This window comes from Pelmatolapia mariae, linkage group LG23, assembly GCF_036321145.2.
Source record: "Pelmatolapia mariae isolate MD_Pm_ZW linkage group LG23, Pm_UMD_F_2, whole genome shotgun sequence".
Lineage (NCBI taxonomy): Eukaryota > Metazoa > Chordata > Actinopteri > Cichliformes > Cichlidae > Pelmatolapia > Pelmatolapia mariae.
Window position 1 is genome coordinate 37,016,366 of NC_086246.1, and position 121,556 is coordinate 37,137,921.

General features: G+C 40.6%; 5 protein-coding genes across 9 annotated transcripts; all 5 read left to right on the forward strand.

Moving 5' to 3' along the window:
- The first annotated feature begins 1,450 nt into the window (after positions 1-1,450).
- On the forward strand, positions 1,451-10,305 carry scly (selenocysteine lyase). Of its 3 annotated transcripts, XM_063466632.1 has the most exons (14): positions 1,451-1,543; positions 1,794-1,863; positions 2,815-2,912; positions 3,194-3,303; positions 3,708-3,808; positions 3,909-4,086; positions 6,328-6,455; positions 6,743-6,898; positions 6,982-7,088; positions 7,199-7,235; positions 9,239-9,322; positions 9,446-9,545; positions 9,712-9,787; positions 9,893-10,305. In XM_063466632.1, the coding sequence occupies exons 3-14, from the start codon at positions 2,821-2,823 to the stop codon at positions 10,044-10,046; spliced, it is 1,323 nt and encodes a 440-aa protein (XP_063322702.1). In that variant the 5' UTR covers positions 1,451-1,543; positions 1,794-1,863; positions 2,815-2,820; the 3' UTR covers positions 10,047-10,305. The 3 variants fall into 3 exon arrangements, with proteins under 3 accessions (XP_063322702.1, XP_063322703.1, XP_063322701.1); XM_063466633.1 differs by lacking the exon at positions 1,794-1,863 and having other exon boundaries at positions 1,457-1,543; XM_063466631.1 differs by having other exon boundaries at positions 1,460-1,863.
- A 497-nt stretch (positions 10,306-10,802) lies between these two features.
- Positions 10,803-34,419, forward strand: espnla (espin like a). The gene is made up of 11 exons (XM_063466980.1): positions 10,803-11,131; positions 12,949-13,139; positions 16,640-16,826; positions 16,909-17,091; positions 17,194-17,325; positions 29,289-29,450; positions 29,539-29,680; positions 29,834-30,006; positions 30,116-30,280; positions 31,492-32,444; positions 33,785-34,419. The coding sequence occupies exons 1-11, from the start codon at positions 10,838-10,840 to the stop codon at positions 34,314-34,316; spliced, it is 3,114 nt and encodes a 1,037-aa protein (XP_063323050.1). The 5' UTR covers positions 10,803-10,837; the 3' UTR covers positions 34,317-34,419.
- A 1,970-nt stretch (positions 34,420-36,389) lies between these two features.
- klhl30 (kelch-like family member 30) lies at positions 36,390-41,246 on the forward strand. Of its 3 annotated transcripts, none has more exons than XM_063467126.1 (7): positions 36,390-37,171; positions 37,270-37,439; positions 38,028-38,114; positions 38,638-38,793; positions 39,478-39,666; positions 40,536-40,681; positions 40,794-41,246. In XM_063467126.1, the coding sequence occupies exons 1-7, from the start codon at positions 36,390-36,392 to the stop codon at positions 41,031-41,033; spliced, it is 1,770 nt and encodes a 589-aa protein (XP_063323196.1). In that variant the 3' UTR covers positions 41,034-41,246. The 3 variants fall into 3 exon arrangements, with proteins under 3 accessions (XP_063323196.1, XP_063323198.1, XP_063323195.1); XM_063467128.1 differs by having other exon boundaries at positions 37,285-37,439; XM_063467125.1 differs by having other exon boundaries at positions 36,390-37,163; positions 37,238-37,439.
- Positions 41,247-42,218: 972 nt separating this feature from the next.
- On the forward strand, positions 42,219-84,944 carry crocc2 (ciliary rootlet coiled-coil, rootletin family member 2). The gene is made up of 36 exons (XM_063467311.1): positions 42,219-42,275; positions 43,513-43,666; positions 43,813-43,934; positions 55,742-55,909; positions 56,006-56,089; positions 57,490-57,593; positions 58,634-58,778; positions 59,212-59,318; positions 59,866-60,072; positions 60,978-61,074; positions 61,246-61,335; positions 61,428-61,562; positions 62,582-62,781; positions 62,909-63,091; positions 63,518-63,662; positions 63,743-63,889; positions 64,282-64,512; positions 69,245-69,438; positions 69,880-70,007; positions 71,171-71,340; positions 71,417-71,596; positions 72,199-72,333; positions 72,426-72,569; positions 74,631-74,869; positions 74,968-75,127; positions 75,219-75,393; positions 77,163-77,540; positions 77,675-77,754; positions 77,860-77,980; positions 78,085-78,248; positions 78,335-78,775; positions 80,053-80,202; positions 80,290-80,481; positions 82,232-82,363; positions 84,105-84,284; positions 84,369-84,944. Exons 1-36 carry the CDS (start codon positions 42,219-42,221, stop codon positions 84,450-84,452), a joined length of 5,823 nt encoding a protein of 1,940 aa, XP_063323381.1. The 3' UTR covers positions 84,453-84,944.
- Positions 84,945-85,633: 689 nt separating this feature from the next.
- On the forward strand, positions 85,634-118,994 carry sned1 (sushi, nidogen and EGF-like domains 1). The gene is made up of 31 exons (XM_063466379.1): positions 85,634-86,136; positions 94,844-95,131; positions 95,880-96,020; positions 96,144-96,306; positions 97,334-97,459; positions 97,701-97,814; positions 98,397-98,510; positions 99,034-99,147; positions 101,300-101,347; positions 101,438-101,545; positions 102,862-102,954; positions 103,714-103,845; positions 104,142-104,261; positions 104,593-104,709; positions 105,352-105,495; positions 108,076-108,189; positions 108,289-108,402; positions 108,768-108,881; positions 109,556-109,672; positions 109,763-110,050; positions 110,650-110,833; positions 111,049-111,161; positions 112,036-112,314; positions 112,411-112,531; positions 112,634-112,716; positions 114,034-114,132; positions 114,323-114,439; positions 117,837-117,924; positions 118,025-118,104; positions 118,193-118,220; positions 118,332-118,994. Exons 1-30 carry the CDS (start codon positions 85,918-85,920, stop codon positions 118,216-118,218), a joined length of 3,978 nt encoding a protein of 1,325 aa, XP_063322449.1. The 5' UTR covers positions 85,634-85,917; the 3' UTR covers positions 118,219-118,220; positions 118,332-118,994.
- Positions 118,995-121,556: the final 2,562 nt, after the last annotated feature.

The window sequence follows — 121,556 nt, forward strand, 5'->3', positions numbered from 1 at the left end:
GAAAGTCTTTGAACATAAAATGTGAGTTAAAACATTTCAGCAGCTTCATTATTAGGGAACCTGCATCAATCTTTTATATACAGTTCATGTCATTTGTGAAAAACATTGCTGAAAATGACCCCATCATTTCCTCCATATAATGTAGTTGTAATAGAGTACAATACATATAAAGAAAATTAGTTCATATCTAGATTTAAAAAATGTTTCTTAAAATTCATATCAGCCCCCAGAATCCATTACTGGCCAGGCTCAGGGACAAGACGGAGACAAAGAGTCCTGAACTGAAATCGTTGGGAGATTTCCACAACAGCTTCCAAAGAGAACAAAATAGCATAAAAAAAATTTTGTTTTCTAAAATAACTTTTAACTGTAAAAAGAAACAATTTTTTTTAATGAATCAGCCTTTTTATGTTAGAGTGAATTTAAGGTTTCAGTTAAAATAAAATTAAAATAACTGTCTAAGTAAGTTACACACGGTCCATACCAATCAAGATGGCTACAGGGTGACTTTTAGAATTACTTTGGCTCTATCACTTTTCGCCCCTGCTAATCAGTATGTAGTATTTTATCACTATTTGGTGTAAAGAAACCTTTAATAATGACGTTAACATGTTAACAAGGAAAGGTATCGCATATAGATTCAGATCAGGAAGCGGGGACCAGGCAAGCAGAACAAGGCCATTTTCACATATAACCACCTGCATGGTTGAGGCTTGACAGATTAATTTGCTAATACACCACCCTGAATTTCCATTGATTTTTTAATCACCCCCTTCGACTCTTTAAATTCAGCCTTGATTTTTGTTAATATATGTATGTATCTTAGTAAATAAAGGTACACTGCCTGTTTTTCTGAGCTCATGAAAAATTGTATTTAGAGATGTGAAGTCCTCAGCCACGCTAAAAAATATTTTACAGAAAAATTATGGATTATTATAAATTAAAAGTTCCGAATGAATACAGACTATTAAGAATGAATTAATCGGAGAACAACTACGCTCAGAGAAATGAAATGCTCCTGGCACTTTCAGCTCCCTGGCTGTTGCTAAGCAGCAGACGCCAGAGTTGCCATGTCTGTGTGTCAACGTTTTTTAAGAGCTGTTTCTAAAATAATTCTTTTCTTATTTTACTTACATATTGTTAATATAAGTCTTCATCTACTAGATTTAGGTTGATGGGGGGTTTTTTTTAAATTATTTTTTCAACATGGTACCTGCCGGACTTCAAACCAAAATAAAACTAACCCTTCTGAGTCTTCCCCAAGTTGTGAGGTGACAAATCTCTGAATAATTTTTGCTTTTTAGTAATTAATTATATTTACAAAATAAAGAATAAAATACTGAAGAACGTGACAGTAACACTCAACTCTTCTACATAATAAATTAATCTTTCTTGTGCGTTTTCTTCGAGATATTAAACTGTGGGTTTTCCTTAAACAAATGTGGCAACCCTGTCTGGGACGTGACAGAAGCATGCTAGCTGGCTGATGATTGACCTGTATAGTTGTAAATCCATTTAAGAAATCTTCACATCAGCTTACAAGGTCAGATACAAAGCTTTGGCTGTCCCTGGAGGATTCAGTTCCTTTACTAATTCAGCTTAAAGGCGGAATCACAGTTAAATACGATCTTATAGCGAAACTAAGTTAGCTAAAGTAGCTAGCTGCAGGGTAAAGTGAGAGCTGTCACAGAAAGTTAGCGTTAGCTGGATAATGACAAGCTCGAGCTGACCGACAGTGTCCCTAAAGATATCTGTGGTTTTTTTAATACGTTTTCTGTGTGCTGGTTGACTAGAACAGTGTTGTGAACGGGACGCTATCAGCTGGATGTTACGTTTGCTGGCTACCGAGAGGACACTGGACAAGTATGACCATTAAATAATCTTTTTAAGACTGTGTGTACACTAAACTTTTAGCACTATAGAGGGTCTGCTAAGTGCGCATTTTTATTCATAAATTTGTGGAGCTGTACGTGACTAACACTGCGTGACGAAGCAATCCAAACCGTGTGCGTGGCACAGTCACTAGAATTGGCAAGCGTTCAGTTTGTGATGCAGAAAATCCATGAAAAAGCTTCAGACAAGTTTTACACTGCTGGAAATGCAGCGAATGGGACACAAGTTAGGCAGTCATTTAAGCTATTTATCACAGAGAATATTCAATCACTACGTTTCATTTTCAGAGGTATAATGTGCAGCTGTCACTTTAGAAATAAACAGCGTCTCTGAGATTTTTCTCATTGATAAGAAATCCATTTAAATCCATTAAAAACAAAGAAGCAGATGAACTGTGAAATATCCAAGAGTTGCAGATTCAACAACACGTCTCTGTTTTCCATATCCTGTCAGTCTGCTGTCTCTACGGATTGCAGATCTCAGCGCAGAGGAACAAAATCTTGTATTTTATACAAAATAACAATAATGTGTATATCTTTGTATAATTAAAACAACTTACTGAAATCGATAAATACTTCAGTCTTTATTTATAATCCTGTTTTATAGACTAATGCTGGTATCACCACCAAAATATTTTGTAGTGACTGCAGTTTTTACACTTTTGGTGGGCAGATTCAGGGTAAGGGTCTAAACTCGTTCAGTCACATTTTGATGTGTGACTGAACAAAAAACTGGATCCCAGATCTCAGAATAAAGTAAATAAAGGGACACACACACACACACACACAAAGTATCAGCATCTGCTGTCAGTGAATGTCATCTTATTTGCAGACAGACTGATGGTAGTTATAATCTAGTTATAATCTAATTTATCTACACAGACATCCAGGTAAATGAAATAAATGTCCTTTCCTCTCCAAGGGTATTATGGCCAAAAAGCTTGAAGATCTTCCGTTGGTACAGAGTCCCACCTTCAGTGAACATAATTTTCATCACTTTTCTGAGATGAATCCAGACAGGTAAGAAAATAATGTTGATATATATCAAGTTACTTGTACAGCAGCAGTGATGCTGTAACTTAGGACTGGTAGGTTTTAGAAAATTTGTGTATTTTTAAAAAATATTTTTCTTATTTTAAGAATGGTCAGAAACCAAAGTAATTGATTGCAGTTTAGGTAATTGAAATTTCACTTTTTTATGAGTTGATCTTGTTAGTAGATGGTTTATTAATATGTTATGACACATATACTTCCCATAGGACAATGCACAAAGTGTGATGAGAGTATTTTATATATTTCAGGATCTACATGGATTACAATGCTACTACCCCTCCAGAACCAGAGGTGATTCAGGCCATTTCTGAAGCCCTCCAGGATGCCTGGGGAAACCCGAGTAGCAGCTATATAGCAGGTGAGGAAGGCTTGAAGCTGTGTAAAAATTAAAAGGTTTAAAATTATTGTTATTATTTTTCATAATTTTTCCACATGTATTGAATAAAGTTTTGTGAGAACATTTTTTTTTAAAATTCCATATTGTATGCGTAAATCCCAACCTAGTGACAAGAATTGGACATTAGTGCTCTAACTCTGTATTCCTGTGTGAAATATGGCAAGGTCACTCTACCAAATAAATATAATAGAAACTGTTAAATGTATATTGTGTAACTGGAGGAGGGAATACAATCACAGCAGCTTGTGTGGATTAAACTTGTGGCTTTCTCTGAGTGCTGAATGTGAAGTTTTTACTGTTTTAAGTGAGTTTCACCGTCAAAAGAGAATGCTACATCTCAATGTTTCAGTCATTTATATTTTCAGGTGCTAAAGCTAAGGCTATCATCAATCAGTCCAGAGAAAATGTGGCAAGAATGGTTGGAGGGAAAGCAGAGGACATCATTTTTACCTCTGGCGGAACTGAGGTGGGCAGCACTCTTTTCTGTTGCAAATAAGCTATGTGAGTAATTTATGATCCTGGGACATTACAAACTGGTCATTTACAGCAAAGATTTTGTCTTTCAGGCCAATAACCTGGTGTTGCACACTGCTGTAGAGCACTTCAGGAAGCACTGCAGGGCTGCAGAACAAGGTGCAGGACACCAGAATGGATGCACGGGGCTTCCTCACATCATTACTTCTAATGTGGAGCATGACTCAGTCAAACTAGTTGCTCAGCACCTTGAAAAGGAAGGAAAAGCAGGTAGGAGGCCACTCTTTGTAGCTTTTATTGAAATAAAAGATTAATAAAGAAATATTTCTTTTATTACAAAGGACAGTATAAGCTTTTCTTTATTTTACTTTAAAAAAAATCTGTCAATAACATGCTGCAGATTTCCTGTGGGTAATCAAAATGTCTTAAATAAAAATCAAGACCATTAAAGCTCTTAAAATATTTTATATCCCATTTGCTGCCAATAACATTAATGTCATAATCTTTTTTTTAATGAAGATGTAGTACCTTCTACAGGTCCTTCTCAAAAAATTAGCGTATTGTGATAAAGTTCATTATTTCCTGTAATGTACTGATAAACATTAGACTTTCATATATTTTAGATTCATTACACACAACTGAAGTAGTTCAAGCCTTTCATTGTTTTAATATTGATGATTTTGGCATACATAACTCATGAAAACCCAAAATTCCTCTCTCAAAAAATTAGCATATTTCATCCGACCAATAAAAGAAAAGTGTTTTTAATACAAAAAAAGTCAACCTTCAAATAATTATGTTCAGTTATGCACTCAATACTTGGTCGGGAATCCTTTTGCAGAAATGACTGCTTCAATGCGGCGTGGCATGGAGGCAATCAGCCTGTGGCACTGCTGAGGTGTTATGGAGGCCCAGGATGCTTCGATAGCGGCCTTAAGCTCATCCAGAGTGTTGGGTCTTGCGTCTCTCAACTTTCTCTTCACAATATCCCACAGATTCTCTATGGGGTTCAGGTCAGGAGAGTTGGCAGGCCAATTGAGCACAGTAATACCATGGTCAGTAAACCATTTACCAGTGGTTTTGGCACTGTGAGCAGGTGCCAGGTCGTGCTGAAAAATGAAATCTTCATCTCCATGAAGCTTTTCAGCAGATGGAAGCATGAAGTGCTCCAAAATCTCCTGATAGCTAGCTGCATTGACCCTGCCCTTGATAAAACACAGTGGACCAACACCAGCAGCTGACATGGCACCCCAGACCATCACTGACTGTGGGTACTTGACACTGGACTTCAGGCATTTTGGCATTTCCCTCTCCCCAGTCTTCCTCCAGACTCTGGCACCTTGATTTCCGAATGACATGCAAAAGTTGCTTTCATCCGAAAAAAGTACTTTGGACCACTGAGCAACAGTCCAGTGCTGCTTCTCTGTAGCCCAGGTCTGGCGCTTCTGCCGCTGTTTCTGGTTCAAAAGTGGCTTGACCTGGGGAATGCGGCACCTGTAGCCCATTTCCTGCACACGCCTGTACACGGTGGCTCTGGATGTTTCTACTCCAGACTCAGTCCACTGCTTCCGCAGGTCCCCCAAGGTCTGGAATCGGTTCTTCTCCACAATCTTCCTCAGGGTCCGGTCACCTCTTCTCGTTGTGCAGCGTTTTCTGCCACATTTTTTCCTTCCCACAGACTTTCCACTGAGGTGCCTTGATACAGCACTCTGGGAACAGCCTATTCATTCAGAAATTTCTTTCTGTGTCTTACCCTCTTGCTTGAGGGTGTCAATGATGGCCTTCTGGACAGCAGTCAGGTCGGCAGTCTTACCCATGATTGCGGTTTTGAGTAATGAACCAGGCTGGGAGTTTTTAAAAGGCTCAGGAATCTTTTGCAGGTGTTTAGAGTTAATTTGTTGATTCAGATGGTTAGGTTAATAGCTCGTTTAGAGAACATTTTCATGATATGCTAATTTTTTGAGATAGGAATTTTGGGTTTTCATGAGTTATGTATGCCAAAATCATCAATATTAAAACAATGAAAGGCTTGAACTACTTCAGTTGTGTGTAATGAATTTAAAATATATGAAAGTCTAATGTTTATCAGTACATTACAGGAAATAATGAACTTTATCACAATATGCTAATTTTTTGAGAAGGACCTGTATGTGCCAACACGTAAGAGTGCTAACCCAATGGAAAACTTTAATTTAATTCCGCTTTTTTACTTTTTAATTTTTAATTAATGAGTTTCTGAAAAGGTCTTGAAAAGCACTGATTTCCATTTTTAAATAGTGCCGGATCCTTGCTACTCTTCCAGTCATGGTTCATGTTAAATGTTGTCAAAGAAAAAGTCGCTTCAGCATATAAACTGCTAAAGCACTGCCGCCTGGTGGTGAAAGTTTTGGTTTAATTCTGTGGAGGGTAATTACAAAAAGTACCTTTAAACAAATCAAGATTCGCATAAACTAATGTGGGCTCCTTGCCTTTAATTACTTTCTCAACTTTGTTTTTTGTTTTTTTCCATAGACGTGACTTTTGTGCCCGTCTCTAAGGTGACAGCCCGGGTAGAGGTGGAGGATATCATTGCTGCTGTGCGCCCCAACACTTGTCTCATCTCTGTTATGCTGGCCAACAATGAGACAGGAGTCATTATGGTAAGATGAGAGAGAGGCTAGAAAATCCATCAGCCGAGTTTCTGCTAGTACTAATCTATCCATTCATCAATTTTTTTCCATATGGAGGGGCTGGAGCCTATCCCTGCAATACTAATGTTAGAGAAATATTTTTTTGGGATCTTAAATTAGACCATTAACACGTAGGATAGTGTCTAGCTTTAAAGGAGCTTATTTTCTAATTAACTCATTACTTATAATTGCAATGTATCTATGAGTCTATGCAGCTCTGTGTACAGCTGAATGCTGAACCACCTTCTTGTTGTCAGCCGCTTCAGGAGATCTGCCAAAGAATAAAGTCTCTGAACAAGCAGCGTGAGCGCCTCAGGATCCTGCTCCACACAGATGCTGCTCAGGCCTTGGGGAAAATCCGAGTTGATGTCAGTGATCTGGGAGTGGATTACCTCACCATAGTGGGACACAAGGTCAGGATCTGCTGTGTGGGACATCTTAAGAGCTTTTTATAGCAAGACTAAAATGTTATTGAGAGGTTTTATTGTGTTTCTAGTTCTATGCCCCTCGCATTGGTGCTTTGTATGTGAACGGCCCTGGGACAAAAACTCCATTGTATCCGATGCTTTTTGGTGGTGGACAGGAGAGGAACTTTAGACCAGGGTGATGATCTTTACTGTAAAATACTGAATAAGAATGAAACACTGGTAATAATGAAACAAGTGCAGTTCTAATTTATAAGTGTCTGCTTTCTGTCTTTGTCATTATTACAGCACAGAAAACACACCGATGATTGCCGGTCTTGGAAAGGTGCGTTTCCTTCACTAGATGTACTGTACTTGAATGATTTCTAGGACTTTTCTAATGTTTCTCTCAAAGCATAAACTGTCTATTTTCTCAGTATTTTCTCAGTTAGAGGCCCTCAAAGTACAAAGGGATTGTATATAATAATTTTTCCAGCATTTTTTGTTTAATCGGAATTCATAAGTGAAGGACATATCCACATGACATTTTCTGGCCAATAATGGTTTAGACTGATGTATGAAACCTTGATCATGTATTTCATTAGTTGCATGTTATAAATGCTTTATACATACAGCACTATTAAGTGGTACCACAGTTTGTTTACAATAGAACTGCAGTGGACAAATAACGTGAACGAACACATGATATTATTTTGGTTTGTTGTACTGAATGTCTGCATTAATTACTACGGTTAAAAGCAGTCAATGTTCGATGACTGAAAATGGTTATTGTTAAGGCTCTAGCTTGTGGTGGAGACAGAAAATGAATCAGTAATGCTCTAAATATAAATAATATGACACATTCCAGCATTTAAAAAGCTTTCAAATACAGTGATTTATTGTAGGTGAATGTTTATTGATACATTGTTTACCACAGAATCTGTTGTGTTAGCATTATAATCATGGGCAAAGCAAAACACTTATTATTGCTACAAATACTTGAGTTACATAATATAAATATTGTACTACAAGTATACTCACCAATCATTTAATTAGAAACACCATAGAGGTTCTCTTTGTCTCAGCTCTGAGTGTCAGGGGGTCCAAATAAAGTTGGAAACATAGCCACTTATCCAACTGTGGTCATGGGGAGGTCTGAACTGGTCCAGCTTAGAGCCAACACTTGGACAAACCCAGCAAGTATGGCTGAAACAGCGACTTTACCTCCCTAGTTTACTGAGGAAAACTAAATCATTGTTTTCACAGCATTGTTTTCACAGCAGTGGTCAGATCGTCACTTACAAAGCAAGAAATATCTGTTGAAGAAAACAAATGCACATGTGTTTGGGTTTTTTAAAATACATTTAATTGACAACTGATTTGGTTAGTAAAAGGATGTGAACAGACAAACAAAGCCAAAGCAGACTAAGGCTGGTGTTAAATCACAATTCAAAAAGTAACTATAAACAAGGGGACTATAGGGAACAGAGCCATATTACCAAACAAGTAGATGGAACAAGTTGGTGAGGAATCGGAGGATGATTTTGAACTGATGTGCCAGCTGAGGCGGGAGCTGAAACCCAACCTTTTTTTGTTATTATTTTTTTAACTGCTTATCCAATTCAGCATGGTGTGCACAGCTGTCATGAAAGGCGAGGTACACCCTGAATCCAATGTTTTTGGACTGTAGGAGGAAGCTGGATTACCCAGAGAGAACCCTAAAATCCATGAACATGAGGATTACACAGAAAGAGACCAGGAGATTCAAATCTGGAGCCCTGTTCCTCTAAAATGACAATTTTAACCACTGCGCCACCCTGATCAGGTGTTTATTAAAGGTTTCTGGAGCTGTAATCTCTAGAAACGATACTCAGTCCATGATTTATCGGTAGTAAGAGGTCAATGGTGTGCCAGAAAGAAGAAGACTTCCCCTACTGCTATTAGTCCACCTGAACTAAACCAAAAGGCAGATTGGTTCATGAATTCATGCCATTTTACACTTTATATTGTTTTATATTCTTTATATTGGCAGACAGAAGACTGCCTGAGAAACCTCCTGTGTTTGGCTGAACAACATTTTTACATTCTATGGGAACATTTTTGGCTTTTTTTGCCAGACAGAAAACTAGGAGGAACAACATGCAGGGAACGCTTTGGGGTGGAATCGAAGTCAGACCCTTGCAGTCTTTTGGCGCATGGGTCACATCTGCTGCCAAGTGATTGTCCTTTTTTGCTTTATTGAATAGTAAGCAGGTGTGGAGGTGTTTCTAATAAAGTGCTTGGTAATTAAATATCTGTAACAGTGTGCCTCTTTTAAAGCTACCTATTTATTATTTGTGTGTCTATTAGGCTGCAGAGCTGGTGACCTCTAATCTGTCAGATTATGAGAGTCATATGCAAAGAATTAAACTTTACTTGGAAGAACGACTGCAGGTGAGCTTGAGTCTGATGTGCACCTTGCATTGTGATGAGTGGTCTGGAAATTGTGGTTTTGACGGTCTTTCGCCTCCTTCTCTGTAAAACGTACTCCTTTGCGTTTCTTTCATTCTTCCAAAGGCCGTGTTTGCAGGCAGGATCCGCTTCAACAGCCATTTCCTCGGCTCTGATATCCTCCCTAACACATGTAACGTGTCCATCCTGGGCCCAAGATTACAAGGTGATGTCATGACTCTTCCCTGTCCTATGTCTGTTTTGGCTTGCTGGTCCCAACAGTGTCCTCTAACCCTACACCAATGTTTGTCAGAGGCAGGTCATGACCTGCACGAGGCTATTTGTAAACTACAAAGGCTTTGAATGATTAATCTCTCCCCCTCGTGCTTTAGGCTGGAGAGTATTGTCAAACTGCAGGAGGCTGCTAGCCAGCGTCGGCGCCGCCTGCCACTCAGACAGTGGAAACAGGTAAAAGAGTCCCTCTTTTCAGCTGTTATGCTTTTGTCCACACACTGTATTGTTTGCTGTTAGATAACACTCCCCTCCTGCTCTCCTCCTGTTTATATCCATCAGACCTTCCCACATCCTTCTGAGCTGTGGCGTCCCCTCAGAGGTGGCAGCTAATGCTATGAGGCTGAGCGTTGGCAGGGAGACGACTGAGGCAGATGTGGATGCAGTTTTGGAGGACCTGAGGGAAACCGTGCAGCTGTTGGAAGAAATGAACTGATGGCTTTCATTTGTACAAAGTTATTCTGCAGGTCAAATAAGAATGCACAGAGCTAAACATGCGCCATCTGTGTTTATCGACACTTTAACCGATCATGTAAAATGCATGAAATATTTCATATAAATAATAAAAATGGAGAACTCAAAGTGACCTTAGGGGTGATGTTATGGAGGAGTGTACTCGGCTTCCAGCACGTCATGTGAGGAGCTCTTCAGCTAATTGGAGTCGGGGCACGTGTATGAGTGTTATGAAATAAAATATTTACATGCACTTTTAATATTTTCTCAAATCAACGATGAAATGTTTCATGTGGGTTGTAATATTCTACATGTACCAGCTGCTTAGTCGCCCTTTGATTAATTTTTAAAATAGTTGTAAAAAATGACTCTCATTGTAATCCACCATGCCTTGGCTCGGACTTCTCCCATTACTTAAGTTTCCGTGCTGCCTCAGCTCCCCCATCTCCAGTGAAGTGTGTGTGCATGTGCCAGCATATGGTCACTGCCACACAAAGAGAGAGCAGGAGGCCACGAGTGCTGCGCCTCCACCCGTCTTTCATTACCTTTCTTTCTCACCGGCTCTGACCCCCTCCTCTCTCCCCAACAGCTATGCTGGCCAGCTGGCTCCCGCTCGAGTGTCGCTTTCCTGGCTCAGGAGGAGCCAACAAGTACACGAGGGGTTTTTTGTTATTGTGTGGGACTTTGTGCGTGTGAGATGGTGTTTTACTGGAAGGGAAAGAGCTCCAGGGAGCTTGTTCAGCCTGTGCCATAACCCACTGATAGCAGCGAGGCATGGTGCTTCATCGGACCATCCAGGCAGCTCGAGCGGGAGATCTCGCAGCCCTGAAGGAGCTCGCCTCTTCTGGTCACCTCTCTCCAGGCATCACTGATGCTCAAGGTGCTGGCCCGGTGCACCACGCAGCCAGGTGTGGACGCCTGGACTGCCTGCAGTTCCTGGTGAGCGAGCTTGGGCTGGGTGCTGATCCCCGGGCCTCGAACAGGGCCACACCAGCACATGATGCGGCAGCTACTGGCAACATCCGGGAGCTGCAGTGGCTTGTGCAAGAAGGAGGCTGCAACATTGAGGTAAATATATCCACTCATAGCAATCTTGGCACAAAAAGTGAGAGAGCGAAACCCATCCGGAGAGTTTAAGGAATTAACTTGACTTCCACTGGCTTGAGTACATTTATTAAAGAATTTCTTTCACAGGTAGTTATACCTGTAATGCCCAAAATAAGAAGCAGTTTTTAGAAAATTCTTCTTTTCTTTTTTTTAAACTGCAGTGTTTATTGAACCCTTTGACCAGTTAAATTTATTAAAAAATCACAGTGATGATGTAGAGTTCTCAAAAACTCACTTGGCATTACAGGGTTATGATAAATTAACAAATTAATACATTGTAAATGATTAAAACATAATCTAAAGAACATGAAAATAATGACACATCCATATATGAAGAGATATCAGCTGAAGTGGAATAAGGGCCAGACTGTACTAGTGTGTAATACCAATTTTTACCACAAGATAGTGGAAGTATGTCATTCGAACCTTTATTTTAGTAGGTAAGTCACTAAGTCACTTCCTGCAAAGGAAAGGAAACCTCCTGAGAAAATAAGAGTAAGGCTAAAAAGAAGTGTCAGAAGTTGAAAGAATAGCAGGAAAGATGTAGAAACGATAAAAAAAAAAATAACAACAGCCAATGGAAAGACAAACTCTGCCCCCTGGTGGTGAAAGTTTTAGTTAAATTCTGTAGAAGGCGATTGCAAAATGTGAGAAATACATCATCATTTTATTCATTAAAGATTAAAATGAAGCTTTTAGTTTGGGTGGTTTAGCTTGGCCTTCCAAAATTAGGCCTGTCAGTTTGAGAGTTCTGTTTTTCAGGTATTTCAGTAAGCTAAATGTTTTCAGTATTTCTGTACAAAATATTTTAAGTATTCCACTATTCCAAATTTCAGATTTTGTTTAAAACAGAAACATGAAAGTAACAAAGGATGAAAAAGAACTGACTATGATGATTTAATCGTTAGTTGTTGTTTATTAAAGTATTACACAGTCATCAATTCATCTCAACTTTGGTTAATTGTATTTTAGAAGACGTGACATACAAGGATAGTCTGATTTGTTTTAAATAAAAAAGCAATAACTGAAAACTATAATTAATGGAATTAGAAGACTTTAGAATATCTGTTATACAAAAAGAAGCAGAATAGGAATAATAAAGGAATAATAAACACACATTAAAAACATACTCCTAATGACTCCACATGGTCATTTTAGCTATTAAAATCATTTTGTTCCTTGAGGGTCGAAAAATAAAGGGAAAAAAGTAATAACAGTAACAGCATAGGGAAAGAAATTAATTACAGTAGTTAAAGTAGTTTAAAAAATTCTCTAAAAGCTTAAACCTATTCTGATGTATTACTGACTGATTACATCATATGGTTTTGCCTTAGCTGACACCCATTATGGTAATGTATCACATGTCCTGTAATTATGGCCAGATGGTTGCAGGAAGTATAACAGAGTAGAAGCAGAGTAAAGTTTATTTACATTGTTTTTCGAAACTGAATGTGCAAGATCTGATTTTTAAGCTTCTATTTTACTTACTGATTATTGGAAATCTCTTAGATAAGAATCTCTCCTGCAGCTTTTCGTATAAAAAACAGAAAGCGTTTACTGTTCAGTCTAAGGAGCTCGGAAAGAAAGGGACTTAGGCTACTATGACCTGGATGACTGAGAACCTGCGCACACGCAATTACTCTTTACTTGTTTTATGTTACTTCATTTTTTTTAATCTGTTGCAAAAATGATAATCAAAGATTATTTACCTCCCATGAGCCTGTAGAGGAGCAGGGCTTCAGTTTTTGTCCATATCAGATCTCTGCGAATGTTTCCAGGATAGAGATGCTGCCGGTGCCACAGCCCTTCACCTCGCGGCTCGGTTTAGTTGTGTGGAGGTCATTAAGTGGCTGCTTTCTGTTGGCGGTGTGGCCAAGGTGGAGACAAACTGTGGAGCTGTGCCTGCTCACTACGCCGCAGCCAACGGGGACCTCACCTGTCTGAAACTGCTCATTCAGGAAGCACCTGGGTGAGTTCACGGCCCTCATTTCACTTCCTAATATTACAGGCTCTGTTTGCCTGCCTGAGGATGTTTGTACAAAGATAATCATCTGCATCCACACTTTTCAAAGCCATCCAGTGGGCCGAATTGGACCCTCCTACTACATTAATATTAACTGACTTTGCGTTTCCATTTTTCCATTTGTTTTTGGATAGTAAGTATTTTGTTTTTGGAAGTATTTGCAAAGGTTGAAAGTTTGTGAAACTTCAAGTAACACTGTTAGGAAGAAATTTAAAATGTTAAAAATTAAAATGTTTGAAATGTTATACTTTAGAATAATTTTTGATGATACTTCTGATCTGCTTTATTTTCCATAGCACTATAGTAACTGACAGACCCCCCCAAAACCATGAAAGTATCTGTATAAGCTATATTATACCTTGAGAACAAAGGAATATCATGTAAAATTCTGTATTAATATCTGTAAAAAACAGGGAATTAAACCAGCAAGCTTATAAAGGCCAAACATCTCCTCTACCACCCGAGCCGCTGCTATTGGAAGTTCTTAAGCACTGATTAAGTGCAAGTATAAAAAGTGGTTTTCCAGACTCATTCTTGTATCAGGCAGGTATTAAATTTAGAAACTTTTGCTCTTTTAAAGCAATGAAAACACTACTTCTCTTTGCCACTGAGCGATCACCACAGACCTATAAGCATACCGTCCACATAAAACGAGATTAGGAGTTATACGATGACCAGAGACCGTGGAACAACAGTCATAAAGTGAGCGAGTCCTAAGTTAAACTTTTTGCAATTTTGAGTGATGCAGCTTCCAGTGGAAGTGAAGGATACCGCTGATTGACGTGTGACAGCGTTGGTTACCTTTGCAACTAGAGCTTAAACTGTCCAGCAGTGACCAACTGTTAACTACACAGCAACTACACAGCAATGCATGAATGATTTTCTTTATGCACAGAACTACCCATAAGGAGTCCTAACAGCACTTGGGAACAGAGCCTAAAAAAGGCAGGCATTAGCCTGGATCATGCCTCCATTAAGAAGAAAAAGTAATAGTAGACATTATGAGCAACTAATCTCAATCTGTCAAACATTTCATTTCAGTTTGTAAAGTTTCTTTTTTTTTTTTCCTTGGCAGTGAAGTTATATTTTTCACTGCCCATCCCCATTTATTTAACCTGCATGAAACAACACATTAAGGACACCTTAAGAACATGCTGGGTAAAGAATCTACAATGAACTTTTTGTGGTCCATCTTCACGATGTTGTAGTTTCAGATGCATGTCCGCAACATCCACAATCACATTATTTAGCAGTCTGCTGTAAGTATAGTTCTCTGAGAACTGCTGTTCTCTTTTCTAAAGATAAATTCTCCTTCACATCTTTTTTTCACCTTATGATATGTTATCAGTTGAGACCAAAGTAATGGGATAAGACAAAGGTGGTTTTAGGTATATTTTTTACTGTTTCACTGCAGCCCTAGATGGCAGATTCGTTCTTGTAGGAACTTACCTTGCACTGGTGTTTAAGAGTGATGTCCCACTTGATCTTACACTGACTCACTTCCAAACCCTTAAAAAAATTCTTATCAATAAATATCTGTGTCACCAGAAAACAAAGTAACAGCAAATTACTGGATAAAAAGTATTATTATTACTACTACTATTGCACTATTATTTCTCTTCAGCGCAATAAAGTTGGTGCAGAAATTCGTAGTCCCTAGATTATGACTCCAACTGCTGTTGGTCTGACTTTTCCTCTACTGCCACCGTGAGACCGACATTTGTTGTCTGCATCCCTACAGAATTATCCTCAAAGGTGCTGGAGGGTCAGTCTAAAACACTTTGGTGACTTTTCTGCCATCATCTGGTCAAGTTTGATGTTTGTTTTAAGTTCAGGAGATTTTGACCAAGCTCATGATATTGTCAGCAGCCACTCTTTTACTCCACAGTTTTATCCCTGTTCTTGAAATACTGATTTCATACAGATGCTAAAGGACAAAAGGTCAAGTGTAGCAAAAAAAAAAAAGTCATTACCACTCTGAATGACACTTTGGTTGATAAAACCTAATTTTTCAAACAAAAATAGAATTACACATGATGATACAGGGAAACAGGTTCTAATAGAAAAGAAAGAAGTTAGTTCAGTCATCTGTGATTCTTAATGAGCATAACTTTTTCGATTTTGGCATGAGGTCATATTTACAGAGATCTGAGATGATTAAAGGATGTACAGTATTGGGTTGCGCTCATCAAAAGGAACAAGTAAATAAACATAAGCACCAGCCCTCACTTCTTCCTCCAATTAAACTTTTCCATCTCCTAAACCTGAGACAGCGGCACAGATAATGGCGCGTGTGGCTCTTCCTGCCTTATCCTCTTGTTACAATAGAGTCTGACTGTAATTTGCATGATGCATGGCAGAGTTTAGAGCATCACAAGTAACCATCAGTGACCTGTGAATAATACATGGCTACATGCTGTCCATCACGTTCGGCCTGCAGTTGTTAAAGAGCCATGTGCACACCAGTGGAAACGCTGCTTTGAGGACCAAAAAAGGTTTAAAATTAAGGATGAAATTTCCCCTGTGACATAATTTTACCATTATTGCTCATATTAGATTTTTGCATAATTTCCACATCGATGTCCAGTGTGATGTGTATCCATAGATACATGTATGGTGCGCTCATTGTTTTTGGTGTTATTTTTAATATGTTTTAGTCACATTCAGCAACTAAATATTTATTTAGTCATTTCCAGTATTAAAAAAGTACTTCAATTATCTGTGCTTTCATATTTCATTAAGATATTGCTCTGTTAGAACACATCAGACCATGTTAGTCCTGTTGTTTGTTGAGACTGTCATGAATACCAGAATACCAGATCTTTGTCTCTTTACAAAAACCTTACACATTATAACAATTTCTAACTTAACTACTAACAAAACATTTTTGACAATAGCAACTAAAATGAAATAAGCAAACCTATATGTATCTTTAAACTAACTGAAACTGAACTGAAAAGAAAGGAACAATTTAAACCAAATAAGAATAAAAACAGATGAAATTACAAGCCATAAACTCTATTTAACTTGTATGTTTAATGAGAAAACGCTCACATTTAAAAAGCTGAAACAGTACAACTCTGATATTTTAGTGGAAAAAGCACTGTAGTTTTTTCAGGTATTTTATTAATGCATCTGAGTAGCTGTGGTAACTCTAACTAATATGATACAACTAAATGATTTGTTCACCGGAACAAAGATTGGAACTAGACTTATAAAAGAGACAAAAATGAACTATTAAAATAAAAATAAAAAGGATATGTCCTTAGTTTTAGTCACTGACAGTGGTTAAATTTACCATACCAACAAACAAGAGAAGGCTTTGGTGCATATTTTTAAAGAGACAGGTTATTTCCATGGCCTGAAGTGTTGGATCTGTAGTGGAATATCTCTTTTTAACTTCTTAAATCTGCCTGTACTAACCTCCATCACCTGTTTGTGCACAGGTGTGTGAACCACCAGACGGCTACCGGTGCTACCCCGCTGTACCTGGCCTGCCAGGAAGGGCACCTGCATGTTGTTGAGTACCTTGTGAAGGACTGCGGGGCTGACGTGCACCTGAGGGCCTATGATGGCATGACCTGCCTGCATGCTGCTGCTCACATGGGCCACCAAACTGTGGCGTTGTGGCTGGTCAGTGAAGAAGCATAAATCTATAAAGCTGTTTCTTACATTTGATGGTTCCTTTGATCTGTATTTAATGAACTCCGAACAGGTGACCTGCACTGATATCAACCTGTCCTGTCAGGACATAGATGGAGCGACTGCTCTGCACTTTGCTGCCAGCAGGGGACACTATTGCATCTTGGAGAAGCTACTACACATGGGTTCAAAGGTCATGAAAGATTACTGGGGAGGGACCCCACTTCATGATGCTGCAGAGAATGGAGAGCTGGAGGTTAGAGCTAACTTTTTTCCACATTGTTTATATCTTATGTTTTGTGTTATGCCTGAATAAACTCAATTGTATTAATAAAACTTGTCTTGTTTGATCTCTCAGTGCTGTAAGATCCTGCTGGCCCATCAAGCCAACCCCTCAGATCAAGATATTGATGGGTTCACAGCAGCAGATTTGGCAGAGTACAACGGACACGCTGAATGTGCCATATATCTCCGTGCCATGGAGAGAAACGTAAGCTGTTTGTCACCTGCAGTATATTTTATTTTGCACGTTTTCCCTTGTTTGTTTCCTCTCTTTGTGTCGCGGCACAGCTGTTTGCCTTGGCATGAAAATCAAAGCTCGAGTACGGTCAAACATCTGGAAGATCTTGGAAGCTCAGTGAATCATTTTCTTAATTTGTAACATGTATTTCATTCAGGTCAAGCCTATCATTCTCCTGAGCTATTCTCTTCCACTCAGCCTGATTACATTGCTCTTAGTTCAAGAGGTCTGAGAAAGTGGAGGATGAAGGCTTTAGGGCATTACAGGAGATGATGGCGTGAGTACTGTGGCGGGGGGGGGGGTTCTTCTTTCTCTGTTTTCCACAGATGAGTCTGTCAGGCTAGCTCTTTTGGTTCGTGTGGAATGCACAGCACTTCTTAATGCGATTGATCAATATTTTAGAGCTGACACCTTGTTTTTGCTGGTGTTGCCTGTTCAAGTCAGACGTCACTGCAGGAAGCACTTACCTGCATTAGGGTTAATCAACTCAGAATACTTTGATGTAAGTCATTCCTCCTGACCTGCACAGAATCAGGTGATTTTTTTTAATAACTTTGGTATATTTCATGAAGACATGGACAATTTGAGTTACTGACTCATAACGTCACATGAGTAGGCTGAAATTTCATAGCTTTTAATTTGCATTCTTTAATTCACAATTCATTTTATTTCAGTTTTATGTATACAGTGCCAAATCACAACAACACTTGCCCCAAGGTTCTTTATATTGTAAGGTATATATATAATATAAATATATAATAATAGAAAGAAAACGTGCTTTGGTGACAGTGAGAAGGGAAAAAACTCCCTTTTAACAAGAAGAAATTTCCAGCAGAACCAGGCTCAGAGCAGGGTGGCCATCTGCTATGACTGGTTTGGGTGAGGGGAGGAAGACAGGACAAAAACACGCTGTGGAAGAAAGCATAAGAAGATCCTTTGTAACCTTCTCTAAAGCTGTTTCTGTACTGTGGAGAGCTCTAAAACCTGACTGAAATTTCTCAAATAAGAAAGTACAGAGGATATCCATTTGAAGTGCTGCTTAAACTGAATCCAAATCAATTTTAGACCCACTCTAAGTGTCAAAAGTGTCTAAAACCGAGATCTCGTCTTTCTTCTATAACCAGTTCTGAGCATCAGTATGATAGGATCTTATCATAGTTTGAGTAAACTCCACTAATTTGATGTCTGTGAATTAGAGAAACAGAAAAAAAGTTTGTACTCAGGATGTTTGATGTGATTTTGGATAATACAGTGGAGAAACATTCATTGCATTTTGGTAAACCTTCAATGGTCACATCACCTTCTGGAACAGGTGGCTGTTGTGACCAGGTTCTAGAATGATGGTCTCCTTTTTGCCTACGTTTTGATTCCAGGCTCATCTTCTTGTTGTGATTCCTTCTGCCCTCCTTTCTTTACAAAAGTTCCATAATAACAAGGATTACAGCTGATGCTGAAACGTGAGCTTGTGGAGTTGATGTTAAATAGGAAACAGAGAATCAGGCTAAATGAAAAAGCCTATGGGGACCACTCTGTCAGCAGACTTGTTGAACGTTAAAGCCTCACAGCTGTCCACCTGGAGCCTGCTGTAGTTGTTTTCCTTCACCACTCCTCACTTGCTGCCTATAACGCAGGCTACACAGGGACGCACACAGAGTAACCAAAGCTGTCGGCCAATAGGATCCATGAATAAGTCAGCGGAGAAGAGCAGCACTCATACATGAAGAGGATGATGATAGGGAAGTAGTGAGGCGTGACTGCCGAGCTCCTCTTAAGAAATAATCCTCCCATGAACAAAGGGAAGCTAATTAGCGTAGGGCTGCTGTGGTGTCCGACGCAGCCCGAGCCACCGCCAGCTAAGGGCCTATCAGTTACTTCTCTCCAGCGGCTCAGGTGGAGGGCCCGCGGGTGAAAATGCTGAGCCCGTTATGGGATCCACAAGCTTAAGTTTCAGCGTTTTCACCATTCTGATGCCTGGAGCCGGCAACTCTATCCCTTTGTGGAGCTGGAGAGCAGGATGTCATTGGCATCAAACACACATTTGACTGTCAGTCATGTTTTTTTCCAGAGGCTTGGAAGTGCTATGATTGTCACCTCTGGATGCTGTGTAATGATGGTAGCAGACTGAATGCTATATCGTGTTTCTTGGCACTTTATGAATTGGATACACTAACAGAGACTCAGTGTGAAGTAAAAGGTCATCTGACAGACAACCGACCAAACAGTCGCTCGATTTAAATTTTTATAACATTTACAGGATAGAATATGTAATGGTTTAAATCCAGCTGTGCCAGAGATAAGGTGTGCAGGTAGACGTGCCTTAATTACATTTCTGGTGGTGTTTCACGTTTGTAACGTAGATCGCGGGTTTCATCGGTTCTTAAGTGTCAGTCAGATAATCTCATTTCCGAGAAGTGACCTGAATGTAGCGGGACAGTGACCGGAGAGAGCTGCAGATCTGGACTCGCTGCCATGTTTGGATCACTCACAGCGAGGTCAGACTCGTTCAGCGCTGTCATCTACTCTTCCCTCATCTCGCATCTCAGCAACAGCTGCAATCAAATAAACAGTGTGCGGTGTGAGGTTTACTTCACACACACGCAAACACACACACACACGCACACAGAGCGATCAGGCCAAAGATACTGGTGTTTGAGATTTTTTGTTATTTTTAGAAATCTTGGAAAGAGGATTCATCAGTCATCGCTTTGGTTTTTAAGACACACGTCTAAAGTTTTAAATTTCTTTTGAGAAATAAAACACATGTAATCTAATAACTTTAAAGAGAATTTAATGAATTTTGTTGCGCTTATCACATTTTCAGAAAACAAAACCTTTATCCTCTTGCGCAACGGAGCTGTGAATCTGTCCGACTCAGAATGTTTGGGTGCAAAATTTGATATGTATTAGGAAACTAGTGCAGAGATATTTTACAGCTCTATAAAATGTGGACTATATGGACAGTGCTGAACACATTTAACCTACCGGAGCAGCTCAGTCATGGAAGTCCATGCAATGAAGCTCCTGGTGCACAGTTTTTGTTCTGATGTTAATGCCAGAGATAGTTTGGAGTAGGGCTGGGCGATATGACCAAAATCTCATATCCCGATATAAGAATTCTATCGTCCGATAACGATATAAATCACAAAAATGTAACATTTTCTGTAAATTCTGTGAATCTCGGGCAGCTCGACTTGCGGGAAGTGTTCCCAGCTGCGCGTCATGTAGCTGGAGTCGAGTGTTTTAACCGATGCATGAAACTATACATTTTTAGACATAGGTTGTAACGGCCGCCGTTTTCTTTGTGAGTATTTATTACACAGCGTGCTGCGGGGAAAAGCCTGTTCTAACGGTTTAGTCTAAGGTTTATTTTTTTAGCACCTGACGGCTCTTTTTTACTTCTCATCCGTAAATAATCTGCTCTTTCACGTGATTCAGTTTATTTTGAAAAGTCTCAACAGGATCTTGATCTTTGTTGTGAAAGGTTTATATGGAACATAAACAAGCGGACACGCGATGCTGTTACCGTCGTTGTTGCTAACCACAACGCATAAAAACAGGCGCTTGTCCGTCTGTAGTGTGGTTATATAAAATATAAGAGAAAGAGAGAACTTTAAGAAATTAATATAGCCACTACAGTGACCATCAAAACGATGAAAAAATATTGCCGTAAACAGTTTATTTTGCAACACCACGAAACAAACGATAGCGTAAAATGAAACGATAGACGTTTTTATATCGTCATCCGATATATATCGTTATATCGAACAGCCCTAGTTTGGAGCACTGCAGTTACTAAATCTCAAACCTCGCTCTGTGACTCACATGGTCTGACACTTCATGGCTGAACTGCCATGGTTCTTATTTGTAAAGCCAGAGTACATTACCAGGTGCTTCATTTTATACATCAATGGGCTAAAGAGGTGTGGCCCAATACCTTTTGTCAGTGTATAGTGTATCAGTCATTACATCCTGTGTACCATGACTTTCTTTTGTAATCATATATCTGGTTTTAGACTGTAAAAAATTTTTGAATTTATTTTTCAGTTTTATGTGCGCTTTCATATATGCTATAAAAGGTGCTGTATGGGACATTTTGCTGGCTAGTTTTGGGTCCACGGGCGCCTTCAGAGCAGTGGTTCTCAAAGTTTGGAGGGCCTGATACCCCTTAGAGAAGGACGACATCATTGTCCCGGAGTGTAAAATATTGTTGTTTTGTTATATCCCTTTTTTGTCATGGACCAGACTATGAGATTGATATGATTGGGCCGTCACTCCCAACTTCTTTCAGTGTGATTGGTTACTGATGTGAAGGTCTATGTTTTAACTAAGTAGTATCTTTGTACCCAAGGGAGAGAAAGAAAAACACAACATTAAGTAGAAAAAAGGCAAAACCAATTCCAATTAGAAGTTCTATAAACTGCATCATGTCTGTGAAGGTTCTCAGTCATCCAGGTCATCGTAGTCAAAGGAGTTTGCAAAGAAAAGCGTCTGGACTTCTTTAAGTTGCTTGAAGACGTTTCACCTCTCATCCGAGAAGCTTCTTCAGTTCTAAGGTCAAAAGGCCGAGAGTCCCAGATTTAAACCCAGTGGGAGTATCCCCCCAAAGAGGGACAAAGGACCCCCTGGTGATCCTCTAATCACAAGAAGAGCCACCTCCACAGGACAAGACTCAGCAGTCCATCTGCATCTTAAGGATAAAGGTCACTCTTTCGAGGATGCCAATGTTCACATTTTGGACAGAGAGGACAGATGGTTTGAAAGAGGAGTGAAAGAGGCCATCTATGTCCACTGTGAGCGACCATCTTTGAACAGAGGCGGTGGTTTACGACACCAACTGTCTGCCATCTATAATCCAGTTTTGAGTTCCCTCCCCAGACGCCTTAATGCCCACTCACATCCTGGGGCATCTGACCTCAGGAATTCACATGACAAGGTGGGGCCAGGTTTCACAATGAGCTCACCCGAAACCCTGGCTGATTAGGTCCCACACCCGCTTTCACACCTTGGCTCATGTGATTAGAGGATCACCAGGGGGTCCTTTGTCCCTCTTTGGTGGGATATTCCCACTGGGTTTAAATCTGGGACTCTCGGCCATTTGACCTTAGAACTGAAGAAGCTTCTCGGATGAGAGGTGAAACGTCTTCAAGCAACTTAAAGAAGTCCAGACGCTTTTCTGTGCAAACTCCTTTGACTATAAACTGCATCAGTTTTATGTCTGTGATGTGAGGACCAAAAATAAGCATCGGTATCCTGGATGTTCTTCAAACTTCAAACATACATTTTTGAGTAAACTTCTATATATGGTGTCATATTGTGATGACCAAGTTACAGCATATGAAAGGTTGAATTTTTTCCCTACATTTTGATACCATGTTCACCTTCTAGCTGTGATTCCTTCTGAGTCAAAATAATTTTCTAATGTAGTCATATCTGCGTTCACGTGTGATACTTTGAAATATAATGAAGCTATTGTACAGAAGAAAGTCGGCTGAGTCTGAGGGGTTCGGGTGGGAGCGTTCTTGATTGATGAATGAGCTCTTCTATTCAATAGTCCCAGGTGGAAAAACAAAATCACCTGATTACCCACGCGCATGTCTCTTCTCCAGGTGCTTTGACAAGTCTTCCGCTGATACCTCCCTGCGTGTAACAGCATGACCGCTGGTTTGTCAATGCATTAGTGACATTACCGGCCATCCTATCCGGTCCCTCAATTATTAACAGCATTCTCCGATCAGAGTTTATTGTTTATTACCTGGCGGCCCTTGGCCACTGTTAAGAGACGCTGATGATGGTGTCAAACAAGTGGACGGTGATCTTAAGATAGCACGCCCCAATACCTGGCTGCACAAGTCGGTGTCAGTCATACCACGAAGTGTGCGCCGGGAGAACTGCTCAAGGTCAAGGTCGGTGAGCTTTAGTTTGGTCTGTTTGTCAAAGTGCAATAGATTTTGTTATTGTGTTCACGTGATTTTGTTTGTGTGTGTAAACTGTATGAGTGGTGATCTTTAATGTTATGTGCTTCTGTCTTTGTTGCTCTGTGTCAGGAACTACAGTTGAAAAGCCTTTGTAGTTAAATTTGGGCACATTTACACGATGGACCCAAGTGCTCGTTAAATAATGAGCATTGTCCCTCAACATATTATAAGCTCTCTTTCTTGTTTTTATACTCGCGCCTTGTTTTTCTTTGAGCTGAAGGAAAGTGAGCGGACAGGCTGAGTAATTACTTTTGTGAAATGAATGGAAAGTTTTGTATGTTCTGTTTGAGAGGCCCGAACTGGCAGATGTTTTGGCAGCATTTCGCCTATTTTCTGATCAGTTATAGCCTGTTACGGTTAGGCATGAGTAACGCTCCAGGCTCATGACCTTACTTTATTTTGTCATTGTTGATTTTTGCAAATTGGATGTGTTTTCTTTAATCTTGCAGTTTCCAGACATGTCCAATAGTAGTTACAATATTTCAGCACTAAGTAGACAAATACTTTCAGTTATTACTTTTGTAGCTGCAGCAGATGCAAAAAAAAAAAAAAATGCTGTAGATGTTCCCAAAAACAGCATATCTGTCAGTTGGTAGTCTCGCAAGCATTTACCTCCATGGAGGAAACCTGAGAGTATATTGCCATGTGAGTGGACATGTATTTACACTATAGTGGTCTGTGTATAATGTGCAGCCGCTGTATACATTCCCTGTTGCAATTTATCACTGTGAATATTTCACGTGGAAGCAGGTTGTTTGAATGATTGATTCCAGAGTGCAGAATTACAAGACATGTTTCTTAAACACAAACTGTGTTTCTGAAATAATTAAACTCTCCCGTGGTTCGACCCACAGGGACCGCAGATTACTGGAGCTGCATGTCTGACAATGAGACAGCATTGAGTAGCTGTTTCTTAACTCCCTGGCTCCTAATCTGTAGCGATCAGAGCCTTTGTGGTCTTCGACAGAAAGGAGAGCAGATCCAGGCCAAAAGCAGGGTTAGGCTATCTGAATCTGCGTGGCAGTAGTGATGGGGGAGTGATGAAAACCAAATGCTCTCTGGCCACTGCATCTAATTAAACACACACATGCAGGGTTCATCGTAGTTTTTAGGACACTGAACTGTTACGAAAAGGGTCACAAAGGAATCAGGCTCCCCCTTCCCATTTCCCAGCCCGCTTGTTGTTTATCTATTTATGGATTGCACAACTTCTGGGAAGATTATTCCTCCGCCCGAGCGGTGTCACAGCATATTTCGTGTTGCTCGACATCAAAGTGCCGTGTGAGAGGAAATGGACCACCTCATGGACGTAAAGCACAACAGCGTGCAGCAGCATATTAGGCCTGCCTTTGAAGTTTTGGCTACTAATAATGTCCTCTGAGAGGTGAATTTGATATGTATTCTGTATGGAGTGCATTAGGACAATGCAGGTTCATTAAAGGGGACCTAAATGCTTCCATACATCCGACAGCCTGCCTGGAGCGGTGTGAAATGCTGCCACCTATTCAGCCGTGCATGTGCTTGTTTTCTTCTTTGGTTTGGTGCGAGTCTTCAGGCTGTGAAATGTTTCATGTGCTCATTTGTACATCATAATCAGAAACTTCCTTTTTTATTCTAATTAAAAACCTAGCAGACTTATATCCTTGATAGTCTGTAAAAAAACAAACAAAAACAAATAGCAAAAACAACCTTATTTAACCTAAAACAACTGACTTTTTGACACTTTCTGGCACAGAACCTGCTCCCATATTGAAATGATCTCGTGTGACTGATTACACTGCCTGAATCTACATTTTTATTACTTTAAAGGCTCCCAAAACCTGCTGTAATCTGGGATTTCCTGTTTGTGCCTAAACTTGACATATTTACCTCTTAAGTGGTATATATTACAATATGGACAAAAGTATTGAGCCACACCTCTTAATCTTTGAATTCAGTCGCATTGCCACAGGTGTATAAAATCAAGCACGCAGCCATCCAATCTGCCTGTACAAACATTTGGATCGTTGTAAAGAGCTCACTGAATTCAAGCATGGTGCTGTAATTGTGCTGAGGCACATAGAGGGTAAAAGTTGCCAGTGCTCTTCTGACTCAGTAACTGCAGAGCTCCAGACTTCCAAACCTCCTCTGGCATTAACGTCAGCATAAAAACAGTGTACAAAGAGCTCCTGCAGGGGTAATGGAGGTGATGTAGCATAGGTCCCCAGTACTTTTGTCCATATAGTGTATGATTTAAGAACAAATTGAAAGGGGAAAAGATGATTTTCAGGTGTGTTTTTTCTATCTGCAAATGATGAGTGGAAACTGTCGTAAATGTAAGATTTGACTATACTAACAAAGAGAAGAAATTATGTCCTCTCTGTGGTTGGTTTGATGTACTCCTGTAAATTAAGATTAAAGACTACAATGGTACTTTACACACAACTATCACACAGAAGTATTAACAAAAGCAGTCTGAGACTGCATAGCTTCCCTCCACATCATGGATGAATCGAGCCCTTGGATCCAGTTGGTGTCATTTTGTTGTGAACATCAGCTTTTCCTCTCTCAGTTTAAGATATACTTTATCTATCTTAAAAGTTGAGAAATTACAAAAAAAGAACCTAAAACAAAATAAAATAATGTCTTTTTTTAACAGTTTTTCCAGTTCAGGGGGCTCGTGTGGCACTGAATCCTATCCCAGCTGTCACTTGGGGAAAAGCAGCCATACATTACATTCATACCTACGGCCAGTTTAGAATCAGCAGCCTGACTGAACACGCCTGTCTCTGGACTGTGGGAGGAAGCCAGAATAGCAACAAAGACCCCAAGCAGGCACAGAGAGCCATCTCCACGTAACATAGGTCAACAAATTCAATAAAGCAAAATGACTTCCTAATTATTGTGAAAACGAGCACAGCAAATGTGAGGTGAAATTAAGATGGCTCAGTGTACACACAGGGTCAAGTGTAGAGGACAGTCCACACCAAAATGTGTATGTTGGTACGTGTTTGTGAAGATATGATGCAGAAAGTACAATTTTGCCTCATTTCGCAATATTAAAAAATCCTTGCAAAAATTCCCGGATCAAGATCAACTCCAAAAGCGAATTACTTCTAAGTTGGGCAAAGCTCCATTTCTATTAAAGTTCTCACGCAAAAGTTCTGTGTGTAACTTTTTAAGTCAGGCAATCTGAACCAATCACATAACCTCCTTGATGGAGATCTCTTTTCATCTGTTTCTGTGGTGTTCGCTCAAACGAAATCTGACTCCATAATGAGGTCACACGTAACTAGACAAACCAGGCTCGTTGCATGAAAAGCACTTGTGACGTCATGCAACGGCCACCAAACTGCAGTTCAGTGTGATGGTGGGAAACCTGCAGCAGTTCAGGTGAGGTGAAGAGAGAAGTGTCTGAAAATGGATCATATTACAGCAGGCGGGATGTCACCTGATTTAGATGACAGGAAAGATATAAAGCAGTAAGCACTTCTTTGATCCTCATCATTTTCTAAGACAAAAATGTGAGTGTTTAAAAAGGAACTCTGACTGAGCATGTATCTTATTTTATTAACATTAACATTAGTAATTTAAAATTAATACCAATCAAACTCCGGATGTATCTCAGTTTTTTAAAAAGTAGGAAAATAATTTCAGTCAAAGGCTGCTGTTGTCATTCTTGGAGTCTGGGCAGTGGCAGACGTCAAATGGCTGCAAAAGTCAACCTTTTTTAGTTTAAACCTGAGAGTAACATAGCTGAAGAGGTAAATAAAATGTACATAAACAAATGTTTGTTGTAAAGAAGTCAGCATGTGGATCAAATGTTCATTTTTACAGTGTCCAATAATAGTTTTTTCACACGATAGCATCAATAACCAGCATATAGTCCTCCTCTCCTTTTTTTATTCAAGTCAGTTTCATGCTCACACATGTAAGCATGGTTCATAATTACAGGCTTAATACAATGGCCAGCGTACAGCTGCATCCAGCCGAATAGCTACATCGGTCTTAGCTGGAGACGCTGACTGACTGGTGCTTCCTCTGTGATCAGGGTCAGAACTTTGGGGTCATTTTCAGAGCTGATACTTTATTGCTTAGCTAGAGAGCATCTATGTTTTCCTGTCTTTCACAATTCTTAAAGCATTTTCACTCAATATCTAAGGGCGTTTGTATGGCTCATGGGAGAAAATTATCGTCACGGTGTTTAGCTTTAGTCATTGCTTATAACCAGCAGCATTTATGAGCCATAAATAAGTAAATCAAATACATCAGGAGGGAAGTGCCGAAAACACAGCTGCAGCTCTTTTGGAAGTTTCCCGCTCCTTTCCCCTCTTCTTATCGACAGTAAAGCTGAACAATATTGCTTCACTTGTTTCCTTTTGATGGGAAATTACAACCAAAAGCAACGCAGTGTGCTTTTTTCTTTTCTTTTTTTTCATTATTCAGAAACTGTGAGCCGTTTGAAATGACGACAGCTATGGAAACCATTGCACACACAAAGGAATGGAGGCTTTCCTGAGTCAAAACATGCATTAAACATTTAGGGATTTTAAAATCATGAAAAAGTGTGCTTCAGCTTAAAAGATATTTGGAGCATATTAAGGCCAGCAAGTTGTAATATTCAGGGTTCATTTGACCTGTAAGTAATGTATAATTCCATTGATAGCACTGTCAAGCTATAAATCAGAAAGGCTTCACAACAAAATGCTAAAAAGTTACCCAAAAGCAAGTTTTAAGTTTTTAAAAGAAACAGCTGAGTCCACAGATCTCTGGCTCAGACGGAGAGAGGTTCAGAGTCTAGGGGTCACTGTTGCAAAAGCTCTGTCTCCTTTAATTATTAGCTGGCAGGCCGTAATCACCTGATCCTAGGGACCTGCTGGCGATGTATGGATGTAACGGTTATCTGATAACCAGAATCTTAAAATGAATCCTAAAGTCAGTGGAGAACCAGTGCTGCAGAATTAACCATGGTGTGACATGTGAACAGCTAAAACTGCAGAAGTGCAGGAGGTAACGGTAACGATGAGTCATTTCAAATCCTAGCAATCCAATTGCAATGACATGAAGGCATGAATAACAATCCCCAATTCAGAGCATAACACAATAGACCTCAACTTGGCAAGCAAGGTAAAAGCTGAAACAGCGGTCACACCAAGCTTCCTGATTAACGGTTTAGCAAAAGTGGCAAGGGGAACTAGAATTTGCATTACAGTTTTTAATAGAGTCAAAGCACGTATGTAAGATGTGTGACTGGGGCTTAAATGAGATACAAAACTGGATGTCATCTGTGTAGCAGTGATAAGAAATGTCTTTAACAGTAATCAAAATGTGCTGAAGAGGGAGCAGCAAAAACAATAGAGGCCCAAAACAGGAGCCTTGCGGCACACCATAGGCAAAAGAAGTGAAGAGGACCTGGACTTAGAAACAGCCACAGAAAAGGAGCATTCAGAAAATTTGAAGAAAGATCAGATGTAAATAAAACATCTTGCAAATGAGAATCATTTTGTGGTTTGTGACATATCTTCCAAGTATGAAATAATTGTACAAAAGCAGCTAAAGGAAGCTGCAGTTCTGTAAGTGCAAGTATAAGGACAAACAAGTATTTGTAAAGTTTGTGCATCATTCTGCTTCCTTGTTGAAGGAACTTGTGTTTTGTTTTTTTAGTAACCCGTATATTGAGGTTTGTGGATTGCTGTGTTTGGACCAAGAGGAGCGGTTAATTTTCGATTGTTTTTGGTGTTTGTTGTCTTATTTCTGTTTGTTTGTTTGTTTTGCTTTTTTGAATTATGAATAAATAAAAAAAAATCATTTATTCAAACTGAATATAGGAGATGCTTCTTTATTGAATATATTCCACGTTTTTTTTCCATTTTTTAATCCTTATTACCTCTTTTTGTCACACTCTGTTTCCATGTTTTCCAAGGTGATTATAATTATAGTGCAGTACAGTCTTATTCTAAATATTTTAAATGTTTGCAGGCCTACATTGTAGATAAGCCCATTGAGGTTCCCACTCCAGCAGAGGAGGTGAAAGTAAAGCCAGCCCTGGTGTTGCCGCACAGCAGGGAGGACTACTACGGGAGCCTGAGTGACACATGCACAGACAGTCACAGCAGTAACTCACACATGGACAGTTTAAAGGTAATCACAGTTTAGTTTTTATGATGCTTTCTGTTTTTTTGTGGTTTCTTAGAGCACTCCAGTGAGTCCTTTACTTTGTTTACAATAGCAGCCTGAGAATGAGGAGTCTCCACAAGCAAGATGCCCTCAGTCCCTGCTTGCACTTTCTTTACCTTCTGGTTCATCTACACCTGCCCAGCCTCAGAGGACTGCCGTCAGTAGAATAGAGCAGGTTCAAATCGCAACATCTGGTGAGAGAAACATCTGTGGAGCTTATTTAATTGCTCTTATTGCAAATCAAGGCAACAATTTATTGCACAATTTCATGGTAACAGTGAGTCATTTCAAATATTAATCTGCTTTAAAATGACTGGGAAAATGACTGCTCATGATTTGTACTGCAGTTATTAGATGTTTCAATCAACCCAAGGCCGCTGGGAGTGAGGGAACTGTCTGTACTGATAAGACAATGTTGCCTGATGCAAACCTCCTGGCTGAAAGAAAACTTCTTGGCGACATGAAGTCCATTAAATCTTTGAAACAGTCAGGAATATCAGGAGTTTTCACTGGACAAGCGGTAAGTATTCTAGGCTTCCTTATTTTAAATATCCTGCCCTCAGATTCACTTCCTTTCTTTGGATAAAAAGCTGATAGCTAGAACACTGCTGCTTCATGTATCTCTGAAGAATAAGATGGTGGTCCTACCTACTGAGGAGGCCAACCTGTCAGACATTGATTATCTGGTGCCCACCCATGATGAGAGAGGCCGTCCCATAGCAGAATGGAAGAGGCAAGTCATGGTGAGACAGCTGCAGGCCAGGCTGCTGGATGAGGAGGATCAGAGGAGAAAGGTAATGTTGTTTGAAAGATGAATTAGGGCACAATTTAGTACTTTCAATCAAGAAGTCATTGCGTACAAATCGGATCTTCAAGGTGCTATTCATGTAGGACTAAATCAGAGAATTTCGGGAGTAAACCAAAATTGATGTGACTTTTTAGACTAGTGGTTCCAGAGAAAAGGAAAATGAGCATGATTGCCATTTAATTGTTGGCTTTTAAGTAGAAACAAAAGACTGTAGCCCCAATCCAACTTTTAAAATTTATCAAACAGTTAGTCGATAACACTTTAGTGTATGTCCTGTATTTAAAAAGTGTCAGTTTTTGCTTGTATAAATTTCTAATGGTACTTCTAAGCCCTTTTAGATTATACAGAATGTAACTGCATTCAAAACAGTCATTATGTTGTGTGGATGTTTACGTATTAGATTCTTTATAAAATCCTTTGTGTTTTAGGTTGGTATAAGTTGTGTTTAATGTTTCAGCTTCTGTAACAGGAAGTAACCCAACCGTTGGGTTACACTTGTAGGTACTCGTGCACACACTTTCCCCATTTCTTTTACATTTAAATCCCAAAGGCAAAGGCCTTTCTGGTTTCTTGGAATAGTCATTTAAATATTAACAAATATTTGGGAAAATATTTGGAGTGTTTCTTGGAAAAGATGGAGCACATAAAATTAATAACTTCATCGACAGACAACTTTGAATTTTCGCCTGCTGGCTGAGCAAAAGAAGCTATCTCAGTAACACTTCTGGGTGGAGGAAGCTACGATGGATTATTTTCTCGCATTAAAGACAAAACGGCTTTTAGTCAAGAAATGACCACCACAATAATCCATAATAATCAACCGTAGTAAGGTCTGCTATTTGAGGTAAAGCCTAATTTAAACAAAACCTCTCCTAAACAAATGGTTACAGAGTCTAAACATGAGAAAAGCAAAAATTGCAGCTCTTTCTTTGTGTTGCTTCTCTAAATCTGCATTACTGAAAATCTGAAAAACACTTGGAAATTCAGTCCCCATTTACTTTTAATTGCTCATAACAAATCACTGAACACATAGCACATTGTGAGTCAAGTCATATTTCTGAGGTTTGGATGAGGTCTGGGTTGCAATTTTAATGTATCATTACTCTTTTTCTTGCATGCCAAAACCCTCTGAAATGTTTAAAAAACGTAAAAATTACATCCTGCGTGTTTATCTGGTGTTTGCCTCTTATTTTACAGGAAAACGGGAACAGATTTGCCAAAGTCAGCTGGAGGTACTCCCAAGCCCACAATGCCATCCTGGGGCCCTCTGGTGAGCTGCTGACTGAGGGTGATCTCATCTATCTGGAGCAGCAGATTGCCAACGTCTCCATGCAGAGGAACTGTGAAGGCTACGAGTTGGAGTTGGCTCGCCTAGCTGAGGAGCTCAGGCACATCCTGCCGGCCCCCATAGTGAACATCACCGTCAACACGCAGTTTGGGAACTTCACAAATCAAGTTCCCTTACCTGTGTGGTGCGGCCGTATCTCAGGGATCGTAAAGAGCATGTCTCTACTCATGACCAACCTGACGGACCAGCCCTACTGCAAGATGCCCAATACAGAGCTTATCACAGTGTTTTCTCAGACGTCAGACAGAAAGAACTCCACTAGGGGACGCAGGGAGATGATCGAGGATGAAATCCATCAGTTTGGAGTGTCTGTGAGGACTCTGAAGTCAAATTTTGAAACGCAGAACTTGTCGTTGTTAGCTGAACCTTCAGAAGCTCACATGTTAACCTCTTCCACACAGTTTGAGGCCCCAGAGTCAGGAAAGCAGGCTAAAGGGCTGAATCCAGCTGCAGAAACAGATCGAAACAGTGATTCTGGTATTGACTATGATGCACATGTTCCTGATGTTCAAGAGACCATTAGCCTTAGAAAGGAGAGGATAGTTGTTCTGTTTTTAGGCCACTGGAAGAAATCTGCTTACACAGTGGCATTGAAGAGCAAGGATGCAGCAGAGAGGAAGATAAGTGGAGGAAACCCAGACATGGGTGACAGATCTGGTCGTAGGAGTAGCATCGAGAGTGCTCAGTCAGAGATGATGAACAGTTCCCTGGGACACTTCTTCAAGCAAAGAAGTGCTGTCAACAAAATGCTGGGAAACTGGAGAAAGATGATTTCCAGCGTCCCTTCAAGGCAGATAAGAAGGTAGGATGGGGTGACTTTTCCTTCCTATTAAAAACTGAAACTGTTCACATCTTTAAGTAACTTAAATCAGAGATTTGCGTGGATTTTTGTGTGTCAGATCATATTGTAATTTTTCGGACACCTCACATCAGAATCATGGAGTTAAGAACAATATCTGTTTTCTTTTAATGCATATATGCTGTTCCTCCATAGTAGAGGTTTATATATTTACCCAACATGCGAAAGGTCACTGGTTTGAGATCAGGAGGAAACACAAATACCTTTAGGGTTGCGGGTTGCATCGTCAAGATTTGCCAACTCAAAATATCTGTAGCTTCTGCTGTGGTGACCCCTTGTAAATAAGGGATCAGCTGTATAAAAGATACACTAGAAGTGTGGTTAACACTCAAGCAACCAAGCTATTTTAGCAACTAGAATCACAGAGGGGTTCGTTATAACCCCATTATACGTTATATAGCAAAGTATAATGGGTGTGTGGGGGGAGTAATTCTATCTTGGGCAGGCCTGGGAACGAAGCTCGAGAGAGAACACCAAATGGCTAGGCCTTAGCCCAAGGGGCCAAATTGGGCCCAGCCCGAAGAGGCAAAATGGGCCAGCCTGTGGGCTCACCAGCTGCAAGAGATACCATAGGGGTTGGGTGCAGTGTGTTTTGAGTGGCATTCAAGGGCGGAGGCCCTGGTGGAGGCCCTAGCGGTGGCCCTGGTGGTCTGTTCCTGACTGTTTGAGTCTGTCTGTTGAAACTAGCTCTTGGGACATGGATTGTCACCTCTCTGATGGGCAAGGAGTCTGATACACTGGGGTTTTCCCAACTGAGCTTGGAGAAGGCGGTCAAACATATCCCTTGGAGGTTCTTCCTTTTTCAGGGTTCTTCAGATGTATGGGTTATCTGCCGCATTGCTGGCGATAAGTCTGACTCATTTCCGTTAGGTGTTGTACTTTGCTAGGGATGGCCTGGATAAGCTGGAGAAGGTAGCTGGGGAGAGGGTGGTCTGGGGCTTAGGTTCCCATCCCTTCCCCTGTCTCGCCTTAAACTAAATTTAAGCCTGAAACCAAATAAAAAATATTTTTCAACATAAATACCAAATATCAGGCTTGGATTCTGCCTTTTTTTATTTATAGGACAGTAAATCAGAATTGGAATACCTTATTAATCACTAAGCAAATTATGTCAATGCGTGTCTATGAGTTTTGTAGCAGTACTCAGAAAATTTATATATATTCTACATAATTACATAATTCTGGGCTTGGTAAACTATGGACATATTGTATCTGCTTGTTTATGCTTGGTGATTGACAGATAGTCAAATACATTGTTGTGTAACCTGCAGTGTTATCAACAGGCTCCACAGGCAGAAAGCCCTCTACTCACCAGAGCAGTTCTTACCCCGTCTGGATGGTGTTCCTGTAGAGTATGACAACCTGACCCTAGATCTCTTCATGCTGGGCTACTTTCACATCTTGGAGCTGGACCTGCCAGTCGATGAACGGAAAATGAGGCATCTTCTGTGCTTCGAGGTATTTGACCATGTGGGGAGCTTCCCCTGGGAGATGGTCAGGGACTTTCATAAGGCAGTCATTCAGGACATTGAGGCTGGGAACCGTGAGTGGAAGGACGGCTTTGAGGACATTAAAGTAAAGTTCTTTGGGAATACCTTGAGTCAGCCTGAAAGCTCTACAGAAACAGTAAAACACAGCCTCCCAGAGGTTAGACAGGTCCCTAAAGTCATTGTGCAGACGCCTACGCCAGATGAGGGGACACTCTACACTGGAACTGACATTTCCAGTTTTAGTAATGAAGAAATTTGTAAATATATTGACCGTAGTTTTGCTTTTTGGAAAGAGAAGGAGGCAGAGATTTTTGATTTCGAGTAGTCACTTGTGTCATATTTTTAGATAACATCGGGGCTGGCTATCAAATTAATTAATGAACTAAACATTTCCATCATCAGTTATGAAGTAAAGTTGGCACAGATATCTTAAACCTAATTGTCGGAAGTCTTGTTTACTTAATGTTTCATCGTAAATTTCTTTGTCTGAATTATAATTTTGTTATTTTTTTTACTGTTTATAAAAAATATATATGCTTTTAAGAGCAGAATATTTAGGTACTGTGGTAATAGTATTGAAACTCGGTCAAATAATTGTCAATATCATCAAGTTTCGGACGATACCCAGCCCTGTTAAAAAAGAGTGCTAAAAGTGTTTTTGTTCAGTTCTTTGTTAAGAGAGCATTTTCTGGTAAATATTTGCAACAAAGCCTCAGAGTGATCCATGATCTGAGAGAAACCAATTCTGACATTCTTACAAATAAATCTTAACATAGAGCTCAATTGATTTTCATTGTTTTCATATTAATTTCACTGATCTTATCCTTCATTAAAAATCTTAATTTTTAAATGGGTTTTTCTTGTTTCTGAGACTCATAAAAACATGGACCTGGAATCTCCTAGAACAGCTTTGTGAAATTCACAGTTTTGAAAAGTTCTTATGTTTTGAGCCTTGGTGATGCACCTCAGTTCATCCTTAAACAAACAACATTTGTTTCTTCCGATTGGGTGACGTGTAAACACAAGGTTTGACCACCAGGTGGGTGGGTCTATGCTTACAGACAGACTTGTGGGGCTTAAAGTCATGCCATTTTCTCAGATGCCACTGTTTTTACCGGTTATGCACAAGTTGTCCCAGGTGAGACGGAATCTGCCACACCAATAACGGACACATTTTAGAGGAATGAGACCCTTTTTCATTGATTTCATTCATGTTTCACGTTTTAATTGTTTTTTTACTTCTGGTTTTGTAGCCTGGTTACGTTTAGGCACAAATATGTTGCAAAAGTTTCTGGTAAAACAAACCTCTTCAAATTTAAAAATGATAATTTGAGAGTGACAGACCTGTCTTGTTAATGCTGTAACCCAATGTGTCAGGGCACAGACTTCATAGGACACTTTCTGTGTAAATGAGGACCATCACTGGCTTTGATAAAACAGGATTAACTGACCACTTGAAAATAAAAATGTGCTTGATGACCGTATCAAAGATATCTGCTCTCACTGACATCACATAGAGCCACAGTAAGAGTAGAAAAAAAAAATAATTAAAATGCACACACTTGAACTCCTGAACAAGGAACAGTTGTGGCAGCATTATTGTTACTCAGTTGTCAGCTGTCACATTTCCAATTGTTGGTCCTCTTTTGCCGCTCCCAAGCCTGTTAGGAAAATCCAAAATATGCGCCTTTAACAGCAGCTGCAGGTCCCATACATGTTGTTTGGAATCTGACTTCAGCACAGCGTCACTGTCAGCCCTAAAAATAACTAAGACGACAGAAGCCAGTCCCCCTCCAGTGACTAAGCAAAAGCTTTTTGCCATGCTACCTGCTCCATATTGATCTAAACAGCCGCTGCAATCCCCATTTTTACCTAGGAGGATGAAAAGTTTTTTTCTGTTCCAGCTTATGTGGTGAGTTTGTTGTTAATTCTTTACTTAGTTTTTATTAGATGACAGGAAATGTTATTTGTTGTTGATTTCAAGACATATTTTGACCTAACTATAATATCATAGGCCAAAGGTACTCTGTGGTCAGCACATTAAAACTATGATTTGACTGTTCTTGTCAAACAAGTGCAAAATGTTTTCTAATTACTATACAACTATCATGTAAGATATGTCATCCAACTCCAATTCACCACTTTTTAAACAAGTGTTTAGAAGCTGTCATTTCTCCATATGATGCTGCTACTTCATATATATGTTTGCCACGTAATCTGGTTCATGGTGCTAAATTTCGATAGTTTTTGGATTTTGAACTTCATGGTGAGGTTCTGATAATTAATATCGTTTTTTTCTTGCATTTATTTGCATTCTCTACACTTTTAGGTAATTGCTAATCTCAGTTGTTTATTGCACCAGCTGAAAGAAGATCTGAGCTACATTTTGAAGTTGATAATGGTGCGTAATGTGGATGACCTGGACTTCTGCCTGTCCTCCCATCCTCAGAGCATGCTCGAGGGCTTGCGTTCACTCTGTTCTCACCCCAAACTTGTGGATGTGACGCTGAGCGCGGGAGGGCGAGATTTCCCCTGTCACCGTGGCGTACTGGCGCTCTGTAGCATGTACTTTCGCTGTATGTTCTCAGGGGACTTTGTAGAGAGCATTGCAGCACGTGTGGAGCTTCATGATGTGGATCCTGAGATCCTTAGCTGCTTGCTTGACTTTGCCTACACAGGCAAACTGACTATCAACCAGAAAAATGTGGAGGGGTTGATCTGTACCTCCAGCAAGCTCCAGTTCCAGACAGTGCGAGCCGTGTGCAGCCGATACCTCCAGCATCAGATTGATGAAACAAACTGCCTGGGAATCCTGGAGTTTGGGGACATTCATGGCTGTCCTGAGGTGGTTGCCAAAGCATGGGCCTTCCTCCTGGAGAACTTTGAGGCAGTACAACAGGGTGAGGAGTTTCTGTTGCTGGGAAAAGATAGGCTGATCTCATGCCTGTCTGATGAGAGACTACAAATCCGGTCAGAGTGCGCTCGTGTGGAGGCCATCCTGAAATGGGTTAGGCACCACAGGGAGTCTCGACTCTGCCATCTCCCTGAGCTCCTTAGCTTGTCCCGTCTCTCTCTGCTCAGCCTGGACTACCTGGCTGACACCCTGCTGAAGGACAGTCTGCTGCAGGCCTCTCCCAGCTGTACAGAGGCTGTGGAAAAGATTCACAGAGAGGTTAGTGAGTTTCTACACTTTTTCTCTTCTTGTTCTGCTACGAGTTGTATTACAAAAATAATGTTTCTTTTTAGAAAATGGATTTAGCACCTGAACATGTGGACAGACTCAACTCCCAGAGCCCACAACCAAACCTAGAAGAAGTTCTCTGTGTCATGGGAGGTCATTCAATGGATGACTCGGATGATGAGGATGACTCTGATGAAGACGAGGACAGAGACCCAAGACTGGAAAGACTGCAGCCCAGAAACTGTGCCTTCTACAACACAAAGACCAGTAAAAAAAAAACAACAACAACAACAAAAAAACTCTTTCTCCCCCATTCAAAATTTTGTTTAAGTTCAGATTCCATTTTAATTTTCAAATTTGTTGGAAAATGTCTGTGGGATTCCTCAAACCAGTTTTGGCACATTAAGTAGGTCGTTAAATACAGTGTTGACAGAAAAATGGCCTTTCAGAAATGTGGTCTGGATGTGACAAAATTGGATCATCTTCTCAATTCCTGAACTGAGTATTTTTATTGCTCAGCCTGGAAGAAAGCATTTATGTTATGTTTTGCACATGGGATGTTAAGGAAAAAAGTTTTGTAAAGCCATTTTAAGCTTCCTTTTTATGTGGAGGGGCAGAAGCTGGCCAGGAGTTAAGGGCCTGCCAAAAAGTTTTTTTGTATTTACTGTTTCAACTCAGCAAGCAAGAACCTATCCAACCTTGTTGGGCAATATGATAGCTTTACTTAATTTCACTTCAATGCATTTGTCATTTGCTGTGATAGTGATAAATTATTCACAAATACAGTGTGTATTTGTGAATAATTTATCACTTGGTCTGTGAAATATTCTCAACTTCAAGTCATTTTCTCTGCAGAACGGTGGCATGAGCTCCCTAATTTCCCAAATCCCAACAAGTGGGGTTACTCTATGGTCTCTTTGAACAATGATGTGTATGTGTCAGGTGAGTCAAGTATACTGCACACTTTTAATCAGAATAGAAAGGTTGCGCCTCAAACAGTCCTGGAGCTCAATCATGCTCCAGGACCTGGAGGTCCAGGTCTGGGGAGATGCCCCCAGGACACAATCTCAGGGTGTCACACCATCTACCTGAGTTTTATTTTGAGTTCCTGTGGTGAAATTTTAGCAAAATGGACCAGCCTGCCACATCATGTTTTTAGTCAGATTTTTGGTCTGTCTTTGAGTCCTTGGTTGATCATTTTCATTTCCATGAAACAATGTGCCATCCTTTCATTTCTAACACGATACCCATTCCATATCAGTATAGATATCCAACATGATGTTTTTCCCCATTGAGAGCTGATGTGTTTCCAATGTGTTTCTTTCATTTTTTGGAACACTGTTGAAAAAAACCTTAGGTTAAATGACAAATAATAGAAAGTTAAGAGTGCAGCTCTCCAGTTTCTTTTGTGAGGAATCTAAAACAATCACAGACTTTTGACAAACTGATCCTTTTTGCCTCACAGGGGGCTCGCGAGGTTCGAATACCAACACCTGGTCGACCACAGAGACCTGGAAGTACATCACAAGAGAGGGGAGATGGGTTACTGTGGCACCTATGCTCCGACCTCGGACTAACCACACATCAGCAACGCTCAACGGGGAGATTTATGTCATTGGAGGTAAGAAAATAAATATCGGTTTTGCATGTGGTGCCTTAAACCTGCAGCAAAAAACACAGAAGATAATCACCACTCTAGCTGCTTGCTTCAGCTTCTCTGAGGTTTTCTTTAAGAATTTTTTTGTATTTCTCCCTTGTTGTGGAATATTGTTGGTATGGCCAACTTTTTGCAGTTGCTGAAACTCTCTGTAACCCTCCAGCAACCAAATTATTTTATAATGACCAAGTTGGGTCATTTATGACAGGAAGGCTTTAATAAATGGCTATGTTTGTCTTTTTCATACCATTTCCTTTATCTGTGACAGGTATTCAAAAAGTCTTTCTATCATGTTTAAGCAAAAAGGCTTTAATACTTCTGCAAATTAAAACAAATCGGTTCTTTGGAAATGTGACATATTCCATATATTTCCATTGTAACTTTAAGTGTTAAGTGTCTGACTAAATCTAGGTCTGTTAGCCATGGTTCTATGTAGTGATTAGGAGTGGAAAATTACAATAAAATCAAAGCCTGCAACACTAAAAAATGTAAATATATTTACCAAAACATTCTATTATGTGAGCTACACCAGTTTTACAATTAAAAACACCACAGTGGCTCATAGAAATATCTGGCTGGGATACTAAATAAGCCATTTTATCACTTGAATGTTAAATGTGACTATCGATCGTTAATTTTTCCTCTTAGGTACAACGTCAGACCGAGTTGAGGTTGAGCACTACGACCCTTATAATGACACCTGGGCTATGACTTGCCCCGCCTTAAAGTATGTGACAAACTTCACCGCCACAGCTTGTCAGGGGAAGCTCTATGTAATTGGGTCATGTGCAGTGAAATACAATGCACTGACCATGCAGTGCTACAACCCTGTCATAGGTAAGGATGCATTGAGCACCATCCTGAGCACTGTACTTCTATAATGCATGCAGTCCTATTGGTGGATGTTTTTGCATCTTCATTTTAGTTGATGACACTTTAAATAATATGTTATTTTACTTTTATGTAGCAGTAATTGCTTCAGTGTCAGATGAGCTATTTGATAGTTTAACTTTCTTTACCAACAGTGCTTATTTGGCTTTAGATAGCAACAGATTTAAAATTATTGACTGCCTCAGACTCAGCTGATGATTTTTTTTTCTGTAAAGTAACTTTACTATATTTAATGAAACCATGCAAAATTTTAGCCTCACAATATACATATTATCCAAATTAGAATCTCTTGAGGTATATATGGATGGGTAAAAATTTAGCTCTTTTAAATTTGCATTATTTTTTCCAACATTTATGATCCCTCATAACATTGCAAGCATTTTTCTGTTAAACATGGGAGCAAAATACATTTTACTCCCACAAACGTCACAGTATAAAAAGTCAAAAATCTTTTCTGTTCAGCATCATTTTTCTGTGAGCATCAGTATCATGAGACGTATCACAGTTTCAAACGTAAAATCTCTGTTACATAAAGGAAGAGAAACAAGCACTGGTACCCGGGATATTCAATCTCTTTTCTAAGAATTCACTGGAAAAAAAAAACCTTTATGGTCTTTTTTGTTGAGCTTTTGTTTCTCAGTTTTTATCTTTTCTTTGTGTCTCTTGTCACATTTTTTCTTTTGGTGTAACAGGGTTTACTTTATAGCATTTATTTTATTAAAACTGAATCAAGTCCCATAATGTATTATTTACTTTGGATATTTGTTTGTGCTTTAATCTAATAATTAACATATTTGTTATATTTTTCTTCATAGATAGCTGGATCAGCGTATGTTCACCCTTTATCCCAAAGTATTTGTCCTCTCCTCGTTCTGTCTGCGTGGATGGAACTATATATCTGGTTGCTGACAACACTAAAAAAGTCTATGCTTATGATCCAGAGGCAAATATATGGCAGAAGGTGGGTTTATATATCACTGCAGACAGCAAGCTAAATACATTAAATATGTCCCTTTGCACGAATTCATCCTAACAGACGTTTAAGTAATACCTTTGGTTTTTGCTCTCTTCAGGTCCAGCTTCTACACATGCTCCACGAGAATGGCGGCCTTGTATCACTTGATGGGAAGCTCTTTGTTACCGGAGGCCATTGGAAAGGTATGGAGGGGGACTATGGGGTCGAAGTGGAGGTTTACAACCGAGCGTCCAACATCTGGGAAGTGGAGTCCTCCCTGCCAAGACTTTGGTTCTACAGTGGAGTCTGCACCATCTTCTTAGACCCAAACCAGTGGCCTGAGCTTGAGTCAACATAAAGTCCTCCTCAAGGCCAAAGAGTTAATAGAGATGTGTTCCTCTCATACAAATGCCTACACTGCAAAAGGAATGCTTATCCCTGGATGTCATTGTGCCTGAGAATAGCACGTTACATGACCCTCAGGTATTCTTGGATGTTTTTTAGGGCTGTGCTCTACTGCTCAGCAGGTGTTTATTTATACTTTGTATCATGTGTTTGAGACCTGAATTTCTTTGTGTTACTGTATGGTGCTCATGAATCATTAAATGTTTGCAGAACTAGCTTGTGGGCTTCTATTTTTAGAGTTTTTGTCTGTAGTCATTTAAAATCTGCCAATTATGTTCCTGAAAATTGGTTAAAAATGTTATAGCATAAAAATATGTTAGACCATTGTACAAGGGATCATTTGAAAGCTCAGGCTCTAATTTAATTGAAATGTTACAGGATTTATCCTATGTATAAAAACAGTGTACCGCACCAAAAAAAAAACAAGTGGGGTTTAGTTTTCCAAGTTTTAAATGTATTTCTGTTTATTAAGTGTCCACTATAAGAGGAAAATGCATGAATTTGTATTAAGTAAGGTGCCTTTACCTTTATCTGTTACCCCCCCAAAGACCCTTCAGATATCAGAGTTGGTTTGTTCCACCTATCCAGTGACTTTAGTGACTTTAAAGTAAACAAGTAAACTTGCAAGTAAGTAAAATGTTTATATATATATATATATATATATATATATATATATATATATATATAAATATACACACACATACATATATAGTGTTTCTGTTCACCTTCAGTGCTTTGATCATTAACCCCTTGGAATCCTGTTGCCTGGCTCCCGGTCTCTGTGCTGCCATGAAAACGGACAAGCCAGCGTTCTGCTTCTATGACAACGGTCCCGGAAGCGCGTGGTCACCATAACAACTGGCCTGGGATTAAGCTGCATGTCGTCAGTCTTCTTACCTTAAAAGTTTCCTGTCCGTGATTTTTGTTTCAGCTCTTGAAGTTTCTCCTCACGCAGGCGCAAACTAAGACATCTGGTGTTTTCATCTTATTATTTAAGGACATGCTCGGTTTTGGCGCTTTTTTTCACTCAACTTTTAATAACTGTCGGTCGAAAAGTGTACCAGAGTAAAGCTAACTAACCACCGAGCCCAAACATTCAGTAGTCTAGCAAACCTTTTATAGCTGAAGCTGGGCCGCGATGACTTCTCCACAGGAGGAAGGTGCACACTCACCCAGACTGGAGGCAGTGATTCAGGTTGGTAACTCTTGATAAAGATAAGGAAAAGTTTATATTATTGGAGTTATTTTAAATTTTATTTTCAGAGTTTTTCCTGCATGGGTGACCCCCCACTACGAGATGTTTGTCAAAAGCAAAGGAAAATCCTTATTAATAAAGATATATTTATTTAACAGTTTGTATTGTTGGCGATTCATTTGAACTTCATTCATTTAATGCTTCATTTAATTTTGATTTCTCAAAGGACCACGAAGCACAGGTAAAGACACACTGTATAATAAGATGGCATGGACTTACTTGCTTAGCTGTCCTTTAAAACCCATTTAGAGTCAAGAACAGGTTGATTTTATTCTACTTTACATGTATGTGTACTTTAAAGTTTCAATTTTAGGAAAATATAAGTCTTGTATAAAAAGCAAAGTGGTTTTCCCGTTAATTATTTATTTTGAAGATATAGCGAAAATAAAATAAACCTATTACATTACCACTGAGTGTTACTAATAATATAATTGGTACCCAAATACCGTTAGAAATAACACTACATATCAGTCAGACAGGCTGATATCAATGGGAAATAGTACTTTACACTGCAGCTAGTAGTGGCTTGGTATCACCGTATGAAATATCTTTTATTCTTATGCATGGCCCAAAATGTGTAAGGTAGCTTAAAATTATGTCAGCCATCACAACAATATAATAACATTTATATATAATGTTACAGACACATAAAAAAGTAAATACAAATACATTTTGTTGTGACTCTTAAGACTTATGCTATACTGGAATACTCTGAATTTGTGGTGTTCTTGCTTTTAAGACAAAAAAAATTCCTGTGTTATGGCAGCTAAAAAATTAAAGGCGACTATAATAAAATAGGTTTAACAACTGGAATAAAAATTTATAACTCATAATATATAACTCATTATCAATTGTCAAGATGTAGGTAAAGGAGCCAAGGTAAAAGTCTAAAGGCAGTGCAATATACTTTTTGTAATAAATAAATAAATAAATACAATAAATATAAAAAATAATATATATAACACAGCATAGAGCACAATAATTTAAAATCTAAATAAAAGTAAAATAAGTAAAAATGAATGAATTAATAAGTGATTAAGCAGTAACAAAACCTTTGTAAATCAAATAAAAGCTGAATATATTAAAATAAAGATAATTAGAATAAAGTGTAAGACTGAAGTAGTACTCCCATAGTGTAATCTCTAGGGTAAAGTGTTGTGTGTTGGTGTAATTGTAGAAGCTGGAGGAGTCCCTCCTTCAGTCTGATAGCAGCTCAGGAGAGAGAAGTCTGACACTTCGAGAGGAGGGACAAGAATCCAGGGCCACACCTGTACCTGTCTCCTCTCGCATCCGTCAGATCATCACCCGCAATCTGGCCGAGGATCCAGCAGGTACTGAAATTTTTTTTTAAATGGCTAGTTTGTAGATTAACTCAACATTACTGGATATCTGAAAGGTGAATTACAACCCTTTCTTCTGATAATCCCTCTGACTGAGTCTAACTCTTCTATATGTCTGATCTGTTTCCTTGTCTCAGGCGAGAGTTCAGAGTTCAGTGCGCTGGAGGAGAGCAGGGATCTAAGGGGGCGACTGTCTCCCAGCCAGATGGACCAGGACCAGCTGGTAGTCAAACAGTCTGGTCTCACAGAGAGGGTAGGCGTGACGAATTCTCAAGGTCAACAGTAGCTTTCCTGCCAAAGGCTACTATCACAAATTTTGTTTTCTTTTTTGTTGTTATTATTTCTTATTTGTCAGGGACCAGGCACAAAACATGGAACTCATAAAAAAAGAAAATCATGTATAGAAAAAAAAATCAAGAGCTAAGCTGCTAGCTAATTTCCATATGCAACCCCTGGTCCAATACACAGAATTAAAAACAAGTTATAAAATACACATATCCAATATACAATAAAAGTAATCAAATAATCAGAAATAAGCCACTGAACCATAAAACCATGAAAAACAATTACTGGTGCTCATCACTTTGCCAAGGGTTATAAGGTCATTTACAAAAAATTTGAAGTAAATCATTTTACAGTGAGAAAGATTATTCACAAGAGGAGTGGATGTCACCTCAAGGTCAGATTGTACAATGCTCAGAGAAACTTAAAAAATGGGAGCTACATCTCAGATTCTACAGGCCTCAGTTAGTGTGTTAAATGGTAAGTTTCATGACAGTACACTCAGAAAAAGACTGAAACTGATGGCTTGCCTGGAAGGGCTGCTGGGAGAAAGTCTCTTCTCTCAGGTTAGGTTTGCAAAGCTGCAACCAAACAAACCTTCTGGAACAATTCTCTTTGGACAGATGAAACCAAAGTCAAAATATGTGGTCATGAACAGCACCACACAAACACAACAGCACCACACAAACCATGCTTGACACCTGCTGTCAAGCACGGTGGTGGAGGGGTGATGACTTGGGCTTGTTTTGCAACCACAGGACCACCCTGCGAAGTCGTCTCTGTGACAGTTACAGTTTCATGCAAAAGGAGAATGATTTCATGTACAGCAGCAAATATAAGATATATAAGATAAATATAAGAAAAGACTCGAGGAGATTTAAGAGAGCAGTGCATAAAAAAGCAAATCTCAGTTAAGTGAAATGAATATTGTAAAAAAATAAAAGTACCTACACACACACACACACACATATATATATATATATATACATGTATATAGTTGATATCAAGCACACTAGAGCATTGACTGCAAAAAGCTTCGTAGGTTTGAAATGGGATATGTTTACTGTGAGCGTCAGTGTAGCGCTGTTTTTTCCAGTAGGGAAAGCCTGTTTGGGGGCTGAACAAACTAACGTTGAAGGAAGACTGAAACTCCACTTCATGCATGGTAGTAAAAATCTAAGGGGCGGAAAGGGCAGCATACACATGCTCAGACTAAATTAATTTGACTTTACACATGTATGTATATCATACTTTTTTTAATGAGTTGCTGTAGAATTACAGTTTACATATTAAGGTAATTACTGTATAAGCAACCATTGTGTGTGTGTGTGTGTGTGTGTGTGTGTGTGTGTGTGTGTGTGTGTGTGTGTGTGTGTGTGTGTACGGGTTCGTACTATCCTGGTGGGGACCAAAATCTGACTTTTACTATCCTGGTGGGGACTTTCTGCACCGTGGGGACCAAAATCCAGGTCCCCTCGGGGTTGAAAGCAATTTTCACACTCAAAATGCGGTTTTACTGTCAGGGTTACAATTAGGTTATGGTTAGGTTTAGGGTAAGGGTTAGGGTTAGGCATTCATTTTTAATGGTTAGGGTTAGGGTAAGGGGCTAGGGAAAGCATTATGTCAATGGGATGTCCCCACGAGGATAGCAAACCAGACATGTGTGTGTGTGTGTGTGTGTGTGTGTGTGTTTGTTAGTGTAAATAAGAGTGGGGAGCGTGGTTCATGAAGGGTTTCCTTGTAGTCTGTTCAGGTAGACTCGGACCTCCTGTGCTCACGAGGACGCGTGTCTCCCTCCGCGGCCCCCCATGGTTGCCCCTCCATGTTTTGGGGGAAAATTGTGAAGGTCACTGGCCTCCTCCCTGAGGACCGTTGAAGAAAAACCTAATTTTTCATAGTGCACAAAGCAGCCATTTATGATCACACTGCCCTCATTCTGCTGCTTAAATCTAATGATCTCGCACTGCTTGCTTTGCTCTTGGAATTCATTTTAAAACCGTGGCTATAAATAAAACGTATTTAGGTTGGCTTGTTTATTTTGTGAATATTTTTAGAAGTGTGAAAAGGAACTAAACAGACAAAACTAAAGCACAGCTTGTGGATATTTGATGCTCAAACCCAAAGAGTAGCAATTTGAATCTGAATATTTTGTTTGGTGGTGACTCATAAGTCAAGAGGTTCATTATGAAACTCCTGTCAAGACTCATTTATTATACTGAAAGCCTTTGTCTTCATATTATTTCCTCTATGTAAAAGCAGCTTGATTTTTTTGGCAGCTTTGCTTTTATGTGATGGTAATGCAGTTTGCTCATCAGTACCCGAGAGCCAAAAATGCTTCCTTGACTTTGACGCTAACATTCAGGCCAGCAGCCTTTCATTCACACAGATTTCTCCATCAGCACTTACAGCTGAAGGGCTCATATCACTGAATGTATCACATACATTGCATCCAAGTAACCTCCGTTTAATTAATCAGTGTATTGTACCTATGTCAGTATGTCTCATTTGCCCCATATATAGCAGCCAGAGAGTATCACTGTGTCAAAAATATGATTGGTCAGTAATTTAGTATTGCTTATTGGCTTTCAGTGTTAACATTGATTATCAGTGATATTTTCCAGCCTTGAGCATTTGTAGCTGTTCCATGAGATCTTGTGAGAAACATTTTAAGTCAGCATTTGTCCGAGGTGCCCTTAGCTTGAACCTTCTTTCCTCTGTAATTTGCATTGACTACTGTGATTGAAATTTCTCTTGATAATTTCCACATTGTTCATAAACCTGCACTCTGCATTTTTTGGTGGGATAAATGTACAGGCCCACCTGGAGTATAGGGTTTCTAGTGCTAGTTTTTGATCAGCAACACACTCAGTGCTGAGAAGCTCTCCACTCTGGGGGTTGGGGGCAGTTTTCGCCCTGCCATCCAACAGCTACAGTCTCACAGCTGGAATATGCCCCCTGCAGTCCTAGGGGCTAAAATAACAACAACCTTAGCCCAATTTATGCCATACCTTTGTGATCAGGCTGATGCATTGTGACTAGTACGAAAAAAAAAGTTTCTCCAAGGATGCTAGTCTTCCTGTCTCCATTTCTGTGTAATTGTTGCTTAGTATTTTTCCAGCAAGAACAGTGAGGGATTCCAAGATCAGACGACAGACTCGATCTCTCCAGTGTGTCCTGGGTCTGAGAGTCTCAGAGTCTTCCTCCTGTGGGACATGGCTAAAACACCTCACCTGGGAGGTGCACAGGAAGCATCCTAATCAGATGCTTAGCCCTCTTTGGGTTGTCCCTTTTTTAAAGTAAAGGGGGAAATGCTGTACTCGAAGCCTTTCCTGAATGACTGAACTCCTGAGGAAGTATTTGAGATTTTCAGTCTCTGAAGAGGCCACCTTCCCAATATACACATATCCATATCCACACATACACAGTATCCACAGTGGTAGGCCAAAACTTAAATAACTCCAAAGTTGAATACCAAAAGGTAATAGGTGGTATAAACACAAAAGTAATAATTGACAAATCTCAAATACACCAATTTATTTGGCCATGCCAACAAACAGAAACTAGCATTTCTACTTAAGTACAGAATGTCTTTACCTCTGATTGTTTTAAAAGAATCACATCGTAATTACCTCACTACAACAGGTACAATAGTTACATCCATGCATATGATGTGCCAATCCATCTGTCAGTCCCTTGTTCCCGTCTCCTTGACTCGTGTACCCCATGACACATGAACTTCTCCACTTAACTAGGAACTCGTTCGTAAGCCACTGTGGGTATTCCACCCTTTTCTGGCCTCAGACATAGAGGTGCTGCTAATCCTCATCCCAGCCACTTCACACTTGGCCTCAAACCACTGACTTCATAGTTTGATGAAGTCACATCGTCGATAAAAACAAAAAATGTGATCCTGAAACCAACAAATCTTGACACTCTTGCTTTTTTGGCTGCAACTTGAATTTCTGTCCATAGTTATCAGCAGAATCAGTGATAAAGGGCAGTTCATCAGCCACTGGAACAAAGATGAACCAAATGAACTAAATGAACCAAGCTCTCACCACAAACAACCAAAAAACAAGTTAAACGGCCAAATATACATATTTTAAGCAATACAATTATAACTAATATATGCAAATTATTATTTAAAATATCATCAGAAGGTTTAATGAGCATTTCGTTTTCAAAATAAGTTTATTTTCTTGTAATTATTTCAAGGTTGAGGCTTTAAAGGGTTAACAATTGTCCTAATAATGTATACCGTCGAAGCACCACTCGCAGGACACCGTGGGGGGCTTCAAGCTGAGGTCAAATCCCTTGTCCAAATTCACAAATACGAGTCAACAAGTTGGGCAAACTCATAAGCATCCTCAAGTATGATTCTTGAGTGGATAAGGAGCTAATCCAGACTTCTGTTACCCGGAATAAAACTGCATCAAATAAAGTTTTAAAAGCTTTTTTTTATTTTATTTTACTGAAGTTCTACTTCTGTTACGCCACATTCCAACTTCATTCATTGCTCAATCCAGTGTGCCAGTATTTGCCTAATTCCACCAGAGTAATAAAAATGCCAAAAAAGCGAGAATTTCACCCACCTATATCTTGAAACCACACGTCTAAAAACAAGTGCCACAATCTGTTACGTTTCCCCTGTAGATTTAAAGGTTCTTTGAGTGCCGTGTCTCTATATCATAATGTTTGTGGCCCAAGTCAGTTGAACAAAGTGTGTGACAATTCAAAAACATACATTTTGCCAAGCTTTTCTTAAGAGTCTGAGCTGACAGAAGACTGTTAACATAGTGCTGGTGAAGTCACACCTGGACTCTTAAAGCCTTCGTCTGTGTCTCTGTTAAGTCACTCTTCGCGATCCCTGGTGACCCCAGAAAATTGCACCTGAACCAGGATAAACCTTGACCTAGTTTGTGCATTGGATGGCCTCAGGAGGTTGGAGAACATGTTGGGGTGAATTCTGAACCTTCTGTGTTGCTTTTGGAGGCCTGCCAATGTGCATTTTCTCAGACACGGACATCCATACCCTACTCCTGAACACTTAGAGATTGCCTGCACAGTACTGCGGTGTGGCAGTCAGTTGGATAAAGATAACTCATGCTGAATGATTTCTGACACCAACTGCCATTTGCCAGTGCCCTGTGGAATTTTAAATCCCCCAGGTCTCTCCGTAAGAACCCTGTCAAAGAGATAAAGTCTGTTTTTAAGGATTGTATTACTGTCTTCTTTTACTGTTCTACCCCCCTCTGTTCCTAGTTTGTTTTTCCTGCTGGCACAAACCCATTCATTTATGCTGCAATTTGAATGGAACACAGCCAGAAAGTCAGACTGTCTCAAAATTGTAAAAATTAATTACCTTCCCCAGAGAAAGAAAATGCTTAAAAGCCCTCCTGAAGACTGAATTTTTGATGAAAGTATTCCATTAAACCTCGTAGCCTTTGACATTTCTTCTGCTTCTCATGTTACCTAACTTTAAAGTCAGACATAAAGCCTACTTTTCAGCTCTTTTTCACATGTCAGAGATCTCTAATCAGATGTGAAGTCTGTACTGATTGAGTTTATGTATGTATGTGTAGGTTTTGAATTGCATTGTCCTTGCTGGACACATTTGTGTTAAGCAGTGCAATACCAGCCGCGTGTTTGTGAGCACTAAGCTTGTATTATGAGTTTGCCATTTTTACACAGATCACTTGTATCCCTTACAGGCCATCACAGCAGCTGTCCCCATGACCCAAAAGTTCACTCTATGGTAACATGCTCTCAGCAGTCCCTCCTCTTTTCCTTCCATTCTCCTTGTTTGTTATCCCACATTGTGTAATTACTGTCAGTGATGATACATAAACAGCTTTCACAATCAGCTGGGGCTCTTTCACAGAGTCAGCACTCAGGGGGTAATTTGAGGGGAGGGAGGAGCGGGTGAGCTGTTCAAGTAGGACAGTAAGTTTTTGGGCAGCTTGGGGGCGATGGACATCCGCTCCAGCTGTGTTTAGGAATCTGACAGATAGTGCACTCCATTAATTCCCTTTATTAAGCCTCTGGGTCCAGGCCAAGCCAGAGAAAACGATTGCAGCTGTAACCCTTCACATGCTGGCTGGAGTGCGCACTCACGGCCAGATGTCGCCCTGGGTGAACCACAGATAGAAAGAAAAGAAGACTGAGGTTGTGAAATAGTTCCTGGATAAGGCAGAAAATTTATATCTTTGTTGAAAAACAGGTATGAATTCACAGTGTTATATAGCAGAAAATGAGAGAATATGCTTCCCAAGATACTTTATCAGATAGATAGTTATCAGATACCCAAATGTAATTACATTAGGTCAGTGAGAAGATATTGCAATCCTAAGATGCTAACTGAATGGGCTGGATTTTGATCTTATACCACATGAGTAAGGCAGCAAGTTTTGGCCCAAACACCAAAGACTTCACAAGGGCCTTGAAAATGATTCTCTTGTTGCTTGCTGGCAGATGAATCAAAGCAAGATTATCCCTTGATGTTGTCTGAAATATTTATCAAAAGAGACAATACAAGGAGTGGCAGAAATCATAAATATCAAGAAGTATAAAAACTCTAATTCAAAGCACATTTTAAGGGCCTGAAAAGTCTTACACTTTGGAGCCATAAGCAAGGCTCAAGAAACAGATACTTGGAAATTAAAAAGAAGAAAAGGACTCAAAGCGACCATATGGAGGAATAAAGTATACCATGACATAAAGGCTGTTTTTTGTATAAATTGCATTTTTGGCATTATTGCAGAATGGCAGTAGATGACCTCAAAGAGCAGAGCTATGTTAGGATTGGGCTCAGCTCACTTTAGGGAATCATGAAAGCTGATCGAGGGTGATTGTGCTCTGAAGCAGATCATAAATAGCATGGGTGTTAAGCGAGCGCAATTCTGGGCCCACGGTAAGCCCTGTAAGCCCTGAGTTAGTGCAGAGGGAGGACTGGGATTACTTGCTTCTCTCTTTGGCTTTACAGTCACCACCGTATGGGTGTGTTGTGAAGGACAATGAGTTCAAGCTCACTTGGAGATGTGAGTGATGAGAGTTAATGATGCAAGCAGAGCAAGGGAATAGATGGTGGTGTAGGAGGGTTAAGCAGTGGTGGGGTTCTCCACACCAGGCTGTTATGGCACCCTCCTGGGAGCTTCCTGCAAGGAGCATGGTTAATCCAGAGCAGCCCCTGGCCTCCTGCTTTACAGCTGACTGGGGAGAAACTATAAAAAAGCGTCATCTCTGTATTTTGTGGAGTAAGGGCGAGGCGCTGGCAAGAAGCCCATGTGCTGCAGCCATGTATGAAAAAGCACAAACAACCCTCGGTGTCAGGGTAGGGTGGGGCCCTTGAGGAGTTACCAGGGATGCCTGGTCATTGGGTGCATCAGGTAGTTGGGTGGTAGGGATGGTGCAGCCTAAACAGGGACAGATGCTGATGGAAATTAATTCCTTGTGCTTTATAAATAAAAGACAGTTTGACTAAATTAAAGAAAATCTGTGTTTTCCTGACCTTCAAGCTCTAAGGGGCTGTATCCATGCAAATCTAGTTTTAATGGTCACGAATTTTATTTTTTAGAAAGTCAATGAAGTCCAGAGAATAGAAGATAGTCCTGATAAAGCAGTAGCTGTGTTCTACATTAGAGCTTGTGATATGAGTGTTCTGATAGTTTGCATACTGCAGCTTTAGGTGTGTATAAATTCTCAGTCCCATTTAATCCAGGGTTCAGACATGATCAACATTTCAAGCTCATCCAGCAACTTGAACTAATGCTCTAATACTATGCTAATTCCAGTTTCAGACACAGTGAGTTTTCTTGGAATGTACTTATCATGTACTTATCATTCCAATAAGTACAATTATTTACATCTTTACTACAGATTTGCCTGCAAAACACTGTTTAAACTGCTGTGAAAGGACAATCCGCGACCATCTTTGCAATTACTGAATTTGCATATGGAGAAGATGAATATAGTCACCATGATGCTACCCATTGACTTTAAAGTAGTCATTTTGAAGACTGAATGTCAGAATTTTGGCCATTGCATCTTGGTTTTGTGAAACTAGAAATTATCATGTTTAGATGACAAGGGTAAATCACAGGGTAATAAAAAAGCTAGAATTTCATAGACAAGAACTAAGCCACAAACTTCTAGGACAGACTGAACATGACAAACCCAGTTAAGGGATCCAGTTTAGTAAGTCAAATTAGCAGCTGTTGGTGCGGCAGCTTTTGGCTGTAGCTACCTGTGTTGGTACACCAATCAATCTGCACAGAATGAGACTAGCAACAACGTAGCAACGAGTGATTATGAAAAATTAGTCCAACTCAATGATTTGTAGCAGTGATAGGGAAAATAACTATTAGCAGCTTAAAGTAGGTGCCCCCAAGAAAACGTTTCTCATCTATAAGGGAAGTGATTGAAAGAGGTAGAAAAAACATTAAAGAATTATCCATGCAACTGGATCCTGATGTAATAAAACCCAAATGTTTAACAGAAATGAAGAGCTGCTGTGCTGGTTGAGGAGTCAAAGAGTTGGGTTGATTGGGAATCTGGAACATCAATTTTTGTGGTTTTTATTATTGTTATTGTCATGAAAGAACAAAAAAATATTAGCAAACTAAATCTGCTTATTGTAGCAGGCTGTAAAGTTGTTTATTTCTGCTGTTAAGTTGAACATATTAACATGGCATCCATGAGGGTTGACTCACTTTTGGGCCCTCAAGTGGCCACTGCAGTTTTTGGCAATTCTAAGTTTGCTTCATTTTTCAGGTATTACTCACCAAAATTGGTTGTTGGGACATTGCTACAAATCTCTACGTATTAGTGCATATAGTGGTTCAGTACTGTTGTAGAGTAAAAGAAATGCAAGGCTCAAATTATACATGTATAGGATCCTTATGCTCGTGCATAGACAAGAGGCATGAAGATATATCACCCATCTATTGTAGCGCCTGAATTTACCAGGATCCTTTATCTGAATCCTGCATTCTGCACTGTGTATATTGAAGTAATGGATGTTTTTTGTTGTTGTTGTTTGTTTATGTTTCTTTTTATCACAGTGTTGGATTTCTTTTTGATGTGGCTATGAGAGTTATAGTTTCAGCATCACATGGCACCGAATATACATGGCGCTCATATCCTGTAGTAAACATTGTGTGCTGCGGCTTTGTATTCAAGGTGTATTTATAAAGTGCATGCTTGTTAGTAAGTCAGTGTTATTGCTTTAGTTGTGCCGAAATACTTGAAAAGATGCATAATCACCAATGCTCCACACACAGCTGTTTCCAGGAGTCCCTTTAAACACAGCTGCTGCAGTGCTGTGCGTTTCAAACACTCCGCCCATGTTGTTCCTCCCTTCTCAGTCCCTAAAGCTGTCACCTCAACAACGGGCAGTAAAAGAAGTTTTTGTGCTCTCCATGTCCTCAGAGAAAAACACCAAAAGCACAGAGCCAAGTGCGTGATGGCCGTAAGTGTAGTTTGTAGTATAAATTTCTGAAAAGTGCATTTGAAAATGTGTTAATAATGGTGGCAAAGTGGCTGGGTACATTGTTGAACACTGAGACTATTGTCTTGGCTCTCTTGGAGCCTGCTGGAGAGATTAAGCACCGAGAGAAGAGATGAGGTACAGAAGAGAAGAGGGAGGGAGTGGGTCGCAGGGTTGATTTGACGGGCTTGGATGGTGGTTTGGAGCGTATTGCAGGGGAGGGGGGCTCGCTCGCTTGCTCTCACTCTCTTCATCTCTTTTTAAATGAGAAGTCGGCAAGGGCAGCTAGAGGCACGCAGCGTGTTGTAGTGCTCTAGGGCCATGTGGTTTGTATTAGTGAGGACAGGGTGTCTGGCACCAGCATAGAGAGTGGGTGGTGCACAGGGAGTTTAGGTTGTATGGGGTTGAGAGGTTACAGGACATTTGGATTTCAGATACGGGAGAGAAAATGAGATTCCACAATGAGGAAGACCAGGACATCTCCATCTCTGTTTTTAGATCTATGTCCATAAACACCAATATACAAACATGCTGCACATAGCAAAGTACTGATATTATCACCCCTTACTCTGTCTTTAGCTTAATACTGCTGCTCTTTAGATTTTTAAAGCCAATCAAAATTTGACATTTTTGGTTTGGAATGTATTTCAATGAGCTAAAATACTTTGAAAGAACTGAATACAGTAATACTCGAAACGACAGAACCTGCGTAATGGTGATTGATTCTAAGACAGCATGGCAGAGCTGGGTACTGGTATGAGTCTAGACAATGCCGATGAAGATGAAGCAGATGGAGACTTAGATGAGGCTCTCTGAACGACCAGGATGAGGAAGACATGAAGAGGAGGTGGAGAGAGGTGCAGGGAACAGAGCCTGATTGGCTTGTTTGAGGCAGACAAGAAAATATCAGAACACAACAAAAGAAATGAGTTTGACACCATAGGAAAATGGGAAAATTATGTCACGGTTTGCCAGGGCAAACCGTGGGGATGTGGGGAAGGAGGAGCCGAAAGCTGGACTCTTTAGTGAAGACAGTGTGTTTATTTACAGTGAGGTAAATAACAGATGCACACAAAATTCCCCTTGCTCCCTAGACTCCCGTGTGTCTGTTCCCCTCCGACGTCCGTGCTCGTGCTCCCTGCTGTCATGTTCCTGCACATGCTGTTCTTCTGGTTCCTCGTTCCACCTGCAGGAAAATAACAGAAGCAGCCGTCAACACTGACCCCCGCGGGCATACACGATCTGCACTGACACACACTAACTTGGGATGTAACGCAATGATCCCACGCTGGTGGGAGCTCCAACACTCTCCTAAATAGCTCCCCCGACGAGCCCTGATCAGCAGCAGGTGTGTGGCAGGGCCTTCAGGTGTGGCCAGTCCTCCACTAGATCCACACCCATCAGGCCTGCAGGTGCCTGTCATCCATCCTACAGCCACACACATATACACACACACACACACCCTGCCTACACATACAATAAGTGGAACACAGACATGACAGCATTGTGCAGAAGACACACACATCACAAAATAATAATAATAATAATAATTATAGTCCACACTGCTCACGGACCCCGAGTCCCTGGAACCGGGTCCGTGACAAATTATGTGAATATTTTATACAATAGCTGATTATATAAGATAGACCTGCATTCATCCATTTTCTGCCACATATCTGAGTCCAGGTTGCAGATCCAGCAGTCTAACCGGAGGACCTCCTTCTCCCCAGTTACCTCCTTAAGCTGTCCAGGAGGGAAACTCTGACACATTCCCAAAGCAGCAAAGAGACATAATCCAGGATTACTTCCCAGTTGGACGCCTGAAACACCTTAACTGGCACTTTAGGTTATGATGGAGCAATGAAAGCCCAAGCTCCATCCATATTGCTGCACTGAACTGCACTGTTCCTTCTGCTCCATTCTTCCCCCACTCACTAACAAAACACCTGACATACCTGAACTTTACTGCTTCTGTGTCTGCAGTAAACAGGAATACAATAGTAATAGTCTATAAAATAAATAAATATTAAGGTAGCCTTTTGTTGCACTTTGCAAAAACTCCTGTCTTTATGAATAGTGGGTGATTTTACAGTGAGTACCATACAGCAGAGAGAGTTCAAGGCTTCTCTGAAATTCTGTAAATAAAGGAAAGTTTAGGTTTTATAGAGAAAACACTTCTGAAACTTCTCAAAGTTCTTCTCATAAACTGGTAAATGAATTCAAAGGCCATGTGTGATGTGCACAATGATGTGCATCCTTCTAAGGCTCCTTTGTTGTATTTGTTTGTTGCTCTACTCCAGCTCGATCAGATACTGATGTTGCAGCCAGCGGTGGACTCAGACCAGCACAGTGTATCAACAAAAGCCATGCAACCACAGAACAAGGAGAGAGCCTATAGGCAAAAACTGCTGGCCTATCAGGAAGCCCAACAGAGACAAGTCCAACTTGTTCAGAAGCTGCAGACCAAGGTGGCTAGAAATGTATCTCACAGTTTAGACACCTCTACATGTATGCCTTGAAGCGTCTTCTGCCTAACCATCCGTCTTGCATTTGTCTTATATAAGGTGATTCAGTATAAGAAGAGATGTGGGGAACTTGAAGAGCAAGTTCTGGAGAAGACTTCGGAAACTGAAAAGATGAGATTGTTGGTGTGTTTTTACGACAGTATTAGAATCAGTACTGCTTCGGTATAAATTAAAAATTTAAGTTTTATAAGCCTACTAGAGTCATCTAGAGGCTCATCTGCTCCTTACACCTAACTGACTGTTAAGCTGATGATGCATGTTTAAAACAATCTTATAAAGCTCTTTGTTTTTTATAAATTAGGTTTTCACATGCAAATGTTCTCGCCTGATAAAGAGGGAATGTGGCACAATGCTGGGTGATATTGATAAATTCAGTCTTAATTATTATCACAATTGCATTACAGTCAAATAATTAAAAAAAGTAATGTTTTACATTTTTGCCCTGTTTAATCTCACACAAAATAATTATTCAAAATTAATTTAAATCCAGAAACTATCAGCTATTATAACTCCATCTGGAATTTATTTTAGAATCACGTTTAGGTTTTCAGACAAATGGGCATATTGTAAATGTATTGTGTTTGAGCAAATATTGGTATTTTACCTATACCATTTTGCTACTCAATATACAGTATCACCAATACTAATGAGTTCACTGTTTAATAAGCAGTAGGCTCAGTTTTTGTGTGATCTTTGACAGCTGTTAACTTGGGCAAAGGTAGATTTTTGATACTTCTCTACTCTGTGGACTTGCTTTCAGAAAGTACCACTTTTTTAGTTCTGTTTATAGACTATATAAAAGATGGACGTAGCCTCCGTGACCCACTGGTTTTTAACTCTGAAGCTTTAGCGTTAGCATTTTGTCTGCTCCGTGTTGCTTTTCTTGGATGCAGGAGTAACCTTATTTTGAATTTTATTAGCTAGCACTAACAAGCTTTGTGAACAAGTCGTGTCCAGAAATTGTACAGATGCACAAACACAACATCTTCTAATTAGTGATAAGTAATATAAATAAAACACTACAATTTCCCTCACCAAAACTGAAGCACAATCTTCCTGGGTGGTCTGTACCTCACAGTAAGCAAGAAAACCCTATTAAAATGATTTTTTAAAAATGGCTGAGGTTAAGTGCACTGATATCACTGAGGCCTGAGGGCAATGATTGTCTAAAGCCACCCGTGTGGGCACACCTGTAAATCAAAGATACCAGGCTGTAAATTTTAGCTCAGTTTTGGTGCTAACCTCAAGTGGCCATTAGAGGAACTGCATTTATTGGCATTGTTTTTTACCCCTGGAAAATGTCAGACACTAAATGTACTGCATTATATGGTGTATAAGCTGTTTTAGACACACAGGTAAACTTTATTATGTCCCACTTTTATTCAAATGCACTTAAATGTATCAAATTGCAAAGCCCATGCAGAGACTTTTGATTAGTACACTGTAAATATGGTGATTTTTGTATATGGCCTCATGGTGAAGCGTTATCAGGATGCCCGCAGTAGTTTTGTGTGTTTGTTCAGCTGCAGGGCCACCTAGACAAAGTCGAGTACCTGCAGCGGGTTGAGCAGGATCTCAACGTAGCTATCCAGAATAAGTCAGCTCAGCTGGAAGAGGAACACAAAAGGTGAGTGGTCGGCACTATGCAGTGGAGGTACCCATGTTACACAGGCAATAAGAAAATGTGTCTTCTACTCATAATTAATGCATAACACTGTAAAAAGTGCACAAAGTAAAAATCCATAAATCAGAAAAGCTGTATCAGAAGGGAGGGATGCAAGAAATTTGCTTCTGTTTTCTTTCTCTGTTTCGTCTTGAGAAGCAGAAATCAAGTTGAAATATTTCTGAGAAATGTTTGGATCAGAGATATTCCCAGCAGTCGCTCGAGCTTCCCTGCAGTTCTTCCTTTCCCTGTGCTGCAAGGGAGAGGCTGAAACCTGCCCTTGGCAAATGACCTCGGCATCCAATTTGTCAGAGAAAATTAGTGGGACTGTGTTGACTCTGTTCTCCAGAACATTTTAATAATGCTCCACATTAAACGTGGGCCAACCTCTGGAGCCGAGGCCAGATTTTAATGCCCGGTGATTTATACAATTATGGAGCTTTATTTGAAATACCCGTGGTGGAAAGTCTGCCAGCAATCAATCATTTTTATTGCCTAAATATATCACTTATTGCAGAGTTACCAAGCTCTGTTCACTTTAGCACTTTGTGTAATATAAGTATAGTGTAGAGATAAGTCCCACAGCTACCACTTACAAGTCCTCATTATTGAATCGCTCTTTCCTCACATGTCAGTTCCCTTTTAACTCGATATCATCCCATTCATGCAAACAAGGGTTTGGCTGCCTCTCAGACAGATAACCAAGCAAAACAATGTAGCGTGCTTTACTGTAAGAGGGTGTGTGTTGAGTGTGAGAATGATGTAAACATTTGGTAAATGACTCTACAGGCAGATCTGGTTGATATTAAATCTTATTCAACACAGATATTGTAAAACTGTCACACATGTTTACCCTGTAAGCGCAGCTGGCAAGTGTGGATCTAAAAGAAATATATGTTTGAGTGATAATGCTGACTATAAGAAGTTTGGGTTCTGTGACAGGGTTTATAGGAGGCTGTCAACACAGCTATTTGTCACTGTGTCATAAGATGGGTTATTTCCAGGAGTGCCAGCCTCAGCCAAGTGAATTCCATGCTGCGGGAACAGCTGGACCAGGTGGGCACTGTCAACAAGGGGCTAACCGAGAGCTTATGGAAGGCCCGTGAAGATGCCGAGTCGTGTGATACTCGTTTGCGGAGAGAGCAAGAGGTGAGAAAAACCACAGGAATGAGGTGCTTGAGGCAGAAAGGCAACAGGGTTCATCCCTTTCTGTATAGAGATTGTGCAATTAAACTCCTGTTGAGTTCACATGGGGTAGGAATTCCATTCATAGCCAGTGTTGTCAATTCATTCTCATTCCCTGTTCATTTCACTGCTATGATTTTTGAGTTGTTGTTTCCTGTGAAAACATTCCAACTGCTGAGGGGGAGGAAAATTTTGTGCAAACAATCTGGCGTTCGTGCTGTAAATGGGCTACATCTGTTGATTCAGGGAAATCCAATTATTTGTATGTGTGCCAGCGTGAGTCCAGGAGTTCTATTATTGCATCTGCTTGGGATCACAATAAAATTAAAGGTTGCTGTAAGCAGCCCACACCACCTTAACGCCAGGTTCTACTCCGGTTTGCTGCTTGTCTCTGTAGACGTGCGCCTCCCGGTTGAGTCGGGAACAGGCTCATGTCAGAGCGCTGTGGCGCCAGGCCGCCTCCCTGCGGAGCAGTTTCACCCAGCTAAGGACTTTCACTGACAGGTGAGTGTGGCGTGCTGCCAGAATCCCTCCGGCAAGTCAGAATTCCACAAAACCCCCACCTTCTCCTGTGAGTCTCACGACTGTGACGACAATCCACCTCTCTCAGCCACACATCAAAGTGGAGCAGGTCAACAGGGTCATTGGCCCCTGCTTATTGTTTCTCACTGTGGGGAAATACTGCTCAAGGTGTCTGCGCTCACTGTTAAAATCATCCATCAGGACGAAGCCTGAGCTGCTGTCTTCAGGGAGACTTGGCTTCTTCAGTGCTGAACCACTGTATTGTAGAGTACTTTGCTTTTAGATTCAGTGCTCAGTTCACAGACAGCTTTGTCATTTCAGAAGCTGAGCTGCAACTTAAACTTAAGACACTTCAAAGAGAGCTCTGTTCTCAGAGCTTAATCATGAGAGACATCCATCAGCTTATAATGCAACTTTTTTTAAAAATTAGGATAAAAGTTTGCAACTGAATGTAACCATCATTCGCTTTTCTTATGCTTTAAATCATTTCAAATGTCATAACACATTCTGCAATCCTTATTTTCAACAGAACTCTATCTGATATGCGTACCGAGTGTGTCGCAGCTAGCCGGCAGCTGCACGCTGCCTGTATGAATTTAGAGGCCAGAGTAACACAAGGAAGCCCCTGTGGTGGTGTGGAGATGTCCGCTCTGGAGAGGCAGCTGAAGGACAAGCTGAAAGAGGCTATGCAGCTTCAGGCTCAGTGCGATGCAGAGAAAGTCAAACTCAATTCCAGGTAAAGGCCTCCCCAAGTCCAAAAAAAGATGTCGAGACCAAAGTTGAAATGTTGAGATGAATGTCAAGATTAAAGTCAACGTGTCAAGATTAAGTACAATATGTTAAAGTTAAAGTCAACATCTCAGGATTAATTTCGGGATGTCAATATTAATATCAAGAACAAAGTCGAGATGTTTAGATTAAAGTGAAGATGATGAAAACGAGGTGAAATCTACTGAGTTAACTTTATTCTTGAAATGTAAAGTGTAATATTGACTTTTTACTTTTTCTCTCAAAGCTTTAACTTTATTCTCAAAATGCCAAAACTCTTCTTCCTCGAACTTTTATTTTTTCAGTTCAGCTTTATTCCTGACATTTCAACTTTTTATTGACTTTATTCTCAAAAAGCAACATACCTAAAAAAAAATCTACCATGTCTGTCTTTTAACTTAATGTGGTTCTTGTGTTCCTTTGTGAAAATGTCCTATGGTTACCTTCATTTTGTTTAATGACCATCCACCGCTGGTTTCAGACTGAATATAGTAACCGAGTAACTCAATCTGTGGGTTAGACTAACTGCCCTGGGCTGTCACTATTCCATTTTCATAAACTGAAACAGGAATACTGGCTTCAAGGTCATGTGCAGTGTGATTGTTTGATCATTTAGGAAATTCTTATTTTTCGATGCCTGAATGAAAAGACAAGTATAATCCACTTGATGAAACCCCAAACCTTTATATATGGAGTAAATCTAGTTCTTTTATCTGGTAATGGGAATCAAGTCTTTTGTGCCATCTCTTGTGGACTATGAGCAGAACATGATAGCGTTGATGGTCTAGAGGGAGGAGTACATGCCAGTCTCTTTCTGTCTTCTCCTTGATGTCTCCTGAACTCTCCTGAACCCTCTTTTCATGGTCTATCTAGAATCCTGGAACTGACCGACACAATGAAGCACCTCCAAAGCCAGAACAGTGAGAAAGATGCCAGCCTCAACACCATGCAGATCAGTCTGGACAGGATGGTAGGACCTTGGGAATATGTGGTAGGAGGTGACAGATAGCTAAATTGGCTCTAGTCTGGACCTGAGGCTTGATAAAGTCCATAACTTCCTAGTCTAGAGGGCTGCAGTCTGGGGAATGTCAGACTTACTCCATGTACGCTGCTTATCTGACTTAAATGGTTTCCTGCTCAGGAGACAAGGCGAACCGAGGATAAAGCAGAGATGGAAATACTCCGCACAGAAATCCAAGCCCTCCAAAAGATTTTACATCATGTTCACCAGGTCGGAACAAAACAAAATAGTGAATTAGATTGTGAAGCTGTTATTCAATGAAGTCAATAATGCCTTTTATTTTTACTATAATTTCTTTATAGTTAGTGAGCAGTGAGGGGGACGGCTGTGGCCCTGAGAGTGTGTCATCCTCGCCTCTTCATGGCCGTTCTCCTCTTAGGAACGCTACTGTGATATCAGTACAGAATGCTCTCTCCAAACACCAGAAACAAACACAGGTATAACAGTTATCTTAGTGTGATACACACAGTCTGTGCGCTTCTTCTAATTTATATCTGCAAAAGTCAAACTTTTGGGCATATACTTGTAGTATGTAATTTCAAAGAAACAACAATCTCCCCACTTTGTAATAACAGTTTTGTGTTTATAAACACACGTAACACATGTGTTTATGTGTTAAGAGTGTGTTTGCTTTGCAGGTTTGTGTCTTTGATTACATGCTTTAACATTACCTGTGCCTCTCATCATTTTTTCTGTGATCATTATTTGTCATATTGTAAACTTAAAAAATCAATAAAATCTGAACTAAGTTCCTACCTGAGCTGAGCTGATCAGAATCAGCTAATTTGTTTTTAGGGTGTTTAATAAAGACATGAAAAACTTTCATACCTTCACATTCTGAATATTTTCCAAGTAACAGGGCCACAAAGCACATAACGGAAATTTTGCAGGTTCAGAGTCAGTTCATTTTTGCAGTATTTTTGAGTCATTGTAGCTTTACAAATCCAGGAGAATGTGAAATTTTCAGGGCTGAAAAATACATTTAAGATCTGTTGATGCAACGTGGAAATGTAATACTTTTACATCCTCTGCAAATGTCACAGTCTAAACTCAGAATCGTGGGTTTGAATGCACTGTCTAGCTGGAGTTACTGCAGTTTGCTTTTTTTTGCCTTTTTCTCTCTGGGTACTCTGGTTTTCTCCCACAGTCCAAAGATGTACATGTTAGGTTAACTGTATTATTGTAGGGTCTACCTTACAATATAAAGCGCCTTAAAGTGACTGTTGTTGTGACTTGGTGACTGTTGTTGTAATGTGGTGTTGTATGGGTAGAATTGAACTGAACTAAATTGGTGATTCTAAATCAGCTTCAGGTATGAATGAGTGTGAATGGTTGTCTGTGTCTCTCTCATTGTTTCTCCTCATGTAACTCTGTGTCATGTCAATTTTTACGTTGCAGCCTTTCAAACATAATAAGCTCATCAGCTCAATCACTCACACTTGCATATAACCTGCAGGAGCTATGTGCACGTTTGGGGGCTGCTCTGGAGCAAGTGGATACACTGCGCAAACACCAGCAGGAGAGGGACGCTGAGAGGAGAGAGTTGGAGCAGAAGATTCAGGATGTGAGGCGGGAAAGTCAGGAGGCTAAAAAAGCTCTGGAGGAAAGCCTCAGGGACAGCAACAGATATCGCCGCTCACTGGAGCTCATCTCCAGGTACATCCTCACCAAGTACTTCTACTTCTTTTTCTTGAGTACACTTTGATTTTGGCATTTAGAAAGCTATTGAACATGCTTTTTCTCTTTCATGTCCACTGCTTTTTTCTTTCACCACATCACACAGTGAAAAAAGCAGCCTGGAGAAGCTGCTGTCAGGGCTTCAGCATGAAGTGGACTCCCAGCGTGCTGAGATGGAGGTACTACGGAGCTCCTCGCTAGAACTTCAGAGACAGAGGGATCTCCTGAGGCAGCAAAGGGAGGATCTAGAGATGCAGCTGGCACGCCAGCACACAGAGGCCCAAAGAGGGTACAGCAAGATCACAGAGAATGACCATTACACAAAGCACATCCTGACAGGCGTGATTGTTTTCAAGCCCCGTTTGTTTAGAGTTCAGATCAGTAACACATGTCATTCTCCAGCCGGCAATGCACCCACATGACATTTGGATGAAAATGTAAATGATTTACATAGCATTACTGCACTCATGCATGAGGGATACTTTTCTTTCCCTTTTTCAGGGTTTCTTGGGCTAAAAAATTTGATTAGCTGAGAATTGGAGAAGGACATGCAATTGAACAAAAAACAAGAAAAATAGAAAAAAGAAAACTCGGCACTGATGCCAACATTTCTTCATTTTTTTAAAGTACAGATGGATTACTGTTAAAGGGATCGTGTGTGAGACCAGCAGAACAGTGGTGGGGAGTTAAACATGTGATATAATTTCTGTTTCAGTGAGAGGAGTTTGCAGGAGCTCGAAGGGAAGCACTCGGATCTGCGCAGGGAGCTTGTGATGGTGAAGGAGGCTCTGAGCCAAATCACCCTGCAGAAGGAGGTGTTGGAGGATGACAAGGCCAGCCTCACTCTGGCTCTCTCCAAGGTTAACAGCTCAGCGCAAGTTTTGCAAAGTTTCTCTGAGATCTGTCATAATTCTTTTAATATTATTGAATCACTCCACAGATTGAGTCTCAGAGTGCTGCGCAGGAACTGGCCTTCAACAAACTCCAGAATCAGGAGGCTGCACTGAAAGATTCTCTCGACAAAATGGCCGCCCTTAGTGAAGGCTTAGCAAAAGACAAGGTGGAGCTCAGTCGTATTCTGCTGCAGGTCAGTAGCCATGCAGTTCCCCCATAACATACAAAAAAAGTCGAGAGCACGAGGTGAGGTGACTAACATGCTCTGCTGTGTGCTGCACTGTAAGTCACAGATCTGTCATCAGGTGCTCCCAAACTTACAGTATATAAATGATATAACTAATATACAAAGACTATAGGGTTGATTTTGATTAAGAGCATATTATTTGATATTATTGACTTGGAAAATTTCTCTTGGTCTCACAAAGTCATGTAGCCCTACTCTATACCTGCAGTTTTTGTATCCTGGTGATCGCTGAAATTAAAGTTAATTTAGAAAATAAATAAGTGCCCAGAGGTGTAACCAAGCAGACTTGCTACTAGAAGGAAAGGAAGTAAAATGAAATATCCTGGCTTCCCTTCCAGACAGAAGGAGAGAAGACGGAGCTCTGTGAACGTAGACGGGAAGCCGAGGCGGAGCGGGCAGCAGCCAGAGAGGATGCAGCGCGGGCACAAAAGGAGATGATGGATCTGCTCGCCGAGAAGCAAGCCCTGGAGAGCTCCCACAGCCACTTGCAGGATCTCTGCCAGAAGCTAGAAGCAGAGCTGAGTCTCCTGCAGAAGGAGAAAGCTCAGGCCCTGGAGAAGCGCTCGCAGGTCAGGCCGCTCACACTCCTCCCTGCTCCCGACGCCTTGGAGAATTGGCTGGTGTTATTAACAGCTTTCAGCAGGTTCACGGAGCTTGTTGTCACATTAAAATGCATAGGAGGTCCTGGATGCATCTGCTGTGTTTTTTCCTCTCACATTTGATATGCAGAGCTCCACCGTGTGTTTTATGTGTAACTTGGGACATAGCAAGCAGGGGATCTTGGTGAACAAATGTGAACTGGAAAAGATAAATAGACAGACATATAATATCCAGCAGGAGTTTTGGTGAAAGCAGCAATAAATTAACACCTAAAGTATTTCCATTCTTCCTCAGCAGATCCAGATCCCCCTGTTCCGTCCTCTAAAGAATGAAAAGAATCCTCTCCTGCTGTATTATCTGTTCTGAATGTGAAACTGGGATATCCATGTTGATCTGAGCAAAAATATAACAAACCTAAACAATCTGACAAATTCCATCCAAACATTTTTAGATAGCTTATCTGTAAAAATAAATCAAACTTGGATAGAGCAAACCCTGTAGCGGCGTGCATCGCACTGAGCTCATGTTTCATCCCCATATTGGGGGCCTACACACATCCATAACATTGGTGTAATTCATCCACTTGAATATTTACCTAAGGAGAGGCTGAAAGACATTGTGTGCTAATATTTAGTTAGTGTGAGTTCATTTTTTTGTTTGGTCCAAAATCAAATTATAGTGATTGTTGCTTTTCAAACATTCTGCCGCAGTGAAATATTAGAAGTAGCAGGGGTTGGTTAAATATAGTGTGCTAGTGTGTCAGTAACTGGTACAGTATATTAGGGTCATTCGGAGTACTTACTGATAAGACTAATCACACCTTAAACACTGGTCTGCAGCCATTAATAGTTTCAATACACTGTACCAACTTATTGTCTCTGATGTAGAGGAACACAAACAGCCATTGATGCAATGAATGTTTGACCGGTTTTCTAATAATTCACTGGTGGAAACTTCAAAAGTGCCTTTTAAGTTAAATTTCAAGACTTGGATCAACATGTTGGATAGGTGGCTACTCAGAACAAGTTACAGCATTTGAAAGACTTCATATGGAATGACCCGACTAGTGTCGTGTGAAAAAGCAAGTTTAGTACAGCCAATTATTAACTAGCTTGTAGAACCACCTTTATATAAGCAATAAGTTGATTGTTTTTTTGTATGTTTTCAGTCTTCCGCATGGTTGTGGATGAATTTTGGCCCGCTCTTCTTTACAGGGTTGCTTTAGTTCATTGTGGTTTGCAGGTGTTTAAATATGCACAGCTCTCTTATGGTCTTGAAGCCTGGACTTTGAGTTTGTCATTGCAAAACCGTGTTTCCTTTCTTTTTTTCTCCCACTCTGTTGTACATTTGCTGCTGTTCTTGGGGTCATTGTCCTGTTGCATGAGCCAGTTTGGGCCAAGCTTTAGCTTTCATACAGATGGCCTCACATTTTACTCTAAAAAACTTTGGCATGCAGAGGAGTTCGTGGTTGACTCTTTGACTGCAAGGTGCATCACATCATCAGCCCTCCTTCATTGTGTTGACAGTTGATATGAGATTTTTGTGCTGTGTTATTTTTCTCCAAAAGTGGCGCTCTGTCTTATGGTCAAACATCTCCCAATTGGTTGTGTCTGTCAAAAGATGCAAGTTTGTGAACAAATTGTGGTGTCACATTCGTTGTAGAGAAGAGGCTTCTTCTTGCCAACCCTTCCAAATAAGCCATACTTGTCCCCCCCCCCCCCCCCCCTTGTACTTTGATGAGTCTTTACACACTAACTAAGGCTGTAGAGAGATGAGTCAGTCTGATATTGGGGTGAATTCACACTTCTGGGAAGGCTTTGGTTGTGTGTTAACACACACTGTAATGCTCCAGATCAGACAAAATTTGTACTTTTATAAAAGTTGTTGACACTTAATAGTGATCTGCTAATTAAGTGCATCTTTTTAACATATGGCTGCTACTTACCCTTTTAATTCCTACAGAAGCTGTGAGAGTGGTTCTCCATATGTATATATTGTATGTATTATATTTTGTATAAAAAATTTTTTTTTTTTTTAAAGGTTGGACCCAGGAAGCTTTATTCACAGTAAGACAAGAAAAAAATGGGCGTGTGTTACTCAGGTGGCTGCTAACAGCGGTAATGGAGCTCAGGGAGAATCTTTGAAATGGGAGAGAATCAGTTAATGAAGTCCAGAGCTGTGAGGTTGCCTGAGATTGCTTAATGATTTTCAGCTTAGAAATCTTACTTGAGCCAAGGGAGGGGTAGCTGGTAGGCAGGCTGGCATATCCTTGTTTCCAAAGAAAGTCCGAAAACATGAATGCAGCTGAAGAACAAATCCGACTGTGGTCTTTTGACTCCACTATAGGCAGCAGGGAGGTTTCAAAAGCAGTAAAGCAAGAACTCTAGGAGGTAAACTGGGAAGCAGATCAAACGCAAGAGTTACTTTACAAAACTTGCAGAAATCTCAGTTACACGAGGTTGGCCGATTTACCACCAAAGTGGAGGCGACGATCCAGTGGAGACGCTGCCACAGCCGGTCCTTAAGTACCTAGTACTGATGACGGTAATGAGTTGCATGTGTGCAGAAACAAACCTGAGAAATGACAGCTCTGCCCAGCTCTTCACCTGAGAGCAAGACAGAGAGAGAGAGAGAGAGAAAGCCTGACCCGGAAACCAACAGCATATACTCATATGAACTGAAAGCTCTTGTGCTTATTATAGAAGCAAATCAATATGCTTTTAAATTAAAATAAAAAATAAACCTTCCCTCAAAGTGATTCAGTCCATTCTTCAACTTCTTTACTTTGCAAACTTAAAACAAAGGATGTGTGAGACATTTATTATTTATTTTTGGAACCATTTTGTTAGTTCCATTATTTCACGGTTGAATCATGTTTCAGTGCAGTTACTATACTGTTACGGGGCGCTGTGTCTCCTAATGAATGTTTATGGAGGCAGGAGGTCTGTCTAAATTTAAAATCATTAGAGCCAAATTTTTTTAGTGGTTTAGTATTTATTTCTGCTAGAATTTTCATGTTCCACAGGGTTCACCCACCTAAAAGGTTCATTGTCCTCCCCAAAAGACACATCACTGTAGTTTCCAGGTCTGAAAACTTAAACCAAAGAATTTAAACTCACAATCTTTGTAATGACCACCAGGGGGCCACGGCTCTAGTTCCAAAAAGACTCCATATATAGAAGTCTGTGTGAAAATAGCCGTCAGCTCCTCTACTCTGTGACCTCAGAGAACAATTTACTAATTGATTGCTTTTTTCAGGTCATATTCAATCAAACATGAACTTTATTTGACAAATTGTGATGAGTTTTGGAGTCAGAAAAGGGGATTATCCAGGGTATAATCATGAGATAGTCCTCGGTTTCACAGTCAGATCTGCCCCTTATTTCAAGACACTAGGACTTCACTAACCACTGGTTGAAGTCATGGTGTCCCTCTTTCCACTCCTCTGCTACCCTGTGTCTTCTTCTGTTTGGATATCGCTGAAATACAAGTTGTTCAAAAGGCATCTCTGAACCACCTCAGCTAACTTGTTTTCAGATGGAAAGGAGCAGCAGCTCTACACTGAACTTCTGGCATGATAAGACATATGTCATCCAGATATGGGTCAGGTCTGGCAATGTAGCCACTGTTTATACGATGGAATGCCATATCTGGCCGATTGTGGTTTGGTTTATGTGGCCCAGGCTCATAGAAAACAGGTCTGGCCCGGATACGGCATCAAGCTGGCACTTCTTACTGACCGGTGTCATGGCAGGGTGTATGTCAACCAGATGTGGGCCAGGTCGGGCAATGATGGCACTATTTATGTTCCTATTTTCCTATTTTAGTTAGAAGATCCAAATGCCTTGTTGCAATACTATACTGCTATGGTAGCCAACGTTTCAAATGCAGGTTTGACAGGTTTGTGAGTGTACACTTTATCCAAAACCTATTGAGGGTTTACTCATGTTTACCACCTGGTGGCTGTAGCTCAGGAGGTAGAGCAGGTCACCTACTGATCGGAAGGTTAGTGGTTTGATCTCTGGCTCCTCCAGTCTGCATGTCAAGAGTGTGAATGTGTATGGATGTAGTTAGGAAGCACTCAGTTTAGAGAAAATGGGTGAATGTGGCATCCTGTATAGAGCACTTTCAGTAATCCGGGATAGTGAAAAGCGCTACATAAGAATCAGTCCATTCACTGTCTGAACAGAGTTTTGTCATGTTACTTTTGCACTATTATGCATATGTTGTTATTACATGGCTTGATTAAGGTACACATTAGGCTGACATCTGGGGCCAGAGCTGAAACTGTTCTGGGCAATGACAGGGCCACCAGTGTGTCTCCAACTGGTCTTGTGCTGGCCCACGTGTGGGCCAACTCTGGCAAACCAGACCTGGGCCACCGAAGGGCCGTCATTCTTTGCGGTATGTGGGCCATGTGTTAGCACATTGCATGGGCCAGATCCAATCCATACCAATTTTGCTATGTGGGCCCTTATATCCATGGTTTTGTTTATTTAATTCCTTCAGTTGCCACACGCAGGTCGTGGCCATAGGTGAGGGTATCCATCTGTCTCCTACTTGTCACGAACAAGACTCTGGCTGAAAATAATCAAAAATGTATTTGTCATAAGTCTGTTACGAATTGCAAATGCAATATTTTAATGTTTATAACGATGTTGTGTAAAGAAACGTTTTTTTTCTCCCTGTGCTCGTCTCCAGGTCAAAAGGCAGTTGCAATCTGTGACAGAGGAGCTGTGTGCGTGCAAGAAGGAGCTTGAGACACAGACCGCAGCCATAAAGAGAGCTACCCATGACAGGGAGGAGTTGGCCAAGGACAAGGCAGCTCTGGATGTCAAGCTAAATTCCGCTGACCGAAAGGCCTGTGGTTTCACGCAGGAGCTGGTTGCATTGAGGTCTGTGTGTGTGTTTGTGCGTATTTGTTTGTGTGGTTGGACCTCTGAAATGTTTGGGACCAATTTGATATTTAAAACCAGCTTCACCAGTTTGTTTTTTAGCATTTGCATTCAGCATAAATTGGAGTTAGGCTTGTATCAGTAATGTTTAGTTTGAGAGTGTAAGGAATGAATGTAAGTGAGCACAGTGTCCTCAAAAGCATGTGTGTATCTCTGTGTGTTTGTTTAAATAAAACCAACTGCCGTCGGGTATTTACGGTTTTTTAAACAAATTTTACTTTCTAAAGCGTAGCGAGTCTCATGTAACAAGAGTCTTTAAGTAACATGGTTTTATTTGGAAACTACGCTTGTGATGGATTATTGGGTTTTATGACCTTCTACACCTAAAAGGTTCAAAGGTCTTTTTTTCAGCACTCAAACCGTTTTACCACTGTGTTGCAGAGCAGAGAAGGAGTCCCTGGAGACTGCCCTGTTCGAGAGCCAGGAGCTTGCCTTGTCTCTGGAGGCCGAGCGAACCAGGTTGGAGGGGGAGAGGCGCGGCTTGCTTTCAGCTAACGAGGCCTTGACGCGTGAGTAGCCTTCTCCCTCAGAGACCCCACTGTTCTCTTTGCCAAGCCCCCCGGCCGTGAAGCCTTTCCAGCAACCCACAAGAGATCCATATTTCAGCTGTGAGCTCTGCAACAGCTGGGCTGCAGCATCACTGGAGCTGCTTTCTCAGCTGACCAGGGTCTCACCACTCTGCACAAACATACGCATGAATCAGATAAGCAGGGGTTAAAGTGAACTGAAACGATCCAGAACAGCCCTGCGGCAGCTTTAGTTGATCGGTGGTTATATCTGATAGGCAGTTTAATACATATTATTATAAATTAAGTTAATTTTCTCTGTGCCGCAGTCTGGCTTTGCTTACAGTTGATGCCATGGAGACACTTGCTCAACAAATCAGAAAATAATATTATCCCATGGTCACGCCTGCATACTTCACACACATCCTTTTAGACTCCCCTGCAGATGTGGTATTTTTCTTTTCTTGCTATAAAACTAGTACCACAGGACGGGAGAGAGTATATATTTTTTTTCTTTTAAGTGGCAGGTAAACCTAAATGAAACTATTCAAACTTCATCAAAAACAAAAAACCTGCTGTAGCTGAAAAATGTTATGTTTGGGAACGTCACTCTCAGAGATAGGAAGGTTATTTTGAAGAGTAAAGATGCCTCAACAAGAGATATTTGACAAACACATTTAAAGCTTGCATGTAATGTTACCACTTTTTTCAGAGATAGTGTTAAAGGTCTTAAATTGAACGATAATGAGTTTCTGTTTCTTAAAAGTTTTATTTAAGTTTCTGTGAGTTTAACAGCTGCAGGTCAAACTGGTTAGTTTGACTTACTGTGGTAAAGAGTGGTGCTTGTGGTGTCCATGGTCAGTGTTTGGTTAGGTATCAGGTAACAGTTAAGTTTGAATTTAAGCTAAAGAAGATGTTTAGTATCATTTGCCAAGTTCCACATTTATACTAGCTTTATGTAACATCCACTTATATTACATTTTGTATTGTATTAGTTTGTCCTTTCTGTCCACTGCACTTCAAGATCTTTGGGTCTACAAATGAGTACCATTAAGCTAGCATGTTCTTTGATGAGAACTCTGAATAAAATATTGCTGCCTCTGTAACATCAGTGATTTTTAAAGTTTGTCTGCAACTGAGGTACATGAATGTATTTACCTGTGCAGGTGAAGCTGCTCAGATGCGAGCAGGTGCTGAACGGCAATGTGCACAAGCAAAAGAAGAAAGAAGTAAGTTGGAGGAAAAGCTGGCTCAAGTTGAGAGGAGTACCCTGCTGACTTTGACCAGCAAACAGCAAATTCACAGAGAGCAGCTCGAAGCAGAACGTCAGCAGAAGGTGCACTTTGAGTTTGCTGGTCTCACTGTCTATTAATCTGTTAATTGTACTGAAGTGTCTGTTTGCTGGTCCTCAGGAGCAGCAGCGTGCGGAGCTGATGCTTCAGCGGGAGCAGGCCGAGGAGCAGCTGCGCAGACAGTGTGAGGAGCTGCGTGCGCACAGCCAGAAGGAGCTGCAGCAGGTGCGAGAGGAGCTGGCCAGGCTGAAGCAGGAATTCAGCCAAAGTCTCCTGCAGGCTGAGAATGAAAAGCAGCAGGTACATGAGGTGGTCTTTGTAGGTTTCTTATGGTTCTTATGACTGCCAGTGATGTTTAAAATGTTTGTGTATTTGAAGGTAGGCCAGGGGACGACATTGCAATTCTGAGCATGCAGAAGATCTGCAGATGAAATATACAAGACTGGAAGATAATACAATTCCTAAAGAAAGCAGAAGGAGCATGAGTTACAACAGAAAAATGAAAATAACCTGACAGAGACAAGCATTTTAAAAATGTACTCAAACAGGGTTGCACGCAGGTATAACCAGTGAGAGGAGGAAAAACACAATCAGGTGAAGGCAATCAAGGAAACATGAAGAAAGGACCTTAAAGTAAAGGAGAATAGCACAGAGAAACAATAGTTAAAGTAAACCAGGAAGTGGAAATGAGGAAGACAAAGGTTCAAATTCATTGATAAGACAGAGGGAGACAAAGACAGGGAAAGAGTGCAGACACTAGGAAAATAAAAACATTACAGACAGTAAATGACAAGTACGAACCGTGGAACCGATTTCTTTTTGTCCAAGAACCAGTGGCCAAGTCAGCTTCTTTTTCTGAGCTACGTATGAATGATTCTGACCTTGCAGTGTGTTTTGATCAGGCTTTGTCTCAGATGGAGGTGGAGAAGGCTGTCCTCACAGAGAAGCTAGCATCCCTGCGAGAGGACCTGGCCACAGCGGAAATGGACATGGAACGCCTGCAGAGGGAATCACTTCGCAAACAGGAGCAGGACAAGGTAAAAAATATGACGGGACCATACTGGCTCTGTTCACGTTTCCTTGCTGTGTTGTAACTCGGCTGACCGGTTTGTGTTTTCATATGCTGCAGAACCAAATGGCTGTCCTGCGGTCTGAGCTGCGAGAACTGCAGCTGCATTTTGAAGAGTCTTTGAACTCGCATGAGAGTGCCAAAAAGAGTCTCACTGAGCAGGTCAGAGAGTTGAACCAGCAGAGAGAGCATGCGCAACAGGAGGTGGGAACTTTAAAAAAAAGTTACCATTTTGTTTTGTCTTGATGTAAGATTTTAACTTAGCCTATTTTGAGTTTATTCTCACGAGTATCGTAGATCAGACCAGTCTGTATTCACTGTAATACATAATCATTGTGAATTAAATACCAGCCATAGGTACCAACCATAGGACCCTGAAAAATTACTTGTTTTCTGTGATTATACTTTCACCACATAATATCTAGGAAGGTACTGTGTCTCTTGTTTTTTGTTTTTTTTAAATATATGGTGTATCAGTTGGCTCTCACTAAATTGGCACAGGTTTGTACAGTAGTGTCACAGAAATGGTTCGGAAACTTTTAGCTTGTTTGGCTTGGCATTGGATGGGAGACCTTTCATCTGCTTCTGCTGTGAGGGAGAGTTTGCACCAATTTGTACCAGTACAAGCGAGAGCCATTTACCATAAGCCTATGTTGACATTGGCTGGTGTCACAGAGCTTTGCTAACATCAGGGTGCCATCAGGTGCAGCGTGCACTGGGCCAAATCCTGCAAGGAAATGTGGTGCGGTGTCCTCTCCTAAGACTTGTACTCAGCTCTCAGTTTCTGTGTCCTTTTCCTGTCAAGTCCACAGGGGAAAAGTTTGGTTCTGTTGACCTTAATATAAACATTAAAGTGCAATTAGAGACTATAATTTTGGCTCAGTGACATACCTCTCGGGGCCAAATGAGGGAGCCGTAAATCTCATCTCTCAGGGTTGCTTAAGGTCAGGAATCCAAGCACAGGGTCGCTGGGCGTTTTAGTGAAATAACAAGCTCACACTCACCTCATTAAGATGTAACTGCAGAGTTGTAAAGGCCCCACCATGCCATGATTTAAAAGCTTGGCCTCCCTGGAAAAGGAGATTGTTTATCTGTGTGGGGCTTATTGGTTTCATTTAAAAAAGAAGCAAAATTTAGCGTCACCCTGTCTTCGTGCTGTCTCCTTAGTCATGTCAAAGTATAGTGAATGGGGATGAGTGGAGCCAGAGCAGAAGAGTTTTGAGGTTTGGCCAGCCCTCCCTACCATATATCAAGTTAGGCTTCAGCAGCGTTGTCATATTTGGCCACCCCTGCTCGCTTCCTTGTTTGATTATTTTCACTAATCCCATCTCAGGATTCTCATGTCAGAAAGCAGGAGTGAGGACATGTGACAAAGAATCGAAGAGCAGAAAGAAGAAGAACGATAAGGGCAAAGAGGTAGAACGAGAAAGAGGAGGATACGGTCTCTGGTACCATAATATCAAATCAAAGTTTAAGTTAACCCCTTGTGTAAATAAGCTGGCGGTGGAGTGTTTATTTTCTCCGTCGCAGCAGCGAGAGGCTGGCTCCGCTGGGACTCCGGGTCCCCCTCTCCCATCCGCATAACACAACACTGCTGCCCTCATATTCTCTGCCTCCTCCACTGCCCCCCACCCCAAAAAATCAGATAAAATAAAGTAGAGTTGGGCTGGATCAGCACTGGCTTGTTTTTTCTCACTTTAGAGTTTATAAGGACGAACCATCTTGTGTGGCCTCTAAACATAACACTCTTCCTCCTCCTCATTCTGCTCCTTGTCCTCCCTCTTCTCCCTCCTTCTCCCCTACCACTTCACCAGGGGGGCTGCTGTTTATCATGTTGCTCTCTTCGCACCGTGAGCTGCAAAGAGGAGACAGGGAGAGACAGCACCTGGCTAAAGGCCCAACTGGCTCTTATGCGTGCCCCGCTGAGCTCGGGCCTCCCTTCTTCTTTCACTACAACACACAAAATGTTGCCATAAAACAGAATATAGGTCAGAGAGTATTTTGAGATAGTCCAGATAATGCTTAAAATAGGAGATGTTGAGGAATAGCTTTCAAACAGTGAGGCTATGATGCATTATCCGATCCTAAGTCGGCATGCAGGAGGATTTTGTTACCAAATAAATTCTGGGCTGGAGCGAGAAGAACTCAAGAAAAAAGCTCAGTGTTTCTAAACTATTTATTTCATTTTCTTGCTCTTGTTTGTGACCCTCTAATTTTTTTAATTGATACATCATGCCTTTAATTCTCTGTAACTTTCCCATGAAGTTGGAGGGCCTCCGTCAACAGCTGCAGGAGGGAGAGGATGGACATTTTAAAGGGCAAAGGGAGTTGATTGAGGCTCACAGAGAGCTTCAGGGCTGTGCACAGGAGCGAGACAAGTTACGCAAAGATGCTGTGGACCTGAGAAGGCTCTTGGGTAATGAGACCCGAGAGAAAGAAGCCATCCAAGCCTCAAACCAGGAGCTGAGAGCTCTCGTCAAGCGAGCCGAGAGTGATAACAGCAGGTACGGCTGCCACGCAGGGCACGTTGCTGTAATCGTCCACCAACAGTGGATGTTTATCATATTTTTTATTGTGTAAATATTAACCACATCTTGACTAGTTTGAGACGAGCTGTGGAGGAGAATGAGCAGAAAGTGGCCGTCCTAGAGGAGCAGAGGAGCTCAATGCAACAAGAGGCAATGGCTCTTCGGTGCGGCATGAGCGAGCTGGAGAAGTCTCGTCTGCAAGCGCGCAGAGAGCTGCAGGAACTGCGCAGACAGGTGAAGGATGACTGAGGTCACTGGTTTCCATCTGATTTATTTGAAATGAAGAATTATATCTGAGTAATTTGTGCTGTGCTGACATGAACAGGTAAAGGTCCTCGAAGGAGAGAACATCCGGCAGAAACAGGAACTGCGAGAGCTGCAGGCCAGGGTATGTGAGGAGGAGCAGAAGGAGGAGGAGGCACGTCGTGAGGCTTTCACTCTCAAGCAGAGAGTGCTGGAGTGTGAGGCTGGCAGGGAAGCGGTGCTAAACGAGGTAGAAGGCCTCCGGGAGTTAGTCTGTTAACAACACGCTAGAGCAAACATTCAACCTTGGCTAACATACCTCACATGTCACACTCACACAGAGACAATCAGCATGAACCATAACACACTACTGCAGCAGTGATGGGTTTGAAAAATCAAATGTTGCTCAACATTTTAGCAAATTATTGAATTATAAATTCATTATTCAAGCTCTTCAGTCCCATAAATTCACATTGAGGGTCCCTAAATTCCCATGACCCCTTCCAGCAGTAAGTGAATATCGGGTGGATGTGTGTATTCTGCATGCCAGAATAAATTGATGATCATTATGATATATGAGAACGCTGATTAATGATGATGTTTCCCTTTTCAAACTACATATAAACCAGTCTGTAAGCTCAGTAAACCACTTTAGGTAATGGCCAATATATTCTCCAGTTTGATCTGAAACAGGCCGGACCAAGAACATTTTTAACATAAAACATCTCCACATTATCTAAAACCAATCTGAAAACAAATGATCACAAATAAACTCATGAAAATAGAAGCAAAAAAATAAGTTACACGTAACAGCAAGTCTACAAAAAGTGCAAAACCTGTACGTTCAGAATATTTTGGAGCTACACATCAGTAACTTCATTTCTTTATAAGCGAAATATGCGGCACATTGCTACAGTGGTTAGGGCTATCGCCTCACAGCAAGAGGGTTGTGGGTTTGAATCCACTGGCCAATATAGAAGAACAGTTCTATATTTCTTATTCCCAATGCTAAATACCTCTCAGCATTAACTATGTCCCACCAAAACACACTTTATCCCAAATGTAGCTTGTTGGGATCCCATCACTTAAAGTGGACTGCATCTTTGAAACTCTTCCTTTAACCCCAAATGGAAAATAAACAGAAAGAATTGACAGGATTGTGGGTTTCATGTTATTCATTCATTCATTCATTTATTTGTTCATTTCAGGCACACACAAAAAAAAATACGTATATTAAACATAGAATGCACAAAAACATGATTTACTTGTGAGACTGATGCCCTTTTGCGTTTTTCTAGAAACAAGAAACAAGTGCAAAGGGGCACCCTCATCTTCATTTGAGAAAAGCCTGATGTATAAAACTTAAACTATTGCTATTGGAGGAAAAGTTTGTTTTTATTTCTCTGACATGTAGTGGGCTATAAAGAAGGGTCAGGGTTCCACAGTATATTAATCAATTGTTGTTACTCCTTATTTTCTCATTTCTGAGGCTTTATCAGTGAAGTCGACAAGCTTGTCATCGGGAAAAAGATGAACTTCTTAAAGCCATGTTGTTTTTATTTACACAGCTATATTTAGGCCACTAAAAATCCTTTGGGGCATGAGTGAAACTACAGTTATCAATAATGATGTTTTAAATGACAGTTTTTCAGTGTTGTAGATCAATTTATGTTCAACATCACATTATTAATGCTGCAGTTAAACAGTTAAAGATTCAAATACATGTAAAGATATAAAAAAAATAAAAAACAGATAATCTGATCATCATTTAGAAGATTAACATATTTTGTAGCGAGATTTTGGTCTCTTTAACTTTTTGGTTAAGGAGCATTTAATAACCTGTTAATTTATCAGGTCGAGCTGTGTCCTCAAATTATAATAGATTACAAATTCTGTTATTGGTTTATCGCATTTATCGCATTTATCACATGAACACTGCTAAACATATTCTACTTTATATAATTAACACGTGATGGACCATATTTAGTTTTGCTGATTTTTTTCTTCGTGTTTGCACAGGTCGCAGGTTTACAGCGTCGTGTGATGGAGCTGGAGTCCGCGGAGCATCAGAACCGAGAGCTGCTGCAGGAAAAAGAAACTTTTCAGCGGCAGAGTGACCAGAGGCACAGAGAAACCACCACCCAGCTGGAGGCAGCACTGGAAGATGCCAGGGCGCAAATCAAAGAACTCTCCATGCAGGTTGGTGTTGCTAAAAACAAGGCCCAGAGCGTGGAGGAGCAGCTGGAAGTGAGCGATGCCAAATGCAGGGACCTGGAGCTCAAGCTGGCGGGGCTGTATGCAGCTCTGCGCCGCACTGTTGGCATCAACCACATGAGGCTTTCAGACAAACCAGGGTCACGAAGACGGTTTCCTTCCCCTTGGAGAAGCCACTTCTATTCAAAAGGTATAGTTGGGTCTTACAATAGGGCATCATGGTGCCATGTTTCTCTCTGAAAAGCTGAATCGATGAGTGTGGTGTCTGGTCAGGAGGAGAGAGTGTGGCCAATGGATCTCTGATCTCCGTGTCCTATGGTGAAGACAAAGAGCTAGACTTGGAATCAGTCAATACAGCCCTGCGGGAATTCCAGCAGGAACTCACAGATGCTCAAAGAGACAGGGTATATTTAAAAATCCGAATAACTGATTATAAGTTCAATGATTCAAACTCTGATATTATAGTCATGTTTTTTTTTTCACTTAAATAATGGCTTTGCTTTCTTCAGGATGAAGCCAAGGCTCAGGTAGTCAGTCTAACTCAGCATGTGACTGAACTTAAAGACAGTCAGGATAAATCATCCTCCCAACTACTACAACTACAAAAGTCTCTGAAGCAATTAGAGGAGGGTAAAAACCCACTGAACTCTTCACTCATATACAAACTAGCAGTAGTTATTTGCCTAAGCAAGCAATATGTTTTACATATATAACAGATACATATATTCTTTCAGGAAAACGAGACGTGGAAGAACGATTGAACCAGGCACACACTTCGCTTTCCCTGCAGGAAGAAGCAGCACATCGCGCAGAAAGAGAGAAGAAAAGCCTTGAAGAGGAGCTAGCTCAACTCAGGGCTAGTCTGCAAGCTGCTCAGGCTGAATCCAGAGCACTTCATGTACGTAAAAAGCAAAATATTGTTGAGAGAAATGTTGACAGCATCTTCTTTGAGGCTGAGGAAATCCTGCTCTTCTCCCTCTACAGGACAAGTTGGAGGTTGTTCAACAGTTAGAAACTTGTTCAAATTCAGAACAGCGGAAACTGAAGGAGTCTCTGGAGGCAGCAGAAGGCAGGGTGAGAAGTCTGGAGCTTTCTCAACGTGCTCTCGAAGGCGAGCTGCAGAGGGCCCAGCTGAGAGTGGCAGAGCTGGATGCTGAGGCAGGAGCATTACAGGAGAGGCTGACGGACATGAGGAGAAAACTGGGTGAGAGTGAAGACCGGTGCGCGGCGCTGAGGTTTAGTGAGGAGAGACTGGCCACGTCATTGGCTCAAGCTGAACAGCATGAGAGTCAGCTGAGAGAGCAGATTCACAAACTGTCAAACACCCTCAGTGACAGCAGGAGCAACACGGGAGCCCTGCAGGAGCAGATAACGCAGCTGCAGAGGGCTCTGACTGCCAGCGAGCAGGACCGAAGGCTGCTGCAGGTACAGTCTCTCACCTGAACCCTCCATCCAGCAGGAGAACAACTCCCATGTTTTAGCTGGCCTTATCAGCTCTGGCATATTTTTTATTTACTCTGCTGTGGTTTCATTCAAACTCGTCAAAATCTGAGCAGTAAATTAGGCGCTTCATCTATCCCACCGAGCATTTTATCCGTTGATTAGAGGTCTAAAAGATTCTAAATGGTCCGTAGCAATCAAGACTGAAATTGGGTTAAATGTGAAATTAAAAAGTGAAATTAAGTTGATCTTTCGATTCGATTGGACTTTTGTGACACTCATATATTATTTTCGCAATGTCCAACTGCGCTAAAATAAATGAATTGTTGATAATCTATCAATACTCTGCATTCACTCATTTGGCTAAAAAATCTTCCGTCTGCGTACCCAATAAAGGAAAGAGTAAAAGTGTCATGACTTCAACCAAACAGGGGATTTCAACAGCCATTTGTCGGAGTAAATGTCCTAATATTTGCTAATATTTGCTAACATGGTGCCACAAGTGAAAGAAGCACCTGGAAACCAAATGTCCCTTCTTAGAGAAACTTCAAAAGAGAGCTGGATCTGAACCAGAGGCAACAAGACTGTTGGTTGGACTCTGATTGTGTCTGATATGGAGATGAAGGCAAGATGTAAGCTAGTGGAGTATTCTTGCAAAAACATTTTACAAATGGGCTTTCACAAAAACCAAACAGAAACTGATGGATATGACACATGATCTAGAGGCTAATTTGCACAGAAATGAATACATCTGTGCCTTGAATTGTTTGGCTTGTCTTTGGTGTAACTTGGGCACAAAAGGTTTTCAAAAACACTGATTTAGATTTGAAAGGTGCAAATGAATATGTTTAGTAAGGCGACCAAAGTGTATCAAGAGGGGTTATTTGAGTTACTTTTGCACTCTTATTAGCAGTCTGGCCATTCTGCTTTGACCTTTGACATCAACAAGTCATTTTCTCCCAGAGAACTGCTGCTCACTGGATATTTTCTCTTTTACAGACCATTTTCTGTAAATCTTAGAGATGGTTATGTGGGAAAATCCCAGGAGCTCATTAGTTTCTGAAATACTTAGACCACCTGTCAAACACCAACAACATTCAGACTCACTCAAATCATCATTCTTTTACACTTTGTTGCTCAGTTTGACCTTCAGCAGGTCATCTTGACCATGTTTAAATGCTTTACTGGACAAGAAGGGTCCTTCCGTGAAGAAAAAAGTGATCCATTGTATTGTGTTTTTGTCGATGTGCGTGTGTCCATAGGAACGTCTGGATAAAACACGTGACGCCATTTCAGAAAGTAAGAGGCTGAACCACACGCTCACAGAGCAGAACCAGAACCTTCAAAGAGTCCAAGAAAACTCAAACTTTAACATTTCTGAGCTAGAGAAACATAACAGAACACTAAAGGAGGTGAGTCACACTGGTGGAAGTGTAAGCAAATACAGGTACAAAGGTCAAGACACTGTTTTGATGTGTGGTTGATTAACTGTGTCCCAGAGCCTGAAGCAACAGCAGGAGGCTGAGCTTCAAACCTCCCAGGAGCTGCACAGAGAGAAGAAAGAACTCCAAGAAAAGGTCGCCAATCTCCAGAGCTTCTTGCAAAAGCTCCAGAGTGAGAGAGCTGAGATCGAGAAGGTGGTGACACGCTTTGGTAAAGACAAATCTGCACTTAGAAAGGCACTGGAGAAGGTGAGCTGGTTGGCCTGCTGCACAGTGCTTTCAAACACTGTTACACTTATCAGCTTTCTTTCCAAAATTCAGAAAGCTCGGCGAGATTCTGTGTGGCTGTTGTGTCAGTGTGTAAAAATAAAACCTGTAACCAGGAAATTAGCTTAGCACAAAGACTGTAAAGGTTTTAATTAGCATTAAAAACTAATACATTTTGGTAAGTGCTATACAAATAAACTTTATTATTTAAACAAGGGATCACCAAAAATGCAAAACAGGAGAAACATCCATAATCTTTAGTTGTTGTACTTCTTATTAAACCCTGAAGGGCAAAAGCTTTACTTTAGGAGCTAACATGGCTGAGTAAAGTATTTTTTTTTTTTAAAGATTGTGTTTCTCATATCAGTGTAGTTTCCTTTATTTATGAGAGATGTTCTAAAATAATCTAATGTCATTATTTATGGAATCTAAGTAATTTTATCCAAATCCATCATATTTCCACCTGATCTTTATGCCATACTGTTCCACTGTAGAAGGGATGTATTGCCTGAAACTACACCCGCCTCTGAAAGCTACCAACTGTTTATCCAAACAGAGACCAGTACCAGGGAGATAGTATTTGGGTATCTGGGCAACAAACAGTTTTCCAAATAAGCAGCAAGTTTGTCCGAGCTCTGGTTGCTCTGGTTGTCAAATGAACAAAAAAAAATGCACTTTTTAATATCTCTTAATGTTTCTGTAGTTCTGTTAGCCGTGATGCACGGAAACTTTACGAATACGCAAATATATTTTACACAAAATCCCCATTATCCTCGTCACACCAGTGGACCGGTTCCTGTGAAAACTATGAAAAGTTGTAAGAAAAGTAAATTGACAGATTTATAGTGTTTACAATTAAAAATATCACAGCAGCACATGTAAATATATGTGTGGGGTTACTGGAATATTAAGGTCAGTCGATCAAGACATGGTATACACGAGATGTGTTAGAATACACTGATTGTTAAAAAATGTTTTACTTCTGTGAAGAAGATAAACCTCTTCATGTGGCACACATAACCTACTATTATAAAGCTGCCAGCCTTAACAAACACAGGGGAAAACACTGATGCTGTAGTTATAAATAAGCATGAAAGAGGATTATTCATTATTTTGGGCTTTTATGTCATAAATCAACATAAAAGTAAAAAAAAAAAAAAATAAGAACAGTAGTGACAAATACTGAGAATGAATCCGAGTTACTAAAAAGCAAAACCTGAAACGAGGCATTAAAGCCATGATCTTAACTTTTTTTTTTAAACCCGGGCCCTAAAGTATTACTCTGCTTTTGGTCAGTGGACCTAAAAGATATTTTTGCTGAATATGAGGTAAAATATCTGTAATATATGAGGAAGCCAAACCACAATTGGCTTTAAATGTAATTAAAGACTGCAAATTCTACAACTGCTGGAAGCCTTTGTATGACAGCAGCCAGGTCTGAAGTAATCCACGTTTAGTGTTGGTCAGAAGGCTCCTGGACCAAGTGAAGACATATAAGACACATAAAAATACTGAACACTGCCTTTATTATTCTGTAGTTTAGTGTTATTATTTCCTGAGCTTTCTGTTTTCTGTAGAAAGTCATCCCAAACTGAGGGAAATACGGAGGTGGACTGTGGGAACCGAGAGGCTCTGTGCTCGGCTTCTGCTACACCGATTACAGGAAGGCACACGGGTGCAGAACGATCATGGTAAAGTCGTTCACGTTATGTCACCCTCATGCTGTTGTCAGGTGGAGATGGAGAGGTTGAGGAAGGAGGAGGAGGCAGCGTCTGTCGCCAGAGCACGAGAGGAGCTGGAGCAGAGGGTGAGCAGCCTGGAGCAGCAGCTGGCTGGAAAACAGAATGAGGTGCAGACTTTGCAGGTGAGAAGCTCCAGGATTACAGCAGAGGACGAGCAGGGACTGCACTGGCAGCACAAACTGTTTTATAGGATCTATATGTAACCCTCAAACAATCCAGCTGTTCCAGCAATTGAAATTATGGTTATATTTTCATCATTTTTAATGGCTATGTTGTTTCTCATAGCATCCTGTTTCCTTCATCTATCACAGACAATCTAAAGTTTTCTAGTGTTCGTAATGATGACGTTAAAAACTCAAAATAAACGGAAAAAATCATTTCACCTGTCATCGCTTCAAGATACTGAATTTAATTGACACTGAGTCATTTCTGAGCACTCCATCGCTGCTAGAGACAGTATGAAAGATTGATTGGTTAGTGTAGTCAACTCAATGCAATGAGCAAGGGTTGGATCTGACTTTGAAACCACACACCACACACACCCGGGATAATCTTTCTTTCTGGCTCTAAAAACAACTATAATTTACAAAATGGACTTCATGTTTTACTTAGTATGACCTGAAACTAGAGTCCATAAACTCATCAGAAAACTTAGTTACGGGGGTCGCAGAGTGAGGGAGTCAAAGGTCCTTTTCCCACAGACTCTGATATAACCGAACATCTTTTATGAAACACAGGCACTAAACAAAAAACATTTTCATTGTAAAAGGATTGAAGGGCAAGCAGTACCAGCAAACAGTTTCAAAGCAAATATCATAAAGACATTTAGCAAATTGAAAAGTAAAATTACAGCGTCATCGCATAATCATGACAGAGACATGACACCTTTGGATCAATCCAAAGAGACCTGTTCTTAAGAAGAAGGGCACAGATTCATTTTATTTTATTTCTTACATTAATAAAGGGTAGACAGACATTTAAGTGTTATGAATCAACACCAGGGAATGCGGTGGATTCAAACAAATTATGCCCAAAGACCAGAGCTTGTTCCAGAAAGCAGGTTTAACAAAGCTGAGTTTAAGATATCCCCTGAGCATGTTCACTGTGATTTAAGCACATGCGTAGATAATGCAACATACAGAGTACAATTCACCAAACTAACATTATAGATAAGGTCAGGAGGCAGGTTCTGTTTGACTCCTATTTTTATCTTCAGTTGCATTTTGTCGCTGTCAGGCTCGAGGATTTCAAAGTCAAATGCAAAATTTGGTAGTATTCTGTTTTTTATCATTAAACAAAAAGTAATTTTAAGTGCTTAAATAATGACTCAGCTGACTAACCTAATTAAAACGACTCTAAGATGATGTTTCTGAGATAAATACCATCCATTTTCCACTGGTGGGTCAGTCTTGTTATGACCTACGATGTACATACTCATGTACATACATACAGAGTTGACTGGGCTAACTCAGTTAAGCCTTTCTGGACCCGAGAGAAGACTTTCCCATCTCAAAGTTCAGGAGTTAAACTCTAAGTTTGTGGTTTCTGGAACAGGATCCAGATGTTGTACAGCTGTGGCATTCAGGTGTGGCAGAGAGAGAGAGAGAGAGAGAGAGACGGTGTCTTCCATAAAGAAGCCAAAATGTCAGTGGATGTGACAGCAGCCTATAAAGACACAACAAAAGAAATGTGTAAATCAGAAAATGCAGAAGTTAAGACAGCTGCCTTCCAAATAATGTGTTTGTAAAAACAATTTGTGATCAGAGAACCCCACCAGGAGACACTAAAAGCACACAAAAAACACAAATTTGACCTTTTCTCTCTGTGTTTTCAGTCTCATAATGTTATCTGAATTGTCCTCAGGCTCACATCTCCCAGTCAGAGCATGCTCACGCACACCGCCTCCTGGAGGTGACAGCACGCCACCACCAGGAGTTGGATATGGAGACGGAGCGTCTGAGAGACAATCAGCTTCAGGCAGAGCAGGCTTTGGAGAGCAGGGAGAAGGCACATCGACAGAGGGTGAGAGGCCTCGAAGAACAGGTATTTTAAATCTACCTGTGAATGTTTTCTGTGTGATAACAGATATTGTTTTGTTTTTTTAAATTTTATCTGGTTTTCTTGCAGGTGCTGGCGCTCAAAGAGCAGCTCGATCAGGAGACGAGAAGACGACAGGCCTATTTCAATCAGATGCTTCAGCCCAGCATGTAGTGAGTGAGAGCGTGCTCCTCTGCCTCCGTTGGCTGCTTCCCAACAGCGTTACGTTTCAACCTACATCTCCATACAGAGAAACCCACTCCTGCATTCGCTCACACCCCGCACATGTGCACACAGGATTACATTAATCCAAAGGAAAACTCAACAACAACAAACAAAGAGCGTTTTGTTTTTAAGTGAACTGGATGTGCCAAATTGTTTTAAGGATTTCCTCTGACTCACCGCAGTTGGCGTTTCTAAGTCTGTTCATGCTGTGTCATTTTTTTAAGGTTTTCTTGGTTCATACTTTCTTCTTTTCCCTAGATTTTTTTATTTTTGAAAACTCATTTGTCATATTGATCATGTGAATCCCAGTAAGAATATATATGAGTGCAGATCCAAATATTTAGAATAGTCATTTGCAGATTTTAAATGATTTTTTCTTAGGATGTCAAAAAGACTAAACAAATGAATGTTATCATGTGTGGTTTTTGACTTAATCAGTATTAATGGTGTAGAAGTTTTGATTATTTTCAATAAACTAAAGTGCAGTTATAAAGTTTGGTTTCACAATAGTGTATGCTCTTTCACCACGTGTGAGTTTTGCACCCTTACAGCATTTGTGAATTTAGTGTTTCCTGTGTGAGAGAATGACCTCCTGTCGCTGTTGCCATAGAGTTCTGTCAAAGATAGGTGCACACTCCTCATGATCCTTTAAAAGTTCACTGCCACTTATCCTGTAATCATCCACAGCCCTGAACCATTGCAGTAACATGTTTTCATTCTAACTTTGAGTATCTTAAACACCAGTAACCCATTTCCATTTTCTTCCATTTAAATTCACACTTATTTCCCCAACAGTTCACACACGTCTTCTCACTGTGTCACATAGCAGGAGTTTCACTGAAAGGGGAAAATCCTGTCAGAGTTTCTTTAAAGCAGCCCTTTGATTACCATAGATCCGCCCAGTGCTTATCCAGTTACCGGCCTCTTTCTAGCTATTGGCTGGAAGGAGCTAATTATGCAAGGTAGTGAATCCCTGTGGGGGAGGTGGGGCCAAAGCTGAAAGAACTCCTTTGGCAAGCAGAATAGAGCTTTTATTGAGGATATTTCTAAGCTGACCATCAGGGACCAAATCACTGGATTGTTTAAAAAAAAAAAAAATCTCAGCTGAATCAGGTTGCTCCCCCTCTTTCATTCCTTTCCCTCGTTTCATTTCAGTGAGACAGAGTGTAGCTCATGCAGTGCCCAGCAGAAAGCAGAATGCAAGGAATCTGCAGTATTCCCCTGTCTCACACAAGAAGCCCAGTTCACCACTGAAGGACAAGTGAGGAGAACCAGAGAGCAGTCAGAGGAGGATTCAGAGGGAGAACGTGCGGTCTTGTCTTGTTCTGCTCTGCTCTTGTTGCCTCAGGTGTACGCGCTCCTCCCTTTCCTCTGCTGTGCCTGCTGTCAGCTCCATCCTTGGTTGGCTGATGCCATGGTGCTGGTGCTGGAAGCCCTGCTGCCCTGCTTCTGCACCCTCTTCTTCCTGACCCTGCTGCCTGGCGTGGAACCCGCTGTGCCCCTGGAGGACTTCTACCCCTTTGGCCGGGACAAGGGGGACTCCCAGACCATTGCTCAGGATGACGGCGGCTCCGGGCTCCTGGAGATCTCGGTTGCATTCCCCTTCTTTGGAGACAGGCACACAGGACTCTATGTGAGTACAGAGGAGTGTGTTTCTGCTGATGTGTTTTAATGTGTTTTGAAGTCACTGGTTATGAGTGTGCATGCACTTGGTAGCTGGCAATTGGATCTGACATGTTGTGGATCTTATAAGAGCCTCAGGGAGCTGAGATGTGGCACACAGCCAAATACTACATTGCGGTACCCTCAGAGAATTTGTATACGTTCACGTAGAATATCACGTTTTCCCCTCACGGGTGTAATCATACTCCTCTGTGACTTTCTCTTTACATCTGCCCCTTTCTGCACTCTGAGGTCTCTCGAGTGCACAGAGGCAGAGCAAGAGGCAAACTATTAGCAGCACAGTGGTAACTCCTGTTATAATAAATCTGCAAAGAGCTGTTAAAGGAAGTGACAGTTTGTGTTCTTACTGTCGCCGCAGCATCTGTGAGTGGTTCTCTTTTCAGAAGGAGTGAGAGAGCGGAGGGAAAATATGCACAGCAGAGAGAGAGAGAGAAACAGCACTCATGGGAGGAAGCCCAACGGTTTGACAAGGATTTTCGCACGGCACAGTGAAACAGCCTTTGATCTGCCTTTGTCATGTATTGGGTTCGGTTCCAGCGCATGGAAAGGCAGAACTCCCTTAAATCAACACCACCTGTTGTGGTGAGGCATCTGCGTTTGCGCTTCATATCTCCCCTTCCTCCCTCTTCAAACACTGGGCGAGGGAGGCTGAGGAACCATGGCAACAATGGGCAAGGTCAGAGGTTGTTTTTCTAATCTGAGCGTTTACGCCACGAGCGGTGAGGTCAGCCTCCTCATGTGGAAAAATGTAAAACTCTCCTGCATCTAAACGCAGCGTAAAGACAGAGACGCGATGTTTACGAGCACAACTGCTGGCACTTCTCCTTTAACAATACTGATACTCTGCAGTGAAATTAGACAAGATAAGACATGTTGCTGTTTGCTTGGCTTGTTGATCTTAGACTGAATTATCATCTGATAGAGAGATAACAATCTAAATCTGAAAAATGTGCTGTGTTGGTAGCGATGTGATACCCCGTGGCTCTCGCTTTGCGTCTCATTCTGAGGTCAGAGAAAGCAAAAGCAAATTATAGAAACCACTTGAAATTACAGTCACGCTTGTTTTAAAACCTCACCTGAATCCATTTAACATGCGCTATAAAGCAGGCGGCCCACAGGGCAATATCTGCCACCAGAGAGCTGCTTTGAACAGGTAATATTTCAGTGAGTACTAAAGGGGTAAATTTGTATGAATAATTTCTCCCAGGAGTTTGTTCCAAGCCTCTGGGCTACATGGAAGCTGCAGAATCAGACTGGTTTTAGATGGTTTGTGGGCGCTGTCACGCTTCATTATCATAACTGATTCTGCTGAGCAGTAAACATGCCTCGGAGCGTCTTTCTGAACCAGGACGTCTTGTTTGCAGGAGTTTCCGTAGATTTAAGGATCGTCACAGCCATGCAGCGCTTGTTTACAGATACTTTTAATGTCACCTAAGAGACCGACTTGGTCCCACTCCAGTCCCATTTCTGCCTCGTAACCAGGCTGTCCCTCTGTTACGGTCTGTGTCAGGGAGTTTTCTCATGTTTCTCTCCTCCTCCGGGTCCTCCCTCCCCTCATCCCTTCCTCCCACACCTCAGATAACATGGCAGGGGTCTTCCCCCTGGAACTGTCCATCTGCTTTATCTAAGAAATGACCAATCACTTTAACAGAATGCAGATGTATCTGCAAAGCATCTTAGAGGGCTTCTAAACAATGCGTTTCATGGATTAACTACTCTTACGGATGACCAGCGTAAACACAGCGAAGGAGCACATCCAAGGTCAGAGAGGAAAGAACACAAGTTTAAAAGCAGATGTGAGAATAGACGGGCACGATCAAAGGGAGTTACTGCAGAGAGAAACTCTCATGGATAGTGGAAAAAGTCCCAAGTCTTTCAGTGGATTAAATTGACTGTCACTGGAAATAATGCATGTAAACAATATTTGAGTACATTTAAAGGTTTCCACTGAGAACGTTCCACAGCATATCTGCATTTTTACAGATTACACATCTGCTAGTGCTGATCTGGTCTTCTGAAGAGCACCAACATTTTGTGCAGTTTCATTCACTCGTTTCACTCACCACCGTGTATGGCCCAAAGATGTGTGCGTAGAGTTTTATTCTTTGTACTCTGCATGGGTGCATTTTACATGCATGTGTAGAATGAGAGATGTGTGTTATATTAGAAGCAGTTCATCCACCAATGGAAACGATTTTTCTGCAGATACTTAAAAACGTCTTAAAGTGTTCAAGTGAATGATGCTCTTTTAAAGAATCGGGCTTTTGGGAATACACTTCTTCTCTTTGTTGCAGAGAGTTAGCGGAGGAGGCTGATGCCACTTTGAAGCAGTTTGGGGGAAATTTCTCTAAAACCAACACTTACTCACAATGGGAGTACTTCAGCTACAGCAAAGCTGGAGTATTTATTTGTTCACAGGTCATGCATGACCCAAAAATAAATGAAATGCCCCACTGTTCACCGGTGTGTGTAGGAATGTCCCTACAATGTTAATCAATCTCAGCTCATGAGGAAAAACTTTTGTTAGTTTTGTTGATGGAAGAAGTCAAGCATCTCGTATTTGCTTAGTTATGGCCACAGTGATTCTTTCTGAGATTCAGGACTTTTATTCGTGATGACTGAGCAATGCCTGCGTGCTCTTGCACATGCACTACACAAAGGTCAAGTGTGTGGTGTTGATTGCCCGATGAATGCCTGGCCTGGGTGTTCCCAGCACTCAGGATAAAACAATACAGTTCTGTATGTAAGAACGAAATGTAGGCTTTATCTTTGGCAGTACATACAAAGCAACAGATTTGACTCCAACTCTTACACGTGTCAAGTGCCCCAAAAAAATACTGACTCTTAATATTTATTTGTGTGGAGACAAACACGTTGCATTAAAGCAATGTAAAAAAAAATCTACTACACGCACAAAAAAACGGGTGAGGTCCAAACACCAAGAAACATAGAGGACATTCAATCTCATGGTGGCCCTCACGAAAAACGTCATGACAGGAAGCAGTCATAAAAAATATAGATTTATTTAATCATCATGAAAAAGTCATCAAAATAAAAAAAGTAATGTGTTGTTATCTGCAGTTAAAATGCTACAGTACACTAAAGAATTTTATACATGTATATATTGATCACATTCATTTTTTTAACTGTCTACAAAAGCATACACAAAGCACATCATGAATAAAAGTGTCAAACCTAAAAATCTTGTAACGGTGAGAGATTATTGATTGTTTGGATTGCACTGATGACGACTCATTGCGAAACACGTTTACTTTGCCCACAGGCAAGATGAATGTGACGAGCGACACAGGGCTCTGACCCGCGCACTCATTGGCTAACAGTGTTTTAATCTGTTTCTGGATTATCGTCCTTTCTGACACAGAATGGCCAAAATTTACAAAACAGACTTTATGTTCCATTTAGCATGACTCAATATGAATCCCCACAGTAGACTTGTGACTTTTGACCATTAACATCTGGTAAAGGCCCTCAGCGACCCTGAATTGGATAAGTGGAAGAAAATGGGTGGTTGGATGGACCCGAAATAAGTGAATGAGGCCATAAACACTCAAAGGAAAGTGTTTATTGAGGTCAGGGCTGAGGGCCATTAACCACCATAGACTTCTAGAGGACTGGAATCTTTTTCCAGCCACAGGTATCAGCCCCTGGAGGCCATAAAAAGAATGCAGTTGTAAAGCTACATCCATCCCTTATACTGTGTATGGTCTTCCTCAGTAATTAATTTTTGTTAGAAGAATATTTAGCAGTGCTGGTATTCTGTTTGGTTTTGTATGTGGCAGAATGTGAAGAAAAAAAGACTCTGAAGGTGGGATATTTCACAAAGTGTGAAGTCAGCAGCTGCTTTTGGACTCTGCATTTTGAAACTTTAATCCTAGTGTTTTGGTTGCCATCATTTTTGGTTATGTTGCAGACAGAAGTGACTAACTCCAGTATCTAGTATTTTAAAAAAGCCCAATGTAGAAGAGGGAGAACAATGAAACTTTTATGTTTCCCAGGATGGGAACAAAATTGCCACAAAATTAGACATTTTAACATGGAAGTCTATGGGGACTGGGTCACTTTTGGAGTCAGCCTCAAGTGGGCACTCATGGAATTGTAATTTATGGCTTCGTTTTTCAACCCACGAGGTTGCTGCTTGATTGTAACCTGTAGATGACAAATGAGGTCCTTGATAGAAGTAATTTTAAGCTCTTGCACTTTTAACTGTATGACTGACAAATTAAGATTTTATTTGAGTCCCTTTACGTATATATTACACCAACCCTCCACTTCACCCGTTCTGTGAAAGCATTTCAGTGCTTCCCTGCAGTTGCCGACAGGATTTATTGCCTTGCTCTAAACTCTTTGTAGCATAAGGTGAGCCGGGGCTAAGGAGTTACAGGCCAAGTGCACAGACTGTAGACTGCAGTCACTTCCTCTGGTCTCGTCAAATAATTGGACAGGGTTGTAGCTGTGAAACCTCCGTTTCTGACAAGGAAAACTAATGTTTTCCTGAGCCGATCCATGGGCACCTTTTTCATTTAGGGGTTTGCTTTGGCTTGACTTAAGCCAGATGAAAGTTTATTTTACTACATAAATTGCTCAGCTCTAAAGAAAACCACCCAAGCAAAATCCTGGATGTATCCGGCAAAGAATTCCCAAAAAATAACAAGAGCGTTAGGAAGAAGCAGAAAGAAGTGGCACAGTTGAGAGTGAGAGAAAGAAATATGGGGCGAGAGATGCTGCTTACAAGGTTGAATGATCGCACCACTCTTCGGTCTGAATCTCACCTTGGTCACGTTACAGCGCAACACATGGCACTGGCTTTGAACCCATTCCCTCTCCCACAAGTGTGATGTAGGAACATCCTTCTCCAGTTAGGTACAGTCTATTTAGAAAATGCGAGCACAGGAAAATAATGCGATATGATGCAAAGCAATAGGGTCCCAAGTTCATTTTTATTCCTCTGAGGTCATTTTCATATTAAAGTAGCATTAAAAAAACCCCAAAGAAGTATAAATACACTTCCTTAAGCCGTTCCAGATGCTACAAGAGATTCGATTAGGTGATTAAACATATTCCAGTATTAGAATATAAACTCTATTTAGTGTTCATAACTTCCTACACTAATTCTGCTGTAAGATGGTTCACTTCCAGACCGCTGCCACCACAGGTCTCTCATTAGTGGGCATGTGGGTGTGCAAGGTTTGTAATTCATGTGCGTCCTTCCATTCCTTTAGCGCTGTGCCCTCTCTCTTGTTTTTCTCCCGGTATCGGATGGCGCTCTGGCTGACCTCCGGGCCCTGCCCCTGCACTCGCTCCAATGTTTCCCCCCCACACATAGGCCACATTCTCACCACATCACCCTGGTGCAGAGGGGAAGGCTGTGGTCGGGCAATTAACTGAGCCCCCGTGCTGTGCCAAACAAAACTTCCTCTGCTGTTTTTACAGCAAAGTCCTTCAAATTATGGTTTTCATACATGCGTGGAGCAGAGCTGAGCCATCTGACGTTGCTTTGTCACTGTCATATGCAGCTCGGCCTGAATGTAAAAAGAGAGGCAAAGTTCACGCCAGAGTTTAGCGGAAACAGGGTTGGTGCTATGAAGGGCAGAATCTCATGCTGTGGATGCACAGAAATAATACATGAATGAAAGCCTTTCACACACATTCAGCCCTTCATCCCGCAGAACTTTCCTCTCCACTCAGGTTTAATCATACCTGTCAACATCGGGATTTGAAAAAGTTTTTCCTCCACTCTGCCCAGACCGTCCCTTCACCCCTACCGCTGGCCAAATAGCCTTACATCAGTGGTTCTTATACTTTCTAAGCCAGGGAACATTTACAAGGATGCTCTCATAATTCCACTTAGCTGGTTTGGGTTTGGCATCACTTGATCATGAAGACTGACTCAAATGTTTGTCCATGCTCACCAGCTAGCTAGCAAGCACAAATCCAGATAAAATATGATGCTTTAAGAGCTACAGTGCTTCCAGTTTGGAACAGCAAAATGATGGACTTATAGATAATTACTTTGTGGACCCCTAGGGCCCCTAAACCTCAGTTTGAGAACCATGATCCTACATATAGACAAGGATTGGAAGACTGAATATTCAGGGATTGGGTTCACTAGTTCAACACAACTCCTAACCTTTCCTAATGTCCAAAAAGAAATCATTTTTAAGGAATCAGGAGAACATGAATTATACTGGGAACAGTGGTTCAACTACCAACCTCTGTATATTTTATATATCTTATTTTATTGTTTACTCTATTTCATTTGTAAAATATGTATATACACACTCACACACACACACACACACACACACACACACACACACACACACACACACACACACACACACACACACACACGTAGAAAAACATATTTAGTATACACATCCAGTAATGCATATACTCTTATATATTGTACATATATTTATTACTTTCATATTTAGCCATTCTTATATTTTGCTTGTTTTACGTTATTGTATTTTTGCACAACTCTGTTGCTTGTGAAGCTCACACACAAGAATTTCACTCGCATGTACTGTACCAGTGTACCTGCACATGTGACGTGACAATAAAAGTGATTTGATTTGATTTAATTTAAAAAAAAAAGAAAAAAAGAGCAACAATTAATAAATTATATCACATATAAAATGATGTGCTCTTATGTGGGCTGATCCCCACAGAGGTTACTGCTGGAAAGCACCAGTTTCATTTTGTGTGGGTGCAATTATCTTTTCTGAACCCCAGCTTGTGAACACTGTGACCCATTTGTATTATGTAATCTAATGAATAGTTGGGTTTCAGATCCACTCTTTCATGCACAAAGTCTGAAAGTATCAGCACAGGTAGACTCCTTCCTAAATTATCCTTAATTTTCTGACTTTCTTATTGCAGTGTCCCTTCAGGGGGAGAGTATCCTAGCTATTATCCCAGGTGTTTTTGTGGCTACATATTTAAAGACATAATGACAGTCATGCTGCTTAATTGAGAAGAGTACAGCTCAGAGGAAAGCTGAATGTGTTTGTAATTGTGTGTATTCAAAAAGGTGACCACGCAGAACGGGCAGATTGCAGCTTTCATGCAAATTGCTCATCCAAACTTTGTGCTTAAGTAAAATAATTTGTAACAACAAATTTTATAAAAACATGTCCACCTGAATTTCTAAAAACTAATTTCAGTGGCCTGTCTCATTCTTGGTTCCAGGGTTAAAGTTTGAACTTTGAGCTGAGCACCAAGCAAACATACATACATACATACATGTATAACAACATAATGGATAATTTAGCAAAACAAAGTTTTAAAAAGTATTAATGTTATTTCCAATGCAGCTGGAGACCAACTAAACGTGTATACCACAGAAGAGTCAACTGTGCCCTCTGCTCTCTGCTCTGACTGTGTATAGAGGAAGCTTTTAGCCCATTTGTAAGCCAGTTTGTTTAAAAATATGGTAAAGCGTCAGCATTGTTTACAGGCAGGATCATTAAAGTGAGACCCTCTGTAAACTCATACTAATACTGTACAGTCCCAACATTTTCATGTTATTGTTGAAAATATCGATGCTTTCTGACTTTTTGAAGCTGTTTTCAGGAAACGTAACAGACATAAAACATAAGACAGCAAACTTTAACAGACTACGCCGTTGGACTTAAATCATAAATGCTGTCACCATGACGTCACCTATGCTGTCACCTTTAACTAGACACTGATAGAAAACAATCACCATGTAATTTTTCCACTGTATTACTGCTGAAAATATTCTGTCACACATTTCATGCTTATTTAATTTGTCTTAATTGCAGTTAGCTTTAAAATTACCTGTCACTTTATCCTCCTTGCTCACTTCTGGAATAGGAAGTGAATTCTCTGTTGAAGTCTTCATTTGTGGCCTTTTTCCTTGTAGCCGGATTTTCATGAGGCTTTCTCCTTTCAAAGCGGTCTGTGAGGAGCGTCACTGTCTCTGCTCTTTTTGACACGTGTCAGGTTAGGTATGTAATGTCCTCTCTGTAGGTTCTCCTGGGAAACTCCAGGGAAACTTAGTTTTTAATAAATAAATGATCCTGTTTTTGGCCTCTAGAAGTCTAGCTGTTTTGATTGTAATGATACAAAAGAAAGAAAATCCAGAAATAAACCAATAAATATATATTTTCCTGATTTTTAGTGTGACTCTTGATGTAATGTCTGATGACTTCCCAATCAGTGAATCAAGTGATTAATTCATTACTTTACATATTTTAAGAAGCTTATATTCTGCCATGCAATAGAACATCCATGCACATTTCTCACAGGGGACAGATTAGTTTATCTGGTTATTTTGCTGCTGGCAGATGTGTGGATTTACAGACCGTGAAGTTCTTCCTGCTGTGATGAATTTGCAGGTGTGTGATCAGCAGAAACTGGGTTTTTTCAGCTGCCGTCGTTATTTGAAATAAAAGTAGTGTCTGTTCGCTACACGAAAGTGCAAACATCCGTTATGGGAACTTTCACCACCCCATGCTGCTGTTTATTTTGTGAGGTCAGAAATGATCCCTCCAGCTCTTCCTCAGCACGCTAACCCCACCAAGTCCTCCAAAGAATTCACAGTGGTTAAATCTGATATGTAAATCTATCAGTTTATTACTGATTTAACTCCAGCTGTTTCTCCGTCTCAGGTTAACAACAATGGCCTTGTGTCCTTCCTGAGAGAGGTGTCGCAGTTCACACCTGTAGCCTTTCCAATCGCTGGAGACAGAAGGGTCGTGGCGCCGTTCTGGGCTGATGTGGACAACCGTCGAGCCGGGACAGTCTTCTACAGAGAGAGCCAGGATCTTATGATCCTCAGGAAGGCCTCGGGTGATGTCAGGTCGTACTTTTCAGAGTTCCCCAACTTCAATGCAACATGGGTCCACATCTCTACATGGCATCAAGTCACCTTCTTTGGAGGAAACTCTCAAACACCAGTATGAATTCTCATTTAACATCCTGCAACCATGTAGACGCAGTACAATGAGGGCCTATCATGCTCATTTCCAATTCTATTTATTTATTTATTTATTTCAAATCTGCATTCAAATGAATACAATCAGCATGAATTTATTTTGTCTTCTGGAATGGTTTGTGCCAGAAAAAGGTTTAGAAATAATGTTTAAGGGGCAAGTTTTGATTGGTTGCCCCTCAAAAACAGAAAGTTTGAACAGCAGGTGGGTGGGACTAATGTGGTTGCATCTTAAAGATCCAAAAGTAGAAAAAAAATTAGCTGAAAGCTTGTATAGAGACGAGCCACCTCCTGCTGTCCATTAGCAAGAATGCAGATTGAAGGCACGTCTGCTCTTTGTTTCATCTTTTATCTACAGTCTGTGAGCTGAGTGTTTAGAGCAGTCTGAAGTCTGAGCTTTTAGTTCACAGCAATTGCTTTTGCATACACTGACCTCATTTTTGAAACCTTGACCATGTTTAATATGATCATCCAACAATGGAACAGGAGATACATGGCAGAGTATAAGGAAAAACAGAACTAGCCCTCTTTAAAGTGTCTTTAGGGTCTAGATAAGTGACTCTTAACCAGGCATATAGTTTGGTTTCTTGAGTCTTACAGAGTAGTTTTATATGAATGGCCTGAGTAAATCATCACCTGGAGGATTCTGATTCTTACAGAATTTCCTAGAAATCAGGAAGCCATTTATCTGAGCCTGTTTCTCTTCTCTGCAGGTGAATACTTTCCAAGTGGTGCTCATTACAGACGGAGAGCTTTCCTTCACTATATTCCAATACAATAACATCACTTGGACCACAGGCATGCATGCCAGCAGCGGAGGAAACCTCGTTGGGCTAGGTGGGATTGCAGCACAGGTAAGGTCACATGTTTATCTGCAGATGTTGTACCTCCGGTGTGATACGCTCTCCGACAGCATTAATCTAAACTGTAATTCAGCTTTTTTTGTGCTTTTTTTTATTATGTCTGCCTCTTCCCAGGCAGGTTTTAACGCTGGTGATGGCAAGCGCTATTTCAACATCCCTGGCTCTCGCACAGCTGATGTCGTAAATGTTGAGGGAACCACCAATGTGGGCTTCCCGGGCAGATGGGTCTTCCGCATAGATGACGCAAATGTGGAAGTGGGAAGCTGCAATAACTCTGGTAAGTGCTGGTCTTTGGGGATTAGTTCTTCAAATCCACTTTGTTGTCTTAAGGAAAGCTACTGTGCTCATTTTTAGCTTCATTTTAATGTTCTTGGACTCTGCTAGAGCAGATTTGCATGATTCATAGCTCAAAATAATCCTTATTTGTCTTATATTGGACTTTGGTGCAGCCCTTTAGTTCAGTGTCTTAGTCTGAAACAAACCATTTAGCTTCTTTTCTTTTCAAATAAAAGAGACTAGATTGCGGTAAATGTAGATGTTAGATTATTTTCCCTAACACAGCATAAACTTAGAGCAAGGCCTGGATAAGTAATAGCACTGGTGCCTGACATCATCTAAACAGTTAGACCTCACAGGTAAAGCAGAGATTTAGGTATAATAAACTGACACAGTGATCATTTCCACCTCCTTATTTTTATGCAGAACTTTACTGGAATAGCTTTGCATGATTTAGAGGTAAAACAATAATCCTTCTTTATCTTCTTTACCTTGTCCCTCAGCTAAGCCACTGCCTAAAACAAAGCTGTTTTTACATAATGTTTGGCTTCCTTTCAGCTCTGTTTTTTGGCTACATCTGAGAAACTGAACTCTTTCACAGTACATGACATCATACAGATCCAAGAGTTAAAAAAATGTTTTAAAACTGAGTGTTCAGAGGAGTCTGAAGCCTGAGCTCTTTGCTCACAGGGATTACTGCACATTCTCTGACCTCTTTATAACAAACTTTGGTTTATGTTTAATATGACACGAGACTGGAACAGTACATATATATGATAAAAAAACAAGGAAAAGCATAATGCCACCTACACAGATCTAAAAAACAATTCTAAAACAAATCCTGTCATTATTAAATTGAATCTAAGGTAAGTTTAGCATATTTAATGACGTTTTACACCGGTTTTTACACCAGGCGCATCATCGTACTGTGATTCCTCTTGGGTTAAAGTCATTTTCTAATATAGCCATATTTTAACACTAAACTTACAAAAGATTAACTAAACAGTTCCATCGACCTCCTTCTGCAGCGTCAGTGTGCCCACACCTCCGCCCATGCCTGAACGGAGGCCAGTGCATCGATGACTGTATTAAAGGCAACCCCTCCTTCACTTGCTCCTGCTTGGCTGGCTTCACCGGTCGAAGATGCCAAATCGGTGAGTTATGGTTCACACTGCTTCCTGTTCTGTCGCTCTGCACATTGTGAATGACTTCCTGACTACCTGAGATGAGGAAAATTAATGTCAGCAGATTTTCTCTGCCTCACCGAAGGGACACCTGGATAATTCCTTAATACCTGGATCAGTTTCTTCTCATTACTTGACCCTGACAAGAGGATTCTCTCAAATTAAAAATGTCATGCTATCTCCTCTGTGTTTTGTGTTCCTGTCACCGTAGATGTCAATGAGTGTGCCTCACAGCCTTGCCAGAACGGAGGGACCTGTAAAGACCGGATTAATAGTTTTATGTGTCAGTGTCCACCTGGTTACACTGGGATTCTTTGTGAAACAGGTAAAACTGACACATTACCGTAAAGTGGTATCTTTTCCAGTTGGTCATTCATATTTGCAACTTTAAAAATGTACTTTTAACTTAAATGGAAATATTTTTTTTATTTAAAATTTCTCCTATTGATCTGGAAGAAATGCAGTTAATTTAAGTAATACATGTTTCATATGTCATGCTATCACAGAAAAAGTTTTGTGTGATGTCTGTGGTTTGTTTATTTGCTACAAAGCAGAAAAGCTGAAAACTGCTTATTTCAAACCGTGTGTGAACTGTGGATTAAAGCTATAGTGCCGCACTGTAATTGCTCCAGTTTAGCATTTTCACCACAGAAAAGGTCGAGGGTTTTTGTTTTTTTAGGATATCTTGGTCCAGCCTCTCTGGAGCTTCTGTGCTTCTTCCCACAGTCCAGCCTGTGGAGATGTATCAGACCTCTTTTAATACCTTTCGCAGCCAGCAGCACATACTTGGAGAGTGAGGGGAACAGTGTGGCGGATATATTAATCAGCTGAGTAAATATTCCATGAGCGTGTCTCTCTGTTTCTCTACATGTGTGTGTATGTGCGCACGCTCGTGTGTGTGTTGCAGACATTGACGAGTGCAAAGACAGGCCGTGCCTCAACAACGCGACGTGTGTACGAGGCGCTGGCGCTTTCACCTGTGTGTGTGAGCCGGGTTACACTGGTGTCCTGTGTGAGACAGGTGAGCGGGGGGAAAGTAGGCATCATTCTCCAGAGGAAATATTTTCTGCTGCTTTCTACATCAAACTCAGTCTTTTGGCAGATGCTTCTTTCCAAAGAGCTTCCCAGTCTACCTAGACAAATGGGTTACGGTTGAATGGATTTGCAAACCAACTTTTTTTTTTTTGGGGGGGGGGGGGGGGGTGAGAAAGTTCACCAAAGTCACGTCGGCCTCCAAAACAAAAATCTTCTTTTACTAATTCTCTTTAATTGTTAATGAAACTTGAATCTAATGGTGGATTTAATATTTGAGCTCAGCACAGCTCACGAGTTCTTGTTTGTACATGAGACCAGATTATTGTTAATCCCACACACCTGGTCAGTGAAACTGTACGCTTTCCAGAGGGAAGCTCAGTGCTCCTAATCCAGCAGAGCGTCTTACTCAATAATGTCTCGCTTTTCCCCCTGATGATTAATAAATCTTAATGAATCAACAGCAGATAAAGCTCTCGTGTCTGATTAAGTGGCTTCTGTTAATCCTGCAGACATAAACGAGTGTGAGTCGCAGCCCTGTCTGAATGGAGGGGAGTGCATCGACCGGGTGAACAACTTCACCTGCACGTGCCCCGCTGCTTTCACTGGGATGCTCTGTGAGACAGGTGAGCAAAAGAGCGTGTTCAGAGAAGAAGTTCTTGACATAACCTTCCTGTTTGGCTTTCCGTTACATGGCATTTTTCCAAGTGGGTTGAGCACAAAGGGGGAACATTTTTAGGTCTTTTGGAGTGTTTGTAGCTGAGCTGGTTCTCAAGTGTTCCAACATTAGGAATTTCATTCTATTGCCACAGCAAATATTTTCAGCAATCTTTATCACACAGTTTATTTGATGAAGTCAAACAAATGTGTGTTAATAGACATAAATCTTGACAAGAGTAAATATAGCCTTAAATAACAGACAATGTTACGGTTTTTTCAAAGCTCAGCTATGAGAAACTGTAGTGTTTGGGTCTGTTTAAAGAGCTCAGCTGTTTGTTTGTAATTGAGATTCTGGTCATGGTTGTTTTCACATCCAGAAACATCACTTGTGACCCTAAATACTGAGAAGGCAACGTGTTTGCTGACAGCTGTGTTCAAAAAGGATATGTGAAAGTATGATAAAACATCCCTAATAATGAAGGAGAAAAGTGTGCCAGAGTTATTTATTGGAGTTTGAAGGTTAGTTTCCCTGTGATGAGGTCACCCCTGTATTTATTTGTCCATCCTCCTAACTCCCACATACTCCAGCAGTAACATCGGGAGCTGAAAAGTAAACCCGGTATCAAGTGCCAAAAAACTTGCAGTTCCTCTAATGTCCACTAGAGGCTCAAAAATGAGTCAGTCCCCATAGATTGTCATGTAATAATGTCCAAATTTAAAGTAAAAATAAACACGTTTGTAGCCTGATACAAAAACTGTTTTGGCATCTGGACAATTTAGCAGCATCAGAGGTCCTGACACAGGCCAACCTGATATCACGGCAAAGCATGTTATAGACCCACCAGTCCACTGTGCAGAAGTTGCATTACTGCATGAGGACATAATATATTTAAAGCCAAGAAGTCAGTGGTGAGCAAAAATGTTCCTTGGTCTTTAATCGCCAGAAACGATAAAGCTAGGTGGCTAATAAGTATTTTCATGTAAATATTTTAGTAATGTCTGTTTAAACACTTTACCACTAGAAGAAGCTTCTCGGACGACAGGTGCAACGTCTTCAAGAAACTTAGACAAGTCCAATTGCTTTTGTTTCCAACATCCTTGGATTACTGTGATCTGGATGACTGAGAGCCTACACAGACATATTTTACCGTGATTATTTTTATGTTGGCTTGAAATAAAATATCTCCCTCTGCTGGTACTGCAGCTTTCTGCAACTTCCTGAAACTTCTGCATGTGTGTCCTTTTCACACTTTGGAGAGGCAAAGTGTGAAATTAGACACAGTGGACCGGCGTGTCCATTACATGTTTTGCCGTGACACTGCGTTGCGCAGACATCTGATCAGCATCTGTTTATCTCAAATTTTAAGATGTTTTCCACTTGAATATGGTGGTGTTGAATCTGTGATCCCTTTATGAAATTTTCTTAACAACAATTCTAAAATGCAGGAAAAATCAGCATTATTTTTTCATGTTTTATCCAAGGGTGTAAAGGGTAACGGCGAATAAACTACAGTTAAACTAAACATGACATTATTGTGTGCTTAAAAAACTCACTAAAGTAAAATCAGGTACCTGCATGTGTGTGAATCTTCATAAAGATTTTAAAATTTCTTAAATATTGAAATAGGGTGCAGAACGAAATCACTAAGCAGTAGTTCAGAGTCGCTCCTCCACATTGAAAGGAACCACTAGTTCAGCATCTGACAAAGATGCTTCCAATGGGAAAGACCCATGACACTCTAGCGAGATGATGGCAATGGCCTGACTTTTGAATAACACCCTTCTAGTCTTATTGTCCCCTCAAAGCCCCCAGAAGAACTGAAGGAGGCGGTGTGGGAGGTCTGGGCATCTCTGCTTAAACTGTTGCCCCTGCATCCAGAACCCTGAAAAGTGCCAGAAAATTAAAAATAATAAATATAAATAAATAAAATCTGGTGAAAGATATAGTTCTAATGTATAATATAGCTATAATGCTGGCTGTTATGACATTTCATTCATGCCAAACGTACTGGAGTTGTCCTATACGTTCATTTCAGAGTGAGGTAGGCGGTAGATGAGGAATTATATCTGCTTGAATGAACCACCTTTTAAAGGGCATTCCTATCTCCCCCCTCTCAGAGCTGCTACCACTTCAGATCAACCCCACCGAGGCAGAAAACCAGACAGGTAAAAGCAAGTGCAGCTCCAGCTAAAGCTTTGGCAAAACGTTTTCTCATATTATTCACATCACAGCGTGTCACGTTTTTTCATCTCCAGCCTCGTGTGAAGAGCTGGACTGCAAGAAGAACCAGATCTGTGAATACACCAGCTCGGGAATCTACAACTGCACGTGTGCTCCAGGCTTCTACGGTGACAAGTGTGAAGGTATTGTGCAGCTGGCCCGGCTGACGCTCACTGCAGGCAGCTGGGCAGGTAGAGAGGCAGACTGGGGTATTTGAAGAGGAGCTGTGCTATCCCACAGGAATTTGGATCCCTGCCCTGGAAGAGGCTGCTGTGATGATGGATTATTGTAATTATCAAAACTGACACGGCCTCGCCCAGTTTATTACAGGAACCAGTCGCTTGATGTTGTGAATAATTGTTTTATAGCACATTTTATTAGTTTACCAACAAGAGGAAGTGCTTTGTCTAGACTTAAAACGGCCTCTTTATGAGTCAAAGCTGCTCTATGGTATTCAGGCCATTTCTGCACACAGAGCTGCTGAAATATCCTTCCGCACTGCTACTTGCTTCCCTACAAGTTGCACCACTCCTGTTGCTTCAGGCACAGCTGCTGCTTGCATAACCAGCTTAATCACAAAATATGTAAAACCCCGCCTAATGCTTCCTTTATAAATGCATATTAAGTCATTTTGTTTTAGGGAAGAAGAACAGCAGCAAAGCTAATTCAAGCTCCCAGGAGAGGCTGCTGACACCGACTGATAGCAGTTGTTGCGAGGCTTTATTTCACCCACTGAAAGGCTCTTTAACAGCATTTGAGCCATTGCAAATGCATGCTACTTCTCACCCTTGAGCTGAAATAACTATCAGTGCTTATATAGGCTCTCTTAAATCTCCCAAATACTTTCCTGCCTGGCTCACTTGGAAGGCACAGCGGAAAAAGGAGCACGATCCTCCAAGGAAGAGAAAGTAGTGGGACGCAGAAGTGCCTAATCAGGCTCCCAGATCAAAGCGCCCGGGCCGCGCAGGTGGCCAATGAAAGTGGCTCTCGCAAAATTAACAATCCATTAATTGCCCTAGGGGCCATACATTTTGGTCACAAAATATGCTCCATATCATCAGAAAAATAATACCCTCCACCGAGCTCCCGGGACTTCAAAGTGGAGCCGTTTAGCCGCGATACGGCCGCGTGCTTTGATCCACTGCTGCAATTAGGAAGGAGAGGAAAACACAAACATTCTTACAATTTGTACAGAGCGGATGTGCAGCGCGCTGACTGCTAATCTTCTGCTCCTGTGAGCTTTTTTGGAAAAGATTAGGGAAAGAGAAATGACAGCGAATCAATACTTAGTTTACAGTATAGCAGATGAAAGACACTCGGCATATGGTGCACATGTTGACCATTTGTACCTTCTGTCTATGTTTACACTTGGGCCAACACTGAAAACTTCTTTTAAGTACATGCTTTTAAGCAGCTGGAGCAAACTTGACTCCCTCTCCTTCTCTCTGTGTGTTTGTAGACGAGTGTCTTTGCCAGAATGGTGGCGTCTGTGTGGACATCAATGGGACCTGTGAGTGCCCTTCGGGCTACACGGGACTCTACTGTCAGTTCGGTGGGTATGATATGTTTAATCCTATCAGGTGTCATAAAAGAGCTTCGATTACTTAAAGATCACAGAAGCAGGGTATATCCAGAAAGGACCCCCCGTGGTTTCCCCACACTAGTGCAGTTAATCGTAAAATGCCCTGTGGCAAAGGATGAGAGCATGTAAAGGATGAGTGGTGGAAACTGTAAACATTACTCAAGTACAGCTTTTTATTCTGCTTTCTTCTTCTACAGCAAATTTTGTATGCAAAATATTGCACATGCAGTTGGATCGAAATTTGGTTGTATTGTTTTTACCTGTATGGGAGATATATGTGTGAAATTTTATGGGCTGAAAAACACATTTAGTCTCTGCTATGTTTATGTGTTTTTACCCACAGCTAGTGAGTATCACAATCTGAAGACAAAATCTTGATTTTAGTTAGGAGAATAGTTTTTAAAAATGTCTTTGTCCACTGGCATTTAGCTGGCAGATTGTCTGTTCTAATTAATCTAATACATCCTTCAATTATGAAGTTTATTGTTCTTTAAGTCAGCACCATGTGTGACATGTTTTAATTCTGTTTTTTAATGTGCAGCCCTTCGCCCTAATCAGTATGTCTTTTTTATTCAAACATGCTGTTTTTGTGTTTCTTTTATGCATGATCAAATGTTCTGATTTTCTGGGGACTCCCTTGCCTTGTTCTTGGTTCTCTTGGTTCTCGGGTCTCATAGAAATGAAGCAGAAGTCATTTTTCAAACACTTTTTAACCCCTCTCTCCCTCAGAAGTGACCCAGATGCCGTGCAGTAACGGCAGATCGTGTCCTGATGGAAATCCGTGTTTGGAATACGGAGGAGCGTACCTGTGCACGTGTCAGACGAGAGTGGAGCTGGACCACAAAGACTTTTACCCCTATGGTAAGAGGCTCAGGCACCAACCCAACAGCAGTGTTAGTGCGCGAGCAGCTGGTTGCTATTGCAACAAAACACATTTTTTATTCACTTTAAAAGAAACGGTTGTATTTATGACGTGGGGAGAAATTTATAGATGATTGATGCTGTTATTGGAGGCGCTTATGAGATTTTATAATTGATCCAGCCATAAAATGACAAATAATCTGTGTTTCTTTTTAAATCTGGACCGAACCCATGTGCTTGAATAAAGTTTTCCCAGCGCAGTGGAACACAGTCAAGTCTCGGTGTGTGTTTTTCAGTACAGCCCGAATCGGTCTGCGACTCCTCTCCCTGTCTGAATGGCGGCTACTGCTACGAGCTTGACGGAGGCTACACCTGCGAGTGCAAGTACGGATACTGGGGGAAGAACTGTGAGAAAGGTAGTATCGTCTCTTTTTTTTAAAAAGGAATGCTTGTGTGTGAATTCATGAAGCACTGTGATGAAAACATCCTTTAGGTTTGTGCGTTATTACTGCGGGCTCAAACCCAAATGCAGCTTTAAAGCACCAGGAAACATGCCATTACTCGTAATACTGCTTGAAATATTGCAGCGCTGAAAGGCTTAAGATAATTTGTGCTTATGGCTGAGTTATGAGCTATTTTCCTGAATTATGATTTGAATTGCAATGTACTGGAACAGGTTTATTTTGTGTGATTAAAAGCTGGAGTGGCCTCTGCTTCAAGGATTCCCTTTTCCCTGTCTCCTTCCAGTTAGACTCAATACCTGTGCTTCTGGGCCCTGTCGCAACGGAGGCTCCTGTAAGGAAGAGGCTGACAGTTACCGATGTGTGTGTCCTTACAGGTTCACAGGAAAACACTGCGAAGTGGGTGAGTGCCAACCTTCCACTGTAATTTACAAACTTTAACTCTCAAATTTATGTGAAAGCAGGTGCAGAAATACACGGCAGGAAGTCCTTTAATCAGATAACCTTGTCATCTGTTTAAGTGTCTTTTAAACCAAGCAAGTCAATTTAAAGTCTCACCATCGTAATACTGCTTAAGGAAAAGTGCAGAAGTATCACCAGTAAGATATATTTGAAGTATGTTCAGTTCACGCATTTAACTGAAGTCCAGTCCTGGAGACATCTACATGCCAGTATCAGATCATCGAGTAGGAGCCGGAAATCCATCAAATCTTTAATAAGCTAAAGTTAAGGTAACTAAAAAAATTGCATTCTTTTAATGGTAGTGAGTGGTGGACTGTCCACTGAGGGTATGAGGGTATTTCCAGGTGGCTTTGGGGTCATTTTCCCCCTGGTGTAAACGTCAGGAGGAATAAGCTGACAAACCCTTCAAAATCCAAACCTCTGATTCGACTCTCAGTCTTGCTTATAGACTTATAAGCTGTCTGCTCTCACTACGACATCCTTAGAGTGTGGGTTCACACGTCAAAGGGATTAAATGGGATTAATTCATGTTACCATAAAAAAGCTTCAAGTCCTGTTTTATTATGTGGATGTTTTGTTCCAGGGAAGCCGGACCCCTGTGCCTCCAGCCCCTGTCTGAATGGTGGGACGTGTTTTCACTACATAGGAAAGTACAAGTGTGAATGCACCGATGCCTACAGCGGCAGGCACTGTGAAATAAACAGGAGCGCGGTGCATACCTCTGCAGGTAGGCAGACCGTATGTCACCACACAGCAATGCCAGTCTGATGCTGGTGTTTATACAATGTTGACCTTAGCTGATTGGAACATACAGGGGATATCCTGAGCGCTCAAGTGTACAGATACTGGCTTTCTGTCTGAAGATAATCTTAGCAGTGTTGCTGCTCTAGAGGCCCCACATTTACAGATATAGAACGGCTGCATAACCTATAAAAAGTGAGACCTGATTAGACCCGGTGATTCACGTCTACACACTCTAGCAGCATGCTGGAGGTAATTTTAGGCGCCTGAATGGAAAACACCTCTGTTGCTGTTAGTGTGTCGTGGAAGAGCTCGTTTAAGCCTCAGTTTGTGTTGCTATGCAGCCACACTGACATTATCGCCATGTTTGTATCAGTTTCAGAGCTGGGCTGTGGGTCACCTCCACAGGTCAAGCACACTGAGGTCCAGTTCTCCTCAACAACACCAGGCTCCATGCCAGAGTACATATGCCACTCGGGCTTTACGTCTGTTCCCAGAGCCACCCAGAGCATCAGTGGCATTCAGGCAGTGTTCATTATTGGACAGCAAATTTTGATTTTGATCATAAGATTATAGCAGACAAAATCCAAAGTAGACTCAGTTGACTAAAATATAAAGTTCAAAAGTTTGTTGTTTTTACTGGTGAGAGTTGCTCCACACGGTTTACAAAAAGTCAAATGCAAAATGTGTTCACATGTCTACTCTTCTCTTCCTCCCCAACATTGACATTTTGCCACGTTTTCATGAAAAACAGGGAGCATGGGAGCTCCTTGTACTGTTTCCCAGGGTCAGATCAAATGTGCATGTCTAACCTTATCACACCAGGAGATTACTTCTGGTTAGATCACTTCCAAACTACAAACTTAATTAGTTCTGACTGGATCTCATGTCTCCAGTTTACAAAAATGTCAATACATTTCATCATTGTATTTGTCCTCGTTCACTGGTTTTTATTTAGTTATCGTTTTGTTTTTGTTTAAAAAATAACAAGACAAAAGGTCATTAAAGAAAAGTACGAAATTACTGGGAGACTGCGTTAAGGGAGACTGGATCCAGCTGCCTGTTTTTAAGGTCTGTAACACATCTGGACACGTGGATGGCTGCTCAAAAAGATCCCAGGGTCATTCCACATGAAATCAATCAAATTTGGAAAACGTTTCAATCCAACTCCCCCAGAATCAGACATTTGTAATGTTTATATTTGTTATATTTGAGGAAGTTGTGCAAAATTTCACCTTCATACTCTTTTTTTCCAAGTTATAGACCTTTGAAAATGTGCAGGTGTGAGGATGGGGTTGACTTTTTCCCTATTAACTTTCAGGACTGCAAAATGCTTCCAAATCACTCCAAGTGTTTCAGTCTAAAGCCGCAATCTTGTCTTTGTTCTTTTTGTCTTCGAACATCAGGGTCATGGTGATCTAACGCTCCACCAAATGAATTACCTGTGACTCAGAGGAACAGAAATATGCACTTGTACCCTGGATGTTTGATCTATTTTCTGATAATTCACTGGAGAAAACTCCAAAAATGCTTTTTGGGTAAAACTCTCAAGGGTCATATCACCATGTGGGATGGGCGGCTGCTCAAAACAAGTTACAACATATGAAATGTCTCAGACTTACTGACGTTCTGATTCCAGGCTGATGTTCTAACCATGATTGCTTCTGTGTCAAATTAATTTTATGTTGCTGTCATATTTTAACATCTGTGAATGTAGTTAATGGCTGTGAAACAACAATGGTGTTCACATCTTCTCTATGATAGTTTGTGATAGACATCACAATGATCAAACATCTTGAGATCTTGAAGGTCTCAGAAGGGGTCATGTGAACTGTGAATGCTGTCTTTGCAGTTTTTGCTTCATTGCCTTCTTTGGTTGTGACAATTTTCTTTGTGCAGAAGATGGTATGTCCCTTTTTACTCAGAAAATAATGGAAATTAAAAAACATAAAATGTAATTTTTTTATGTTGTACATAAAAATGAGCAGAGGGAGTCAGGTGGGAGGTACTAATTGATTTTTCATGGAAACCCCAGTTACCACAACAGGTCTAGGAAATGAAAAATGTGCACATATTTAAGAAAGTGATTTTCTGAGTTCTAGAGTAACATCCAGAAACTCCAGGATTTTGTTCTATTTGGATTAGACTATCAACTGATATTTTTCTCTTTGTGGTGCAACTTGTCATATTTGCTCAATCCAGCCTGACAGCTGAATTAAAGTAGTATTTTCTTCATTTTTGTGATGAAGAATTTCATGTTTTTCATGTAGCTTTTTTTTTTTTTTTACATTATTGTGAAATTGGGCTAATTCAGGTTTTTTAGATATATATTATATAAAAGTACTGCGAGAAAAAGGCCTGAAATTGGGTCGATGGACTATTTTTCAAAAAAGTATATTTGAAATCTGAGGCTAAAATTTCACTCAGTCATCATATATGTGTGAACTAAATTTCCTGCAAATTGGAGATGATTGAGCAGAAAATGTTCTAAAGATCAGCTGATTTGAGATCGAATGACCTTGTTATCTTTATTCATACTAATTTGTTAATTTCTACATTGTCACAGAGATCAATGAGTGTTTATCCCAGCCTTGTCTTAATGGAGGCACGTGTCGAAATAAGATCGGATCCTACCAGTGTGTGTGCGCCAGTGGCTTCAGCGGAAACCGCTGCCAGATAGGTAAGGATCAATTGAACGCTTACACTTACAAATACATTCACTTGGACCACCTATACACATGCACATGTTTACTTGTGTGTGCATCTTTATCGCCTTAAGACATAAACGAGTGCCTGTCGGAGCCGTGCATGAACAGAGGAACGTGTGAGGATCGGCCGGGCTCCTACCTGTGTCACTGTCCACAAGGCTTCAGAGGACATAACTGTGAAACAGGTGCAGTGTTTCCATTCCACATACAGATGAATATTTTTGCTAAAGTCAATGTTAATACAATTAAACAAAAAAGGAATAAAAACAGCCATGCTTTACATGATTAAAGGCAAGATGATTTACAACATTTATTTTGCAGAAACTGGTTTATCGTTAACTAATACATTTTTATTTTCATAAGTGACTTCTGGTTGATGTTGTTGAAACCAGCTGATTATAACATCATCCAAAAAGCCTCTTTGCCATATAAAAGGCTTTCTCTCTCCAATGGTAAATTGATGTGAAGATAGCTGAATGTATGGAGTGTTTTCTTTGAATCATAAGGATTGTTAATAAATTCTGCCACACTGTAAAATGTCTGTGTGCAGAGCAGGACATGTGCGAGTCCAACCCCTGTCTGAATGGAGGCGTGTGTCGGGGTTACAGAAGAAACTATCTTTGCATGTGTAAAGACGGCTTCTTTGGGGATCAGTGCCAGATGTGTAAGTATGTTGTGCTGGTGTTATGTGATGTTATATATGGTATCCAGTTTTTAATAACCCTGAGTTTACTGAGTTTAGCTAAAGTTAAGTATAGAAGAAGTTTATTGTACATATAAAAAGGGTGTGAGGTTGCTTCCTCGCACCTTATTCAATATGCCTTGAAACTATTATCTAAGCCTTTAAGGTGTTCGGTACAGTGTTTTCTGAAGTCACGGATAAATTCTCATTGACTTCTATACAACTAGAAGTCTTTTTGCTGCCCTCTGCTGGACTTGGAAAAGAAAGCAGGTTTAAGGCCCCTCTGTTGGCTTCACTTTGCAGATCGGGACACTACATCCATCTCCTGCATACTTATAATGCTTCATTTGTCTCACACACACTGTCATGCATTTTTGGGATCTATTATATGCAAACTGGAGCACATAAAAATCTGTCATAGATAACCAAAACAGTGTAAATACACTAAAAACAAGTAGAGCCATTAGAAAAATATTTATGAATAAGATATAATGGGTAAATGGATAACTGCACTCAGTTATTTTAGTTGCTAAATAGCTTGGTTGATTGATGGTTATTGATAAACAAGACTGAGAGGGGCTTGCACACTGCAAAGGTTGCTCACTGTTCCCGGATGAATCCTGTTGCTGCATTAGTTTGTCTTTGTCGCCCACCAGTGGAGGACCCGTGTGTGTTGAAACCTTGTGGGAACCGTGGCCGCTGCTGGAGCGACAGGAGAGGAAACTACAACTGCATGTGTAAAGTGGGACTCACGGGCAAAGACTGCGAGAAAGGTCAGTCGACAGTCTCACCACTCTGCACGCTCAACACTCAGAGCACACTTAACATCCGGATTAGATATGTAAAGTTGCCACTGTCCCCAGACCTGCTGCCCCCGCCCGGCCTTCACGTGCTGCGTGTGGAGGAAAGCGAGGTGGAGCTGCGCTGGGATGAGCCGGAGCCCTCAAACAACCTGATCAGCATGTTTGCCGTCACCTATGCTCCCCTGGGTCAGAGCAACTCCAAAACAGACTACCTAGACAGGCAGAAGTCCACCCACGTGATGCGAGGCCTGGTGCCCGGCCTGCTGTACAACATCTCCACCTTCTCCATCAAGCTGAAAACCAACAGCAGTGACACAAGCCAACCTGCCACGGCACTAATACGCACCAGTGAGCATGCTCTTTAATGCTCTGTAGTCTTAGTATAATCTCAGAAGCTGAGCAACCAACTAAGGCACACAGATAGATTATAGACCTTTGATGAATCAGAATACTTTATTAATCCCTTAGGAAATTATGTATGTTACAGTTGCTCCAAGACAGTAACAGTAACAGACTAAACTATTTAAATAATAAAATATGATGTCTCTCATCTACATCAGATATGATGACATTATAATGTTGCCTAGCAACCACCTACAGGGGGATAAAAATCACAGACCAGAATAATACTGTACCATGAACATGTATTAGATGGTCAAAGATGTCATTTTGACACATTAAAAATGGATTGATCTGCTTTTAAACCTTTTTATAAAAATCCGAATTGGTCATAGAAATGTTCAGAATGTCAATGAGCTTTCTTTAAAAGAGGTGGGAACACAGTGAGTTCAAAAGCAGGTGAAGAAAACCATTGAATAAGGAGCTGTTAATCATTATGAAATGTTGGGCCCAGCAATTTTTATGACTTTTTTGTGGGTAATAAAGTAGTAAAAGTAATTCACCTGGAACCGGAAAGCATTTCTTTGTCTTTGAATGTTTCCCTGCAGGGCCCCAACCGGCGGAGCAGTTGCAGGTGGTCAACGTGTCCTCCTCTCAGGTGTGGCTGCAGTGGCTGGTTCAGGCTGCCCGCCATGCAGCTGTCAGCAGGGTGCACGTGTCCTTGTTGCCTTCAGATGGGAGGGAGGGTCGCACTGCTGTGCTCAACACGAGCACTACTGAGTACACCTTCAGGTCAGGTGCAGCACTTTAAACCAAGCTTTTATTTTTACATGCTGCCAGGTCATTTGTGTCCACCAAATGTCCCTGCCGAGGTCCGCTTTAAATGTTTTGGTGTAATATCCCTTTCAGCCACTAGAGGGAGCCATTTCATCAAATTTACTAAGCTTTTAACAGTACCATATAAGTTGAGGTATGACTGATGCGGACTCTTTGTGAATCTTTCACAGCTCATTACAGCCGGGTCAGATGTACACTGTGGATGTGTTGACTCAGAGTGGAATCAGACCAGATGAGTTTCCCTCCATGAGCCACTCAGCAGGACCTCTGTCATTCTGGACAAGTAGGTTACATCACTCAGCAGCGAATACAAGAGCATATACAACAACTTTATGTTGTTGTATATGCTCTTTTTGTTTATTTGTATTTATTTCCACAATTATGAGAAAACAGAAAAAGAAACCCAAAACGATGTTCCACCATTCTTACCCCTCAGCCGTAAAAGGCTAATGGGTTGTTGTTGTCACCCCACCTGGTGGACACTAAAGTAGGTGAATGTTCAGGTAACATAGACTCACTGATGGGCAGACCCATCATCAACAGTCACACACACACACACACACACATACACCCCTTAAATTACTATTTTGAGCCAGGAAAAGCCTGGAAGTACTGAAGATGACGCTACATTATCTGATGGTCCCCTGTGAGCCATATTTAGACAGGAAGGAAGAGCTGCCCTGTAAAAGGAAGAGACCTTCAAAAACACACTGGCTCCAGGAGGAATAGACAACTACTATTGGGGTGAGGGGAAAGGGAAAAAAGGAGGTGCGTGCAGCGAAAAAGGTCAAAAAACAGGAAGAAAAAGGAAAAAATTAAGGAAATGCATATTAAAATGGAAACTGAAAAAAGGAGAGTGGATAAGTGCCCAGTGCATCACGAGAAGTCTATAGTCGAATAACTGATCCTGCTCTAGCTCTAAGTTTTATCAAAAAGGTTTGAAGCCTAACCACAAGTATAATGTCATTTATCATATTTTATATACATTTTATGATATTTGAGACATTTCTATAGTCTCCAAAACTTTCTCCAGACAAGGCCTTGTACAGGCCAGAGGGAAAAAGCTACCTAATCATTTGAGGAAACTTAGCCAAGGAAAGAGATTATTTTAATCCATTTCATACAATCATTTGACCCTCTGGATGTGTTACCCTTAGGGCCTCTTCCCCCACAGAACCTCTCCCTCTCACACGTGACCCCAAACTCAGCCCTGATCACCTGGAGCCGCCACCCGAGACACATCTCAGACGGCTTTGTGGTCAACGTGACCCGAGGGTTGAATACCAGGAGTCGCTTCCTGCCCAACGGAAGAGTGGGATCGTACACCCTCCGTGAGCTGACGCCAGGGCAGCACTACTACGTTGCCCTCACATCGGTCAAAAACACGGGGCCGGAGCAGATCCACAGCGTGCCTCAGCACCTTGCCTTCACTACCTGTGAGCTGTGTGCAGTCACCTCAATTTTTTATTTTTTATTTTTTTCAAATTTGAAATCTGACTTTCCCGAATCCTGAAATGTTTTTTTCCATGTAGTGCCAATGCCGGTCAGACCGGGAAGGAGAGAAAGACCAGCAGGGACAAGACAAGATACCCCATCTCAGCCTCAGGATGTGGCAGGCACAGCAGAAGAAGAAAACTCAGAGGAACTACCCAGGTACATGTAGCATGTCAATTACTATTATAACTGCTTTAGATATATAACAGTAAATCAACAGTTAATGCTAACCAGATAGCATTATTTTAATCTGTGCTACAGATACACAGAACTCATTGACAGGAGGGGAAAGATAACAGCAAAGTTCACTCACCTGCCTCGAAAACCCATCCGGCATCGAACTAGTAAGTATAAGCAACTATGTGAGTGTCGCCCTATATTTTAAAATATTTGGATAATATAAACACTTAGCCATAAACCAGGAACAAAAATCAATGAAATATTTTGGAGTATTTTAAATTTTTACTCCTGAGTCACCTGAAAAACTCCCCCGCTGCTCTGTGCGAGTTTATCCTGTCAGCTCGCTGTTTACCTCAGCTGTCAATGTGTCCACAACTATTTACTCAGGAAGAAGCTATTAAACTTTGTGAAAGGAGTATGGTATAGGCTGATGAGTCAGTGAAGCTCACTTCTAACCAATGATAGCGATAGCTAGGGGAGTTGTCCAGGATATTCAGATTTTTTTCTCAGTAAGTGCTGCTGTGTATTTTAATGGATTCATTCTACATTAATAAGAACGCAGTTCTTTCTGTCATTTTTTTAGTTTTATGGGCATTTTAGTCGTTGAAAAAACCCCCAACCAAAATGAAAAAATTGAAAATCAGTACCTAAATCAATAGACAGATGTCAGCAAATGAATTATTATGATAATTAAGACACAGTAATAACAGATTTAAAAAAAAAGAAGAGGAAAACAATAGGATTGCGAAAGTGATTTATTAATTAATTTATTAATTAATGTATTATTTATTTATTAATTTGACACAAGTCAAATTAATTTAAAAAAAGGAATAAATACATATAACTTAAAAAAAACAATGAGATGCCATAAACCGTAAGAAAAGAGTGGAAATAATTTTTTAACAATAGACAATCAACTCGAAAAACTGATAAAAACTGGTAAAACAAAAACTCCAAATTATAATATAGTTAATAATATATATAATAATAATATAATAAAATATAATTATAATTACGATAATTAAGACCAGGGACACTGAAAGATATTAAGGTGTGGTGAAGGAAGAATAAATACAATAACAAAGATTAATAAATACATAAGATTAAAAAATTACATATAAATAAAAAGAAAAACAAATGAAAAATAAAACAAATACAGTAATTCATACAAATGCAAACAGATTCAGAAGGCAAAGGCAAATGAAACAAGTATCAATTAAATTGTGTAAGCTTTATAATGTAATAAATGGCAGCAATTATTATTAATATTATTATTTTAGTCTTTTTTATTTACAAGTTTAGCAGTTTTAATCTGCACATGCACCCATGATGCTGTAATACGTTTTAACCATTCTGTTAAATCAGTGGTTGTTTCCATTTAAGGGACTGGTACGTAGAAACCTCCTCAAAATCTCAGTTACTGCAACACTTAAATTTTTCATTTTCGTGATGATTCTAACAGGAAATGCTTTACCTTACAGAACCTGAGCCACCAGTTAGGTTAGAGAAGATGGAAGAAACAACAAACAAAATCAGCCTCGCGCTGGAGATCCGAGAAGAAGCTTTAAGAACAAAGCTTGGTAGGTGTTTTTGCACATCCTCTCATGTAAGCTGATCCCAGCGATGAGCCTCTTCTACACATGACACTCATGTTGTGTTGTGTGGGGGTAGAACTGGAGGCTATCAACACATGCTATCAGCTGTGGATAATGTGGAAGAGTGAGCCTGAAACCTGAGCTGAGGATGTTAATGGCAGCTGTTGTCTCATAGAGTCGCCCCAGGACTGCCGCAGTCTGCCCTGCCAGAACGGAGGTACGTGTGTGAACGGAGGCGACACCTTCATCTGCGACTGCGCAGCCGGGTTCAAGGGCAGGCAGTGTGAACTGTGTAAGTTTATGTTCAACTTCTCTACAGGTTCAGGGTGGGATGAGTCAAAGTCAGCTGCTTTTTGGCAAATGTAGTGAATAACTATCCTGTAAAAGAACCAAAGCTTGTATATAAAAGATGAATGTAGCCACCCTGACATCACAGCTGGTTTTGGAAGCCTCAGTGTTAATAGTTACTGCTGCCTTGTTAGTTTTTTGGAGTCAGAAGTGGCCATATTTGAATGAGAGGGTGCAAAGTTATCTTCAATGAATGTATGAAGATACATTCATAAGTGGAGGTGCATCACACCAACTTCTACTACTAACAAATTCCTAGAATTTCACTCAGCAAGCATTTTCTCAGATTATACCATTAAACTATAAACCTAACTGTAGAAAGAGTCAAACTAAAAAAGATGATGATGCAAAAATTAAATCTTAACAACCAAAGAGTCAAATCTGCACTGGACTATACCCCATTTCAGTAGAGACCTGACATACAATATATACCCAGTAGCGCCTCCCACTCTGAGAATAATTAATAATTAAGTAAAAAAACAACTTATAGTTAGTAGTCCACCCTCTCCGCCAAATAATAACGTGACTTCAGTCTTCCAAAAAACAACACGGTAGTAGTTGAATAGCTAACAATAAAGTTTCAAAATGCAGGGTGCAAAAACCAGGTGATGTCACGCTGGCAGAATCTTTTCAATACAGTCTATTTGTGGTGCTAGAGATGATGTTTAGGGATCAGTGGAATACATGCTCGGGCAACCATGAATATCATTGATGGAGAGGTAGGCGACAGTTCAGTGAAGGGTTGTTAGGTTCATCCTCTGGGGACCATGAGCATGTGCGAATGCTTATCCTACCGTGTCTTCCAGCAACGCATGCTTGGACCGATACAAACCCTCCTCTACCTCACAGTATAAATAATGCCGCTCTATCAGTGCAGCCTCTCAGGTTGTGAACATCGACTCATTTATGTTAGATTTGCATGCCGTCATGAAATGTCAACGTGAGAGCAGTGAGCTATGTATAGACCTTCACTATCTTAAAAGCAGGAGCCACAATCCACTGGGAATTGACCCCTCTGACATTTATGAATGGCTCTTACAGGTCAGAGGTACGATAAACAACACAAATACACCATCACTCGATTCGCACAGCACTGGCCTGTGTGCACTGAGCCACCTTCCTCACATTCTTTTGGGAGCTACTGTCAAATTTATAACTCAGTGTTTCTTATGGGTGTTCAGGAGAGACGACTGGACCTCTGTATGGGACAGTAGTTCATTATTTGCTTTTCTACACAAGAAAAGCAAATAATGAACTACGTGAAGATGCCTACACCCTCAGCTCACGGAGGGTGTAGGCATCTTTGTTTTAGTTCTAATCTTTCCTGTGACAGAAAAATCTTACTCGTTTAGAGTTTCATTTCAATGTTTACATTTAGAAACAAACTTTCAAATTCAAAGTAGTTCACAAGAGTCAGAAGCTAATTTTAAATGGATTTAATACACGATGGCTGACAAATTAAAGGACAAGGCAACTTTAAGCGTTTTAGTACCACTAAGACTCAGGCTACTGAGTACAACTAACTTCATGAAGCAAGTTCAATATCCTTCTGTCTGGATTCACTTACCCTAACAGTCAGGATAAGTGGTCAGCAGGTTATCACCTCGATACTGATTTGTCTGCTTGATACTGATAAGTCTGTTAACTTACACATGTATATAGTGCTGTTTAAACTTTTCCTCTGACACAAACTCACACTCTGCTTTTAAAATGAGTTACTCTGCCATCAGTCGACCTGTCCATGTGTTTGAGTGATTTGATGCTGTCAACCCTGCCTCTTTCTTTGTGTATGCATTCACTGGTAGATTGGGAAAGTCTTGATTAATTTATTGAGTTGATAACCACCCTCACTCACCCTTAACCTGATTGTTGCTGTTAGATTTGTGGAGACACATAAGGAGGGGATATCCTGTGCGTGCTGACCTGGTTCGCAGTTCATCACAGGGACAACACAGAGATAGATAACCACGGACAGTGTCAGAGCATATGAACTGGACAGGCAACCAACTTTAACAGCATTTGGCTCAAGTCACTTCAAGAGTCAGTCTTATGTGATTGATGAACCTATTTGCTGGGCCACTTTTACAGGCTACACAATAAATTTAAGGATAACTAAGCTACTTTAAATCACATCATGAATCATGCATGGATGATATGCTCACAGAGAAATGTAGCCACGTTTAGAGAAGTGTAGAAATATCTGTCTTAGATTAGATAGAGGCAAAGCAGGAGATAATCAGGAGAGACATTATCTCTAGTTGTAGAAATGAATCAGTGAACCCAACACAGAATATCTTGAACACATTTCCATTCGTTTTGCAGTTTTCAAGTGAAGGCATGCTTTAAAACTACCCTATATGAACAAAAATACTGAGTCAACAGCACGTTACAGCTACAGGAGCCGCTCTTCCGTGAAACCCCATACCATGAAGCTCCCAGCATACAGTTTTTGTGCTGATGTTCATGCCAGAGGTTGTAGCGCAGTAGTTTTTGAGTTAGCAGAGAGTTGGCGACTTTTACACACTATGCATCTCAGCATAGTGTGTAAGGTCTCAGATGCTGCTCTTTAGGTGGTCTGATAATGTGCTGCAATGAAATTTCAGCAAAAATGGACTAGCCCATCATTTTTTTTTCACTTTGATTCTTGGTTTAAACAAGTAGTTTAATTAGATTCTATCTTAATTCAAGGTTATTCATTACAATTTGGAATCACGTTGTATCTTATTCTAATTTTGACAGTCCACTTGAAACTTGAATGACTTATTTTAAATTATTTGTAATTTTTTAATGATAATTTCCTCCTACTTTGTTCTTCAGTTCTGTGTTTCTTTTTTAGCACTGGTTTTAAAAATGTGCTATACAAGTCAACTGTAATAATATTATTTATTATTATATATTAATGATTGTTGGTTGTAAAAGGTATGACTGTTGTGGTTATTTTACAGTATAACTGTTTGTAGTAGGTTATAAAATATCCACATGCCTTTATTCGAAGCATTTGGAAATGACTAACGCTGACTGAACAGTATGTCTCAAAAAGGGAATAAACCTTATTACAATCAAGTCATGCGCCTCCTCCTCCAAAGACAGAGTAGAAGAATATTTTATTTCACTTATATGTACATGCTGATGAATGTGTGTGTGAGGACACAGTCCACATACCCCACCTCCCCACTGACTCTGCACCCAAACATCCAGCGTCAGATTGTTTAAACATTCCTTTCCTAAAGCCATCCATCAGCCGCAGAGAAGCTCTGCTCCTAAACCATCCCGCAGACTTTTCCTTTGCTGATAAAGCACTCAGACCTCATGTTGTTTAACTTTAACCTCTGTTTTTGCAGCGTGCCAGCGAGTGCCGCACCCGTGTACCCGCCTGTATTCTGAAACCAAGAGCGTGCCCGTCTGGGAGGGTGGTGTGTGCCATTACCTGTAAGTCACGTCAAACATACGTCTGCCAATCTGGGCTTGAATTAAAAGTTTAAGTGTGGCCTAATGGATCCAATAAAAGTGCCTGCATTCTCTTTCGTAGGTATAAAAGGACATATAAAGTACAGCAGGATGTGTGTTATCGAGAGATTTGTGAACCGACGCCTTCCAAGAAGAGTCAGAGTGAGTTAAACAATCTGTCTGCTCAATATTTTTAAGACAATAAACAAATACAATGCTGTTCACATACCAACTTTAACTGTCTTAACAGCCAGAAGAATAAACACACAACAATAAAGGTTTGTGATTTTTTTTCAGCCCTTTTTATGACCTGCTATTGTAGAGGATCACAAAATTTTCAGCACTTACCCTCAAAATGAGACTTTTCTTTTCTCTCTCTCTCTCTCTAGAGCACTTGGAGCCTGATGAAAGGACTGTCATCACTGTCATGTGAAAAACCTCCTTACTTCAATTTTGGTGTTTATAATCTACTTGAAGTAACTGATTATGGTCATTTTTTGTGCTGAAAAACCCTGTCAGAGCCCACTGTAACATTTCACAAACAAACCATCAACCATCTGAATATGAGGCTGCATCCCGAGAGTTGCCTTTGTAGCTCGCGGAAGCACAATCAGTCAGATGAAAAACGTCCCGCATCATGTATCATTTGCAGTGTTTGCTGACTGAGTTTCATACAACCACATATGGTATGCAAATATGAATCCTAAGCAGTCAACTGCACTGCATCAGAGACCTTATATACCTCATTTCAACGTCCAGTGCTGACACATTCGGAGAGGTTTACGTTTGTGATTCAGCTGCAGGTTTGTCCCTCAGGGAAGTAAAAGCAGAGTCTTTTCCTTACATCAGTCCCATCATCTCCTTATGAAGACAGCAGGAAATGTGTACTTTCACCCTTAAACTGATCTTGTCCTCTGACAATGATGCACAGCGTTTTCTGTGTAGAATATGTTCCTCTGTGTCTCAGCAGGCGTCGCTGCTCGCTAATCTGTAAATAGTGTTTATAGGCCATTTTGTAGGTGAATATTTTAATAATAAAAATGTTAAAATGATTCCTGGTGTGTGTGTGTATGTTGCAGTTCTTGCCATCATTTGTCACACTGTGTTGAATCTATCGTGTCTTGACAGCATCAAAAACTGTACTAAAAGTATTTTATTAACAGATTAAAGGAGAGCGGTTGTACTCATTTTTAGCTCCATTATACTGTTTTTGGAATCTATTACAGTAGCTTAGCACAATTTAGCATTAGTTCATGGCTCACAATAATCCTTATCTTAAACTGGGTCTTGGTGCAGTGCCTCAGTTCGCCCTCTGTCTGAAACAAGCTGGTTTGGCTCATGTCTTTGAATGTGTTGCCCCTCATAAATGGTTTGAATAGCAGGTAGGTGGAGTTGTGTGCCACAGATGACCATATTAGGGACATCCTGTTTCACTGATAGGCATCATGCAAAGCCAGAGTAGGAAAAAAATGTCCATAGGCTATGTGCAAAAGAGAGATGTGACCACCTTGGCATCTATATATTGAAGACTCAGATTTTTAGGCATGACTATATTTGTGTTTGTCTGTTTGTTTTGTGCTTTTTTAGAGCTATAATTTACCATATTTGGAGATTGCTAAGCTATCAGCTAACACTGACAACTTAGTTTATTAGTACTTTTGTGTGGTGCTAATAAAGTGGCATTTATAAATTGTACAGCGGCTCACAGAAATGGAGATATTTTCTGATTAATGCCAAACCAACATCCAAATAAACATCGTGGAATTTCACTCTTTAAACACAGACCGCTTGAATGGTGTGCACTTTACAGCAAGCCAGATGAATGCATTAAAACTGCTACAAAATACACCAACAGCTCAAACACGGTTAAGTGCTACAGTTTAATGATACTGCTTGGTAAAGGTGAAGCCTAAGAGACAGACCAGTAATTATCCGCTTGTTATAAAGGAGGAAATTAACTACAGAGCTCAAAATCTTTACCAGGCTGTAAAAGTATTGTTTATATAGCTGAAATTGGCTATTTTAACATGAGAATCTGTGGAAACTGACTCACTTTTGGAGCCAGCCTTTAAGAATCTGAGCAACTGCAGTTTTTGGTTCACTGAGACTAACTCTGCAATCTGAAGCTTGAGTTTTGGGCTCCCAACCTCACTCCCTGGCTACTTTTAATATGAGCATCCACCTGTGTTACAGTATAAGTTTGACAGAAAATAAGGAAAAGCAGAATAGGTTCATTTTAAGAAGAGAAAACACCCATAACTTTGTTTACTCTGTTAATGGAGACATTTTTTTAAAAGTTTACTACTGAACGTCACTACTCTTCTCTTTGTTCCTGTGTGTGTCTTGTTTATTGAGTTACTGAAGCATGCAAAAGTGGGCGGAGATGCAAAATTAAAGACTCCAAATCCAAACTTTAGCTTTAATCATTAAATTAGGCCAATTTGGGACATACTTCATGAAAGAAAACAGAGCATGGGCATGCCTTGGGTTTTGTTAATCAGTCACCCTAGTCAGAAAGGAGACTGCTCTATCAGAACCATCACCACATAACAAAAGCTTCCTCGCTGCTGTAATTTGTCTGCCTAACGCCCTGTAGTCATGAGTCTCTAGCTCTGCCAAAGTGACTCTTCTAAGCCTCAGGCTATATACAGACAGGGGTCAAATTAAAGGCAAATGTAAACTAAATAAAGAAGAAAATAAGAAAGATGATGAAGGGCCACTGATCGATGAGAAAATAATATGAATCATATTTACCAGAATTCAAACCAGCTGGAGGCAGATGAAATATTAATTTGCCATATTAGACCCACTTGTTTACTGCCTTAAAGAAAAGCCTCACACCAGAGCCACTAGGGTATTGTTTATATTACAGTGGAACAGCAGATAAGGACACTGCAGTGAGTGTCACAACAACTGGATGTTCTCAAGTAAAGGACATGCCCTCCATGCCAAAAGTCCAAAGCTGAACAGACAGTGAAGCAAGAAATTTCAAAGAAAGCTTCCACTGAAACTGAGAAGCTGTGCCATCCAGATCATTTAAGGATTTTGAAAAACTTCATGAGGACCTTAAGTTGTTTCATCAGTATATCTTTGAACTGTTATACAGAACATGTAAACAACAAAGTTGTTTCTCCCCTTCACATCTGCTGGACTCAGAGACCAGTGTTGCTAATCCAGGAAACCTTGTTTCAGTGAAAATGAGCTATCTTGTGTTGGGTTATATGACTGGAAAGAGGTGTTGTTGGTGCTCTGATAATGTTTTTAAATCATTGATTTCATGAGATCAAATATGTGAATTTCTTTGTGAACTTAAACCTAAAAAATAATGTCATTCCTTTATTAAACAATTATTTTTTTCAGTTTTTCTCCTAAATATATCTGTTTTTAATATTTTGTTCCTTTTTTCTTTTATTTCCCTTTTATTATCTAGTAGATTTATTTTTAAACTGCCATTTTTACTAAAAGAATTTAAAATTTGTCTTCACAATTTATTTAATTTTTAAAAATAAATATGTCTGGGGTTTTTTAATCACACAGTTTCAACTTTTTCCTCTTCAGTTTGCCTTTTCATAAATATTACATTTTGTCTCATAAAATTTCCATTTTTCTCATAA

Coding starts and splice junctions, on each gene's coding strand:
- crocc2 (XM_063467311.1), top strand. CDS start 42,219: ATGACTTCTCCACAGGAGGAAGGTGCACACTCACCCAGACTGGAGGCA. Junction 63,663..63,742: donor TCACTCTGGCTCTCTCCAAG/GTTAACAGCTCA, acceptor ATCACTCCACAG/ATTGAGTCTCAGAGTGCTGC. Junction 78,249..78,334: donor CTGAATCCAGAGCACTTCAT/GTACGTAAAAAG, acceptor CTCCCTCTACAG/GACAAGTTGGAGGTTGTTCA.
- espnla (XM_063466980.1), top strand. CDS start 10,838: ATGGTGCTTCATCGGACCATCCAGGCAGCTCGAGCGGGAGATCTCGCA. Junction 17,092..17,193: donor CAGAGAATGGAGAGCTGGAG/GTTAGAGCTAAC, acceptor TTGATCTCTCAG/TGCTGTAAGATCCTGCTGGC. Junction 17,326..29,288: donor TCCGTGCCATGGAGAGAAAC/GTAAGCTGTTTG, acceptor AAATGTTTGCAG/GCCTACATTGTAGATAAGCC.
- sned1 (XM_063466379.1), top strand. CDS start 85,918: ATGGTGCTGGTGCTGGAAGCCCTGCTGCCCTGCTTCTGCACCCTCTTC. Junction 105,496..108,075: donor CGCGGTGCATACCTCTGCAG/GTAGGCAGACCG, acceptor ACATTGTCACAG/AGATCAATGAGTGTTTATCC. Junction 108,403..108,767: donor AGGACATAACTGTGAAACAG/GTGCAGTGTTTC, acceptor GTCTGTGTGCAG/AGCAGGACATGTGCGAGTCC.
- scly (XM_063466632.1), top strand. CDS start 2,821: ATGGCCAAAAAGCTTGAAGATCTTCCGTTGGTACAGAGTCCCACCTTC. Junction 2,913..3,193: donor TCTGAGATGAATCCAGACAG/GTAAGAAAATAA, acceptor TATATATTTCAG/GATCTACATGGATTACAATG. Junction 9,323..9,445: donor ACTTGGAAGAACGACTGCAG/GTGAGCTTGAGT, acceptor ATTCTTCCAAAG/GCCGTGTTTGCAGGCAGGAT.
- klhl30 (XM_063467125.1), top strand. CDS start 36,390: ATGGTGCGTAATGTGGATGACCTGGACTTCTGCCTGTCCTCCCATCCT. Junction 38,794..39,477: donor GGAGATTTATGTCATTGGAG/GTAAGAAAATAA, acceptor TTTTCCTCTTAG/GTACAACGTCAGACCGAGTT. Junction 39,667..40,535: donor GTGCTACAACCCTGTCATAG/GTAAGGATGCAT, acceptor TTTTCTTCATAG/ATAGCTGGATCAGCGTATGT.